This window comes from Crinia signifera, chromosome 19, assembly GCF_055691185.1.
Source record: "Crinia signifera chromosome 19, ASM5569118v1, whole genome shotgun sequence".
Taxonomy (NCBI): domain Eukaryota; kingdom Metazoa; phylum Chordata; class Amphibia; order Anura; family Myobatrachidae; genus Crinia; species Crinia signifera.
The window spans coordinates 62297706-62441884 of record NC_139226.1 but is presented as its reverse complement, the minus strand read 5'-3'; the positions used below and the strand labels follow the sequence as shown (position 1 = coordinate 62441884).

At 44.7% G+C, this 144179-nt stretch overlaps 1 protein-coding gene across 1 annotated transcript; it reads left to right on the top strand.

Moving 5' to 3' along the window:
* Positions 1-38390: 38390 nt before the first annotated feature.
* On the top strand, positions 38391-109315 carry LOC146042603 (suppressor of cytokine signaling 3-like). Its single transcript, XM_083162680.1, has 2 exons — positions 38391-38710; positions 108480-109315. The coding sequence occupies exon 2, from the start codon at positions 108594-108596 to the stop codon at positions 109227-109229; it is 636 nt and encodes a 211-aa protein (XP_083018806.1). The 5' UTR covers positions 38391-38710; positions 108480-108593; the 3' UTR covers positions 109230-109315.
* The last annotated feature ends 34864 nt before the right edge of the window (positions 109316-144179 follow it).

Below are 144179 nucleotides of genomic sequence, written 5' to 3'. Positions count from 1 at the left end.
TGATATCACAGAAATGACTGCAGCCTCCCTCTGCATCAGATCTCATTAGAATGTAGAAGGGATCTGATTGCAATGGTAATGTCATACTTTGCAGTCAGGACCATTCTAGACTATTTGGCTCCTACTGCGAACAGCTAACCCCCCCCCCCCTCCCCCTTCCCCATGCACATACAATTATTGTTTAAAGGGGATGTGGCCTTGTGAAAAAAGGCATGGCCTTTGCAGCAAAGGGTGTGGCCTCGCCCTCTTATCCTGCTTGTATTATGCCCAGCCTCCCCTTATCACACATACACACTACTTGTACCTACAGCAATTAAATTGTAAGTAAATTTAGGTCTAAACTCACTCAAGCTGGGCATACATAAGGACGACTTCTCCCTGACACTTCCTGGGTGGCAGGATTGCATGCGATATATCGCACATGATCACATGATCACAGCCAAGCCTGCCCATTCGCATTTATATATAGAATGAAACCAGCTCGGAAGCAATTCAAGAGATTGTGTTTGCAGGTGGTGCGACTCACAGGCTCCGGTGCGATGTGCACAGACTTGATGTCAATCACCTGCAATTTGGGCTATTTTTTTATGAGATTGATCTCCAATTCAGGAACACTCTGCATGTAATACAAAAAGGAAAAAACCAGTGGCCGCCTTCTGTACACTAAAACAATTTATTACACAAATAACACAAAACTAATATTAAACATAAAACAATAATTTGCATGCATGCAATACCTCAATAAAAGGTTAAAAAGCCATTTCACTGCATTTGCTTTGTGATGTATTGTAACTAATAGTTACCAGTTCCTGGTTGGGTGGGTAGGTCCCTGGGTGTGGACAGATGTTTCAGTCTCGCACAACAGTAATGTGGGCAAAATTTATTTGTAAATCCTTCCAGATGGAATTAGGTTTTCCAGGACAAATATACAGCGGTAGGTATGGTAAAGGTGTAAATTCCTTATTGGTGATCGGCGCTGTCTCCTTCACTCATGCGGACATGCACAAGATTGCCTGGTGTATAGGCTCAGCCAGATCCCTTGTGCTGTTTAAGCACTTATCCAGACTCTATCCTGGCCAGCTGCCCGACTTTGGGCTGGGATAAACAGTGCTCTGATAAGCCAGGAACAGCCCAACACTTGGATGTGTTGCCGTATGCAGCGCAAACCTTTTTTGACAGGCAGCGGCTGCTGGGTTTTGCTCACAGCCGGCTGCACGTGTGTGCAGTGAGGACCGGACTGCCGGGAGTATGATTCAGTCAGGTGGCAGGCAGAGAGTATTGGTCAAGTGCCGTAATATGCCTCACAGGTCCTCGGCTGTCAATCCTCAATGTACTCCTCACAGAAAGACGCTTTTCAACCCCCCCCCCCCTTCCCCATGCACATACTATTATTGTTTAAAGGGGATGTGGCCTTGTGAAAAAGGCATGGCCATTGCAGCAAAGGGTGTGGCCTCGCCCTCTTATCCTGCTATGTATTACGATTCCTAAAATTGACAAAGACGCCTGAGTGTGGCGAAACGCGTCTTTCTGTGAGGAATACATTGAGGATTGACAGCCGAGGACCTGCGGGGCACATTACGGCACTTGATTAATACTCTCTGCCTGCCGCCTGACTGAATCATACTCCCGGCAGTCCGGTCCTCACTACACACACGTGCAGCCGGCTGTGAGCAAAACCCAGCAGCCGCTGCCTGTCAAAAAAGGTTTGCGCTGCATACGGCAACACATCCAAGTGTTGGGCTGTTCCTGGCTTATCAGAGCACTGTTTATCCCAGCCCAAAGTCGGGCAGCTGACCAGGATAGAGTCTGGATAAGTGCTTAAACAGCACAAGGGATCTGGCTGAGCCTATACACCAGGCAATCTTGTGCATGTCCGCATGAGTGAAGGAGACAGCGCCGATCACCAATAAGGAATTTACACCTTTACCAAGCCTACCGCTGTATATTTGTCTTGGAAAAACTTATTCCATCTGGAAGGATTTACAAATAAATTTTGCCCACATTACTATTGAAACATTGAGACTGAAACATCTGTCCACACCCAGGGACCTACCCACCCAACCAGGAACTGGTAACTATTAGTTACATCACAAAGCAAATGCAGTGAAATGGCTTTTTAACCTTTTATTGAGGTATTGCATGCATGCAAATTATTGTTTTATGTTTAATATTTTTTGTGTGTTATTTGTGTAATAAATTGTTTTAGTGTACAGAAGGCGCCCACTGTTTTTTTCCTTTTTGTATCTTTCTATTTGAGGGTGGCATCCCTCTACCAGAAGGCAGCCATCTGTACGCAGTACAGCACACTTGTCCCTAGCGCTTAAACCCCCATATAGGAACCTCTCGCTCTGCATGTAATGTAAGGAAACTGTTTGGGATAACGTGCACCCTTCTATAAATGGGATACTGTACATATTAGCAGAGGCAGAGGCTGGGGAGATGTGACCAGGTCACAGACCTCTGGGTGACTTCTTATACCCACAATAATGTACAGTAGGGAATATATTACACCTTATGTTACACAATGGCCCTCATTCAGATTGACACGCTCGCATGCAAATTCGCATTTATCTACAGAATTAAACCATTGAGCATGCGCAACATACGCAATGCGCATGTGCAAGGTGCCACCAACCTATTCGCAAGCACCCTACCGAGCAGCTTTAGCCTTGCGAACGAATGTATGGAAAGTAGGCTTGATGTGGGCGTTTGTATGGGAGCGTCCAGAATAATGAGCAAAACTGGGCGTATAGAATAGAATCTTTATCATAAAACGTCCACATACGATAAACATTAAACGAAAATAAATTGTAAACAATACAAATATACAAACAGAGACATTAAAAAAAAAGGTAACACTTGACTATAGGATTTGTGCATAGATCACGAATAACCCTAAGCATTTAAAATATTTAAAGTGTTAATTGCCACTGGAAAGAAACTCTCCCTATATCGTTTAGTTTTGCATAAAACTGAACGATATCGCCTATTTGAAGGAAGTAAAGAAATCATTATTCGTATGGGTGGGATCCCTCAAGATACTATTAGTCTTTGAGAGAAGCCGCTTCTTAAAAATGTCTGGTAAGACAACTCCAATCATTTTGCCTGCAGTTGACACTACCCTCTGAAGAGACTTACGTTCGGCTGCCGAACAGGGACCAAACCATGCCACAATACCGTAGGTAAGAACACTCTCAATCACACATGAGTAAAAGTTCACTAAAGATCTCTTACTCATACCAGCCAAGCGCAGTTTCCTAAGAAAAAACATACGCTGGTGGGCCTTTTTGATGATAATATTAATATGAGTGCTCCATGAAAGATCTTTAGATATATTAACACCCGAAAATTTAAAAGTGTCAACAGTCTCCACCTGTCTTGTGCAATTTTCTGAAATCCACAATCATTTCTTTTGTCTTGCTCACGTTCAGGATCAAACAATTTTCACTGCTCCATGACTCCAATTTGGATACTTCCAACCTATACTTTGACTCATCATCATCAGAGATGAGACCCAGTATAGCAATATCATCCGCAAATTTAATAAGTTGAACAGAATCGGAGCTGGAAGAACAATCGTAAGTAAATAATGAATACAATAGGGGGCTCAAAACACACCCCTGGGGGACCCCTGTGTTAACTATCAATTAACCGGATACCTGGTTTTTCACCCTAACGACCTGAGGCCTGTTAGATAAAAAATCCAGAATTCATCTACACATGGGCCCGCTTAAACCGATACTGGAAAGTTTGCCCACTAATGTGGATGGAACTACATTATTAAAGGAATAACTATAATCTACAAACAAGATCCGGGCAGATGATCCCTTTGAGTCAAGATGGGCAGAAATCTTGTGAACTAACATAAGCACTGCATCATCCGTGGATCTATTAGCCTTGTAGGCAAACTGAAAGGAGTCAAAGCCAGGAGGGATGCTTTCCAAGGACCAATCTCTCAAACGCTTTCATAATTAAAGATGTTAAGGCAATCGGTCGATAGTCGTTCAGACTGTCAACTTTCCCTTTTTTTTTAGGAACCGGCACATAACAAGCACTAAGAGACAAGTTAAAAATAAAGGTAAAAATTCCAGAAAGCTTCACCGCACATTTTTGCAAGACCTTCCCTTGAATCCCATGACCACAATATCTCTCCAAGGGAGGCGAAGACATGACTGGTTTATCAAAACGGGCATAAAAAGTATTCAGATCGTCCACTAAAGCAACATCAACAATAGAATTTTTGTTTGCCTTATAGTCGGTAATATTCTGAATGCCTCTCCAAAGGCATTTCGCATCATTATTTTGGGAAACCATGCGTTCTAATTTTACAGAAAAAGCCTTTTTTGCTCGAACAATTTCCTTTTTCGAAATTTAACCGGGCAGCGCTAAAGGTAGACAAGTGGCCAGATCTAAAAGCTTTATCCCTCACCACTAAAAGGGAACGATCTTTCCCATTTATCCAGGGTTTATCATTTGGAAATAGACGTATTTGCTTCTTAACAGTCACACTGTCGATACAACAGTTTAGATAGCCTAACACCATAGATGTCAAAGTATCAATATTAACCAAATTATTTATATCTACAGACTCTTCAATAAACAAATCCCAGTCGGTAAATTCTAACCTGTCCTGTAACTTAACTAAAGTACCATCTGGCCAAACAGTCAGAACGGATTTTGATGGTTTAACACGCTTAACACAGGAAACATAGGTCGGAATTAGAAGCAGTGACACATGATCAGAATGGCCAATATTTGCCTCTCTAAAGGAGCGATAAGCATCCTTGATGTTACAATAAACATGGTCGAGAACATTCTCTCCACGAGTAGGACTCTTAACGTATTGATAAAACCGGGGCAGGACAGACTTCAGCCGTGCTTGATTGAAATCTCCTACAATCAGGAATATCCCGTTTGCAAATTTCAGTTCCAAATTCGTTATAACTGAATGGAGTTTATCTAAAGCAGACTCCACATGGGCCTGCAGGGGGATATATACAGCAACAACAATTACTATGGGAAATTCCCCTCGGTAAATAAAAGGGACGACATTTAACAACCATAAGCTCTATGTCGATTGAGCAAAATAAATTAATTAAGATAGCATCGGTACACCACTTAACATATGCACATAATCCCCGAGTTAGCCGCAGGGCCGTCTTAACATTAGGAAGGGCCCCTGGGCAACCTAGTTCACTGGACCCCCCCCCCCCAAATTAGTTTGCCCAGGAGCCCACAGTCACCTCCCCAACCCTCACCTCTCTGGCTCCGTGCGGCAGCCAGTCAGCTTCCGGCGGCCGGGGATCCGATCATCTTCGCTGGGGGATCCGGGCAGCGGGATCAGGGCAGCGGCGGTAGCTAGGAGCCTGCCCTGAAGTGGCAAAGCGCTATTAACTGGCGGGGCGGGAAGCGCTGTTGCATTTGAAAAGACTGGCCAGACGCTGATTGGCTGAATTCAGCCAATCAGCGTTCGGCCAGTCTTTTCAAATGTAGCAGCGCTTCCCGCCCCACCGGCAAATAGCGCTAATGGGAAAGATGGTGGCCGGGTGGCGGGGATCCGACCATCCTCGCTGGGGAAGGGGATCAGGGCGGCGGTGGCGGTAGCTAGGAGCCCGAAGCGGCGAAGCACTATTTGTCGGCGGGGGCGGGGGCGGGAAGCGCTGTTGAATTTGAAAAGACTGGCCGGATGCTGATTGGCTGAATTCAGCCAATCAGCATTTAGCCAGTCATTTTAAATGCAGCAGCGCTTCTCGCCCCCCCTGCCGGCAAATAGTGCTTCGCCGCTTTGGGCTCCTAGCTACCGCCACCGATGCCCTGATCCCCCTGCCGGATCACCCAGTGAGGGTGATCAGAACCCCGGCACACGGACCCCCGAAATTAAATTCACTGCTAGCTAGGAGGTGAAGCGCTATTTGCCGGCGGGGTGGGAAGCGCTGTTGCCTTTTCAAAGACTGGCCGGATGCTGATTTTCTGAGTTCAGCCAATCAGCGTCCGGCCAGTCTATTCAAATGCAACAGCGCTTGCCGCCCCGCCGGCAAATAGAGCTTCGCCGAATCAGGCTTCTAGCTACCGCCACCGCCCTGATGCCCCTGCCCGGATCCCCCAGCGAGGGTGAGCGGATTCCCGGACCCCGGCCACCATCTTTCCCATTGGGCTGGGCCGGGGGCCCCTAGGTCCTAGGGCCCCCGGGCAACTGCCCATCGTGCCCAATGGGAAAGACGGCACTGGTTAGCCGTCCTGTCAGCTCTAAACAGGGACCTGGGCGTACACATGGGCATTGATTACAAGTGCTGGGGTTTGGCTTTGCATGTGTGCAAGAGCGCTTGTACGCCTCAGCCTTATAAACATTCGCAAGGAAAAAGCAGGTTTTAAGTTTCGCAGCCCATCCTTTTCCCGGCTCAACATTCCCAATTCCAATCAACATGCACTAAATGGCTAAATCAATCTCACCTGCACACCATCTACACCCATAAATCCCTCAATTTGTTAGGCAATTAGCTCACAACAACTCAATGCATACCCACGGCAAACACATTTCTGTAGGGATGTGCGTGCATCCACTCCCTTTTTGTTGTACTTGCGAACGAATGATTTTGCAACCGCTATAGGTGTGATTATGCTTTATCTAAATTAACACAATTGCTGGCGAATTGTTATGAAGGTAACGGTGGCCCGCTCCCTAACTCTATTGCCCTGGCCAAGTGTCCACGGATAAGTGCTAGAGCTAGGCTTCGCCTATACCCGTCCCGGCTGTAAGGGCGAATTAAGTCCGCCTAGACTCCGTTACAGGCAGGAGTTATGTGAGGACAACTTATCCGTGGAGACTGACCAGGAACAAGAGGACAGACTAACTGAGACAGGAAAGTAGCCGGGCACCGATCCCCCAACAGACTGGAGAGCCTGATGTGCCCCTGGGAGGTGAAAGTCCCTTTGGGCAAAGCAGGTGTAACAATACACAGGGGTCTAATAAGCAATACCAATGTAACAATACACAGAGGAGGTTGTGAGCAATACCAGTGTAACAATACACAGAGGATGTTATAAGCAAGAAACAAGGATCTGCCAGTAATGTAATGGTGGGTAAATCCCCAACTTATCTGTAACAGCAGGGAAGTGGGAACACCAAGGTACTGGCAGACAGGATACACCAGAACAGGAACACTGGAATACAGGGATGACACTTCTGGATATGCAGGGAACCAGGCTGGATCAAAAGGCAACAGCAAGACTCCAGGAACCGGGAACACTCTGGACAAGCTGACACAGAACTATACTGTCTGACCGGCCTGCCCAGGAAGTTTAAATAGGACCCGTGACCAATGGTCTGCTGCTGCTAATCAAGACGGCGCAGCTGAGCGCTGCACCTGTTCTTCCGCACGGCCGCCTGGCGTTCCCCATCACCTAGGCAACCGCTGCGGTAGGGGAGGGAGTGGCCGTGCAGAAGATCCCGGGCGCTCAGTGACACCCGCCGGACGTCTGAGTGTGCTGACGCGGCGGCGTCCTGGTTGCCTGGCAACATCCGGGACACGCTGCTTGGAGGCTGCTGCGTGAGCGCTGGAGCTGCTCACACGGCCTCTGACACGTATGCAAGTTAGCAACACTTGTCGAATGCGTGTAGGTGTGCGACTAGCAGTGCGTCAGCCAGGCTTGTGTCACACACACACATCACACATGCATGTTCTGTTATTATACAGGGCTTTATTGTACATACATATGGTTATACATATATAGAACGATAGTGATATTGATAGCTATCTAGATAGATAGATAGATAGATAGATAGATATGTACAATATTTACAAATATACATATATACAGAAATGTTACAAAGCCGTCCTCCTCACACTACCGACCTGCTGTAGTGGATATGTACATGTGCAGCCAGATAACAATATAGGCTACAATGCAGGACAGCTTATAAAAGTTATAGGAGTAAATGGCAGCGGACTCCGACTCCCAGTCTTCATGCCCATTGCCATGCACTACTCCGCCACTCCCTGGGCCAACACAATCGCCTTCTCCTCTGCCGCAACTTCCTCAGCAGAAGACTTAGGATCCTCCTCTTCATCAATTGCAAATGGATAGTCAAGAGATAATTGCGCCCAGAAACTGCCGCACTGTAGACACTAAGGGCTACCAATCCTATAGAAACAATATAGGCAGAAAAGGTGTGCACAATTGCACTGTCTCAGATGTATCAATTTGTTGACCTCCTCTTTGTCAATCTGGAACCCCCAGGGGTTGTAGGGATGCATGAATATGTGAAAAAGATGAGACAAAGGGAAAGGTTGGTCAGCTGATGTTTTCTGGACAATACAATCTCAGAAATCATGCTAGGAATCATCAGAAGGAATCTTGCTAATCCTAACTAACAATTATTTCTGGTTTGATGGCTCCTATTATCTACAGCTCATGGGCACGGCAATGGGCACCAGGCTGGCACCTAGTTACGCCAATCTGTTTTTGGCATGGTGGTAGGACCATTCCGTTTGGGATGGTCACCCATATGGTGCCAGCCTTTTGCTCTGGCGTCGGTACATCGATGACGTCATCTTTGTTTGGCAGGGGGACCATCAAGAACTAGATATGTTTTGTAAACATCTTAATCAGAACGATTATAATATTGCATTGGCATTTAATGTGAGCGAGAGGACGGTTCACTTTCTTGATGTCACGTTTTATGTGGAAGCAGGAGAGTTAAAAACCAAAAATGATATCAAGGCTACTGACTGTAACTTATTTATAAGTGCAGATAGCAACCATCACCTTAATTGGTTAGACAGTGTGCCTAACAGTCAATTTCAGCACATCAGCCATAATTGTACTGATGTACAGGTATATGATGAACAGGCCACCACTCTGGAAAAACAATTTCAGAGTAAAGGGTACAATAAAAATACCATTGATAAAGCTAAAAATAAGGGTCGAGATTTAATCTCCAATAAAAATCAGAATCATTTAATAACTGAAAAGAAATCTAAAGCGGATAACTCTGAAGTTGTGTTCATTACTCAATTTACAAGTCAGCATAAGCAACTGGAAAGTTTAATCAATAAACATTGGCAGATTCTGACTAATGATCCCCTATTGTGTAATCATGTGAAATCTAAGCCCAAATTTGTATACAGGAGGGCAAAAAATCTTAAGGATACCTTTGTAAACAGCGCCATAAACACACCGTCACCATTAAACCACATAAAATCGAAAGTTATTTTCCGATGCGGGACTTGTAGCATGTGTCGGGCGTGCAAAAGTCCTACTTTGTGGGACTTGTAGCATGTGTCGGGCGTGCAAAAGTCCCACTTCTGTTATACATGAATATAGATCTGTGGTATATTGTGTATATTTATTAGAATGTGACTGTGCCAAACAATATGTGGGTAAAACCAAACGGGTACTCAAAACCAGGCTGGCAGAACATGTCAGAAATGCCAAGAAAGGTTTGGAGTCACATAATGTTTCGGATCACTTCGGTAAAATCCACAATTGCAACATTTCACATCTTTTTGCGGAATCAAATTAATCAAACCGCACTGGAGAATTAATGACATTGATTTGAGACTTTCACAAACAGAAATGAAATCCATATATGAAGTAAAAACATTAGAGCCAAAAGGGCTAAAGTGGATTTCGAACTTAAGTGCTTTTTAAAAATTTTAATGAATTCAGCATTTCTTAGTATGAGCCAGTTTTAAATAGAATGTTGACAATATTTTATATATGTTTACTGTGCGCTGATCTAATATTATGTATTTCTTGTTATATCCATATGTCAATGCGAGTGGAATATCAGTGATGCCGATAAACGTCCAAATCTTGATACCATTGGCCATTAAGAACCACCCGGAAGCTTGTACAAATGAGCTCCAGTGTTACTTCCGCCTCTGGATCCTACATAGAGATGCGTTCCAGCAATCCGGATGTAGATGTCACTTCCGCTTCCGGACCCGGAAATACACCAGAATACGTAAGAACATTGCCGCAATACAAACAAAGCCAGCATTAAAACCTGGACCGGATACTTATCAGTTTACACGTGGTTATACCCCACGGTATAAATACACTTGTAAGCAAGATATATGGACGCAAATTGTGTACTATAGAATGTATGGGCATGTATTGGTTTTATATGTTTTTATGACACATGTATATTATGTTGTTTATTTAATCTAATAGAATAATCCAGGCCATGGTTTTAGGTTAACACCCTTAGGAAATGATTAGACAGTATAAATACCCGGCAGATATAGGTTCCTCCATACCTTGAAAAAGGTCCATTTAAAACGGCCTGAAACACGTTGGTGAGGAGGAGGATAGCTACCCAGGAGTCCTGAAGTCCAAGTCATTTTTCCAGCAGTGTGGCACCCATCTTGTCAGTGGCGGAACTCCCGGAGGCAATGGAGTCATCTGCCGCCGGGCGCCAGCCTTAAAAGGGGCACTGGCTCCATTGCCTCCAAATGTTCCGCTCATTAGCCCCGACACTAGTCCTGAGTGTAGTGCTGCTCGGCGGTACCTTCATCCTATGCAGCCGCAGGACACTGACAGCTTTGCTCCAGCAATCTCACCTTAGATCAGTTTCACTGCAGCGTCTTGACGCGCACGCGCCCCCCCCCCTCCTCCTCCCTGTCACCCGATGGGCTGTCGCTGTACTCACTCATTTTGCTTTCAGTGAGAGCCAGCAAATAGTGACGATTGAGGAGGAGTCGGGCGGGACACTTCACAGCCAGTACGTGCGGGTGCCGAGTGAGACGAGCAGCCGCAGCAGTGTGATGAGGTGCCGGGAGCCGGGTAGGAGACACTGCAGCGTGTGGGGCCACAGCAGTCAGCAGGGCTGGAGATGCTGTGCCTGCCAGTGCCTGCATGATTGACCATTGGGATCAGTGTATATATATATATATATATATATATATATATATATATATATATTACACTGTATACAGTGGCCAAAGTTGGGCACCATTTCTGTCTGATGGTAAAAAAAAAATAATGTGTCCCTCATGCTGGGGTCCCCTGGCAGAGGAGGAGGAGGAGACCATCTTTGGCAGACTGTTCTGCAGTCTGTCCCACAGCTCACCTCCTCCCTGCCTGAACCTTAACCAGGGGTGCCGCATCGGAATATGGGGCAAGGGGGCAGCTTGCCCACCCCAAATATGAGATACACTAACCCCCCCCCCCCACTGCGACCGCATTACACATCCTACCTACTCACAGTCTGTCACGCCGTAACTCCCACCACTCACAAGTTGTCACCCCACACCTACTACCCACCAGTTACAGTCCGTCACCCCACATCCATTATGCCCACACCTCCTGTCACCCCACACATCCTGTTACCCCCACATTCCTGCTCAGACTGTCACCCACTACCAGGTGATACCCATTATACATATGCCACACAGTGATGCCCAATAAACATATGTGGCTGTCCCTGTGTCCCTGTTGTCTCTCTCTATGTCCTCACTGTCACTCTACCTGTGTTCCCACTCCCTGTCCATTTGTCCTTGAATTTAGTCTCATACCATGTGGCACAATGTGTAAGGGGCACTAGTACTAGATAGTATAAGGGGTCCTATGTTGTATTTGTTGTATGCAATCTTTTTTTAATACATTATTTATTCATCATTCTCCGAGTGCCGCCATCTGTTTTTTTCAGTGCTACAAATATCTAAACCGAGGGCACCGGAATATATATATATATATATATATATATATATATATATATATATATATATATATATATATAATCGGACATGGGGGGGGGGGGCACCAGCATCTACCTTGCCTCCGGGCGACTGGGATGAACTTACGCCACTGCATCTTGTTCTTTTTCGCGGGAGAGATCAAGTTGGATTTATTGGACCCAGTGACTGTTTGGGCTATTTTTATTGTAACTGTTTAACAATACTTCTTTGTGAGAATTGTGAATTTTATTATTGTGCGTGGAGAATAAAATCCTGTTCTGTGTACCCACTGGATTTCCTGATTACTCCATACCGATTGAAGAAGATCCAGAGCAAAGATACCTTTTTGTGAACATAGGGCACATGCATGAGGTGAGCACTTTATACCTATGAGCGAGTGACCTGATGGGAATCAAAGAAACCTTTATGTGCAAATAGGGCAAAGTGGAAAGGTCAGTTATCAAGTTTGGGCATTTCTGAGATTGTATTGTCCGGAAAACATCAGCTGACCAACCTTTACCTTTGTCTCATCTTTTTCACATATCCGTGCATCCGTACAACCCCTGGGGGTTCCATATTGACCAAGAGGAGGTCAACGACAAGATACATCTGTGACAGCGCAATTGTGCACACCTTTTCTGGCTATATTCCTCCTCTTCATCAATGGGGGACAGAATAGGTGTAAACCCATAAGCCTTGAGCCTTCGGTTTCGTCTGCGGCTAAAAGGACCTCCACAACAAATGCTGCTTGATCTTTGTCAAACAGATTCCGGGCACTTGCAGGGTTAGCGCTCTGCATGTCACGGTGTCTGTATCACCCTATCTCCACCCTTCTCTCCTCTTCTCTCTGCCAAGAATCTGTCCCAATAAAAGCTGTTCTTTGCAGTGCAGGTACTTCCGGTTTTGTGACTCTGGAGTCCTTCTGCTTTTGTCATATGACGTATGCACTGTACGGGACACGGGGAGGGATCAGAAGGCCATAATCTTATATCAGGAAATGCCATCTACAGATCGCATCACTACTGGGTCAAGATTGGTTCATATAGGAAATACCGCATTTTCTGAGGTTTGCCCACAAACTTACTTTTGATAAATCCTACCTTATTTACCTTCCCTGCTAGAAAGGGGGATTGTTACTATGCACAGGCAGTCAAAAATAATTATTTTCAACCAGAAACTTCTAAAGAGAGAGGATATAGCTAAGTCGTATGGAAACCCTAACCATGCTATATTAAATGGATGTCAAGGACTATATTACACATCTGGTGGTGCTCCCATAGAGTTTAGGTTAAATGTAAGAGAACGGAAACAAAGAAACTCTCTTTGCTGGGGCACTACTTATTTTTAATTTATCAAAAAGATTAGTTAAAATATTTTATTATAATTAGATAAAAAGGACATTCAGAACATACAACATACATGGACAAACAGTGTATAACTATTTCACTTTCACTCCATATAGTTGTAAGGGCTGTGGAGTGTAAGTTTAGAGCGAATTGGTTAGAGGAAAACCGTCCTATTACAAAAGTTGAGATTTCCCTGCTGTCTTATCTATGATATTACAAAAATGCAACACATCATTTTGCTACTCAAGAGTGAAAGGAGTTGAATCTACTATAGGGGCAAGGAGGATTTACTTGGCATAGATTATAAATCTAATAGAGAATATAGGGATAGCGCAAGTAAGAAAAGTTTAGAGCATTCGGCACAGAATACCCGCTGTGCAACATCATATAGAATTTACATTGGATGTTGCATGAGTTTCTTCTGTCTGCCAAATGGTCTCTAAAAATATGTAGTGAGGAGAAATGTAGTCAGTAAAGATAGATAGATAAAGAGCTTGTGTAGGACTAGCCACTAACTGGTTCCCCTCATGTGTAATTACAGCGGAGAGGAAGGTTCAGTGTTTAAGCTCCGTGTCTCAGAACCCTGACAGCTCAAAAGAATTTCTACTTTTTAACAAATTGTGTCAGCAACCTGATTTACACCCACTTGTATTAAGTAGTCAAGGTCAGCGCAGAGTAAACCCACAACCCCGCTTTGTATACCATTGTCGTAGGGTATTATGTAGTATACCCTAGGTGAAATCTGCAACTCAGCGCAGTTGCCACCCATTTTTTTCTAGCTACAGCCCAAGAGAGTTACTGCTGTCGGTACCTTGCCCTTTGAATGCAACCGATGAGTGAACTCTGAATAAGTGAGAAAATAAGGAAGATTCTTTATACTTGTATAATTTTTTGCTCTATAAGCCTAGATCTCTAGGCAATTATGTGGACACCACTTTCAGAAGCCCTGTATATATCATTACATTTTGCTAGATAAATAAATCACATGAAAATGTCCTACATCAGACTGGACCGTCTGTCTGCAAGCATATGCAATGTGGTAAAGGTCAAAGCTAAGTTGTTTTTATAGATTGTATTTAGACTTGTATATTCCTATCTATAATACACATATATATACATAGTATAGTAGACATTGTATATGGTATTTGTTAACTACATCGAGCTGGACCGCTTGTCTGTGAGTATGGTATGCATCTACACATAAATAGGAGTACAGTATATACGTCAGCACCACACAGTCAGATTTCATAACATTGTACCAGATAACAACAGCCTCAAATCATGTGGTATTACACATAGTATAGATAAAAATTGTATACTCCCACCCACATCAAACTGGACCGTCTGTCTATAGGAAAGAATGTTGCAACTTGTAATAAGCTATGGTGTATTGAAATATTGTATTCAATCTGTTGATACATCTGTATCTTCTGTTGATACATCTGTATCTTCTGGTAAACCCGGATATCTGGTTCACAGAAACATAAAAATCTTAGAACAACATTTACCAATATGCATAAATTAATCAAACAAACAGATAGAGTTCTGGTATCTTTGCCTTGAATGGTATGTAATGTGGCTGCTGCTGTGTTGTATTGGGCAATCTGTAAGCAGTCTATGGTCCGTGCCCCTTGTAGCATTGGTGATAAATTCTTTGGAAATTTGTTTAAGGGAATTTCATCTCACGGGCTTGCACTGTGCGCACAGTGCATGCACTGGAAGCCAAAGATATCGTTTCGCCTTATGGGCTTGATCACAAACTGGTAGAAGAGACGCTGATGGTTCATGCCTCTCCTCTGATTGATTCTATTGGCCGCTTATCGGCCAATCAGGAGCCGGATTTTGCGGCTCCTGATTGGTCGCTAGGTGGCCAATAGAATCATTCTTAGGAGAGGAGCGGAAGATTAAACTTCTTTGCGTCTCTCCTACCAGTTCGTGACAGGGGACTGCCGGGACACTCGCGTTTTTTATATTGCGATGACCTGGACTACTTCAGGAGAGAAGAGGACAGATCTTCCCCATAGGATGCTTGTAAGTATAATTTCCTTCCACAGGTCCCTATGGATTACTTCGGACCCCAGACCCAGACGCCGACATGGACCCGGACGCCGACATGGACCAGGACACCGGACCAAGATCCAGGGACCTACCTACGGGCCCAAGATAGGTAAGTATCAGTATGTGTAGGCTTTGGATGTAATAAAGCTTTATTTTTCTTGTGTGTCAGTGTGTGTTTATTTTACTATTTTTACTACTGTGGAACTACAAGTGCCAGCGGGCCCTTTAATGCCCCGCATGCTGGGAATTGTGGTTCTCCAAGTCCCAGCTTGCGGGGGGAGGCTTGCAGGGACTCATAGTTCCACAGTATTAAACACAACTTTTTTTACAAAACTACATCAGCCTGGTGGCCACCGCTCCAGGGCCACCGGGGACAGCACCAGGCTGGTCAGGTAAGTCCTGGAGGGGGGACCTCTTTATTGGGGGGGGGGGCACTCCCCCAGGGCCCCTGGCCAGGCTGATTGGTCAGTAGGGTTAATATTTTGACTGCAGGAACTTATATAATAAGTGTCCCCCGGCTGTGACATTACCCTGCTAGCTAGTTTGGCCTGGAGCTGGTTCTTAAAATACGGGGGACCCCCTACTCATTTTGTCCCCCATATTTTGGGAACCGGAGCCTGGGGCTGGTTTTAAAAAATCAGAGAACCCCTATTTGCTGGGTTTCCTGATTTTTTTATTACCAGCCCAGCTCTTTTAGCCTGGTGCTGGTTACGGCTGTGGGGGGGACCCCACACCGTTTATTTATTTATTTATTTATTTATTTTACCATTTTATTTTTTACACACTGCAGCCTGCACGGATCTGACTGATCCGTGCAGACTGCCTGTACGAATTCGTATTACGAATAATTACACCATCGGAGGGTTACAAAGCAGTCGTATTTGACTGCTTTGTAATTTCGCCTGCGGAACATGACTTTGCATACGGCTGAAACAGCCATATGAAGTCGTATTTATTCGTATTAAGAATACGAATAAGAAATTTTGTATTCTTAGTAAATTTCCCCCTATATGTCAGATAGCAGTGATCACAGGAGATAGGTGAGCTCATTGTACCAGCACTGTCTTACTAGCCGGGATGCAGGTACAATCCCGGCGGTCGGGATCCCGGCGTTCAGAATCCCGATGCCGGAATCCCGACCGCCGAAATGCCGACACTTTCTCCCTCCTGGGGTGTCCACGACACCCCTGGAGGGAGAATAAATTAGTGTGCCGAGCGTAGCGAGGCACCGGGCCCGCTGCGCGGCGAGCGCAGCGAGCCCGCAAGGGGGGGCGATCCACGTCTTCCCCTTGTCGGCATTTCGGCTGTCGGGATTCCGGCGTTGGGATTCTGAATGCCGGGATCCCGACCGCCGGGATTCAATACTGAATCGTTACTAGCCTGGTGGATAGGTAGAATGTGCAGGAACAGAGGGAATAAGGAGACTTGAATGCTGAGCCAGTTACTATGGAAATGTCAGATTCAGCTGACCACAGTTGTCCTTCACCATGTGTCATTATCCTTCCTCATCTGGTTCTGGAGAAGGCTGGTACTTGGTGCTTCATGGGCACTCTTGTGAGTATGTGTCAGCATGCCCAGTATTTGTCTTTGCCATAATTTCAAACACACAAAGTGACCTATAATAACTCAGTACTGATCATCATGACCTATAATGTAATTGTAAGGAACCTCAGTCCGACCCCTTTGCAATACACAACTTTGCTCATACACCGAATACAAATTTAATTACCCAATAGGATGTAAAATATTAACAGTTTGACTAGCAGAAAAAGATTAAAACAAGTTCTTCAATTACACTACAATACACTGAATAATTCTATATTATATACTATATATATACTATCTTATAATTATTAATATAATATTTAAGTTCAATGTTATATTAAATGCAGCATTGCAACTTTATTAAACACCCCAAACAATGCCATGTGCACTGCAGGGGTGCAGATGTAAAATGTGCAGAGAGAATTAGATTTGGGTGAGTTATTTTGTTTCTGTGCTGGGCAAATACTGACTGCTTTATTTTTACACTACAATATAGATCTCACTTTGAAGTAAAACCCCACCAACATCTAACTCTCTCTGCACAAGTTACATCTGCCCCACCTGCAGTGCATATGGTTTTGTCCATCTAAGAAGGATTTTGTCAGAAAGAGTTAACTAGAATAAGGCCCAAAAATGACATTTTAGATGGTAATCACCTAAAGTAGTGCTATCTAGATTGGCTGAGAAAATGTTGGATGGAGCAGGTATTGTAACCGGCATACATCCGCACTTTTTAACACCGATTATAATAATCACCAGGTCAAAAATCAGGGCAAGCGATCTTGCTGGTAAACTGCCTGGAGGGATTAGTGTGTATGACACTTTGGCTATATAATTAGCGTTGGTCCCCACATATATTTCAATGTGGTTTCCACTGGCCAATGCTTTGCGTATTAATGTAAATTATAGCCACGGGGTGCCTGAGATGCGGCAGCCCGATCCATATGCAACTGTGCCGCCTGTTGATAGCACACTATACGGCGGCGTGGATACCGTAATCACAGCCTGCTCGCCGGGAGACAAACAGTCGCAGTGTGGATGCTACACACTGCGCGTGTCTGCTGGGCAGACTCGTGTATGCGAGAGCCGCTTACTGTGCCGCTAAGGAGACAAACATATCAAAATACATTCAAAGTGGGGTGGGGGAGCAGGGGGGTGAAGCCACGAAGTGTACAGTCGGCGTACGCTTCGCCTAGGAGCTTCGTCAGGACCAACCTGAATGAGGCCCGGAAGCCCGTGAAATACCTGCCTAGTAATGAATATTCATGACATGCAAAATCGATTGTACCTGTCTCTGGTTTCAGTGGTTGTTATGATGCCGCCCAGGGTGAGCTGACTATTAAGTGAATTTAAACATTATAGGTGACAGTTCGGGTACATGGTTTAATTTGTATCATTTGGAGTGTAGACATATTTAAGAGTAACACCGTGTTGATATATTTGCCTAATGGTATAAGATCAGCAATAGTCAAGTTCTACACGGGGTACAGTTAATCAGTAGGCATGGAGACCTTTTATACATGGAATGAAAGAGACTCTTGCTGAGAGAGAAAAACGCAGAAAAAGAAGAGTTTTTTATTAGATATGAACAGTTCGGTGATAACACCTCATAAACCTGGAAACAGGGAAAACATTCTTATGCAGATAGAACACTCAGGTAATCATAATTGGGGATATTTAAAAGAGAGGATTTTGAGGAGAAAAAATGTTTATGTTAAAGAGAAAAATTTTTGTTGATGGAAGGAGGGTCATAACTTTCTATATGTCGTGCAGTATTGGTCGAGACATTGCATGATTACATGATACTCAGTACTGTTGTAGTTCAGAGATACTATATAGTATTAATTATATTCAAGAACAGACAGTAAATCTTTTGGCATACATATAGTTAACAGTACTTGTGATACTGTGACAGATATAAGTAACCCCTTTTATGGTTTTTGTTAATTAATATTTATTTAGTTTCTGAGTTATTTTATGTTTCTATTTATTGTCCTTTTCATTACAAAAAGGGTCCAATAGGTATATGTATCGTATGTTGAGGAGTATTAATTGACTTAGAGAATATGAGTGAACATAGTGATCATAAAAATATTAATGAAAAGGAATGAAATTAAGCCAATTCATGGTCCGCTCTCCTTCTGCACATACTGGGGTATGTGTGATATATTTAGACACACATCACCCAGACATGCCGAAAGGGGAGAAGACACTTATGTGAACGATAGAAGTGCTAATGTAGTAGGGTATGGTGAGATAGTTCTGATAAAGTGCCTGCAATGTTAGGAGGGACGGTCATCGAGATGATGATACATGTGGAGTGAATAAGAGGGGCCTGTTCCCAGCCCAAAGGAGGTGTAGTATGCATAACCATGTCTATATTAACGTGTTGATATAGGGAATATAGGTAGTGTAAAGTGTGAAATCAAATCGCAAAGAAAAAAATGCAAAACAACCGTGATGGGGGAATCATGCAAATGAGAATAGGATGTGTGTATAGCATGTGATCGTAGGAGAAAGAGCATCGTGAATATACAGTCAAATATTATATTAAGATGTGGGTTTATATCGGACCCCTATGGTAAGTTACTTAAAAGAAAAAAATAAGATCATGCATAAAGGGCATGAGTGATGTTAGATTCCAAGAGGACATAATGGTTCTCTGATTCTATACATATGAAAAAAGAAGAAAGAAGAAAAGGGAATATGTATTAGGATGACATAGATTCATAAAAAGACAGTGTAATTGTTCTCCTCATTAAGGCCAATTGGAGCCATGGATCCCATTAGGAATATTAGCCTTTCATGTCTTAGAAGTTCCCTGTCCCAATCTCCTCTGCGTATATTCATCACGATATTGGTCATGCCATCGACCCTCAGGCCATTTGGACTACCGTGGTGATATCTCAAAAAATGTTTTGCCACAGGTGTTAAAGTTTTAAGTTTCTGTTTATCTCTTGATGCGTTTTTAATGCTGTGTAGATGTTCTAATATTCTCTTTTTCAGTGGCCTACGGGTCTTACCAATATACTGTTTGCCACAGGGGCATTTCAAATTGTAGATTACACCTGAGGTGTTACATGTAATATACTCTTGTATTTTCCATGGTTTGCCGAATTTGTCAGTAAAGGTATCCCATGGTAACATGTAAGCGCACACTCTACATGTGCCACATTTAAAGGATCCTTTCTTTGTGATTTTGGTTGTGGTTGCTTTTTCAAGATGGCTGTGGACAAGGATGTCTCTTAGGTTATTGCTTCTTCGCCAACTTATGTCAACCTTTTCACCTAGGATTTCTTTCAGATCAGTATCAGTTTTCAAGATATCCAGATGTTTATTTAGTGTTTTCTGTATTTACTTCCATTCTTTACAGAAGGTACCCACAAAGCGTATTTTTTCTTCAGCTGCTTGCTCAGGTTTTTCTTTGGGAATGAGGAGCTGTTCTCTTTTGTATTTGCCCACCTCTTTTCTGGCTTTATGGATAGATCTGTTGCTGTATCCTCTGTTTTTTAGTCGTACATCAAGTTCATCTGCTCTTTTGTTGTAAGTGTCTTCTTGAGAACAATTTCGTTTGGTTCGCAGATATTCCCCTTTAGGGAGACCCTTAATTACTGGGGGGAAATGTGCACTCTGGTGATGTAATAGGGAATTGGTAGAGGTTTTCTTACAAAACATATCTGTAGTAATTGAACCGTCTGGTTCAATACTTATGAGTAGGTCCAGGTATTCTACTTTCTCCTGACTGGCATTACAGGTAAGTGTAAGGTTTAGGTCATTGTTGTTAAGTATCCCCATGAATTCCTGGAATAGACTGATGTCACCCTCCCATATGATAAGGAGGTCGTCTATATATCTTAACCACACTGGTATGTGTCTAGTGTATGTTTCGTGCTCCTCTGTAAATACCCTCTCGCGTTCCGACCATCCCAGGTACAGGTTAGCATATGTGGGGGCACAAGTGCTCCCCATTGCAGTCCCCTGCACCTGGAGATAGAACTGGTCTTCGCATACACAGTAATTCTTGGTTAATACAAATTGCAGTAACTTGATGACAAAGTTATTCAGAGGTGTGTTCTTATCCATACTCAGGAAATATTCTGCTGCCTGAATACCATATCTGTGGATGATGCTGGTATACAGGCTCTCTACATCACAAGTGATGAGCCAGGTAAGTTGATCCAGAGTGATGTTTTGTATTTTATTCAGAACATCCATTGTGTCCCATACATATGAGGGCAATGATGTTACAAATCTCCTCAGATGACAATCTACAAACTGGCTGGCTTTTTCTGTAAGCCCCCCCCCCCCCCCATGCCGGACACAATGGGTCTCCCAGGTGGGTTGATCTAATTTTTATGCACCTTGGGGAGCAAATACAGAGTGGGAATTTTTACATGTTTGACCTCAAGGAAATCATACTGTTTCTTTGAGATAATACCATTAAAGTTTTTGGTACTCCGGTTTCCTCCCACAATCCAAAATTATACTGATAGGGTAATTGGCTCCCAACAAAATTAACCCATGCCGGCGTGGGGGGGGGGGGCAGAGATGGGCGGGGGTGCCGGGCTGCCCCATTACCATATGGGAACGCCCAGTGTTCCATGGGCGTTCCCATGAGAACGCTGGGCATTCTCATGGTAATGAGGCAGTGACGCGGGTGTGGGGGGCGGGTAGCTGACATCACCGGATGTCAGCTGGCCGCCTATATCCACGCCAGCGTGCACGCAAATGTAAGTAACTGAAAAGTCACTTATATATGCGTGCACGCTAAACATCATTCGATGGTCGTGACCATCGAAAGATGTGGGCGATTACCCGAGCCATGCGAATGGATGTTTATGCAAAACACCCATTCGCAGCTGTTCGGGCGAAGCCGCACTTTGAGGGGGCGGCGGGGGGGGGGGGGGGGGGCGGTCGTTCGCCGGGCTGGGTTTGGTGGACTCGCAACCTGAATAAACCCCATAGAGTGTAAGCTCCACTGGGGCAGGGACTGATGTGAATGTTGAAATATTCTTTGCACAGCGCTGCAAAATATGTGTGCGCTATATAAATAACTGGTAACAAATGATAACATTTTAAAGAGTATAAATACATCTGTGACAATAGCAGAATGGGATTTTCTACATTGCTACATTGCTAGAAGTGAATTATGTAAATGTTATTTAAACACAAAATTATTCTCTGGCAACTACAAACTAGAAGAAGCGGCCAGCATTGTATTGCTGCAAATTATGAACGGTCTGAATTATAACCTGGAAGAAATAAGGGAATCCATACCGGCATAGCCATTGTATAACAAAATTTTCTGAAATTAATTAATTTCAGAATTTGTTCATAATTACAGTGGCATCATCTGTGACCTTCCATATGTATCTGAATAATTTTAATGCTTTTTTTATTTTTAATAAATTGATTAATTATCATTCCTGAAAGAACAACGTAGGATTCATATTAGGCTTATTAAATAAATAGATAATTAAATAAATAAGTAAATAAATAGAAAATAAAGGCCTATTTTCACAGAGTTCAAATAGTTTGTATGATTGATGCACTATGCTAGTTCATACAGTACCTCCCAACACCCATAACTCTACATGTTGCTGTCTATTAAGTGTTTCACAAACAACGTATTCATGGAACCCTAACAGTGCATGTTTCCAGATCATCTAGCTGGAGCACATACATGTTAAATGGCTAAAGGGCATCATCGGGCTTGGCGGCGGTGTCTGGCGTCCTCAGGTGCAGCTGCGGTGTCATGGGAGTGGCATCCAGCGGGGCTTCAGTCGCTCAGAAAAGCCTTGCTCATCTGCCCGTGGCCACACATGCGGGAGATGAGCAGGAGCTTTCTGAGCGACTGTTCTCAAATGTCCAGCGGGTCCGTTCTGTATCTTGGGCAGATTCAGAACGGCGGGGGCGCGCATGCAAATCGCTGTGTGGGCTATACACACAGTGATTTTCATGCATTTTCAGGCATGTTCTGTGTGATTTGTTAAAATCGCTCAGAAAATGCCTGAATATCGTGCTGTGTATGGGGCCCATAGCACAATAGATCTGTAGAAGGGGCATATTAAGAGTGTAGAGGACATATGCATTCTCCACCTGTGCCCTCCTGTCTAGACGGCAACACAGTAGTCTCTAGGAGACTCTAGCACTGTGACAGAAACAAGTGTTCATGCGCTGAACTCCAGTAAAATGGTGCTGCTTCCATTTTGCAATGATTTTTCAACTGTGCATGTCCGCTGTGACACTTTTCTTATGAATTTTGATGTAATCTCTTGATACGCAAGGTGAGAAGTGAAGATCAATAAACAGGAGACACTCAATTATCTTTGTTTAGTTTAAATTTATTTGTGACGGGTTTATGAGTGCCTAACAATTAATTATAGTGTTTTATTTGTAAATTACTGTAGATGTGTAACTGTTCGGGATGAGTGCTTTCGGATCCTAGAGATCTGAACACCCCAGAACGTACCTGATCCGAGGCGTTCCCTGGCTGTTCGCATCTATCCCACCAATAATCCAAGTAGAAAACGGGCCAAACGTGTCCCTGCTGTCTGCAGAGGAACAAAATAACCTAATGCAATGGGGACAAAATAACACTAATGGTTGACAAATGGATGTGGTATATTTCACCGACAGTCGCGATTCCGACAGTCATTACTCGCTCGCCACCTATTTAATTCTCCCTCTATGGGGGTCGTGGACCCCCACGAGGGAGCAGTCAGGATTCCGACGTCGGAGTAATGACTGTCGGAATCCCGACTGCGGGGAGTCGTCCGGGCCCCTGACAAACTAAAGGGGGAACTAACAGAGGGGTGTCAGAAATTGCGGTGTGCGTTCGCATCTGCGCACACGTCCGTGTTCCTTACCCACTCGCTGGTGTGTCTTGCGGCGCAGTCCCCTGTCCTGTGCCGTCCCCGGGTACTCTCCATGGCAGGAACTGAGTGGCATTACTCTGAAATCTTGCCAGCGTCCCACGCTGGTCCCGGGCCGGGCCTACGCCACATGGGCACCCCCATGACACCTGCAATCACATGACTCTGTTGTCCAATGATTTCCCTGTGACCTTGATACTCTGACCCATGTGACCAAAGGTGTGCACAGGTACTTCCTAGACTTAATTGCTGCTGTGGCTTGCAGCCAATCACAGGCCAGCGGGGGGATATAGCTGAAGCCTCTGGACCATTTTCCCTGCCTTGAACAACTTGTCTGATTCTGTGTATATCCAGTCCTCAGCATCTCCAAGGCTCCAAGATCCTGTTAAGAGTCCCTGCTGCTGTCATCTGCTGCTGATATTAAGCTCCCTGGCTCTCCTCACCTGCCTGGTTACCTTTCTCGCTGTCTACCATCTCCAGCTCCTAAGGGAAAAGTATAGAGCACTACAGCATCTCTCAGCAGAGTTTGCTGCTGCCCTTGTGGTAATCCCGAGAATTTTCCGGGCTGTGCCTCAGTGCCCAGTATGGCAAGCCCGGAAAATCCTCGGGATTGCCACAGTTTTGCCACTGGCTCCACCGGCTCCCTCTCCTCCGCCGCTCCTCCTCCTGCCCCCCCCCCCCCCCGGTGTTCTATTGAAGCCTCCAGCGCCGGCTACTGACACACTACATTGCTGGGTGCAGGGCCATGGTGCCGCGGCACAGGGCTGAGCAGCGGTTGGCATAGTGTTCAGCGGCGCTGCCCGGCCCAGGGGAGATCCCCCAGTGAGGAGCGCTGTCACGGACCCACCGGTCACCTGCTCCGATACGTCAATCTGAGCAGCGCCGGCCGTGACTGGGGTTCACTCAGGACACTCGGGTCCTTTCCTTGAGGTACACTGCCACCAGCCAAAACCTGATTTTAGCGCCTGAAACTGCGCAAGGGGCGGCTTGGCTCGCCCCTGACCACACACTACAATATAACAATGGTAACGCTTGCCAGCCTTTCTCTTCCGAGGCTAATGAGTCTTAGGAACACAGAACCAGAACTGGGAATATGTATTATTTATTCCTAGACATACTACAGAGCTTTAAACAAAATGGTTACAAGACATTACAATGATTTTAAAAGTACACACAACGATTTTTTTTAAATGCAATTTTCAGAAATAAAATAAAAGGAAAAAAAGACAGAACCTATCTTACACTTAAATACAGATCCTGACGTGGGGGGGTCCTCCACAAGAAATCTCTCGTCGCCTACAGCCTGTTTTGCTAGACCCCCAGGTAGTGACACTGACTATAGGGAGAAGGTCTTAGTTATACCTTGCAGACTCCCTCATCCCTCCCACCCTTGGGATTCCACTCTTTCCATGCTGAAGGAGTGTGGAAGGTCCCTGGCAATGTACAGTCTGTTGTTTTCAAAGTGATTGATCCTCTTTCCTTGCATAGCAGACCCACTGATAAGAGATGTTAAGGAAGGGGACAAACTCTAACCTCTTCTTCTGGACCATGGTTTATGAGGGGCTCAGATCTTATCTTACATCCTGACTCCGGAGGAGTCCACAGATGTCACACTGAGGAAATACAGGCCTCAAACTTAGACCAGGGTCACCTACAGTTTACATACAAGACATGTCCTGATTCCAATACTTACAGGAGACATAACTATTACACCAATATCAGACATACATTCACCGGACAGATAATCATAACAGGAGGCATACTTTAATTTGATCGATCACCTGATCTGATCGTTACACCTCCCCCTTTTAAAATGGCGCACAGAGGCGGTGACCCACGTCACCGTCTCATCAGTGCGCTATTAACTACATCACCTGGACAGGTAGCAGTGGTCTCTGTGCTGAGACAGACTGCCACTGATTCTGCGGGATCTGTACTAACACTTCACTATACTTGACGTCTGTCCTGGCACCACCTGACGCCATAGCCGTGGCTAGGGTGGGCAATGGCCATAGTCCCTGTCCCTCTCGCAGGAGATGGCAAACTAAAAGCACACAGGTGTCCTCGAACCCATAGTCTGTGAGCACACTGATATAGTGGGAGCTGTGTCCATCCCGGCTGATATTGACACAGCCCACCACAGCTGTGCGTCGGACTCCTGGGCACGGATTCTCCCCTGCAGCTGGCAGTTTGGCCTTACTCACTGAGATCAGTACCAGACCATTCCGCCACACCCCAAACGGCCATCCCCCTGGGACTCGCAGCTCGGCACGTTTAACTATACCACAGGTGTGGGGCATTCTCCCAGCACTATATACAGACTTAAACATGTCTTCCCAGCACCTCTCCTGAGCTGACTGACCCCCCCTCCCCTTCACTGGGGGGAAGGTCCACTCACTCAACACCTCACACCTCATCCTTTTGTGAGGAGATTCGCCCTCTGTGTCTGTGTGTGTGAATTGTGAAGGGGGGCATGTTTCTGCAAGGGGGAATACCAGCAGGTCATTGTCCCCTGTCTTGGGAACATCCCAGCTCAGCTTTTCTGAGGTTAATGGAGCTGAGTTTACCTGTGCTTCACGGGCCCTCCCACCCTTCTGGTTACACACAGCAGCTTCCCTACTAGCCACTGGCTCTATTCCTGACACAACCCTCTCACTGTACCCAGGGGTATCTTTCCCACTTCCCAGGTATGGGGCAGCCTGTGCAGGGTTGATTCTCAGTTCTGCGTGGAAAGCCAAGCTTTCCATGGCAGTCCAGGACACCTTCCTGAGCCTGACCTTCCCTCCCAGACCCGCAGGTTCTGTGGCTGGGGTGGTGCCACTGAGGTTCTCAGGAGAGGCATCCGTTATCCAGTGATGCTGGAAAAATGCACTCTCTGGAGAGTTCTCAGTGTCTGGAGGGAACCCCTGCTGTGTTCCTGTATCTGTTCTTGTGTGGCTACAGTAAGGAGGGGGGTTTGGGGGGAAAGCTGCAGTAAGGGACACTCTCTCCCTATCTGACAGGTCTACAGTGCACACAGGGCCCACCAGGTCACTTATTATACCTGGTACCACAGTTCCCACAGTAGCGCAAGACATCACATTATCAACAGCAACATCACTATCATAACCTGGGGAGACATCCTGCAATACCTGCAAATTAGCCTGTGCATCTTCCACAACACATGGGGCCCATCCTGCTGGCTTACAATTGCACCATGGCAAAAACGCTATATCTGGGTCCCATTGTCTCTGAGCAGGAATGGGGTTATCTGAGCATGTTGTCACCAGTAACTTATTGGCAGGTACATGCGCTGCCTGCAACCAACTCAGATCGGTCCCATTTGTGCAGTTAGCGTCCCCGGGCACCATGTCACAACCAGACATCACTGGAGGAACAGGGTTAACGTCTAGCACAGCAACCTTAATGACATCACCAGCAGCACTCCTACCACTGGTGAGTGAGGGTGTCTCATTCCCAACTAGATTAGGGCATTCATTTAACCCCACAAACTGGCAAGGATTACCCACTATACCTGTCTCTAACTCACCCTCCACCTCTACCGAAGGTACGGCGCTATCACAGATCATCCCAGGGGCTTCACACAAAATAACAACATTGCAATGTTCAGCATGGTTACATACTACCTGAGATGCATCATATGGTTCAGAAGGGTTAGTGACAGATATGTGTGGAGTTAATAAAAGTCCCACATCAGTAGTCCCACACATACTTGTGTGCATACAGTCAGAAAGTCCCATTCCTATTTCCGACATAGTCTCTCCCCTGCATACTTTCACTATGCAGCCAGCCGCTTCCGGCAACAAATCTGGAGCAACGGGAGGGAACATGCTGCTCACATCTTCCAGCAGTTTAAACTGGGCCTTGTGATGTGAGGTCTCTGGAACAGGTTCCATGACTGCTGTAGTAGGCAGAGGCACCTTGCCCTGGTGGGGCACCCCTGGTGAGAGCAAGCTGCTGACATCCTCAGATTCTGCTTCTCCCAACCGTTTAAACTGGAACTCTGCTTCCAGAGCTGGTAGCAACAGCTGTTCTAGGCGACGCCACTCCACACCTATCCGGCGGCACTGATCCCCCCAAAATGGGGTATCCAGCTTTCTCCAAGCATCGACCTCCTGCTGCGCAAATTTGTAACATTGTCCCAGTTCTCTCAGCAGCACCCAAGGAGACGCGGATGGACCCCAGAAACGAAATGCTGCACGATACTGGCTGAAGGCATTGCACTCATCATAACTGGCCTGGATGAGCTGCATGATCATCTCCCCACGAGTATGGTTGTGGCAGGAGATACCTTGCAGCTGGCATTCTTCCGTTAGTTCCTCTGTGCTCAGTAGGGTAAACACATCATCATCCTCCACTGGGTCAATATACCCACTGGGCTCTTCTGGTGCTGTAGGGGATTGGTACTCTGCAGTCTCCCTGACTGCCACACATCCTACAGTCTCCCTGGTGCTAGCAGAGATGTCAGCTCTCTGAGCATCGGCTGTAGTGTCCAGGGCCAGCTCATTACTCACAACCAAGCTGACACTCACTTGGCTTCCTCTGTCTGCTTCCAAGACAGGGAACTGTGCATGACGCGGTCCGGTGAAATTCGCGTCAGCGGTCATTTGGGACCTCTGTCCCTTGTTAGGCTCCCCATGATTGATAACAGAGTCCACACCATGATCCAACACATTATTTACTTCCGCAGACAGTAAAAGTTCAGTACGAAGCCCATCTCCTGCTAACTCAGTAGCCACGGCAGATAAAGTCTCACGTAAAGGTTCGCCATCATGATGCCCTGTATCATCCTCCACTGGTTCACCAACAGCGATCAGCCCCCTGAGCCTCACCAGTTCCAACTGGTACTCACGCTCGGCATGACGCTCTGCAGCCTCTCGTACGGCTTTGCGCTCCTCAGCCTCTCGTCTGGCTTTGCACTCCGCAGCCTCTCTGTCGACAATGCCTTGGCAGAACTGCACCAGCTGCAAAGCGAATACGGGGTTCACATCCTTCAATTGCCTGCTAGCAGCTAGAAGGTCGCTCTGCAGTGTAGACTTGCTGGGTCCAGCAGAAGTGTTTGACCCTGGCGCGGAATCGTTTGTACTGTCCAGTGCTGACTGAGCCCCTGGGGTAGGATTGTCCATGGACTGGTTTCCACCAGCAGCTAGAGTCCGATCGGCATCCACTAGTGCCTGAATCATACGTTTTCTACTCTGGCCAGACCAAGGGATATTCCTCTGCACACACACGACCGCCAGGTCATCTCTCCTCATCTGCTGGTAATCAGCCATCCGGAGTCTTACACTTGTCAAATAAAATGATAGGAAAGAAAAACAAGAGAAGGGAGGGAACAGAAATTGCATCCCCTGTGTGACTTTTAAAACTATAGTAAAGCTCTGAGTTCTGATTCTGGTGATGTGGGTATTTCTCACAAAATTCTACCCACACTCACTTAAGTTCTTAAAGAGAAAAATGAATTCTCCACCCCACCGCTTGCCACCAAATGTCACGGACCCACCGGTCACCTGCTCCGATACGTCAATCTGAGCAGCGCCGGCCGTGACTGGGGTTCACTCAGGACACTCGGGTCCTTTCCTTGAGGTACACTGCCACCAGCCAAAACCTGATTTTAGCGCCTGAAACTGCGCAAGGGGCGGCTTGGCTCGCCCCTGACCACACACTACAATATAACAATGGTAACGCTTGCCAGCCTTTCTCTTCCGAGGCTAATGAGTCTTAGGAACACAGAACCAGAACTGGGAATATGTATTATTTATTCCTAGACATACTACAGAGCTTTAAACAAAATGGTTACAAGACATTACAATGATTTTAAAAGTACACACAACGATTTTTTTTAAATGCAATTTTCAGAAATAAAATAAAAGGAAAAAAAGACAGAACCTATCTTACACTTAAATACAGATCCTGACGTGGGGGGGTCCTCCACAAGAAATCTCTCGTCGCCTACAGCCTGTTTTGCTAGACCCCCAGGTAGTGACACTGACTATAGGGAGAAGGTCTTAGTTATACCTTGCAGACTCCCTCATCCCTCCCACCCTTGGGATTCCACTCTTTCCATGCTGAAGGAGTGTGGAAGGTCCCTGGCAATGTACAGTCTGTTGTTTTCAAAGTGATTGATCCTCTTTCCTTGCATAGCAGACCCACTGATAAGAGATGTTAAGGAAGGGGACAAACTCTAACCTCTTCTTCTGGACCATGGTTTATGAGGGGCTCAGATCTTATCTTACATCCTGACTCCGGAGGAGTCCACAGATGTCACACTGAGGAAATACAGGCCTCAAACTTAGACCAGGGTCACCTACAGTTTACATACAAGACATGTCCTGATTCCAATACTTACAGGAGACATAACTATTACACCAATATCAGACATACATTCACCGGACAGATAATCATAACAGGAGGCATACTTTAATTTGATCGATCACCTGATCTGATCGTTACAAGCGCTAACTAAAAAAAAACACCACTGAAGGGGTTAAAGGGCCATACCATCTGCGACTTCCAAGTTGGCACAGGTGTCTACTCTGCAATTCCTGTATCTCCTGTATCGACTCCCAGGTCGTCAACAAGCTCCAGTCAACTCCCAGGTCCTCAACTCCTGTGTCGGCTCCCAGGCCATCAACTCCTGTGTCAACCCCAGGTCATCAACAAGCTCCCGTCGACTCCCAGGTCGTCAACACTCTTTCCGGCTCCCAGGCCATGTACAGTGCCGTGTCAACTCCCAGGTCGTCAACACTATTTACAGCTCCCAGGCCATCTACAGTGCTGTAGCGGCTCCCAGGCTGTCAACCCCCGTGTTGACTATTCATCGGCTCCCAAGCCACTGTCATCTCTCTGACCTCCCAGGCCAGTGCAGACCAAAGATCCAAGTTCCAAGCTCACTGCCACTAGTCACTGTCCATCTCCCATGACTGGATAGTTAGCTGTGGGAAACTCAGGTCAGAGAACCGCGACCTCGTCACCTAACGCAGCTGAGTCCAAACCTCGTTGCGGGTCCCTGGTGAAAACCGTCGGTGGTGTTAGACTCCGCACCTCTGACCAGAGTCTCGTCAAATCCCCCTACCTAGCTGTGCCCGCAGTGACAGTGATCCTCCTATGAACTGTTCTTATCTAAAGCCTCCCGTGTTTCAGTTCCCAGCATCCACCAACTGCTGCCACATCCGGGAACACCAGAGACCCGAGCCCTGACAAATTGGATCTTAAGGTACAACTACTAAGGGGGAACTAATGGTGCAGGAACTTTTGTACATCTACTAAGTGGGAACTACTGAGGCAGGAAACTAACTATAATTAGTGGAAAACTACTGAAGGTACATCTACTAAGGGGGCATTACAAAGGCTACTACTAAGGAGGCTGTTATATGGGACTGCTGTGGGGGACAACTAAAGGGCTCTCTGAAAAATTTTTTTTACTACAGGGCATCCCTGAATCAGTCCAGCTGTGCTGCCCATTGTCCCATATAAGTCCAGGGGAGCTGTCCCCCATCACAATGTGTAATGGGCCTTACGGTGTGTTCCATAATGTGTAATGCCTCCTTTTGTGATGCCACGCTTCCTTCCAATGAGGTCATGCCCTTTTTCGCCGCACGGCATCGCCGCACAAGGGTCCTGCCGAGGTGTGTCGTGTCAGTCCAGGGGTGCTGCTAAGTCTGCCATATTAGTCCAGGTGTGCTATTAAGTGTGCCATATCAGTCCAGTGTTTGTGGAGCCCACTTAGTCATCTATGTCGCTTAGCATAGTCATCCAGCTACCTTTTGGCCTAAAAACAATATTGTGAAGTGTTCAGAATAGACTGGAAATAAGTGGAAATTAATGTTATTAAGGTTAATAATAGCGTAGGACAGTGGTTCCCAAACTGTGTGCCGTGGCACCCTGGGGTGCCGCAGAGCACTTGCAGGGGTGCCCTGGGATGGTGGTCCAGGAACATTTAATTTTATTTATGGTCAATGTAATAGGGAAAATCAGTGCTTGTGGCTTCCAATCATACAATATGTGAACAAACCGAAGTGAATCCTGTCCCTCACCACATAACTGGACCTAAGGATCACAAATAAACACAAATTATTTAATTTAATATATATTTGTTCAAAGAATTCAATAAGAAACTTTTGGCCTAGGGGTGCCACGAAAAAAATTCTGATACTCCAGGGTGCCGTGATTCCAAAAAGTTTGGGAACCTCTGGCGTAGGAGCAAAAAATTATGTTGTTTAAAAAAAATACAGATCCAAAACACTAAACATGATGAAACACGAAACACTGAAGGGTGATGTTTTGGAACAGATCCAGATCCAAAACAATGCCGGAGATACAGATCCAAAACACGTTTCACGAGACACTAAAAGGGGCCAGTGCACATCCCTACTCATAACACTGTCTAGCCATGTACTAAAATTGTGTATGTGTACTGTATTTTAAAAATTTACTCCAACTATTGTGAATCCATATCTAGTGGCATAATCCAGATGCATTTACCACTGTGCACTCCAGAACAGAGGCGTAACTAGAACATTCAGAACCCCATAGCAAAATTTTTAAAGCCCCCCCCCCCCCCCCACCATTACAATGCCCCTGGGGGGGTCAGAAAGAGAGAGAGTATTTCATGGAAAAAGAGGGAGAGTAAAAGAGAGAAAGGGTTGTGTGAGAAAGGGATGAGAGAGAGAGGGTATCAAAGAGAGAGGGAGGGATGTGACGAGTGAGAGAGAGTGCACAAGGGAGGGAGAGAGAAATAGGGGAGTAAGAGAGAGTATCAGGCAGAGAGAAGTAGAAATAGAGGATGCCAGGGACAGAGACAGTGCGAAAGAGAGAAAAAATCAAGGTGGGATAGAGAAAGTGTTGAGGAGGGTGAGAGAGATGGGCAGAAAGAGAGCGACAGCGCTGGGGAGAGAGAGAGAGAGAATCAGTCAGGGGGCAGGCATAAACGGTCCAACAGAGCATGATATGGAGACATAGATGGACAGACATTCAAACAGACAGATGGTTGGGAATGGGGTCTCACATTACATACATATAGGGCCTTATTCTGGTTGGTGCGGTGCAACGTACGTACGGTCCGTTTCACCGTACGTTTCCCGTACGCGGACGGTGAGCGTAAGTCCGCCCACAAAACATCCACATACGGACGGTCACAAACACCGACAATGGGGAGTGGGGTACACTTGAGCGTACACCACCGTATACGGACGGGTCTCCTCTTAGACACCGTTAACTGGCGTACAACAGAGCGTAGGCCACCGTATACGGACGGGTCTCGTCCGTTTTCACACCGACATCTTCCGTATATCGGAGCCTACGCCACAGTGCACGGACGGGTCTCGCCTTTTTTCAATGGAAAACTCAGCGTGTGTCACCGATCGTGAGAGTGAGCTACGTCCGTGCAGGGTGGCATACCCTTCACATATATGGCACTGCAAATCTTGCCTTTCAACTATAATTAAGACATTTAATTAATTATTCTAATTGTTATTCAATAATTGTTTTCTAATAACTTAATTGTCTACCTTAATAAACACCCTAATAAAACAACATTTTAACCCTCATTACATGTATATTTATTATGTTCCAATGTTGCATTTTAATCACTATCTATGTGTCCCCACATTGGTTTTACTTTTAAATAAAGTTATGTTGGTGTTACAGTGGAAAAGTTGACACATGTCGACTTCTGTTAATTGAGTGTCCTGCTTTTTAAAGTATACAAAAACACTTACTGAATGGGTGTAGATGGTTATAAAATAACTACCTTGACATATATAAGCAGGTCTTAGAATGAATCTTACCTAAAATGAAACCAACTTTTATATGTAGAGAAGTGTAGAAAGATAAGCTTCCAATGTGTTTGAGGGCTGTGTGTGGCTTGCAGGTAGTGAAATAATGGTTTTCACTTAATAGCCTGCAGCATTGCTTATTACATTCAGGTGTATGTGTTTGAGTAGTAATCAGCGTTAATTAGCAGACCCAGGCTTCCGCTCTCATGCGGTATCTCTAGGGGTGGTCTGGAGCTATCTTTGGCGTCCTCCTGTTTTTGGCCCAAAATGCACGGTGCGTTCGCCGATCGAGTGGTTGTAGCACCGTACATTTTTTGTGCACACCCCCATGTACGCCCATGTTTACGCCCAGTTTTCCTCATTATTCCGGCCGCTCCCATAAAAACGCCCCCATGCCGCCCACAATGACCATGCTCTTGCGGACAGGTTTTTTCGCACAGAGAGAACCATCCCTGAGCGGTGTGAGGTCGCCGCACATGCGCATAGCGAAAGCTACGCATGCGCAGATGAAAAAAAAAACAATCCGCCCGTATACGGTCCCAACGTACCAAGCAGAATAAGGCCCATACTGCCTTCCTCATACATACATACATATACTGCCTCCCTCATAAATACTGTACAAACATACATTCACTGCCTCCCTCATACATACATACATACATACATACATACACTTTCTCCCTTATACATACACTGTCATACATACATACATACACTGTCTCCCTTATACTTACACGGTCATACATACATACAGTAGGAGCAAGTTTTATCTTTGCTCCTTTGGCCATGGCTAGCCATGGCTATTCTATTGTTCTCAGCTGCAATACGTATTGTATTGCAGCTGAGAACAATAGAATAGCCATGGCTAGCCATGGACAAAGGAGCAAAGATGAAACTTGCTCCTACTGTACATACACTGTCTCCCTTATGCATACATGGTCATACATACATACATACATACATACATACATACACTGTCTCCCTTATACATACACTGTCATACATACATACACTGTCTCCCTTATACATACACTGTCTTACATACATACACTGTCTCCCTTATACATACACTGTCTTACATACATACACTGTCTTCCTAACATACATGAGGCCCGCCAAGAGGCTCCACCATGGGCAGTAACCACACTCCCTCTCTCCCCCATTAGGCTCCATGGCTGACAGTACCCCTCCCCGGCCCCGACACCACCTCCCGGCGCACTTACCGATCCCGCTGCTTTTGGTAGGGCTGTGCACTCCTGTTTCGTTATTGCAGGCGGGAGGAGCGGCTAAGCAGCCAGCGCCGGGGATGTGTATAAGTTCCTGCCGTGTGCTGATGCTGCCGACCCCGCCGGCGGGGAGACGGGGATGGGAGGGAGCAGCAGCAGACAGGGCAGTGCCCTGCCTCTCTAGTCTCTAGTACTGCTAAGGCACGGCTCCGCTTGGTGCAGGGGGCTCCTTGCTGTGCCCACGCCCCCCCCCCAAATGACAGGATGGCCGGGCCCCATAGCAAGTGCACCCCCTGCACCCTCTATCGTTACGCCACTGCTCCAGAAGTAATGCAGAAGAATATGCTACTGTACCTAAGCAAAGATTGGACACATCTTGTATATACAGTCAGCTGTGCATATAGAGCAAATGCATCTTTATTTTTTTTTCAGGACACATTTTATGTAACTTACATAGAACTTAGTATAAATATGTAATTGCTGAGAGACTGGGGGAATTTACTAAGATGGTAGTTCTATTTCACATGGGATTTTGCTATGGGCAGCCAATCAGATTCTACTTATTTATTTAGCCCCATCTACAAGGGATTCAGTATGAAATCCCGGCGGTCGGGATCCCGGCGTTCAAAATCCCGACGCTGGAATCCCGACCGCCGAAATCCCGACAAGGGGGGGACGTGGATCGCTCCCCCTTGCGGGCCCGGTGCCTCGCTAAACTCAGCACGCTAATTTATTCTCCCTCCAGGGGTGTCGTGGACACCCACGGAGGGAGAAAGTGTCGGGATTTCGGCGGTCGGAATTCCAGGGTAGGGATTCTGAACGCCGGGATCCCGACTGCCAGGATTTTAACTGCATCCCTCTACAAGATAATATATAGTATCGGATTTGCCCATAGTAGACTTATGCAGCAGTACCAATGGATTTAACAGCAGTGCCACTGGACTGGACTTATGCAGCAGTATTACTGGACTGGACTTAAGCAGCAGTACCAATGGCCTTTTATGGCAGTGCCACTGGACTGTACTTATGCAGCATAATCACTGGACTTAACTGGCAGTATTACTGGATTTATGCAGCAATACCAATGGACAGTAGGCCTACTTGTCCTAGGGGGGGGGGGGGGGGGGCAGCGGCGGTAGTGGGGCCTGGCAGCAACAGCTCTGAAAAGTGTCCGGTGGGTGCAGCGGGCAGTGCCGGTGACACTGTGGCGGGCGGCGGTGATCATCAGCGTAATGTCACTGTGTGGCAGCAGGTGGGCAGCGGCTCTGAAATGAGTGTCCGGTGGGTGCAGTGGGCGGTGCCGGTGACAGTGTGGTGGGGCGGCGGTTATAATCAGCATGTGGCCGTTGATTGGCTGAGAGTGCACAATCTCAGCCAATCAGACGCCGGACAGTCATTTGACATGTTATTTTAAAGTTGTAACAGTCGCCGCTGCCCGCCCGCTGCCACACAGTGACAGCGGGCATGGGGCAAGGATCAAGCACAGGGGGCATGGGGTAGGCATCAGGCACAGGGAGCACATGGTAAGCATCAGGCACAGGGGGCACAGCGTAGGCATCAGGCACAGGGGCACGGGGTAAGCAGCAGGCACAGGGGACACAGGGTAGGCATCAGACACGAGGTAAGGAGCAGGCACAGAGTGCAAAGGGTAGGCATCAGGCACAGGGGCATGGGGTAAGGAGCAGGCACAGGGGCACAGGGTAAGGAGCAGGTACAGGGGGTGCAGAGTAAGGCTCACACATAGGGTAGGCATCAGGCACAGGGGGCATGGAGTAAGGAGCAGGCACAGGGGACATGGAGCTTGGATCATGCACAGTGGGGGAAAGGGGACATGAGGAGGCACAGGGAAAGGAGGGGGTAAGGAGGGGCAGCTCTATGGACAATGAGTGCTGCTGGTCCCCTTCTCTCCCCTCTACTGATTGGCACTGCTGGTCCCGTGTCTCCTCCCACTGTGCCACTGAATCCGCAGCTCCTCTCCTTCCTGCTGCCTCTGCAGCCTCGCCTTATGGCCTGCTGCGGCTGTATCCCTAGAGGCCCCCGACTAAACACGCACCAAACATGCTGTGGTCACCCCCCCTCCAGGGGGCCCCGGAAAGTTGTTGTACCGGGGCCTGGGATTTCTCTTGGCAACCCTGTATACAACCACAATTATGTACACAACTGTCCCACTAATGTACGCAAGAGTAGCTGCATCACTGCTGGGTATCTTGTTATTGATGTGATCATGTGAGTAATGTCCTGTCAGTAATGTTGCAAGTTTAACTAATTCATGGTTTCAAAAAGAGCCTTGAAACAACTTTATAGTGAAGCATGAATCGTTCAACAACTGTACAGCTGTACAAGTACATTCACATTAGCATCATATGGTAAATTGATTTTTTTTTTGTCCTGGGAACACTATTGCAATCTGTCAATTATTAGCGTATTGAGGTTATGTTTGGCTGCAATTAATTTAACAGTGACGTCAGCTAAGTCGGATTATAAAGATAGGATCATTACAGGATATTGTCAAGAGAGATGGATAGATAGATAGATAGATAGATAGATAGATAGATAGATAGATATGAGATAGCTAGATAGATAGATAGATATGAGATAGATAGATAGATAGATAGATAGATAGATAGATAGATAGATAGATAGATAGTAGACTGTATGTATCTTCCAAATAATAACCTAACCAAATTTGCCATAATTGGCATGCATCCACCCGGGCTATGAAAGTTTAATTAAGTTGCCCATACACTGAGTCATGTGATCTTGCATTTTGAACTAGATTGCATGGCATCTAGGGGCCAATTTTGGTTCACTCGCAGTGAACCAAAATTGTCCCCTGCCTCGATGGTTGGGGTTTGCGCATGAGCAAACCCCGACTGCGGACGGCCTCTGTTATTTACATTGTCGCCAGGCCATTTGCAGCAGGGCGGGAGGGGGGCGGAATAGGGGTGGTGGTGGCGGCGCTGGCACGTGGGAACGCCCCGATCCCATGCAACTGAGGGTGGGACACAAAGTGTGCCGGCAGCAGGCAGCTGACGTCAGCCACCCGCCCTGTCTTCGCCCCGGCACCCGCAATTAAAAGTCAGTTTCCACTGACATACAGTATATTTGCAAGCCCAGGAGAAATCATTCGATTTTCGCCGATGTGCGATATGCTAAAGCAGCGTGCGTTTTTACTATATGCAATGCGATCTAGTGCAAAACATACAAGCTGCAAATACTTTTGGTGCTTGGCAATGCGGGGGAGCGTGCGTCGCCTCGCAAGCAGCATCGCTCTGTGTATGGGCACCTAATGGGATAACTTTATTTTGTAACCCTTTCTGTATCAGCCTGTGTCAGCAGCACCTGGGTACAATGGCACTTCTATGAGTGCTGTCCTGTGCTGCCCTATGGAATGCTCGTCATTTATAGACCACCATGCAATTTGCAACAAAGAAAATACAGTTTACTTCAGTCTCACTAGTGCACTGCGATGACTGACTTGCTACATAATAGTTTACGCTTCTCTCAGGGCTATAACAGCCATTTCCAATCATTAAGGCGTTAACAAGATTATTAGGAGAGATATAGTTAAAAAAAAAAATCCTGGTGGGGGTGACTTCCTGTTATCATTTCAGCTTCTGTTTGTAATGACATTTGCAATGCAGGGAAAGAGAATAAAAAAGAGATAGAGCATTGCAAGTCCACCCCTTTACCAACATCACCCTCAGCACTTCCAGGAATACTAAGGAGGGAGGGAGGGGAGGGCGTCAGGGCAGAGCGGGGACCTGGGGAGGAGGCGGGACCCGGGGAGGAGGCGGCAGCCAATCAAACGCTCAGCTCACAGCCCAAACCCCTGCTCCGGCCAATAGCGTGCTCGGGAGGGAGGCAAAAACACACACACACACACCAAGAAAAACACCCCCCTTCCCCCATGCAAAAAGTAATGCTTCTAATGTGGTGGAGTGGGGTCTGACTCCAATGGGAAAAGTGCATGCAGAATGCAGGACCGAGGCGACTTTTTCACCCAGCAGCATTATTTATGGATTAATATTTGCATTTACCTAAAATAAAGCCCCCACGTTTTGGCTGAGAGCTACGTGTGTAAATATGTATTAGCCTTTTATGTACCAAGATGCATCATGTTACATCTGATTTTCCAGGTACAGGACAACTGTGCAACTGGGATGGAAGCAAGACAGGGAGAGCTGTGTATGTGCAAAAGCAGAGGTAAGGAACCCTTTATTTTACAAAGTGGTGTGGTATGTATTATCATAGTAATAGTAATTATAATATGGATGTTTATATTGAACTTCCCATAAGATCACTCCCCTTTCCCTCCCAGCTCTGCCTTCCCCACACTGTGCATAAGGCTGTGTAGTATCAGTGTTTGGGAAAGCAGAATTGCCTCCTCTTCTATCATGGAAAATGGTAAATATTTGCCATCATTCTCCCATTTTGGGTAATCCGGGTTCACAGAATATCAGATGACATCCAAGCTGGCTAATTAGGAAGGCTTGTATGCAAAATGCAGAGTTTATTATTACAAATGCATAGCACTGGGCATGAATTATTTTGTGTGTGTGTGTGTTTTCTTGTTGATTTCAGTTTGGCAGAAGTTTACACTCATGCAACATCTCACGTCATTGTGTGACACAGACCTAATACTTATTTATCCCCAAATCTTGCAAAGAAATAACATGTGACCAAGATTGCAGACTCTGGGGTGCTATGCAAGTTGTAATTTTTTTTTTCATGTGTTTTTAGACATCGCCGTACTCTTTTTGGACAATGTACAGGAGTGATTCCCAAACTGTCCTCCAGATGTATTAAGCCTTAAGAAGTGATAAAGGACCAGCCAATAAGCTCCTAATATTCATTTTTAACCCATCTGGTAACATGACAGATTGACTGGTCCTTTATAACCCTCAACTTTATCACTTTTCAAAGCATAATACACCTGGCCCTATGTGCCTAGGCAACATGGGGTGCCATGAGGCTATTGCAGGGGTTGCCTTGGGTTGGTGGTCCAGGACTAAATCAATTTATTTATTGTCAAAGTGATGGGCAAAACCAGTGCTAATGGCTGCCAATCATAAAACATGTGGACAATCAGAAGCAGAACTGTAAAACACCACATAACTGACTCCAAGAATGAGCTGTACTGTAAGCACAATTGTTTAATTTAAACCTTTTTCCCAAAAAAAAAAACATCCTAGGGTTAAGGGGGAGAAAGTTTGAGAACCACTGGTCTGAGCCACTTGTGCAAATAACCCAATGGTATACAGTTTTCATAGTACCTGTGGTAAGCCATCAGAGCTCACAATCTAGCTGCTCTGTGTCACAATATATAGCATCTGGTTGCTTTGATTATTGAATTGAGATTTCCTCATTAGTCTATATGCACATTAATGCGTTCTGCTACAAAATCTATACTAGCTTCTGACAACTGTATCCTATTTGTTAGTAAGACATGTATAGCTTTCCGGCAGTAACCTGGCGCTGCACATTGGCACCAATTCTGTCTTTTGCTAGGAAAATGAATGGGACATTTGACAATGAGCAAAGAGTAACCTTTTACAAATAATCTGCTCAATGAGTGTTTTAAAATAGACATTTGAACCTTATCTCACACTGTTTATCTACATCCCAAGAGACATCGCACAGTTTCCTTTTGTTGTGAGTTTTGCAATACTCAAATACCACTTTGCCCATCGAACAGGCTGTTTTTGTTTGTAAAAGGGGGATAACCTCACTAATAAAAAAAAAAGTTCTTACCTTTTTTTTTTTCTCTCTCTAATTGTCTAGCACGGTAACCTAGAGTTGGCTGGTCTACCCAAGATCAGCAGTATCGTTTTATATGTTTATATTAGTGTGATCATTATGAGCCAAGGAAAGTAATATCTCAAAGCAGTTATTCCCACACTCTGCAGAAGATGTACTTCGCCTCAGAGAGTGATAAAGTGGAGGGACTGCTCTATGTACTAAACATTGGACAGTGATAAAACGGAGAAAAACAAATCTTATATTAACCGTTTTATATAACATTTTTAAAAATGGCCTGTAAAAAGGCAATTAGGAGGTGATTGGCTGTAAATTTAACGGGTATGAGTCATTGGGTTGACATATTAGATTGACATGCAATGGGTCGACCACAGGCGGTTGACATGGCTTAGGTCGTCAGGGTTGGAAGAGCGACACAAGCATTAGGTCAACAATGCCTAGGTTGATAGTCAACCTGAGTTTAAAAAATAAATAAAATAAAATTGTCCTGAATGTGCCCTGTCAAAGTGTACCGCCTCCTCTTGGTCGGCACACTATTATATTCTCCCTCCACACCCTAGTGCAGCGGTTCCCAAACTTTTTCACATCACGGCACAATAGATTATCAGAATATGTGTCAAGGCACTCCTAAATGCAAAGTTTGCTACCGAGAATTTCAGAAAACAATATTCAATTAAATAAGTTGTGCTTATATGTCATCCTAAGGTCCAGTTATGTGGTGAGGGACAGAATTCACTTGTTTATCCACATGTTTAAAAACTGGAAGCGACAAGTGTGAGGTTATCAGATTTACTGTAAATCTGTAATTACTATATTTTATTAGGTGTAGTAATTAATGTACTATTTTAGTCCGTCGGTACCCTCTTATTCTCCATAGATGTTTCTATCCCCCAAATCTGTGTGTATTTTCAGATCAGATTGCTCTTGCCCTAATATGGTCTGCCAGGAAATACCCAGGAAATAAGTCACCAAAAGGTTATGTCCAATTACCATACTTTTGTTCCTGCTATCACAGGAGGGTGGAAGCTGAGGGACAATCTTCACAGGGGGTGATCAGCCCATAATGTAATCAGCCGATTATTGTTCCTGCTGTTTACATGAGGGGGATAGCTGAAGGACAATCACCACAGGGGGTGATCAAATTCCCCTACTATCAACAGGAAGGTTGTCCACAGGGGGTGACCACCACACAATGTAATCTTGTGTTGTATTGTATCTTGTATTGATGCTCCCTTGCATATCTGTGGTCACTTCCAGACTTACTGGAACCGACCCCAGCAGGGGGCAGAAGCAGATGGGCAGCAGCAGTACCTGGGAGGGGGGATAAACCTGACTTGAATCCCCCAATAGGGATTGAGTGCAAGCCCACTGATGGTATGGAGAAGCGTGGGAAATTGGAAGTTTTTAAAATGACTGGCACACAAGCCAGGGAGAGATTTTGATAGACTGTCCTGGACTAAGAGGTGATGCTCTGTCTAGGTATCGTGTGGACTTATATGCTATCACTGCTGTGTGGATTAAGTGATCGTTTTGTGCTTTGGAACTGCTGCTACAAGGACTGCCATTGGACTGCTACCCGATAACGTTTATATGCTACATTTGCCTCTTTTTTTCCTGTCTTCATCTACTTTCGTGTGCTGTGATAAAAATAAACCATATTTTGGTTTCATCTGCTCGGTGTCTGAGTGATTGAGGAACTCGTACCCTCACATTTGGCGGCAGCGACAGTGGGATCATTCAGACACCAACCATCGAGCACAGAAAGCGCAGAGAACAGAGGATCAGACCATATGTAAGGAAACGGAAAATGCAATAAGGTGATGTTCAGCAAGTGAGCAGGTGTCATTCCTGTGGAAAGGGAAAATGTTTCCAAGGAAAGAAAATCGATGCCTCAAGACCTCTGTAGCAGAGGAGCTCAGGGATGGAGGTTCTTCAGTGTATCGGCAGGCTGGGAAGCCGAATCTGTTATTTATTGTCAGTAAAATGCAGTATATCTGGAAGTACTGGGAAGAAGCTCAGCAGATGGTCAGCGGGTGGAGAGTATCCAGCATTCAGGACAAGTTGTGTTACCTGGGGGATGCATTCCTGCACTGTAAAGGTGAGGCCACTTCTTGGAATCTGCTGGGAGAGCCAGAGTTTGTAGAATTCACAGAGGAAGTGATTGCTACAGTTACCCAGATGCTACAAAGAGGACAATATTCTGAGGCTGAAGGACAAGTCCAGAATAAATTGATGCCCCAGATAGAACCAGAGGAAGGGTCTAGAAGGGGGCTACTGCAATCTGGGCAGACAACCGAGGGGTCTGCCACAGAATTAATTGTTACTGCAAGAGAAGGGTCGTTGTCAGGGGGGCCCCTAACTGCCCTTGAAGAAATGAGTATGGAGGAGCTGATAGCAGAAGGTCAGCTGCGAGGTATACCCATCCGATCCTGCACTCGCGGGGAAATCCTTCAGCAGATCCTTCACGATCAGGGAGATCCTACAAATGCATTTGCTGATTACCGATCATGGATTCTCCATTTCGGTGCACAGTTGAGTGTGTGGGAACAATTGCAGTGTCTGGAGGAGTGCTTCGTGGTGGCAGAGGAAGAGGCGATTGATCGGGGGCTCCTGGATACCCCAGCATGGCAAGATCAGTGTCGCAGGGGGCGTGATGAAAGGCACCGTTTGCAATTGCTTCTCCCCCATCCTAGGGAGGAAGCTGCTTCGTGTTCTATACAGGGGGAGGTTATCCCCATAATGAAGGAGGTTATTCAGGAGGATCTGCACTACAGCTTCCCTTTTGCTGAGATGGAAGATGAAGAGCTATTATCCTGCTGCCAGGGGATCTATGAGGACTGCATCCAAGAAGAGATCGCCGGGGTTAGAGGAGTGTTCGACAACATCCAGGCCACAAGCATACCAGTCGCAGATGATGTCGTGCTTCAGGCTGCCCAGCATATTCAGCTGGGGAAGGTGGTTATCCTGGAGACTGAGGACTGCGCAGAGGAAGCGGCAGGTAAGACCCAGGCTTTTGAGGGGGTAGGACTGGCCTTGGACCAGCCTGCCCTGCAGCCACCAGCGGAATTGTTCCTGATGGAGGGTCCCTCCTCAGCCCTGGACATTGAGACCAAATGCTGGACTGAAATTTGCCATGCCCCTAGTTTGGGTTTGGGGGAGGAAGGACATGACGGGGTGGTGGAAGTGCCAGGGCCAGAGCCCCTATATTGGCCTGCTGTTTGGCCCCTGGTCCTTGGGCAAGAGGGGGAGGTGGAAAGTGGTCCCTGCCCCATTGTGCCCGAGGCAAAAGTATTAGTAGGTTACAATGTTGCAGAGGGGGGGTACCCAGAAACCGAAGAAGAGGAATCGCTACATCCCTTGTTAGTTCCAATGTATGACTTAGACTGTAATCATGCCCTTGCTGGTTCTGCAAACCAGCCGCCTTTTACAAGATGGGTTTGGTATGATGTCACCCTGTGGGACTCAGGTGGTATATCCAAACCCCAGATTCTCGGCTCTGCATCCCGCTATTCCAGGTTGTTATTGGTTCCTGAACAGCTTGGTACCGGGACTACAATAGTAGGGGAAGGAATGTGAGGTTATCAGATTTACTGTAAATCTGTAATTACTATATTTTATTAGGTGTAGTAATTAATGTACTATTTTAGTCCGTCGGTACCCTCTTATTCTCCATAGATGTTTCTATCCCCCAAATCTGTGTGTATTTTCAGATCAGATTGCTCTTGCCCTAATATGGTCTGCCAGGAAATACCCAGGAAATAAGTCACCAAAAGGTTATGTCCAATTACCATACTTTTGTTCCTGCTATCACAGGAGGGTGGAAGCTGAGGGACAATCTTCACAGGGGGTGATCAGCCCATAATGTAATCAGCCGATTATTGTTCCTGCTGTTTACATGAGGGGGATAGCTGAAGGACAATCACCACAGGGGGTGATCAAATTCCCCTACTATCAACAGGAAGGTTGTCCACAGGGGGTGACCACCACACAATGTAATCTTGTGTTGTATTGTATCTTGTATTGATGCTCCCTTGCATATCTGTGGTCACTTCCAGACTTACTGGAACCGACCCCAGCAGGGGGCAGAAGCAGATGGGCAGCAGCAGTACCTGGGAGGGGGGATAAACCTGACTTGAATCCCCCAATAGGGATTGAGTGCAAGCCCACTGATGGTATGGAGAAGCGTGGGAAATTGGAAGTTTTTAAAATGACTGGCACACAAGCCAGGGAGAGATTTTGATAGACTGTCCTGGACTAAGAGGTGATGCTCTGTCTAGGTATCGTGTGGACTTATATGCTATCACTGCTGTGTGGATTAAGTGATCGTTTTGTGCTTTGGAACTGCTGCTACAAGGACTGCCATTGGACTGCTACCCGATAACGTTTATATGCTACATTTGCCTCTTTTTTTCCTGTCTTCATCTACTTTCGTGTGCTGTGATAAAAATAAACCATATTTTGGTTTCATCTGCTCGGTGTCTGAGTGATTGAGGAACTCGTACCCTCACATGCACTGATTTTGCCTATTACATTGACCATAAATAATATGAATCTGTTCTGGATAACCAAACCGAGGCACCCCAGGGAGCCTAGGCGCACAGTTTGGGAACCACTGCCCTAGTGGATAGTAGGGCATGAAATACCGCACGTCGGCTCAAAAATAAATGTGAAAAACTCATGCTGACATTTTGACTGTCGACTTCTAGTCTAACTTCTAACCCTGTGGACCTAAGCCATGTTCACCCAATGCATGTCGACCAAACGACCGTATACCACTTTAACAACCAATCGCCTCCTTTTTTACAGGCTGTTTTTTGGAAAATGATTTATATCGGTTAATAGGTTTTTTTTTTTCTCTGCTTTACCACTCCCCCAGGCTATAGTACATCTGCCCCTCTGGCCATCAAGGCACCAAAGCGGGTTCTTCCTGACCTGGTGCTTTTTAAATGCATTTCACTTGTGTTTTAAAGCATTTGAAATGTTCTAATATTAGAAATCATTGTAACTCCTTGGCATACCTACTTGTTTAACTTTATTGGACATTTACTGGTCCAAATGTAATAGGGTGTGAGAATTAAAAACTGAGAGATTTTGGGAGAGTTTTATTATTATTATTTTTTTTTTAAAGCGGCAACTATTTAAACTGGAAAACCAGGTTGAGTCTGTCATGCTGCTTTCAGACCGCATAACTGGCTTTGACCCTGTATTTGGAAACGTTTCCAAAAACGGGTCTGCCAGATAAAACCCCTTTCACACCGCAGCACTTAAACGGTATATTACCGTTTAAGTGCCGATTTTTTGACACTGGCAGACCCGTTTTTGGAAACTTTCCAAATACAGGGTCAAAGCCAGTGCAGCCTTCAGCCCTCCCCTCCGTGCAGCTCCCCCCCCCCCCCCTCGCGTGTCGACCGAGAGCATGTCGACGCCCCCCGCGCGTGTCGACGCCCCCCGCGCGTGTCGACGCCCCCCCCACCCCACCCCGCGTGTCGTCGCCCCCCCCTCCCCCCCTGGGTCGACTTACCCCGTGCCGGTACCTCCGTTGTGGACTGCAGCTCAGTATGCTCGGAAAGCACTTATGAAAAAAGTGTCTTCCAGAAAATGGCTGCCCCATAGGAAACCCTGTTTAAAAAAACTGTCTTCCGTATGGGGGGCAGCCATTTTCTGAAAGACACTTTTTTCATAAGTGCTTTCCGAGCATACTGAGCTGCAGTGCCGGGAACCACAACGGAGATACCGGCACGGGGTAAGTCGACACGGGGGGGGGGGCGCCGACACGCGCGGGGGGGGGGTCGACACGCGGGGGGCCGTCGACACGCGCGGGGGGCGTCGACACGCGCGCGGGGGGTGTCGACACGCGCGGGGGGGGGCTCCAGTGCTGTGAATACTTAATGAGCGCTCATTAAGTATTCACTGTGCTGAATTTAGGACCCAGCTCATTGGCTGGGTCCTAAATACCGTTTCTGAGCCGATTTTTGCGCTAAAATACCGGTTCAGAAACGGGTAGGACCCTGCATTTTAACCGGTTAGAAAAAACGGCATTTTCTAACCGGTTAAGTGGGACTGGACCTTTCAGACCGCACACATTACCGTTTTAAAACGGTAAAAAAACGGCAATTTACCGTTTTAAAAGTGCGGTCTGAAAGGGGCATCAGTGTAAATGATTGCTGCTTTAAAAAAATGGGAAAATGCTCCCAAAATCTTTTTGATTCTCACACCCAATTACATTTGGCCTTTTTTTTTTCTTGTTTATTGTGTGGGAGCTTACACTTCGTAAAAAGATAGTAACATGCCAAAGAATACAAAAGCAAAAGAACAAAAAGATGTGCTTTTCTGCATAGTAGTACATATTTATGAGTAGTATTAGGGGGTATTCAAAGTGGGTGGCAAGGGGTGTTTGTAAGGCGAGGATGGCTTTCTTTGGCGAGGAAAAGCTATCCTCGCCGTATTCACTGTTTTGCAAAAATACTCGCCTTCCGCTGACGGAGAGGATTCCCTTAAACTGCGAGGTTTTCTGAAAATGCCACAAACCCGCTGCATTTTGTGGCGAGCCCTGATATTTTAATGGGCACACCTGCCATTTCCACCTTGCTGAAAAGAACCAGCGAGGTGGAAACGGTGAGTGAAGGGGAGGCAGTTGAATACTTTGAAGGCGAGATATCGGCACTGCTCATCGTCCTAGCTCATCGTCAGAGCATTGAATACACCCCTTAATATCCGTTTTAGTTGTAAGATGTATATAATATACAAGTATTGCCAATTCATATTTAAGCGATTGCATCAAATAAGCTCAGATTCTATAAAGGACGTTCTATGAAGGGATTTATGCGTATATTAAAGTTACTGCTTTATTTTAAACTGAATGACTACCAATAATTGTAAACTGAAGCATTACCCTAACCTTGGAACATTCAGCTGTCCATCAGTTTATAGGAATACAATAAAGTAATCAAACAAGTCTGCATCACTGCCAGTAGAAAAAGGGTGACTTATTTTTATCTTTTGGTAATTTCTCTAAATTGTAAAATTTCTTTCTAGTCATTATGATAGATGAAAAGTCTGGTTATGTGTTAAAAAGGAAAACCTATACGTCCATAGTACTGCTTAACGTTGAGAATCTTGGATATTGGGAATTAGACCTTATCGATCAACTGCGCAAGCGTACGTCTGATAGTACTCATACGCGAGGCTGTGCTGTGATGAAATCCTGCTACTTTTTCTGTTCGCAAGCTGTTTGCTAGGTGATTGAGAGGAAGTAGGCGTCTGGGGGTGGAAACCGCCCATTTAGTGGGAGTGCTAGGAAAACACTGTCGTGTCCGGGAAACCGCTATGCGTGCCTGGGCGTTTAAGGGGAGGGTATGTGACATCAGATTCAGGCCGCATGTATCTTTGTACCATTGCATCGCCGAGGAAGTCTCTGGCTACTCTGCCCAGTGTAAAAGATCATTGGATCGAGAACCTGTTATGATGACATTTGGACATATTCGCTTACATACCTTGGGCATAAGGAAAGCATGACTGGCATTTGTACACCATGGTTTTTCTGTGAAATCATTAGCTATCCATTTATGACACCCCCATTTCCTACCTAAAAGGAACCTTTCTTTGGCATAGTGGGGGATTACACAAAGTAGGTCCCATAGTGAAAGTTAGGCCTTAATTGTATCAATTCAAGCTGTCAATGTCCCTAAAGCCCACTTTCTATTATTGTAAGAATGATAGCAGGGCCAGTGTAAGGCTCCTCTGCACCCTAGGTAAAACTTCAACCTATTGCACCCCAACCCCACGCTGTCACCAATACGTACTTTCCAGCCCCTCAAGTGAAAAATGTGTAGGTGGTGCCTTTTGAAGTTTTCCAATAAACCCATGAGTGGGTGATATGTTATGGCTATGATCTAGCTATCATGTTGACAAGTATGCAGTGTCGGCTTCAAGCTTATAGACAATCTTAGCAGATTTGGAGACCATGTCCACTTCGATATTCATATCTTATGTTAACAGGTTTACCTAATATCCCTGATGGCCCAGAGGTGACTTACCTGGTCCCAGCTACAGCAGCATATCATGCACAACTTCCAGGTTGCTGCAGTCATGTGACCAGCCGTTCTGGTGTAGATCTGAGGTAGTAGCAGTTTTCATGAGTATTTTAACAGTATCCCTAACCCTCCCAGTCTGAGAATGTTGACATTACAGGTCAACATAGTGAACATGTCTACATTCTCTAGTGCCCCTGTTGGTGTGCCATACAACTACAACTTGGATCTGTTCATCCCTATCGCCCTCCAAAGGATCCCTCCGTTACCTACAGAAGTTCCAACAAGTATCCATAGAATCTGGTAGCAGGATATCCTTCCAGAACTTGGACTCCATCCACGCACAGTTTGGAACTTTGGAGGAACGCTACCTCCTTAAAAGCCCGGTCAAAGAAACACCAAAAGTGGAAGAGGTCCTCTCATTTTGGCCCTTATTCAGATCTGATCGCAGTACAAATTTGTTCTCAAAATAGGCAAAACCATGTGCACTGCAGGTGGGGCAGATGTAACATGTGCAGAGAGAGTTACATTTGGGTGGGGTGTGTTGAAACTGAAATCTAAATTGCAGTGTAAAAATAATGCAGCCAGTATTTACCCTGCACAGAAACAAAATAACTCACACAAATCTAACTCTCGCAATACATGTTACATCTGCCCCACCTGCAGTGCACATGGTTTTGTCCATTTAGAGAACAAATTTGTACTGCGATCAGATCTGAATAAGGGCCTTTGACTACCCACCAATCATTCCGAGGAGGGAGGGATGAATAGCACCATTGTTGGGAAATATACACAAATCTCCCCAGCACTGGTAAATACAGATGGTGACTGTCATTTCCAATACTATTCATTACTAGTGACCAACCACAGCCCAAATATTACCATTTTTATTATATTTATATTGTGTTATATTTGCTTATTACATTAAATGTATTCATTTTTATTGAAATTGCCACGTGCCTGATACTTTCTTAGTGCAGTTTTAATCCTTCCTGTTTATACTATATTCTCTAGTGTTGGCATGGTGACTGCCCACATGTGGAACAATGTTGAGTTTCTAGTGTTGACATTATAAAGGTTGACATGATGGTAGTCAGCAGTGTGAATGGATCCACGCAGGATAAGTGAGTGCATTGGGTTCTGCACCACATGGGATTTTCCCCTTTATTCTGCAAACTCCAGCTGTACATAGAAGTCCTTTTAGACATGTAAGGAGGTGTAAGTAGCATGTGGTACTCTTGACATGTAAGATGCCTATGAGATGGGTCTGAGGGGCATGTAAGGGATTTTTGGGGAGTTCAAGGGGCACGTTCCAACATCTGGTGGGGCCGGGGATGGTTGCATGCACGTGAGCTCCCATCCCCGGACCCACGTCCAAGGGCTGCTTGGACGTGGGGAGGACAGGTGTGAGTGTGATGGAGTTTGGAGAGCGCCGAGTGCCCCATGCGCAGGATGCAGGCAGGAAGAGGCGCCACATTGGGCATGACCACAAGCCGCCCTCCTGGCGGTAAGACGTGGCTCCATTGGCCTATAGTATCCTTACCCCGGGTGTATCCTGCCCTGCAGAGACACCTGGCGGCAGAAGATGTGAGGATCCCCTGCTGAGACAGCAGAGGAGATACCCGGCCTGCAGGCCCTTGGCCGAGACCTCCGGTGGACTGAGAGAGTCTGTCTTCCCGCAACCCCAGCTCCTGTTGAACCCAAGCATCCAGCGGCAGCTCTAGCCATGGCCCCTGACACTCTGGCCCACCTTGCCCCACAGAGGGACAGCCTCAGGATCTGTCCACGCTGGCTGACCCCTGTGGTGTGCTGAAAGGCAGATGGGCTGTTGATCCCTTTTACTGCTGCCCTGTGCTGTGAGTAGCAATGATCAAGATGGCGCCGCTGATGGCTGCCTAGGAACTGTGCTGCTAGCCAAAATGTGTGCCGCGTGTCTCCCCTGTCGTGTTGTATATTTGTACTGTGTGGCTTTTTTTTTCTTTTCTGTCTACCTATCTGGCTGTTGCAGTCACAAAGTGGTGCCGTTGAATGACTGCCTGGGTGCTGGACAGCTCAGTAAATATGTTACCCATGTCAGTGTCCCTCATCCGCATACATCTAGTGCATATCTGTAATTTTTCTATATATCTGTACTGTCACTGTTTTTACTTGTTCCTACCCAGCAATCCAAATCAATGTCCTACTATATGAAAGTATACCTGGCCAATAAAGCTGATTCTGATGTGTTTGTAACTTAGTGGCAGCTGATGAGGTTTATGGTGGTGGTGGTGGGGGGGGGGGGGTTTCGCTTAGCGGTCAGGGTGCACAACAGTAAAAACTGCCCCCCTTTTACCCTTGATTATAAGCTCTCATATGATTGCCAATGCATTATGTTACAGTGAAAAAAAAGAGATGTGACTTCCCAAATAGGTCAGCTTACAGAGCAAGTCTGTGCATACCCTACCCATCCACACGCCACTCAAGATGGTGTGTGTGGTACAGTAGAGGGAAATATTTTGGACTGACAGTACTGCAGCCAATTGACGCTCTTCAACAAGTAGCACCCTAATGGTAAATTCACTACTGGCTCTGAAGGGGTGTACACACGGTGCAATGTACTTTCTATTCAATCCCAATCGAATAGGTAGCGAGCCACCATGCCTGCAGCGTGGCGAGCACAGAGAGCCCGCAAGTGGCTTTGTTGCACTCACCATGCTGTCTGAGTCCAGCCAGTTGGGATCTCGATGTCGGGGCTAGTGACTGTCAGGATACCGACTGTCGGGACCATATACCTGTTAATGACGATTTGATTATGACCAGAGAGACAATGAGTGAAAAGTGCAGGTTACGTAATGTGTCCGTAACCTGCTTACCCTTTATACCTAACTACGTGCGAACAAAACGTAGCGCAGCGTAGCGTACCTTTTATTGTGTATTTTGCACCAAGAACCAATACCTTAATACGAGATCCTTTCGCAGTACTTTGTCTCTAATCTGCGAATATACCTTAAAGGACAGAGTCCGCAATGTACCTTATCGCTACTATGCGAATAAACAGACACGACCACTGAATAGGAATAAGGAGATTAGAACTCCATAAAAAGGTTTGTATTTAAGTCCCTAACGGACAAAAAGGGGGTTACAGAAATAAGAATAAACAGGTATAACAGGTAATACAATATACTAACAATGAATACTAAACAGACTCTACTAAGGGGAAAGAATACAGTTACAAGACACAATCAGCCAACAATACTTATAAGAATAAATACCGTGAAAATGCAACCGTTTACCCGTCTCATCAAGTATGCAAAGCGCAGTCCGGTCAGAGCTCACTATCGTTCAGGAATGAACTATAGTCCGGTAGGAAGGTCCAGGGAAAGTAGATGTGCCGAAGAGACCGAGCCTGCTCCGGGTCGCCTATCTTATAGGGTCAGAAGGGGGAGGTCAAAGGCCATTCTCATTGGTCAGAGATCATATGTCCGGTCCACTGTGATTGGAGGTTAGACGCTGTACCTGGTCTGACCAGGTGCAGGGGAGTGAACTTTAAGAGTCCTTTGTTTGGTGGTTTCGGCGTCAGCAAGGATAAGAACCGGTTTGAGCTAGTTTCCTTTGTTAACTACTTACAACAGAAACTGTCTCTGGAATATGGATTATGTCCATAACTATCGGGCAATGTACATTGCGACATATTCGCAATGACCGGAATACTTCGCATAATGAACTGAGCGGAACGGTACTAAACACGATACAGACAGGTGTGTGCAGGGCTAACTAAGCTATGTGTGGCGTTCTAAACCTTTTAACTATATTTCATTTCGTGTAAGTGTGTTATTATGAATTTATGTGTGATAGTATGTCTACTCTTCTGGTCCACATTGTCACACATACTCGGGTATGGAAACTTTATTTGCGCAACTCTGCGAACCAAAATGGCGGCCATACTATCACAAAATGGCGTGTGTGCACCTAGACTTTCACAGTCCACCCTTTAACAGTAAATATAAAACTGTTACATTACAAAACATTTCACACGACAATACAGAAATTCATAATCCAAACGGAGAAATTGGGATACATGAAATAAACATATAAGGGGAGTAAACCATCTGCTCTCGGCCGATCCGGGATCATGGACAAACGATGGGCCGCATTTATCGAACAATCTACTCAGGGTCACGAAGGATAATGTACAATTTTGGGATAAAAATAAAAACAGGGGTGGTTACAACATATACACGTTCACAAATATGGTTTCTTTAAAGGGAGGTGGTTTCGATTTTAGGGTCATATACCAAACCCTGGTCTTCCTCTGTATCTCTCGTTCTTACACTCATGATTTCGGTACGTTTTGCCTTTCCCCGGGTCACCACCTTTAAACATTTGAACAATAGCACAAAGACTATGATGGCACCACCGATGCAGAGAAGGAGTTTTCCTATGCTAGCTATGATCCCCTGCGCCCATTCTCCTAAACCAGAGAACCAGTGCATTGGATTCAACCAGGAGGTCCATTCGCTAACTTTGTTACCTATTTCTGCCAGGCTGATATTATGTTCCCTTCTAAATTCCCATTTAAGCTGAAGAATCTCATCCATCCGGTGATCGATGATTTCTTCTGGGTCTTCAGTATTGTTGGTGATATATGTACAACATTTCACCCCAAACTGTGTAGAGAGGGTGACACAATATCCTCCTGTCATGGCTGTCAGATAGTTCAACACCATTCGATGTTGGACTAGCTCTCTTTTATACGCTTGCAACTCCTTCCCAGTGTATCTAAAGGTGTCATCATAAATCTCAGTGATGTTATCTACCAAGCTGGCTAATGCTTGTATGTATTTAAAATTGATAACTCCTCGGGCGGTATGGGTGATATCTAATGCAATGAGGAATTGGATACCGAACGACTCGTGTATCATTTCAGAAGCTAGGGGTTCTTTTCTTATTGTTAAATCCCTTTTATGGATTTGGTCATAATGGGTATGAGTGTAAGGAGGAGAAATACCTCTGTGTACGTTCATCATCTCATCGTGTGTGAGGGTCATCACTTCCGGTAACACTCTGCCTAGATAACAAATACCAACGTAGTTCATGGAGAGCCATTTGTACGCCCTTCTACCACAGATATAATAAACATCGTCAGGGAGAAAATAAGGGACAGAGTATTTCATTATCTTGTCACACATTATCCATAAGAACATCCCCGTCCCCTGCTCCCTGACTCGTTCCTCACATGTTTCTGGCTGTAGGGTCATATTACAGTAGCCGGCTGATACTCTGCCGGCCATCATTTTACTTTTCTTCACCGTGTAGACATATTTATAGTGTCTTCCACTGGTTCGGATTTTTAACAATAATTCTTTATCTATGGGCTCTCCATCTGGACGCTGGGAGTAAGTTATTGTCTGGTTTTGCCATGTCACTTCCCAAGTACCAATTGTTCTGGAACTTGAGAAGTTCATACATACCAGGGATTTATCCACTTGGTATGGGTGTAATCTAAGACTAGGGGACCTGGTATACAGGTATCTCTTATCCAATGGCCTCCCCTTATTTAATATGCTTATCTCTGAAATATTAAGCGGGTATGGGACTAGGCCTACACTACTCCTTTTATGTAATACTTGTGAACACACCCAGCATTCTGTTTGGTTTAAAACCTTACCCAGTAATGAGTGGTAATCACTCAAGGGATGTTGGCCGGTAGTTGCCTTACTGGTCGACTGACATCGCTGGATGCATCCTTCTTCCATTTTAGGTTGACAATATCTACAGACACAGTACTCACCAGACAATAACTCATCACATAGCCCTTGAACTACGTTTTCCTCATACCTTTTACCTTCTCCTGTCATGGGCAAAGTGTCAAGCTGGTTTAGGGATTCTACCTCACCCATATCTGGGTCCATTATTACACTGTCAGAACTCCGCTCCGATCGCTCTAGAATGTGGCAGCCACCGAGTATTTTAGGATGAAGAGAAGAACACAGAAAGAAAACAAAGACATATATGCATAACTGTGAACCTTTTGCTTGGAGTCCTTCCATCATCTCTACCAGGGGACTTTTATTTTGCTCTGCTCTTAGACCTTTGTTCGCTCAGGTTGCTCGACCTTGGCTGCTTCGCAGTGTTCCCGAAACAATGCTTCTAGCGACACTTCTTCTCTCTCGCTCTCTGCACACTGGGATTCTGGGTTACTGGCTTTCTTGCAGTGGGACGAATGTATCCAAGTCTCTCTCTCTGCGACTTTAATCGATGTAGTGCTGGTCAACAAAACTTGGTACGGTCCTTCCCAACGGTCTATCAAACAACCTAAGCGTAAGAAATTTCGGATCATAACAAAGTCTCCTGGTTTAAGATTATGACAATTCTCGGTAGGCATATCAGGGTTCAGAAAATTCAGCTGCTTTTGTTGCTCCCTTAGCTGTTTGTTTAGCTTTAGGATATACTGTACAGTTAGCTCATTATTACATTTTAGATCATCCTGTGGGTCTATCATGATGTGTGGCTGCCGACCAAACAGTATCTCGAAGGGGGACAAGTTGAGCGGAGTCCTGGGAGTGGTCCTAATGCTATACAACACAATAGGCAGTGCCTCTGGCCATAACAACCCTGTTTCAGCCATAACTTTACCCAATTTGTTCTTAATAGTACCATTCATTCTCTCAACTTTGGCGCTCGCCTGGGGACGATATGGAGTATGAAGTTTACTATTAATCCCCAGGAGTTTACACATGATTTGGAAGACCTCTCCTGTGAAATGAGTGCCTCTGTCACTCTCAATGACCTTTGGGATACCATATCTACAGACAAACTCCTGACATATTTTCTTTGCTGTAAAGGTAGCAGTGCTGGAGGCAGCGGGGAAAGCCTCCACCCAGCTGGAAAACATGTCAACACAAACCAATACATATTTCAAATTTCTACAGGGTGGTAACTGTATGAAGTCGATTTGTATTACCTGGAAAGGGCCTTCTGTAGGAGGGATGTGGGATGGCTCTGTTGGGATGGCTTTTCCAACGTTCTTCCTCAAACAGGTGAGGCATGACATTGCCACTCTACCTGCTTGAGAAGCGAACCCTGGTGCACACCAGTAGGCCTTTACCAGCTTGCACATACCTTCCTTTCCAAGATGTGTCAGCCCATGGGCCGCCTCGGCTAGACTAGGAAGGTATGCTCTGGGGGCCACTGGTTTCCCGTGTCCATCTCTCCAAAGTCCGGTGGACTCTTGGCCACATCCCTTCGACTTCCATACTGCTCTTTCCTGTGGGGAACACAAATTCTGCATGTCTATCAGTTTGGATGTGGATACCATGTTCAGTGTACAAAGGTTGGTGGGATGGGTAAAAATATTTACAGGGCATGCGGCCCTTTTCGCTGCCTCATCAGCGCGGCTGTTACCAAGTGACACCGGGTCTTTCTCTGATGTGTGAGCTTTGCACTTGATAACAGCCACTCTGTCTGGAAGCTGGATAGCTCCCAGAAGTCTCCTAATGTACGTCGCATGCGCCACTGGTGTGCCAGCCGCCGTCATGAAATTTCGGAGGCGCCATAGGGCTCCAAAATCATGGACTACTCCGAAAGCATATCTGGAGTCGGTATATATGTTAACTGATTTCCCTTTGGCCAGTTCACATGCTCTGGTCAGTGCCACCAGTTCCGCTACTTGTGCTGAGTGAGGTGGTCCTAAGGGTTCAGCTTCCACAATACCTTCTCCATCTACTACTGCGTAACCTGTGCACAGCTCTCCCGTGTCCGTCTGTCTATGACAGCTACCATCTGTGAATAAGGTTATGTCTACCTCACTTAATGGGCTGTCGCTTATGTCAGGACGTGCTGTGAAGGTCTGATTCAGGTAGGTCATGCAATCATGTTTGTCCTCACTCTCACTAAACTCTGCTTTACCATATTCAGCAACATTCCCATCACCCTCCACCCTTTGTGCCTTGGAGGGCACATGAGGAAGGAATGTGGCTGGGTTTAGTGTGTTGCATCTTTTGATGGTAATATTTACTGGGGCCATCAGCGCCAGTTCCCACTTAGTGAACCGTGCTGAGGACACATGACGTGTTTGAGCAGAATTTAGGAGAGCAGAGACAGCATGGGGAGCATGAACAGTTAAATCGTGTCCCAGCACTACGTCCTCACTCTTACTTACTAGTTGTGCTATTGCAGCCACACTTCGTAAGCAAGTTGGGAGTGAGCGTGCTACTGTGTCCAGCTGGCCACTGTAGTACGCTATTGGTCGGTTGGCATCACCATGTTTTTGTACAAGCACTCCTGCCGCACACCCACCTGATTCAGTTCCGTACAGTTCAAAGGGTTTCCCATAATCTGGCATTCCCAGTGCTGGGGCCTTGGTTAGGCTCACCTTTAGTTCCTCGAAAGCCAGCTCAGATTCCTCAGTATGAGAGACCCGATCAGGCTTAGTTGAGGAAACCATCTCTTGCAGTGGTAATGCCAGAATAGAGAATCCTGGGATCCAATTGCGACAGTATCCACACATGCCTAGGAACGTACGGATCTGATGTTGGGTCTGTGGCAGTACCATGTTCTGAATCGCTTGGATTCTGTCGTCGGTGAGGTGTCTCAGCCCTTGGGTAAGACAGTGGCCCAGATATTTAACCCTGTTCTGGCATAATTGCAGCTTATCCTTTGATACTTTATGTCCTGTCTCTGAGAGATGCATCAGTAGCTGTCTAGTGTCATCCACTGATGACTCCAGTGATTCAGAACACAACAATAAGTCATCCACATATTGTATCAGTATCGAACCACTCATGGGTTGAAATGATTGCAAACAATCATGCAAGGCCTGGGAGAAGATGCTGGGGCTGTCTATGAACCCCTGGGGGAGTCGTGTCCAGGTATACTGTACTCCTCTGTAAGTAAAAGCGAACAGATACTGGCTGTCAGGATGCAAAGGGACGGAGAAGAATGCTGAACACAAATCAATGACTGTGAAATGAGTACAGTGAGGTGGGATTTGCATTAGGATGACAGCTGGGTTTGGCACTACGGGGAATTGGCTCTCAACTACCTTGTTTACCCCTCTTAAATCCTGCACTAGTCTGTAGCCCCTCCCCCCGCTCTTTTTCACAGGAAAAATGGGACTATTGGCCGTGCTGGAAGTTCTAACTAGGATTTCCTGTTGGAGCAATCGTTGGATCACTGGAAATATTCCTAGCTCAACTTCAGGTTTTAAAGGGTATTGCGGTATTTTTGGGGCTATCCTGCCTTCTTTTAAGCGGATTTCTACTGGAGCTACATTTGCCATCAGCCCAGCATCCTGTCCATCTTTAGTCCAAAGGGAACTCGGTATTTGTGCTGTAATTTCAGCTACCCTAGATGGATTTGATTCTACAACAGTGGAACACAACATTAGCCTCTGAGGACTATCCAGCATATCTTGCACTTCTTGTGTAAGATTTCTAGGAGTGTCCAAAAATACCCCATCGGGGGTGCAATAGATGACACATCCCATTTTGCATAATAAATCTCTACCCAGGAGGTTAGTCGGGGCCGCTGCAGCCAACAGGAAAGAATGTTTGGTATGCAAAGGCCCGATTGTAACCTCCGCTGGTTTCGTCAGTGGGTAATGTTGTATTTTTCCTGTTACCCCAATTGCTGCTACTGATTGGTTAGTGAAACCCAAGTGAAGAGGAGTGTTGAGAACAGATCTGGCCGCCCCTGTATCAACCAAAAAGGTTTGCCTTACTCCAGCTATATCAACCTTCACCTGAGGTTCCTCTCCAAGGTGTTGTGTTAGTCTAACTGGCTGTAGGATACAGGTATGACCTGTTTCCTATGGTCTGACCTGGGTTGCCCTTAGCACAGTGTCAGCCATCAGATGGGGAGGAGGCATGTTGCGTGACCTGTCTGTCTCCTCCCATTGTCTAGGGGCTGGGTATCTCCGTGTCTCACCTTTGTGAGATTCCCACTCTCGCTTATGTGTTTGGTAACTCCTGGGGTTTCCTGCCCTACAATGAGCTGAGTAATGACCTTCCCTATTGCAGTTGTAACAGATAATTGGCTTTCTACCTGTGTCCCTGGTGTTTCGTTGTTGGTATGCAGCTTTGTTTGGGGCATTAGAAAGGGCTTGGATGCTAACCATCATCAGTTTGTCAGTTTGCAGTTCCCTGTGCTTCTTAACCCCTTCACGACATTTGACGTATATATACGTCATGGCCGGGAAGTACTTCCCGACCGTTGACGTATATATACGTCATGGCTTAAAACTGTCACTGCGTCTAGAGACGCAGTGACAGAGGGACGATGTCTGCTGTCCCTGACAGCAGACATGTCCGTGCATGCCCAGGGGGGGCGGCGATGCCGCCCCCCCGTCGGCGATCGCTGTGATTGGCTGTTCATTGTGAACAGCCATTCACAGCGTTTTCTGTGTCACCGGCGAATAACGTTCGCCGGTGACACGGGATCGGAGGTGATTGGTGCTGTAAAGTACAGCACCAATCACCGCGGGGTGTAAGGGTGACACTGGTGTCACCCCACCTCACCCCTCCCGCCCCCAAAGGCCGTGATTGGTCCGTCGGACCGACGGACCAATCACAGCCATGGAGGGGGGTTTAAACTAACGGTGACTGCACTGCAGACGCCATTCCGGTCTGGAATAGCGTGCAGTGCGGTCACCGTGCCCAGCTGCCGCCTATACTGACCAGAACCCATCCAAAATACTTACCTGATCATTGATATTGCTTATGCTTGTGACATCTTGTGACATCCTGTGACATCTTGTGCTGCTGCGATTTATTAGATAGAGAGAGAGTTAGAGAGAGAGAGATAGAGAGAGATAGAGAGGCCTAGTGCTATATTTTGTGCTGCTGCAGTGTGATAGAGCTATAGATAGAGAGATAGAGAGAGATAGAGAGAGATAGAGAGAGAGAGATAGAGAGAGAGATAGTGACAGATTGTGCTATATATTTTTTATATAACTGAAAGAGATAGAGAGAGATAGAGAGGCCTAGTGCTATATTTTGTGCTGCTGCAGTGTGATAGAGCTATAGATAGATAGAGAGAGATAGAGAGAGATAGAGAGATAGAGAGATAGTGACAGATTGTGCTATATATTTTTTATATAACTGACTGCTGCCCCCCCTTTTGTGCTGATCAGTATAAATTAACTGATCAGCAACTTTTTGGGGGCGCAGGTTTTTTTTTATATATAGATATACCTGTCAGTGCTGCTGCTGCAGTGTCATAGAGTGATAGATAGTGAGAGATAGAGAGATAGAGAGAGATAGTGACAGAGAGTGATAGAGAGTGCTAAATTTTGTGTCTGCTGCCCCCGCCTTTTGTGCTGATCACTATATCTGAGGTGATCAGCAACTTTTTGGGGGTACAGAGGTTTTTTTTTTTATATATACCTGTCAGTACCACCAAAGGTTGTGCACCTGCTGCCCCTCACTGGTAATCAGTGTCGCATCACTGATCACCTTTTTTTATTTTTTGTGAGTGCTGTGGGGTCTTTTTTACATTTTTTTTTTTACACACACTGTGATTTTGTGTGTGTCCTGTGGCCACTGTGCGCTGATCAGTGACGTACATCACTGATCAGCTTTTTCGGCACAGGGTTGATCTATTTTTTTTTTTTTTTGGATCAAATTCCTGTTGCCTTTGAGCGCTGTTCAGTGACGGACGTTACTGACCAACATCTGTGCTCAATTTTTGCCGCAGGACCTTTTTTTTTTTTAACCCCTTCCATTTTTTTTTTTTTAACCCCTTCCATTTTTTTTTTTTAACCCCTTCCATTTTTTTTTTTTAACCCCTTCCATTTTTTTTTTTTTGAACCCTTCAATTTTTTTTTTTTTGTATTTTTTTTTTTTCTGCACTACATACATACACACTACATACCCCCCGGGTTGAAATAAAGTTTGTACCCCCCCCTACACTATACACGTGTTGAAACATTTCACTACCAGTAACACAAAAATATAAATGGCATCCCAAATGTCATCCCAAATGTCGTCCCAGTCATCCAGGAGAATGTATTCGGTGGAGGAGGCATATGCCATGCTTGCCTCTGACTCTGACACAGCCAGTGAGGCAAGCGGGGAATTTGAAGGATTTGTCTTAAGCTCCTCTTCCTCCTCTGATGATGAGGGACCCCCTCAAAGACGCCCCCGTAGAGCAGCTGAGACCCCCCCCCCAATAATTGATCTCGTATGGACCCCACCACCAGACAATTTTGAGCCCCAGGTTCCTGAGTTTTTGGCCATCCCAGGAATCCAATTTGATTCAACAGGTCTCAGAGAAATTGACTTTTTCAAATTATTTTTCTCTGATGATTTTATAAATTTAATGGTGGACCAAACTAATTTATATGCCCAGCAGTTTATTGCTCAAAACCCCACGTCATCATTTGCTAGGTGGACCCCTGTAGATGCAGTAGAGATGATGACGTTTTGGGGTCTGGTGTTACATATGGGCATAGTAAAAAAGCCACAAATTAGGCAATATTGGAGTACAGATGTTCTGTACAGCACCCCATTTCACCGTATGGCCATGCCCCGGGCTCGTTTTGAGGCAATCCATAAATTTATACATTACACCGATAATGCACAGTGCCCACCCAGAGATGATCCCACCTTTGACTGACAGGCTATTCAAAGTCAGGCCGGTCATTGATCATTTCAGTGCCAAATTTGCAGAGCTATACATCCCTGATAAATGTATTAGTATCGACGAGTCCCTTATACATTTTAAAGGAAGGGTTAAATTCCGCCAGTACCTTCCCAGTAAGAGGGCAAGGTATGGCATAAAAATGTATAAGCTGTGTGAAAGCACCACAGGGTACACCCACAAGTTTAGGGTATATGAAGGGAAGGATTCAAGAATTGAACCACCAGAATGCCCCCCCTCCCTCGTAGGTGTTAGTGGAAAAATTGTCTGGGATTTAATGCACCCCTTCCTGGATAAGGGTTATCACCTCTATGTGGATAACTTTTACACCAGCATCCCCCTGTTTAAGGCCCTTGGTTCAAGAGGTACAGCAGCTTGCGGTACTGTGCGCAAGAACCAAAGAGGCCTCCCCAAAACGCACATTGCCCAAGTAATGAGAAGGGGTGAAAGCAGGGGAATATGCACCGAAAATATGTTGTTGGTCAAATATAAGGACAAGAGGGATGTCCTTATACTGACAACAATTCATGGAGACAGTACCACCTCCATCCCTGTACGAGGTACCAGTACCCACACCTCAAAACCAAATTGTATCCTAGATTACAATAAGTACATGGGCGGAGTGGATCTTTCAGATCAGGTACTGAAGCCGTACAGTGCCCTGCGGAAAACAAATATCTGGTACAAGAAGCTGGCCGTGTATATCATCCAGATGGCACTGTATAACGCTTACGTGCTATTCCGTTCTACCGGCCAGAGGGGGACATTTATGCACTTTCAAGAGGAAGTCATAAAGAGCCTAACATTTGGGAATCAGCAGGCAGAGGGCCCCAGTACTTCTAGTACTGGCCCCCGTATTGTACCAGGGCAGCATTTTCCCAACGAAATCCCCTCCACTGCAAGAAAGGGCAGGACACAAAAAAGGTGCAAAGTTTGCTATAAAAAGGGAATAAGAAAGGAAACTATTTTCCACTGTGAAACTTGCCCCGACAAACCCGGCCTATGTATAAAGGAGTGTTTCAAAATATACCACACATCTATGGATTATTAGGTTCATCATTTCACCGTGCTTCGGGGGTCTTGCTAATGCCACATAGCACCCACCATTCATTCCACCAGAATCTGAGCTGCAAAAACCAAAAATCACTCCTTCCCTTCTGAGTCCTGCCATGCACCCAACTGGTATTTTTTGGTCACATGTGAGGCATTGCCGTACTCTGGAGAAATTGGGGCACAGATTTTGGGGTGCTTTGTCTCCTTCATTCCTTGTGAAAATGAAAAATTTTGAGCCAGAAGTACATTTTTGTGTAAAAAAATGTATTTTTTTCATTTTCACTGCCCAGTTGTACCAAAATTGATGAAACCCCTGGGGGTTTGAAATGTACACTATACCCCTAGATGAATTCCCTGAGGGGTGTAGTTTGCAAAATGGGGTCACTTGTGGGGGGGTTCCACTGTATTGGTAATGCAACATAGCACCCACCATTCATTCCACCAAAATCTGTGCTGCAAAATCCAAAAATCACTCCTTCCCTTCTGAGTCCTGCCATGCACCCAACTGGTATTTTTTGGTCACATGTGAGGCATTGCCGTACTCTGGAGAAATGGGGGCACAGATTTTGGGGTGCTTTGTCTCCTTCATTCCTTGTGAAAATGAAAAATTTTGAGCCAGAAGTACATTTTTGTGTAAAAAAATGTATTTTTTTCATTTTCACTGCCCAGTTGTACCAAAATTGATGAAACCCCTGGGGGTTTGAAATGTACACTATACCCCTAGATGAATTCCCTGAGGGGTGTAGTTTGCAAAATGGGGTCACTTGTGGGGGGGTTCCACTGTATTGGTAATGCAACATAGCACCCACCATTCATTCCACCAAAATCTGTGCTGCAAAATCCAAAAATCACTCCTTCCCTTCTGAGTCCTGCCATGCACCCAACTGGTATTTTTTGGTCACATGTGAGGCATTGCCGTACTCTGGAGAAATGGGGGCACAGATTTTGGGGTGCTTTGTCTCCTTCATTCCTTGTGAAAATGAAAAATTTTGAGCCAGAAGTACATTTTTGTGTAAAAAAATGTATTTTTTTCATTTTCACTGCCCAGTTGTACCAAAATTGATGAAACCCCTGGGGGTTTGAAATGTACACTATACCCCTAGATGAATTCCCTGAGGGGTGTAGTTTGCAAAATGGGGTCACTTGTGGGGGGGTTCCACTGTATTGGTGCTTGGGGGGTCTTGCTAATGCGACATAGCACCCACCAAAATTCCACCAGAATCTGAGCTGCAAAATCCAAAAATCACTCCTTCCCTTCTAAGTCCTGCCATGCACCCAACTGGTATTTTTTGGTCACATGTGAGGCATTGCCGTACTCGGGAGAAATTGGGGCACAGATTTTGGGGTGCTTTGTCTCCTTCATTCCTTGTGAAAATGAAAAATTTTGAGCCAGAACTGCATGTTTGTGTAAAAAAATGTAATTTTCCATTTTCACATCCCAGTTGTACCAAAATTGGTGAAACCCCTGGGGGTTTGAAATGTACACTATACCCCTAGATGAATTCCCTGAGGGGTGTACTTTGCAAAATGGGGTGACTTGTGGGGGGGTTCCACTGTATTGGTGCTTTGGGAGTCTTGCTAATGCAACATAGCACCCACCATTCATTCCACCAAAATCTTTGCTGCAAAATCCAAAAATCACTCCTTCCCTTCTGAGTCCTGCCATGCACCCAACTGGTATTTTTTGGTCACATGTGAGGCATTGCCGTACTCGGGAGAAATTGGGGCACAGATTTTGGGGTGCTTTGTCTCCTTCATTCCTTGTGAAAATGAAAAATTTTGAGCCAGAACTGCATGTTTGTGTAAAAAAATGTAATTTTCCATTTTCACATCCCAGTTGTACCAAAATTGGTGAAACCCCTGGGGGTTTGAAATGTACACTATACCCCTAGATGAATTCCCTGAGGGGTGTAGTTTGCAAAATGGGGTGACTTGTGGGGGGGTTCCACTGTATTGGTGCTTTGGGAGTCTTGCTAATGCAACATAGCACCCACCATTCATTCCACCAAAATCTTTGCTGCAAAATCCAAAAATCACTCCTTCCCTTCTGAGTCCTGCCATGCACCCAACTGGTATTTTTTGGTCACATGTGAGGCATTGCCGTACTCGGGAGAAATTGGGGCACAGATTTTGGGGTGCTTTGTCTCCTTCATTCCTTGTGAAAATGAAAAATTTTGAGCCAGAACTGCATGTTTGTGTAAAAAAATGTAATTTTCCATTTTCACATCCCAGTTGTACCAAAATTGGTGAAACCCCTGGGGGTTTGAAATGTACACTATACCCCTAGATGAATTCCCTGAGGGGTGTACTTTGCAAAATGGGGTGACTTGTGGGGGGGTTCCACTGTATTGGTGCTTTGGGAGTCTTGCTAATGCAACATAGCACCCACCATTCATTCCACCAAAATCTTTGCTGCAAAATCCAAAAATCACTCCTTCCCTTCTGAGTCCTGCCATGCACCCAACTGGTATTTTTTGGTCACATGTGAGGCATTGCCGTACTCGGGAGAAATTGGGGCACAGATTTTGGGGTGCTTTGTCTCCTTCATTCCTTGTGAAAATGAAAAATTTTGAGCCAGAACTGCATGTTTGTGTAAAAAAATGTAATTTTCCATTTTCACATCCCAGTTGTACCAAAATTGGTGAAACCCCTGGGGGTTTGAAATGTACACTATACCCCTAGATGAATTCCCTGAGGGGTGTACTTTGCAAAATGGGGTGACTTGTGGGGGGGTTCCACTGTATTGGTGCTTTGGGAGTCTTGCTAATGCAACATAGCACCCACCATTCATTCCACCAAAATCTTTGCTGCAAAATCCAAAAATCACTCCTTCCCTTCTGAGTCCTGCCATGCACCCAACTGGTATTTTTTGGTCACATGTGAGGCATTGCCGTACTCGGGAGAAATTGGGGCACAGATTTTGGGGTGCTTTGTCTCCTTCATTCCTTGTGAAAATGAAAAATTTTGAGCCAGAACTGCATGTTTGTGTAAAAAAAATGTAATTTTCCATTTTCACATCCCAGTTGTACCAAAATTGGTGAAACCCCTGGGGGTTTGAAATGTACACTATACCCCTAGATGAATTCCCTGAGGGGTGTACTTTGCAAAATGGGGTGACTTGTGGGGGGGTTCCACTGTATTGGTGCTTTGGGAGTCTTGCTAATGCAACATAGCACCCACCATTCATTCCACCAAAATCTTTGCTGCAAAATCCAAAAATCACTCCTTCCCTTCTGAGTCCTGCCATGCACCCAACTGGTATTTTTTGGTCACATGTGAGGCATTGCCGTACTCGGGAGAAATTGGGGCACAGATTTTGGGGTGCTTTGTCTCCTTCATTCCTTGTGAAAATGAAAAATTTTGAGCCAGAACTGCATGTTTGTGTAAAAAAATGTAATTTTCCATTTTCACATCCCAGTTGTACCAAAATTGGTGAAACCCCTGGGGGTTTGAAATGTACACTATACCCCTAGATGAATTCCCTGAGGGGTGTAGATTGCAAAATGGGGTGACTTGTGGGGGAGGTTCCTAACTTTTAGCACTTATGGTGCCTAGAAACCTACATGGTGCCTAAAAAAAAATCTCATAAAAAGGAGGCTCCAAAATCAAGTAGGTGCTCCTTCTATTATGAAGCCTGTGGTTTGGTCAACGTGCACACTAGGGCCACATATAGGATATTTTTGAAAACAAAAGAATTGGGGGAATCAATTTTTAGTCACATTTCTCTAGTAAAATCTACTGTATTCGTTAGAAAAATGTATTAAAATTGAAACTCTGCAAAAAAAAAGAAATTTTGAAATTTCACCTACACTTTGTTTTAATTCCTGTGAAACACCTAAAGGGTTAACAAACTTCCAAAATGCTGTTTTGAATACTGTGAGGGGTGCAGTTTTTGAAATGGCATCATTTATGGGGGTGTCTCACATACAAGTCCCTCAAAGTCACATCAGAACTGAACTGGTCCCTAAAAAAATCAGTGTTTGAAATTTTCATGAAAATTTGAAAATTTGCTATTCATATTGTAAGCCTCCTAGTGTCCCAAAAAATTAAAAGGAAGTTGAAATAATGATGGAAACATAAAGTAGACATATGGTCTATGTTAGTTATTAACTATTTTGAGTGGTATGATTATTTGTCTCACAAGCAGAAAATTTAACATTTTGCAAATTGCTAAATTTTCCATTTTTTCACGATATTTTGGTATTTTTCACAAAAAAACACAGACTGTATCGACGAAAATTTACCACTAACTTGAAGTACAATGTGTCACGAGAAAACAATCTCAAAATCACTGGGATAAGTAAAAGCAAAAAAAAGTTATCCCCACTTAAGTGAGACATGTCAGATTTGAAAAAAAGGGCTCTGTCATGAAGGCACAAACTGGCTCTGTCATGAAGGGGTTAATGTTGCGGTCGTGGTCCACAGCAGATTCCCGTAGGGCATCCACTGTCATTCCACGCCAATTTGGGAAAGAAGTTTGGACTCTGGCTCTCAGGTTTTCCCTAAGCCCTTCCACCAGCACAGAGACAATCAGCTCCCTCAGGTGGGGGTCGTCCTTAGGCTCGGAGACACCAGTGTACTTTGATACCGCCATCAAACCCCGATTGAAATATTCGCTAGCTACTTCACCATCTTGTTGTTTGATAGTGAATATCTTGCTATATTCCACTGCTGCAGGAAAATACACTCCTAACTGTAAGTTAATCAGGCGTATATTTTCCTGGTTGATCTCATCATTTATCTCCTTGTCCACTTTCAATCCACTATCCTGAATGAATTTCGGGATGTCAATGTGAGTGGGGAGACAGGCCCTCAACATGATTCTCCAATCCTTGTTGGTGGGCTCATCAGAGTTTCCCAGATCCCTTACAAATTTCCGGCACAGAGCCAGATCTTTCCTAGGATCAGGGAAATCTGTAATGTTGGACCGCAGCTCTAACCGTGTCCATGGGTTTAGCATGGTCATCTTCCTGGTAGGTATCACACCTTCTCTGTCTGCCTTACCATAGGGAACCTCCAGTGTGCGTACAGGGTATGTTTGTACCACATCTGCATTACTGGGACCTGCTTGGGAGTCGTCTGTGTCTGTGCTGTGTAGTGCATCCTTACCTGAGTCCAATTCTATACTGTTGGCACCAGCTGCCTCCTCCTCCTGTGCTGGAGCCCCAGCAGCGGGTTGAGCTTTACCCTCAAGCATATTAATTGCATGGGAGACGGCCAGTGCCAACAGCTGCTCGTTCTCCTCTCGGGTTTCCTTATAAGGGGATAAGACAGGGTACAAGTTAGTAACAGATACATTATTACTCAAGTCTTTCTTATGAGTCATTAACCCCTTCGGCACATATGGGGGTGGGGGAGCTGATTCTACTATGGCAGCGGTTGCATTTGCATTTTTATTGTGGCTGATTGCATCCGGTACTGCCAGATTTCTGGTTCCCCATTGTTCCTGTCCTTCCTTCTGCCACAATTTAAGAATATTTATATGCTTCACTCTCTCCTTACGACTGGAGAGTAGGCATATTTCATCTTTTACTGCCGATAAGATTTCTGGATCGAAGCTACCAACACTGGGAAATTCTAACTTGCTGCCTTGTGTCATTTTTCTCCATTTATTTTGGTAAACAACTGCGAGTTCACCGTGCTTCCTGCACATAATAAAAGCAGCCGATCCTTTTGGCTGGCTTGCTTCCTCCCTATCCTGCACGTTATCACAGCGTGACCCGTTATTACCCATAGTTACAGGAATAAACGTTCACAGCTTAATAGATAATCGGTGGGTTATTTAAGTTGAGAGCTCCCCAACCACTCACTTCTCCACACAGCGACACTTCAACGCAATCAAGCGAAGAGCCCACAATGCGAGGTAACGTACTCAATCACCAAGTCTTTCAACTAGCAGCGAACTTCTAGCCAACTTGCTTGATGCGGCACAATTTTTCCAGGGTATAACAAACTTGCTTTCCTATACCCCCAAAAATCGGATTTCTAAAGTAGCTAATCGGAAACAAGTGCGTTCCGATATATCTTCTTGTACCCTCCTAGCGGAATCAATTCCACTGAAGGGGCAGTTCCTATGGGCACGTCGTCACGTGAACCCGGTCCTAACTGGACTGTCCTACACTGGACTACACTGCGCTGAGTCGTGCCGTCACACACCCGTTCGCCTCAGTTATTTTTCACACTGGGCGCTAGTTACACCTTGGTCTTATGCGTATTTTTGAAATATTTCTGTACAGAAAATTTTCCCAGGCTGGTAGCTTGTCACTAGATACTTATGCAGGTATAAATCCCTTATAATAAACTATAGGAATCTATTAAAATAATGCTTGAGTTGCTTGCTTATGAAAAATGAACAAAAAGAAAAAAACTTATTTTCTTTTATTAATCACCGCCTTATTCGCAGTATATTACTATACTGTTTAAATAAAGCTGATGGTTTAATACTGTTCACCTTTGAGTTCCTATGTGTGCTGCATGTGCAGTACCAATGAACAGCCACGTGTGTACGTGCGTTGTTCACAGGCCGCCGATGAATCGGCCACCCACGTGTTCTATAGTGTATTTGCAAGGTTGCGCTCGGGTTTCGCTATACGCAGTAATTGCGCCTAAATGTGGAATAAATCCCTTAACTCTGTCCGAGAGTTACGTATCAAGATGCGAAATAAATCCCGTACTTAATCCGTAAACCACGTACAAAGATGCGAAACTTTCCCGATGTGGGCACGTGCGCGCGCACCTTGCGTAATATACAATAGACGCTTTACGTTACTGCAAAAGGCCCAGGACTTGTCGCCACGTGGCGTGGTCCCTGTTTTTGCGGTAACTAACAATAAACAATTATAGTTTTGCACAGAGGGGATCCTCTATGTACTATAATAAACACCGATTCCACGTGTGCGAACCTTATCGCACGTGGTACATATACTGTAATAAACAAGCAGCCCAAGACACTATACCCCGTTAAACTACTTGTGGCAGGCAGAAGTACAGTTTACTAAACACTTAGGTATGATATGCTTTAAAACATGTGGCTTTCACTTATTGTACTCCGGGTTCAGCGCTAGCACTTCCCGAACCCCGCACTGCCGTGGACTCGGCCTATCCAGCAATGGAAACAAATAAATACTTCCACCCTTTTGCTGGTATAGGTCGAGTCGCACGCCTGGTACTGAGTTCTGGACTGTGGAGCGGACGGACGAGCCCTCAATTGTTAATGACGATTTGATTATGACCAGAGAGACAATGAGTGAAAAGTGCAGGTTACGTAATGTGTCCGTAACCTGCTTACCCTTTATACCTAACTACGTGCGAACAAAACGTAGCGCAGCGTAGCGTACCTTTTATTGTGTATTTTGCACCAAGAACCAATACCTTAATACGAGATCCTTTCGCAGTACTTTGTCTCTAATCTGCGAATATACCTTAAAGGACAGAGTCCGCAATGTACCTTATCGCTACTATGCGAATAAACAGACACGACCACTGAATAGGAATAAGGAGATTAGAACTCCATAAAAAGGTTTGTATTTAAGTCCCTAACGGACAAAAAGGGGGTTACAGAAATAAGAATAAACAGGTATAACAGGTAATACAATATACTAACAATGAATACTAAACAGACTCTACTAAGGGGAAAGAATACAGTTACAAGACACAATCAGCCAACAATACTTATAAGAATAAATACCGTGAAAATGCAACCGTTTACCCGTCTCATCAAGTATGCAAAGCGCAGTCCGGTCAGAGCTCACTATCGTTCAGGAATGAACTATAGTCCGGTAGGAAGGTCCAGGGAAAGTAGATGTGCCGAAGAGACCGAGCCTGCTCCGGGTCGCCTATCTTATAGGGTCAGAAGGGGGAGGTCAAAGGCCATTCTCATTGGTCAGAGATCATATGTCCGGTCCACTGTGATTGGAGGTTAGACGCTGTACCTGGTCTGACCAGGTGCAGGGGAGTGAACTTTAAGAGTCCTTTGTTTGGTGGTTTCGGCGTCAGCAAGGATAAGAACCGGTTTGAGCTAGTTTCCTTTGTTAACTACTTACAACAGAAACTGTCTCTGGAATATGGATTATGTCCATAACTATCGGGCAATGTACATTGCGACATATTCGCAATGACCGGAATACTTCGCATAATGAACTGAGCGGAACGGTACTAAACACGATACAGACAGGTGTGTGCAGGGCTAACTAAGCTATGTGTGGCGTTCTAAACCTTTTAACTATATTTCATTTCGTGTAAGTGTGTTATTATGAATTTATGTGTGATAGTATGTCTACTCTTCTGGTCCACATTGTCACACATACTCGGGTATGGAAACTTTATTTGCGCAACTCTGCGAACCAAAATGGCGGCCATACTATCACAAAATGGCGTGTGTGCACCTAGACTTTCACATACCACACCCGATTTTGTTGCCATAGGGCCGTGAATCAGGATCAAATCGGAATCTAGTGAGTTCAATTTCCTTTCGATTTTGCTTCTATAAGACAAGAAAAATAGAAAAAATTATAAGGCGGAGGGCAAGAGGGGAAATCTTGCTGTTTATATGGTGCCTGAGGACAAGTGGATCTGTTTTAGACAGAGTTGGAGGTCCGTTCGAGTTGCATGTAGTATAAGCCTGGATCAAGTTTGAGCCTGAGTGAGTGCTGGATACAGATCTCTAGACAGTCTACAGGTAGAAGGTTACGGGTTTCTTGGCAGTGATCAAATGCCATCTCAATTAATAAGTAAAGCCTGAAGAATTACCTGAAGAACTTGTCAATGAGAATCCATTGACAAGTTCTTCAGGTAATTTGCATGTTATTTACCACATTTGTTATTGGTCTTCAGATGGTTTACAGATAGAACGTTTGCTATATATAATAAAATGTTACTCATGACCACAGATTTATCTAAAATATCTCAAATGTCTTCAAATTATAATATAATTTTTATATATATATATATATATATATATATATATATATATATATATATATATATATATAATCTCTCCAGAGGTGTGGACCGGCACTCAGGATTTGGGTTAAGCCCAATGCTTCAGCTTGCCCCGGTGCCAACTATAGGGACCTTGCAGCCCCTTGTACATAATGCAGGGAAGAAACGGGCACTCTCAACGTTTCGGGGTCTCACGCCCCCCCCCCCCCCCCTGTAAGGACAAACGATAGTGGCTACAGGGTGCTGTGACAAAGTGAAATAAATAAGCTCAGCTACTTACCCCCTCCTACAGTTGACACACACTCACATCCCCATATATGTTTGTGAATGTAATGCATGGCACTTTTAATTGAGACAATTTACATTTTTAAGGTTGCAGGTCTTTTTCTTTTTATTGCATGTTGAGTCTGCATGTGAAATGTAACACATAGATTAGTCTATTATTATCATCTGACTGCATTCATTGGATCGTGCTTGTACTCCTCCAGATCTGAAAGAAATAATACATTTTTGCAAAGGAGAGCCTGCATAATTTAAGGCATATCATATCCACGTTTTCTACTCAGTTAATCTATGGAAAACATTGACACTTCTTTTGGTTATTTACCAGTGAATGGTGATGCCAGGAGTTATGCTTTAATCAGGCTTTGAGAATTCCCAGTATCCTGAAACTAAGCCAACACTCCTCAAATGCCTCTTGCCACTAAGCTGCTTTATGATAGTGTGCAACTATATTTAGTTCTCATTAACTGTTTCAACATATAATGTGATGTCATTTGTGGTTGGAAGTTTTTTTTTAAATAAAGTATTTCAAGAAAGTTCTATACAGATGGAGTGCCTCTCATACAGCACTGGGAATCGCTGGATTCTCTACGCTGGCGGGGGGGCGCTCCATCTGATGGGGAGTCGCACTCACGTCCCCTGCACTCGGCGGCAGAATCCCTGCCTGTGTCCACTTCAGGGAAACAGGCAGCGAGCGCCCCCTTCTGTCGGATACCGGTGGCTGGGGATGAGCTGAATGCTACATCTGGTGCTACATCTGTTTATGCAAGTTACTTTTTTTTATGAGCAAATTGCTCAAATTGCTATTAATAATAATCATTAGCCCCATGACACATTTTGATCCTGGCCCCCCAGTGGCAAACGCAGGATTTTCAGAAGGGGGTTTCCAGAGAGGGGCGGAGCAAAGCACGGAGATGGACACTTAGGTGACCCAGTATATGCCGAGTCAGTTAAAGTATTATAGATAGACCAAATGTATATAAATAATATATATATATATAAACAGCAGTGTAGACCCCTGGGCATAGCAATGTATTGGGGCCCCTACCAATCCTCCAGCGGTAGGGGGTGCTATGAGCGGAAGCTTTGATGTCCCGCAGGTGGTAGGGGGTATTATATCAACTGCTCAGCATGTAGGGCCTGGATCAGTAATTTCCACTAATTACCCCTTTACTGCACATATAGTGGGAGATGGGGTAGGAGAAGGGGGCATTGGGCTGAATGAAGGGGCCCTGATGCATAACTTCCAGGGTGGTAGGGGATGTTTAATATGCAGAGGAGGGGTCTATAGTGCAGTGGGCTTATTATTCATAATTTTCTGGTGGGAGGACAGCTTGCTTGACTGCAGATATCTCCAGTTCCTGGAACTAGATTTCTTAGCTTTTAATGGAATTAAAAACTAGAGAATCCCACCTACCAAATGGTATTGGGGACTAGGGGATCAGAGTTCAGGAGGCAGAGCAATCTGCCAACGAGAATATAAAACTACATACCAGGTGTGTGGCGCTGGAGCAGTAACCAGCTGCTGGAAGGCTGATATCTCTGGTTCTGGGAACAGTAGAGACAAGCTACTAGTGTCCATCAAAGGGGAAGAGTCCCAGCTTTTGGAATATACCCTCAAAAAAACTCTAAGTCAGACAAAACCTTAAATATCTGACTGGGAAGAGCAATTAACAGGCTTGGATGGGGACCACTGCTTTGAAGTCAGATATCTCCGGTTCCCCAGGGCCGATTTTTAAAATTCTTGTACCCATGGAAAGAGGGGACCCTCAGCTTTCAGAATAGGGCCCTTAGATTACTAAGGGGGTTTCTGGGTACTCAGAAACCCCCCCTGCGTGCGCTACTGCCCCCCTTCTTTGATGTTTAGTCTGAGAAAGTGATGTCACACATCCAAATTGTACATTGCTACTCATTAATAAAGGAATGATTAATAATAAGGTTAACTTGCCAGCCCTCCTTCTCCATGTAATTATCTAAATCTGTGCACCTCGTATGATTTCCTCTTTGTGCCCCCCCCCCCTCATTTTGCAATACAATAGCTACTCACCTAGAACAAGTCTTAATAAACGCTCATTATTTTTCTTTCTTTATTTCTAAGTTTAAAATGTCAGAACTCCTTGGACACCCCCACTCCTAATGACTAATTAGACAGTTGGAGGTTTCCAATTAGCGCAACAATTACATGTCATTTTTGGGGATTAATCAGATCTCAAATTTTCCCAAATGCTTTATCCACCCCAAATGTTTTTTAAAGTATTTATTCTTTTTTCAATCATATATTTTTATTAAGAGATCAAAATAAAAAGGAAACCTGAATGCTGTCCGGAGGATAGCAGTAGATAAGAGAAAAAAACCCCAACAGAGAACAGCAAAACAAATGATAATTTTGACTTGAAAATACGGTGTTCAACGGAAACAATAGGTAAATAAATGAAATGGATAAAAAGTTGCTAATAGTAGATAAAGAAACATACAAACATTTTATTAGTATCCACTTAAACAAGATGGTGGCTATGAGTCCAAATCAGATAAACATACAGAGAAAAAATAAAGGCGAGAACACGATTTTAGATGTGGATCTCAGGGAAAATAGCTTGGTATAGCAAATAAATGAGGGTATTTACCAAGAGAGTTTGTGGTATCAGGAGTAAAGAGTTGTAGACCAGGGTTCCCAGAGAATGCAGGAGAATAGAGAAGTGGGAAGTACAAAGAGAAAAAGTAGAAAGTGATTAGATGGGAAAGTAGAGAAGAGGGGAATGTTGTTTCCAGGATCTGGCAATCGGGTATATAGCTGCGCAACAATTTATTCTCACATTTGGATAACTGGCAAACTGGGGCACACAACAGCAATGTGGCTGGGGAGAAGAGAGTACATTGTGGGATCACAGAGGATACAAGTGTGTGAATAGTTGACCAAAAAGGAGCTAAATTAGGGCATGTCCACCATATGTGGAAAAAAGATCCTATCTAGCCACACTGCCGCCAACATAGAGCAGTGGTAGTGGGATATATTTGATGTAGTCGTTCTGGAACTAGGTACCAACGGGTATACACTTAATGGAGCATTTGGAGAAGTTGTGATGGATCACCTCCCAAGTGTCCTCCCCCAGAGTAGTACCAAGATCCAATTCCCAGGAAAGTTCATGAGTCGCTGGGGCGGAGTTATCTTGTTTTAGTATAGAGGGATATATGTGGGAGATGGTACCTCTGGTGGATCGAGAAATACAGAGACGTTCCATTGCCACAGTGTTTCGGCAGAAAGTTAGGGGTCGGGAGAAATGAGGCACTAAAGTTCGGAACCTGGAGGTATTGGTAGAAGCAAGATTGCTGGAGGGAGTGTCACTCACGCAGTTCAGCAAAAGATTGTGCAGTAAACTCGCCAAGAATGCGGCGTAAGCTGGTTATGCATGACCTTGACCAGGTAGAGGCCATATGATGAGAATTTCCAGGGGGAAAAGTGGGGTGATGCCATAGTGGAGTGAGTGTGAGGGGTAGTTGGACAGGGAGTATTTGGAAGAGAGCGAGTCCCAGACAGATAAGGTGAGTGCAATTGGAGGGACCGAGATAACTGAAAGAGGACTATGTTTGCGAGGAAGCCATAGGAGATCAGAACTAGAAGTAACCTGTCCTCCCAATGGAGAATAGTTAGCCTTGTACAAACTAGCATATAATTTTGTGAGATGAATCCCGAGATGAAAACGAATTTAGCCTAATTGACTTTTTAACCAGACCGATGTCCATATATATAGTAGATAGTTCCCGAAATAGATTTGGGATGGAGATCAGAGGGTTGGTAAGGGTAAGCGGGACATCATCTGCAAAAAGATGCCAATTAAGATGCCAGAGATGTTTGGGTTTGATTTGATTCTGCATGCGAATGGCTCAAAGTTGTAGTAAAGAACCGTAATGGCTTGGAGAAATTTGGCATCAAAACCAAAGCTGCGTAGAGTATTAGTCATAAAAGGCCACAAGACCCTATCAAAAGCCTATTCGGCATCAAGGGCAAGAAGGAGGGATGGGAGCCTGATGGTGTTAGCATGGTGAATTAGGTCCACAGTGCATCTGGTGTTTAGGGCTTGGGGAGTAGGCACAAAACCGACTTGATAAGTGAGGGGGAGAATAGTGTTTGACCAATATGTCAAAATTGTGGCAAACCTCTTAAGGTCTGTATTTAAAAGGAAGATTAGTTAGGGAGGTAGTTAGTCACTGTTTGAGGATCTTTACCTGGTTTTGGGATAACTGTTATCTTTTCTCTGGTGGGAAAAAAACCTGCCATCTGAAGATGAGGAACAAGAGAACCCGGAAAGGTCTTGTAGTATGAGAAAGGAAGTCCGTGGGGGCCTGGTGCTTAAGATGGTTTCTGGGTTTTAAGCGAATTACTACCCTCTTCAGTTATGGGGAGATTAAGAGCCTTATTCTAGTTCACTCTTTCTGACAAAATCCTTCTTATGCCGCCCATACACGGTGGTGCAATGTGTGCTTTGAGGTGCGCTCTCCCGCGGCACCTCATCGCCCAGTACAAAAAGTATGTGCTGCACATACTTTTTGTACTTGCTTTTCAAAACAAAACCATGTGCACTGCAGGTGGGGCAGATGTTACTTGTGCAGAGAGAATTAGATTTGGGTGGGGTTTTACTTCAAAGTGAGATCTATATTGCAGTGTAAAAATAAAGCAGCCAGTATTTACCCTGCATAGAACCAAAATAACTCACCCAAATCTAATTCTCTCTGCACATTTTACATCTGCCCCCCTGCAGTGCACATGGTTTTGTCCATCTAAGAAGGATTTTGTCAGAAAGAGTGAACTAGAATAAGGCCCTAAGTGTTGTAGAAGTGGCAGTATCAATCTGAGGTAGTGAGCATGAAGAGGGATACTCATGAATGGGAATGGGGGGGGGGGCTGTGACTGGGGGGGGGGCGACATGAGTTTGGAGATTATGGAGGTGAGAAAAATAATCGCCAAAAATAGAGTATCATTTTGGAGGGGCTATATTGAAGAGAGTCGGAGGAGTCCTTAAATGCCAGTATTGCTGAAGAGGCATTTTAAGCCTTCAGAAGTTTGGCTAGAATAATTTGCCTTATTAATCTTCTCATAAAAGCACTGATTTAGCCACCTTACTACATTTTGGGCGGATTTTTGTTGCAGCAAGTTGTTTATATAGTGTTTAATTAGAGCACTTTGTTAAAATAGTTGCCTTTTCATTATTGTAAAAAAAAAAAAAAATTGTCAGTCTCATAGTACGCCAAAAGCAACATTTTTCTATTTCATGTGAAAGTAAAACAAAAAGTTTGATTATTAGTTTAGATTTTTTTTATTTAAAAAAATTGTATAAATCAGCCATTTAACACTGTAAATACCTCCTTGGGGGGGGGGGGGGGTGTTTGCGTTAGGAGCCCATAGGCTTCTATAGGGCATCGCCAGATTTTTGCTTAGAGCATCCCAAAATGCGGTAAAATCCCTGATAACAGGGTTTTTACCACATTTTTAGTTTAGAGAATCTCCCCCCTGGTCATTTACATACCTCCTTTGATATATTTGATCATTTATGCAGCTATAAAATGTTTGCATTTTACTTGCAAAACAAACAAACGGTTTTCCACCTACCCTTGATTTTATAACCGATTTACAGGAAATCATTGACTCCAAATCTTCTTGACACTTTACAGCACATAGATACATACCAACGTTTCCTTTGATAACACCTTTCAACAGGATACTGCCAAAATTCAGGATATCGCCTGTAGTTCACAACATCAAATGGTCATTCATCAGACCTCCTGCTAGAAATGACAATTAGCATCCCATTTCTTATTCACAGAAGATAGTGATTCCTTCCCCAGTACAATCCTATATAGTAATTATGATTTATTTATTTTCCCCCGACTATTTTGAAATACATTTTAACACAAAAGTATATTACTCATGTATAGAGCACTAAATGTTATGCTGCCCATATGTGTTAGATAGTATGTACTGCATATAATATCTGTCGAATTGCAGGATCGAATGCAATCCGCGTGTGGGGGGTGGAGGAGACACATTCGGCAGCAGGGTGTTTGGAGAAGGGGGCCAGAGGGACCACTGGCGGCGTGGAAGAGGGCGAGCAGAGGAGTAGCGTAGCGACAGCAGGTGGTGGGGGTCAACAGTGGCGGCAGATTTTTATTCATTGTTCATCAAAATTACCTGTAAGGTTTACCGCAAATATAATCTTCTCAAGGCACTCCAAAGGTCCAGGTTTTAAGTCAATCTATGCTTGGCCACAGGTGACTTAATTGGAACCTCCAGTTAATTTCATTTAACCATATGAACCATGGATATACATAAAATCTGGGCAGTTGCAATATCTTGAGGACCGCGTTTGAGATCCTCTGACTTCAATTTACAGTAGGAGTGTCCCAACCGATCTGTGAGATCTAACAACAGTTTGTTTTCCAAGCCACTTGGGGATGTGTAGAATGACAAAGTACAATAATATTCTTATGCACCTGTCTGAAAGCATATCGCTTTTGGATGCTTCTGCAAAACTGAATTGTTGAGCTGTATGCAAATGTTTTTGTTCCAGCAGCCACTAGAGGGCGACCAACTGAGCAATTCTAACGTAGCTCCGTTCAGGTGCATCCAGCCGCCAGTGTCGGTGAATAGTCACTCATTTGATCGCTCAAACAGGACTTTTCGCGTTGCCCCATTGGTTTGACCATAATGAGCGTTCTATGCGCAAAAAAAAAAATGTAAATTTAATATCATCCCATGATCTACCATCACTTTAGGGAAGATCAGGCGTGATTAAACAATTGAATAGAACCCATTAAGTTTATATTCATCTTTACATTACTATTGTAAAGTGGATTCTGTGGTCGGTTTGAATTCTTTTAATGGTTTATTGCAATCGGTCCGCAGCACGAAAAGTTATCTTCTAATAAGGGGAATACAATGTATGTTTTTTGCATGTGCCTGTGCCTTTTTTATTTGTTAATAACTTTCCAGACACACATTATCATTACTCATTGCTGCATTATATATTTGGAATGCTTTATCAATGTATCAGATACTGGAAATACCGCATGTCAGCTCAAAAAACGCGAAAAACCCCATGTCGACTTAGACAATGTCGACCTTTTATGCTTGTCGACCTAATGGTGTTGACCTTTTTGCTGTAGACCCGTTGTCCACATCCCCTAATTAGAATGCAAAGGTGAAAAAAGTGAAGTAATCTCTTACACAATCACTTTGATTCCAGTCAGTAATATAGTGCATGTGTTTCAACTAAACACCAACAGAAGAAGTCGTAATGTACTTTTTAATATACTTTTCCAAATAGGCTGCTATTTAGAGGTAATAATATTTAAGACTGTTTTTGATAAAAAAAATCTGTGTTTTTTTAAGTATGAAAATAAATGTAAGGTCTTCAATATAACCTCAAACATACCGTATATGTATCAAATGAGGCATAAAAGATATATTTGCTTTAGTAAGAGCTATATAATATTACATACTTACCTACTTTGATGGTCTCCAATCCAGGAAAAGCCCTTAGCGGTGACTCTCGAGGGGGAGGGGCTTGCAGCTTGCGCTCCATTAAGCCCCGCACCATTCCGGTACATGCCGCGATTCGTGGCTCTCAGGGAATGGAGGTGGTACTAAATGAAATGATTTGTGTCATTTTAGCACTGCCCCCTCCCTAAATAGCCACGAATGCCAGTATTTGACTGGCAGAGGGAGGGGATGCAGGGTCTAATGCAGGGGTGTGTGTGTCCTAATTGTGGGAGGCTTGCCGGGACACCCCCACCCCCCCCCCCCCCGGCCATTCTGGGAAGGTAGGTAAGTATGTAATATTGTATATTACCAGGGGCAGTTTAAGAGAGCATAGAGCGTGTGCCCCTGTAGTTTCATTTGATAGAACTACAGCGCCTAGATAAACAGTCAATAGGTCAAACTAAAAAAATCGAGAGAATGGGGGTGGTATTGCGCTCTACTCAAATTAGTGTCGGGTGGTGCAGCAAATTCTGGGTTCTGTCTCCTGACCCAGTAATTGATTGGCGAATGATGGGGTGAACTGCGCACTCACTGGCATCTTGTGTGACAGATGGGTGTGTAGTAAACCACTGTGTTTACACACTGTGGCTATACGTCCCGTGCACACTATCTAGTGTATGATAACGATAAATAGTGCAATGGTTTCTTTCCAAAGTATTGTCAATGCTAATAACTCTGGAAACTGGGTATGTGTAAATAATAGGATATTTATTATTAGCTGTTACAAAGTGTTTTTATCTAACCTGCTTACTGCACTTTGTAACAGATAATAATACATATTATATTATCACACACTAGATAGTGTGCACGGGACGTATATCCACAGTATGTAAACACAGTGGTTTGCTACACACCCATCTGTCACACAAGACACCAGTGTGTGCACAGTTCACCCCATCATTCGCCAAACTAAAAAAATTGACATGTAATAGGTCAACAAGTCCAAAAGGTCTACATGAAAAAGGTAGACACAGGATAATTTTAACATAAGTGTGCTAAGCGTAGGGAGGCACCGAGCCTTCGTTTGCCATGCGAGGGTACATGTCCCCCTAATTAGGGATCCATGTTGACAGTTGTCCACAATGACCCCAAAAAAGTCAAAACCCTGATGTCGACTTTTTTAATGTCAACCTTTTGATCTCTTCTATTTTGACATTTTGGGGTAAGATCTATTGACTGTCTATTTCAGTGGTTCCCAAACTCGGTCCTCAGGACCCCACACAGTTCATGTTTTCCAGGTCTCCCGACAGGTGCACTTATTACTGACTGACACATTTTACAAAGTCCACAGGTGAATCTAATTAGGTCACTTGATTCTGCGATAAGACCTGCAAAACATGCACTGAGAACCTGTGGGCTATGTAATAATCCACACCCATGCCCTGTTCCCTGGCTTTGTGTAATGGAATTTCTTTAAAACATTTTTGTGAATCCTGCTTATAGCCACTAGCCTCTAGAATTCGATGTGACTTGATAATTAGTCTCCTTTTTTTCTAAAACGTAGACTCTGCTAAAGGGAAAACCTCCCAGGACAGCCTGGTTAAAAGTGTAGAACTGGGTTTTGTGCCCTTTTAAGTGCAAATACAGTAGGGCAATGGCCAGTGTAGCAGTTTTAGGGCGGGATGTACAAAGGGAAAAATGTGATAAAACCCCCTTTTTCTGGGGTTTTACTGCATTCTGAAATGTACTAAGACCCGGCTGCCCTGTCTTCGCCAGGCATGGTATCGCCAATGGGCTTCTATCGCTGCCCCAGATGCAGGGCCGGCGCCACCACTAGGCAGGACTAGGCATTTGCCTAGGGTGCCGGCCACTGGAGGGCGGTACTGAACCGCCGAAGTACCATAGAGAGGTACCAGAAAGCGGGGAGCAGGTGAGTAGGTAATCCTCTCCCCGACCCCCATCCCACCCGTTAATTAACGCTACCTCCCCCAGCGCCGCCCGCTTCCTGCTCCCTGCTGGGGGGCTTTAAGTATCGCCGGCACCCCCCCCCCCCCGTGCCGTATCGCGCCCGCCGAAACCCACCCCCCCTCCCCCCGTGCCGCAGTATCGTCCGCACCATCCCCCCGGCCGGGCGGCGGGGAGTTTTGCCTGGGGCGCGCGGGGGGCTTGCACCGGCCCTGCCCAGATGCCAACTTCACTAGTCCCATCCCGCCCTCCATCAAACTCCTGGAATTCAAATATTTTGTGACTGACTAATGGGCACCAGACTGGCGATATTCAATTGTTGTGTTCCCATTACTTTTACTTGCACCCAAATACACCTGATTTAGACCTCTAAAACGGGTATACTAGACAATTTACGCAAAAACAACCATTTGGGTATCCAAAAGCCAGACTTTTCACGGATAGCTGCTTGCCACCTCATAAGGTAGGGAGCCAAAATAATGGCTACATGGGGACATTTTCACCTGTTGACAAAGCAATTGAATAGCTCCCAGCGACACCCAGGCCATACAGGCAAATATCTAATACCAATTGAATTTAGACATTCAATCACTTTGTTATATAGTAGGACACAGGCCCTCACAGGGCCTGCACATCTTACACCATGGAGAACACCGGTATTCTGGGGCTTAATAAATTTGATGCTCACTTATTTTGTGCTTCTTTAACCAATTCCTTTTTGGAGTCCTATAGAGAAAGTCCTCCTTTAAATATGGATTAAATAGCGCTCTTATACGCCAAATCTCTGAAATAAAGTAAATCCTTGTTGTGAAGCACGGTGTTTGCAGTGTAAATGTTTTGCACAGCACTGAAATAACGAGCTAGCTTGTGGTTTTTAAATCCATCCTGTTACTGCCTCTCTCCCCTTTACACGTTTGCTATGACAGCCGTAGAGCCCCCTGCCTGGGTGTCCAACAACTCTCCTGATCCCTAATCATTTCCCAGAACTGAAGCTCTCCTGTAACCTGCTACTCCTGATTGTGAACTCCAGATAAATAACTCTGTTTAACAAGTAGAGGAAAAAAAAAAGTAAAGCAGCCAAAGGCAAGAATGGTTGGAGATCCTTAACCCTTTAAGCATTTAACATGTTGTATTTTAACCCATTGGCAGTCTTTATACTGCCTTTGCATGCTCAGTAAAAATCTATCTAGTTGATGTAATGTAAGCACTTCCCAAAAGCAATGAAGGAGGGCCAGTGTAAGTAGAGTGCTATTTAACAAGCCTGTTGTAAAAGAAGCATGCAATTACTGTTTTTACTGCTGTCTTGTAGTAGACCGATGTAATGAAAGTCACCTGTCTTCCCGGTAGACATTCTGAAAAGATAATGAAGCATTTGTAAAAATAGACTTTAAACTGGGGTAAAACATATTTGTGTGTGGGTCCTGTACTGCTAAATGGGCGAACCCTAGGTTTAGTGAGGAACTGCATGAACTAGCATGCCTTGCCATTAATGACCGCAGTCCTCTGAAGAACTACAATTGTAAAAGTGTCTGTTCAGTTCCATGCTGCACAATAGCATATTCATATTTACATCCATACAGAGTACACTTCTCATTGGATTAAGATCCTAATGATTTTATTGATAGATTCCTCAGGTTAGAGGGAACATTATCCATGGTATGTACAGGCAATGCATGAATAGACGCCGTGCGCATGTGCATAGTGTCTATTCACGGGCGACAATGAGGTCTCCCAACTGCCCCTCCCATGGCGGGACACTGCCGGCCCCGGGTGGGACGCGGGAATGTCCCCAAAAACCGGGATGTTACCGCGGCAAGCGGAATAGTTGGGAGGTATGGGGTAGTCTGACACTACAATACATATGGCAAAGCTAAAGCTGCCCACACATTAAGATAGATATATATATATATATATATATATATATATATATATATATATATACTGTGTATATATATACTGTGTGTGTGTGTGTGTGTGTGTGTGTATATATATATATATATATATATCTTTTTTTTTTTTTTTTTTAAACGATATGGCCATTTTCAACCGATTTGTAGGACCGATCCTTTTAAGAACTCCCGTGTGTGGGCAGTCCGGAGCTGATTGTCTGGTAATAAAGTACTGGGCACTTTATCACTTCTCCTCCCTTATCACTACTTCATACATCTACCCCTAGGGGTGATTTTAAATGACTCGGTAAGTGGCGAAAGTTAGCTGCTTAGCAAGCAATGTAGCGCCGCCCACACAAATGCCCACCCTGGTCTCAGCTGACTTTATATGAGATATTTGTGGCCGTCGTGATGAAAACAGACATCGGCCTGACCGCATACCCATGGGAACGCTCAGCGTTTTCCTGGGGATGCCCATAAAACGATGGGTGTTCCCATGGCCCAGCGCCACCCCTGTCCCTACCTCCCATCTGCGAGTGAGCCCAGTGAGTGAGTAACTCGCTGCGGCTGTTCTCATTCGGCCCCTGCCCTGCGCATGTGCAATCCCCGGCCATCGGGGCAGGGGCCGAATTTGGATCACTATGTGTGATCCAGAAACGGCCCCATTATTCCATGTGTAGGCATGATGAGCAATTTATTATTTATTATTTATTAGCAGTTTCTTATATAGCGCACACAGATTCCGCAGCGCTTTACAGAGAATATTTGACCATTCACATCAGTCCCTGCCCCAGTGGAGCTTACAATCTATATTCCCTACCACATGTACACACAGACATTCTAGGGTTAATTTTGTTGGGAGCCAAATTAGCCTAGCAGTATATTTTTGGATTGTGGGAGGAAACCGGAGTACCCGGAGGAAACCCACGCAAGTACGGGGAGAATATACAAACTCCGCACAGTTAGGGCCATGGTGGGTATTGAACCCATGACCTCAGTGCTGTGAGGCAGTAATGCTAACCATTACACCATCCGTACTGAGCAATGATGTGTGTTTGATTTGCAGTCATTAAACAACCCATCTAATCCTTTGATCGTTTATTCAATCGTTCTGTGTGTGTGCATGATATAGTTTGGCCAAGAGTGTTCTGGATTTCAATGGGAATTGCTCATAAAATCTATCTGTGGGTGGGCACCTTAAGCAGAGTATACACTGGATGATGGTCCTTATTCTGACCTAATTGCAAATTGCTTCCTTTTTCCTCCCATCAACTCTCCCCCCCCCCCCCCCCCCATTTTTAACAGGTTCAGATGGAAAATGTACCCTTTCTTATTACCTTCCTTAAATGTATCCTGTCTCTGTCTTCTACATAAAGTCACTCACACGTTAGTTTATACAGTATTTTGGAGCATATTTATTGTATACATTTTGTGGGGGGGGGGGGTTTTGTTTTTTTTTACTGCTGGAATAGTAATTTGAGTTTAAACCTCAATAAACCATTAAAAGACATCCTAATTTTTTGTATTATACCATTATCTGCATTCCCTTTTAGTTTTCTCTTATGCGGTGTAGTTTTTTTTGTTTGTTTGTTTTTTACATCGGTGTGGGGATTATTTTTTATTTTGTTTGGTTTCCACATGTTTTCTCAAAATTTACTTGATTTACTATACAGGTTAACATCTGTTGGGAATAGCAACCTGTGGTGGGCCCAAAGCATTGCGAGGGTGACATATGTGATATACAGGATTTCCCTTAAAGAATACAGAAATAAGTGTTGACCTTTTCACGCTACTCAATTAATTCATAATGTTATGGTTGTCAAAGTACACTTTTTTTTTTTGGTATTCGATCCGACAACCCTCTGTGTCCTGACACATTTTTATATGCTTAATTATAACACCTGTGGGCTCTCTAATTGTGAAGAACTCCCCAGTGATCACCTTTTATGTAGGTTTACAGAGGACGTAGGCAATCCACACAACCACTGAATTCTAACAGTCACTTGTGAAAAAATAAAAAAGGCATATGGCCTAGCTACTGACAAAAGGGTCTTATCCAAACTGGGATGTCTGTATGGCAATTATGGACTTGTTATTGTTCCCAGACACAGAAGATTAGGCAATGCTGTACACTGGTTGTTTGTTGGTGGTCAGGCATAGTGGTTGTGCCAGTTGTATATAAATTGAGCTATTTCTGTTGGTAGCCCAAATACATCCTTATCCATATACAAATATATGCAGGGTTTCATAAAACCACTCCTTGTTCTATCACAGTATATGGGGCATATGTAATAGGGTGCGGGATGCCGGCCGATCTGATATTTATTTATTTCTTTTTTTATTTATTTTTTAATAAACCTAGCCTTGTAATTGATTGGTGCTTAAAAAAACCATCCTGCACCTCTGGCAAACTAATGAACAACTGGAAGTTCTCCTATGTAATGTCTGCTGGCTTCTATGCTTTAGTCAGTAAGTAACGCTGGCTTGCATGTACAGTATGTGAGGGAAAAGTGCTAGAATCCCATTCGATAATTTTTTACCAGTCTGCATGAATGCTAAAAGATAGATGCCAAATTAGGTGTATGACCCTGTCCATTTACTGTCTTGCTGTTATACTGTATCTACTACACTTTAACCCCGTTTATACAGTAGGCACCCGTTACCTTTTATACAAAAGAACAAGAAAAGTTTCTGCATTCCACTAGGATGTAGCCGAGTACCAGTAGACTAGTATCACCTCCTACAACCTGTTACTGTCTAACCTTTCTGACCGCTCTAAAAGCCACAAAATATTGACACACAAATGGGAATCATTTTGAAGTTATAATTCTACTTAGAGGTAATCCTGAACCACATTTTTATGGTTGGAACAAAAGCATGAACATGTGAAAGAGCTGTTATTATGGAAAATTAGATGTTTCAATATGGGTTTAGTCTCCATTTCTTAATTATTAAAATGGACCTATGTTCTTGTGTTAAGCCACATAAGTGTCTAAAATATAATTTAATGATTTATCTAGTTACCTTCTGACGAAATTTACTACCAGTGGTGTATTAACAATGGGTGCAGTGTGTGCACACAGGCTCCTGACAAAGGGTGTGGCACTCATCCTGCACCCAGCATTTGTAATGACATGTTCACTTGGGTAAAAGAAATATGCGGAGGACGACGGAGCCTTACTGCATCAGCGCTGCGTTTGTCGCCGACCCCACCGCACACATCCCATCAATTTCTCTACTCTCCAGACTTCGGCTGCCCTGCGTTTGGCCCCGCCCACTGCAGTCTGTCACTCGCTCTAGTCTCTTTCTGGCTGATGTTTGGTTCCAAAACTCCCCACCTGCTATGATTGTCAACTGTCCATTATTGGCCCATCCATTATTTCCTCATATCAAGCCGTTGGATAGGGGAAGGCATAGCAGTGATGTACGTTACGATCCCCATTCTCATCTTGGGCCTCTTCCCATGATCTCCCATGGGATGTCCAGAAATTAGACCGGTTTGCTTGTTGCTCTGGGAGCAGTGGTAAAAACAGGACAGTGTAAAACAACTTTCTGTCCACCAGATGTCTCTTTTTTCAAAAACTGGACTACTCCAAATTCTCTCTCCTCACGTGTCTGCTGCTTCCTCTCCGGGGGCGGGATGTACTAACGGGAAAATGCGGTAAACACCCGTTTTACCGCATTTTCCTATGTATCAATACCCGTCCGCAGCGTTTTCGCTAGGCAGGGTATCGCCACCCTCTGGGTGGCGATACCCTATAGAAGCCTATGGGCTTCTTTCGCCGCCCGCCGTCCGACGTCCGCGCGCCCACCCCCTCCCGTCCTCTTGTGATCATCTCCTCCCCCTGGTGTGACAGCCGGCAGGACATCCGGCTTCAGGGGGGAGGAGGAGACACAGGGGGACGCTGGCAGCCGCCGGGAGGTGACGGAGACCCCCGCAGCCAACATCACAGGTATCGCGGGGGTCTCCGTTACCGCAGCCCGATGCTGGCCGCATATGTTAGTACATATGCGGTAGCATCGCGGCGGCTGCCGTGCGAAGGGCGGAGGTGTATGTTGATACATCCCGCCCCGGGACACATCACATCACGTCCGCTCCTTGTCCCTGGACCTGTCAGTCAGGTATGTTCAGGGGCATTACATTTCGTTCATGCCTGGCTGGGGGAGGCGGTGTGCAGGGGTGGGGGGTGTCGCTGTGGGCAGCGGCCCAGGCCCCTACAGAGGCCGGGGTCCAGGACAGCTGTACCCACAGCACCCCCCTGTCGGTGGCCCTGTTGGGAAATGATGAGCTTGTGTCTTTAAATCACCAAAGTTACAGCTAGTTTGCATCATTGCTACAGTAGGTTCACTAGAAGGTCTGTAGTGGTTTAGCGTCCATTGCAGCTTAGGTGCGTAAAGCAGCATGAAAATCAGGCTTGGGAGGATTTGCCGAGCAGAGTTTATACTACCTGAATGTCTCTCTGGCCTGAATGTATTGGATTTTAGTACTGTAGTTTTGGTTTGTGGGACATGAACCAGCCAGCAGTTCTACTGTCTATGCATGATGTGGATTCTCTTGTGGCATATTTTATGCAACGAAATGCTTTGACTTGCACGCAGCATCACACCATGCTGCATCTAGGAGGCTTGAATGCTGCGCTATAAACTCACACATCTGTACTATGCAGAAACTAAAAGTCCTACTCCATACAAGTTTTTTTTTAAACAAGTCACAATGTATTTACTTTATGTGAAGTTGCTTCAGGACATTTATTACTCAGACTCAAATGAGATGCACAGTCACAAGATACAGTAAGGGTAATCAAATTCCAGGCTTTGGTCAGACCTAGTTCACTCAAGGTCAAGAACAAACAAGATTGACAGTGAGGGCCTTATTCAGGCAAATGTAAACTCGGTTGCTTTTTTTTCTAGTGTGCATCTTTTTGCAAATTTCATACAATAAAAGTGCTGGAACAGTCTTTTAAAACTCGCTTTATGCTGCAATGCTCACCTTCCTAGATAAAGTTACATGTCTTTTATACATTACTAGTCTCAAAGCCCATCCGAGAGACCGGCGAAAGTTTTTATGCTTATGCAATTCTCAAACGTTTTGTAAAGTGAAAATGGTTTTCATTTAATGGACCCAGATAGGCCTTCAACCCCTTTGTTGACCTACCACCCAATTGCTGATCCACCCCTCCCCTGATCTGAGAGGGTCAGGGCCGCTTGGGGTTGATCAGGGCTGCTCGGGGAGGTACGGCCATGCTCATCTGTTCAAGTGTCAATGTTGACCTTGGATATGTCGACCATTTCAAGGTGTCACCCTAGTCCCTTTCGACAATTAGTTTGACCTGGTGACTGTCGCCCTAGACATTTGTCTACCCAGTGACCGCATATGGCTTATGAGCAGGACCCTCCTACCTATATGTTGGTTTGTTTCTACCCAGTTTGTTTATTCACCGTTGTCTCCAATTGTAAAGTGCAACGGAATATTCTGCGCTATATTAGAAACTGTAAATAATAATATCAATATCCGGACAGTTAGAAGATGTGTGTTTATGCAGACTTCATAGAAAAAGCTTATAGTCTAACGCCATTGGGACTACTACCTCTTACATACTGTCACCAGTGGAGTATTTAAAATGGGTGCAATGTGCGCAGTGCACATGAGCACTTAAGCCCATGGGGCCCAAACAGCACATACTGCACCCATTTTTAATAATTCATCCTCCCACAATGAAGGTAGCAGTACAGCCAGAACCACCGGAAAATGGCCACCGCGCTATTTTTCCAAAAGTCTGCGCATGTGCAATGCAGTTTGCACTGGGCATCATGTCGCTGCAACCGGCAGAGAGGAGGGAGCCCGAACGCAGGAGGCTGCACATGGGCCTCCGCCTCTCTTAAAACGCCCCTGGCTGTCACTGTAACATATTATTTTATTAACCTTTATTTTGGCCCCATTCTTGAAGGGTTACTGTGGACTGTCATATATTGGAGGCTCCATACCCTGAAGAGGGCTTAGAACATATTGTCAGACCTGCTATAAACCCAAATAAGCCATCCTAAATGTGTTTTTTTTTCTCTTTTGCTATATATTGCCTTTTGTTTTGTTTTATTAAAGTAATGTTTGTTAAACATAATACACAATGAAAGTATTATTTTCTGTTTTTGCATATACAGCTGACTGTGAATGGATTGTAGAGATGAGACAATTTGTGACTAATTCAGAGATGTGAGCAAACCCAATAGTTTTACGTACATCTTCAGGATTGGTTAGACTGCGTATGCACAGAATCTATACTGTGCATGTGCAGACCTGTTTCTGTTGGAAAGGTCACAGTGCCCCCTAAGCCATGGGATGATTGACATGCTGCTGCTATTTGGAGGCAGAGAAGGGGCAATGATGTGGGGTATTCTAGAAAACAGGTGCTTATCGTGCCAGTGGCTGCATCATTGAGTACTGCTTTACTGGCCCCCCAGCAGCATGAAAACATCGGTAAGGTGAGGGCCAACATTGCATCTTCAAACACAACAGCAGGAAGCAGCATAGGCATCAGGCATCTTTTTGGCATACCGTGTGTCTGAGGACAAAATACACCCACTGTCAGCATCATAGAGCAGACTGCAGTATCTGAACATGCAGCATTGGATCATCATTGTGAGCTTTGGTTGCAGCATTTGCCATCTGAGAGAGCATTAGGCTACTCCGAATGGCCATATTTGCTTTTCACCAGAAAATGCAGACACTATTACAGGTCGAGTATCCCGTATCCGAATATCCGTTATCCGAATTATTCCGAAATACGGACATTCCAGAAAGTGAAAAAAAAATTTTTTTTTTGCTAAAAACTCACTGGGGACATATGTAACAGCATCACTGGGGACATGATATGTAACTGGCACTATATATGTGCAAGACAATGATTGCTTGGCATTCAAATTCAGTGCTGAGATAGTACACACATTTTGTTTCACGTTTTGAAACCTTGTTTTTTGAACAATTAAAATATGTTTGTGTGTATTTTATGTGGTAATAAAATATATTTGTGTGTATATTATGTGTTTATACAGCATAAATGCAAGATACTTCAAAATACATCATTGAAATATTAAAATATTCCGAAATACGGAATAATCCGTTATCCAAAATTCTCCTGGTCCCGAGCATTTTGGATACGGGATACTCAACCTGTATTATTATTATTATTATTATTATTATTTATATAGCACACACATATTCCACAGCGCTTTACAGAGAATATTTGAACATACACATCAGCCCCTGTCCCAGTGGAGCTTACAATCTACACTGCTCAAAAAAAATAAAGGGAACACTTAAACAACACAATGTAACTCCAAGTCAAACACACTTCAGTGAAATCAAACTGTCCACTAGGAAGCAACACTGATTGACAATCAGTTTCACATGCTGTTGTGCAAGTGGAATAGACAACAAGTGGAAATTATAGGCAATTAGGAAGACAGCCCCAATAAAGGAGTTCTGCAGGTGGTGACCACAGACCACTTCTCAGCTCCTATGCTTTCTGGCTGATGTTTTGGTCACTTTTGAAAGCTGGCGGTGCTTTCACTCTCACTCAGGTAGTGCAGCTCATCCAGGATGGCACATCAATTCGAGCTGTGGTAAGAAGGTTTGCTGTCTGTCAGCATAGTGTCCAGAGCATGGAGGCGCTACCAGGAGACCAGTATATCCAGAGACGTGGAGGAGGCCATAGGAGGGCAACAACCCAGCAGCAGGACCGCTACCTCTGACTTTGTGTAAGGAGGAACAGGAAGAGGACTGCCAGAGCCCTGCAAAATGAACTCCAGCAGGCCACCAATATGCATGTGTCTACTCAAACGGTCAGAAACCGACTCCATGAGGGTGGTATGAGGGCCCGACGTCCACAGGTGGGGGTTGTGCTTACAGCCCAACACCATGCAGGACATTTGGCATTTGCCAGAGAACACCAAGATTGGCAAATTCGCCACTGGCGCCCTGTGCTCTTCACAGATGAAAGCAGGTTCACACTGAGCACAAAGACAGATGTGACAGAGTCTGGAGATGCCAAAGAGAACGTTCTGATGCCTGCAACATCCTCCAGCATGACCAGTTTGGCAGTGGGTCAGTAATGGTGTGGGGTGGCATTTCTTTGGGGGGGCCACACAGCCCCTGTGTGCTCACCAGAGGTAGCCTGACTGCCATTAGGTACCGAGATGAGATCCTCAGACCCCATGTGAGACCATATGCTGGTGTGGTTGGCCATGGGTTCCTCCTAATGCAAGACAAAGCTAGACCTCATGTGGCTGGAGTGTATCAGCAGTTCTTGCAAGAGAAAGGCATTGATGCTGTGGACTGGCCCGTCTGTTACGCAGACCTGAATCCAATTGAGCACATCTGGGACACCATGTCTCGCTCCATCCATCAACGCCACATTGCACCACAGACTGTCCAGGAGTTGGCGGATGCTTTAGTCCAGGTCTGGGAGGAGCATGCCCAGGCGTTGTGTGGAGGTCATACAGGCACGTGGAGGCCACACACACACTACTGAGCCTCATTTTGACTTGTTTTAAGGACATTACTTCAAAGTTGGATCAGCCTGTAGTGTGTTTTTCCACTTTAATTTTGAGTGGAACTCCAAATCCAGTCCTCCATGGGTTAATAAATTTGATTTCCATTTATAATTTTTGTGTGATTTTGTTGTAAGCACATTCAACTATGTAAAGAGCAAAGTATTTAATAAGAATATTTAATTCATTCAGATCTAGGCTGTGTTATGTTAGTGTTCCCTTTATTTTTTTGAGCAGTGTATATTCCCTACCACATGTACATGGACACATTCATTTTTAGGGTTTATTTTTTGTTGGGAGCCAATTGACCTATTTTTGGATTGTGGGAGGAAACCGTAGTACCCAGAGTAAACTGATGCAAGCACCGGGAGAATATACAAACTTCACACTGTTAGGGCCATGGTGGGAATCGAACTTATGACCTCGGTACTGTGAGGCAGTAATGCTAATCGTTACACCGTCCATACTGCCCACTGATGTCCTGATTTTATTTACTTTGCTTCTGCTATTTGTATACCATCAGCCACAGTTGTTCACTATTATCACCCCCTTTCAACAATTTGTAACCCAATTAGTTCTGCAATTTGGGATATTGCTGTTTATTACATCTCCCCTTCCCCCTGAGGTGGGGATCTATCATACGGCCGTCACTGTATGATCCAGTGTCCGACTGAGAAATATAGCATACCTCCCAACTGTCACGATTCCGTCGGGACAGTCCCGATTTTCGGGTCCTGTCCCGACGTCCCACCCGCGGCAGGCATTGTCCCGCTGCGGGGGGTGGGAGACCCCCCAATCTAGTAGAATAGACGCTGTGCGCATGCGCACAGCGTCTATTCTCGTATGAAAATGAGGTCGCGGCTAATTAGCATAAGCCGCGCCCTCATTTGCATACGCCCCGCCCCCTTTTCGGGCACTCGCGCGGCTCCGCCGCGCGAGTGTCCCTATTTCCTCCGGACAGAAGTTGGGAGGTATGTATAGCAGTATAGCTTGCATTCACTTTCATGGCATTTTCAGCAAGGTAATTCCAGCTGATGTGCAGCACGATTGAGTGTGCAAGATTAGTGATATGACCAATACATTGTTCCCATTCCATCTGAACTATAATGTTTTCCAAACCCAACAACCTGTTTACTATGATTATATCCGAGGCAAAATGCACAACACAGACAGTCCATGTCTGTCACGATCTGGATAAAACAGACATTATTTTACCTTCTAGTGCCTCTCCACAGTCTCTTCAGTAACTCCTTAATGCTGCAGCTGTGAAGCAAAGCCTGCAGTCTGACCTGATGCATCAGTTCACTACAGCTGCACTCGTTAATGCTCCTGGTCACAAGCATGGCTTGTACAAACACTCTTTCCCGCCATAGCAGACATGGGGGCTGCCATGTTTTTCCCAGTCACATGTTTGCACTGTCCAATCCTGTTGGTTCTGATCTCCCTGTCATACCTGCCCAGCCAATCCTGGCCACCCAGTGGGTATAAGTATGCAGGGAGCTCTCAGAATCATTGCTAGTGCTTCAGTTGTCTCCAGTGTGTGTTCAGCTGTCCTTGTCTCCATACAAGTGTATTCCTGCTGGTGTTGTTATCTCCTATGCTGCAGTGTACTCCAGGCATTCCATCTCCTGTGAAGTTCCAGGTACTCCATCTCCTGCGATCCTGCACTCAAGCCTAGCTCCAGGACTCTGGTCCTTCCGATGTTCCGCCATCGTCTACCATCGATGTTCCATCATCACTAAGTCCGATATTCCGGATTCATCACTTCCAGTTTCCGTCCGTCATTCCGGACCCACAGTCTACTACTCCATATCCGATATTCCGGATCCGATGTTCCACCATCGATACCACATCATCATCCAGCTGTAAAGTATTGCTATCTACATAGACTGTACTATTTCATCTGCATACTTTACTGCTTGTGTATTACAACCATCTGCTAATAAAACTCGGTTGTATTTTACCATTGACTGTTTACTGGCTCTGGGTGCACTGTCTCGCATCACATGCGAAAGGGTCCTCTGCCACCTCCCCGGTTCAGATACCGATCCAGGTCCCCACCAGAGGTCTCAGTCTCCACGACTCAGACCCCTGGTGTGACAGTAAGCACTAGCCAGATGGATCCAGCCTCAGGCCAAGCATCACCACCCAGCGCCATGCAACTGGCTGCCCGCTTGGACCAGCAAGAAGCGGCCCAGGGTCAGGTGATCCACTACCTGCAAGACCTGTCCTCTCGGCTGGATAAATTACAGACCACCATCAGTGGCCCAGAGACTCTCAGTGCCCGCTTGGATCAGCAAGAAGCTGCGCAAGGTCAGATGATTCAACATTTTCAAGGTCTGTCCGCCAGGCTGGATAAAAATCAGACCACTCTCAGTGCCCGCTTGGATCAGCAAGAAGCGGCGCAAGGTCAGGTGATTCAGCATTTTCAAGGTCTGTCCGCCAGGCTGGATAAAATTCAGGCCACTTTAAGTGGTCCAGAGACTATCCATGTTCCCAGTTCCTCCTCCAGTGAACCCTGCTGCTCCTTATCTTCACCTGTCCACCCCTACCAAGTTTGATGGGAACCCAAAAGCTTGCAGAGGTTTCCTGAACCAGTGCGAAATCCAGTTCGAGTTACAGCCCAGCAACTTTCCCACAGAGAGAACCAAAGTCGCTTACATTATCTCTCTCCTGTCTGACTCCGCTCTAGATTGGGCATCACCACTATGGGAAAGGTCTGATGCTCTTCTGTCTTCATACAGAGACTTTGTCCATACATTTCGGCGCATCTTCGATGAACCTGGGCGTGTAACCTCTGCTTCCACGGAGATTCTCCGCCTCCGGCAAGGGCCCCGTTCTGTTGGACAGTACCTAGTTCAGTTCCAGATATTAGCTTCTGAACTTTCCTGGAGTGACGAGGCCCTGTATGCAGCTTTCTGGCATGGTCTGTCCGATCGAATTAAAGATGAACTTGCTACCCGTGATCTACCATCTAAGTTTGACGACCTCATCTCTTTATGTATCAAGGTGGACTTACGTTTCAGAGAGAGGGCAGTTGAACGAGGTAAAAATTATCATGTCAAGACGCCATCTTCTACATTCCTTATACCTCCTTCTCCGATGCCCCAGACAGAGGAAGAACCTATGGAGGTTAATCGCTTTCGCCTGACTCCAGAAGAGCGTCAACTTCGCCGCGAGGCACAGTTATGCTTTTACTGCGGGGCTCCTTCACACATGATATCTGTCTGCCCTAAGCGTAAGGAAACACTCCCAGTTCGTACAACTGCCATGGAAGCAGTAGATTCTCTGTTCCCTCAGTGTAAAGGGTATGCAGATGTCTTACCTCCTGTTTTGAATGAGGGATATCGACCCAAGTTGCACTGCAGGCTCTCCAAAGAGGAACGGGAGCTTCGCAGAAAGCATCATCTCTGTCTCTATTGTGGAAGTCCAGAGCATCTTATTGAAGGTTGCCCTATTCGCAGACCCCGAAAAGGGTCTATTCCACAAAGACATTCCTTGTTCCCTAGGTCTTGCCTTAAGGGAAAGAAGAGCTCGAAGGTTCAGATGCAAGAAGTGATTTTAGAGTCATCTGGTTTGTTAACCTCAAATAGGTTACTGGAATTACAAGCTTCTAAGGGTATCTTTGCCAATAGCCCTACAAGAGGGGTATGGGACTCACAAACCCCTAAAAGGACTTCTAGCAAGTGCCCCTCAAAAGGAGTATCCAGGATAAAATTCCCAAATGGGAGATCCAGTGTCACAAACAAAGATATGAACTCTCGCTTTTCAACGACTCCAAGTGCATTTAGCACAGTCCCAGTTGAATTATCTGAACACCCATCAGTCTATGGATCTGGACTCAATCCGGGTGTCTCCGTTTGTCCATCCCAGTCTGTTAGTTGCCGTTCTGCTTCCGACGCTGGGGAAAATCTGGGTACCAGTGATGCAGAGTGGTCTACTCAGTCTGATGGTCAAAGTTTGGCTTCTGACGACGAAGAATTCAAGGAGAGGAAGCTCCTACCATGAAGTTTTGTGTTATTCCGCATTGCTTTCATACCAAGTTCCACGCAAGCCAAAGAGGTGTCCTGGGGCCACCCCTGAAGGAGGGGGTACTGTCACGATCTGGATAAAACAGACATTATTTTACCTTCTAGTGCCTCTCCACAGTCTCTTCAGTAACTCCTTAATGCTGCAGCTGTGAAGCAAAGCCTGCAGTCTGACCTGATGCATCAGTTCACTACAGCTGCACTCGTTAATGCTCCTGGCCACAAGCATGGCTTGTACAAACACTCTTTCCCGCCATAGCAGACATGGGGGCTGCCATGTTTTTCCCAGTCACATGTTTGCACTGTCCAATCCTGTTGGTTCTGATCTCCCTGTCATACCTGCCCAGCCAATCCTGGCCACCCAGTGGGTATAAGTATGCAGGGAGCTCTCAGAATCATTGCTAGTGCTTCAGTTGTCTCCAGTGTGTGTTCAGCTGTCCTTGTCTCCATACAAGTGTATTCCTGCTGGTGTTGTTATCTCCTATGCTGCAGTGTACTCCAGGCATTCCATCTCCTGTGAAGTTCCAGGTACTCCATCTCCTGCGATCCTGCACTCAAGCCTAGCTCCAGGACTCTGGTCCTTCCGATGTTCCGCCATCGTCTACCATCGATGTTCCATCATCACTAAGTCCGATATTCCGGATTCATCACTTCCAGTTTCCGTCCGTCATTCCGGACCCACAGTCTACTACTCCATATCCGATATTCCGGATCCGATGTTCCACCATCGATACCACATCATCATCCAGCTGTAAAGTATTGCTATCTACATTAGACTGTACTATTTCATCTGCATACTTTACTGCTTGTGTATTACAACCATCTGCTAATAAAACTCGGTTGTATTTTACCATTGACTGTTTACTGGCTCTGGGTGCACTGTCTCGCATCACATGCGAAAGGGTCCTCTGCAACCTCCCCGGTTCAGATACCGATCCAGGTCCCCACCAGAGGTCTCAGTCTCCGCGACTCAGACCCCTGGTGTGACAATGTCATATCCAGACGTAATTGAAATAAACAAGTGAAAGCAATGATTTAAAGTCATGGCTGGAAAATACAAGACAGCCCGATGGAAGTCATCTTGAAGGTGGAAATCCACTTTAACTGTTTTGCTTTACTAGCAGGAGAAACTACCCAGCCACTTCCGTCCAAGCCATCAGTTGTGGGTGAACTGTTCTTAACTTGCAGCTGAGTGGATTTCAGCATTGGCCGGCACTCATTAAAGTGTTCGCAGCTGTTAATCACACGGAATATACAGTCACACTGTGACGTTACAGTCCGTATTAGAACAAATGAATAATGCACAAAGGCAATCCGTCAGAACACAAGTGGACAATAAACATGAATCAATGGAAAGGCTTTTCTCCCATGTCACTAATAGCATTAATAGCTGGTATTTCTTATCTTTCTGCTGTAAAGTCTGCAGGGCCGTTCAGGTATTTAAAAATGTAGATGATTGTTACATGATAATTGAAGAGCATTTCCCAGTAAGATGGTAACAAATCAGAATAAAGATAAGTAATGTTACTTTCTGGGAATAAGCATCTCTAACTGCTTTTATGATAACAATACATCATATAATGCCTGACTTAAGGCTCAAATGAGTTGTCTCTTATTCAATTACAGAATTCTTGCAATATCAGATTGACTTATTCATTCCTTTTGTAAGTGCTTCACATCTATCCATTATTTCTTGGGGACATTCGCAGGCTTATCTAGGTACTTTGTGGTATAGCTGAGGCTGTGCTCATCTGGTAAATTGCCAATCTGGTGGCATTTGTCCTGCATCCCAAACCAGATTGTTCCCTATTATAAATACTTCAATTCTCTCTCTACTGCTCCTTCCCTCCCATGTCAGACATTCACACTTTGTAAGCTTAAAGGAAATAAGCCCTTATACAGCTCATGTTGTTAGGCATTGGTGTATTGCTGGAGTACAGCTGGGCACACGCTAGGGGATGTGTACCCAACTGATTTGGAGGGTGAGACCTTGCACTGGTAAGTGCATACACCTTTGCCAATGCAGGGGGGTGCAACAAAGTGACAGAGGTGGTGATGCCTCATTGTGCAGCACAGTGGCGTATGCGGTGAGGTTAGCTGTTGGTGGAGCCAGTGCGGATGGGCTCTGTGGGAACGCTGGGTACTGGCTGCTTTTGCGCTGACAGGCAGGTGCAGGAGCAGCCACCTGCATAAACAGCAGAGACATCAGAGCAGCTCCTTCCTGTCAACGCAGAAGCAACCCGGACCCATCAGTCCACCAAGCTGCCGCGGGGTCTGCCCATTCTTCCGCCACTGTACCCAATCACATCCTCCTCAGTGGGGATACGGTCATTGGGTTTACACCAACTAGGTCGACAAGCATTGGGTCGACAGGCAGCAAGGTCGCATGGGTCAAGTTCGACATGGATCTAGGTAAACAGGTCATTAGGTCGACACAAGCATTAGGTCCGCAGTCAAAAGGTCGACATGGGGTTTTTCACTGTTTTTTGAGCCAACATGTGCCGACAGGCAGTAATTCATGCCCTACCATCCACTAGGGTGTAGTGGGGGAATAAAATAGTGTGCCCGAAGCATCGCGAGCAGATGCGGTGCACTTCAAACTGTGTCCACGTCGACTGTGTCGACATTCCCAGGGGGGTGGGGGAACAGTGTAAACCCCCATGTCGACCTAATGTCCTGTCGACCTGAACCTATGTCGATTTTGTGGTGTAGTTGGTGTAGACAACCCACCCCCCCTCAGTGGCCGGTACATGCTTTTATATAGGCAGAAAGCAACATCCCTGTCACTGAGGCACTTCTATATGTGCCACTTATGCAGCATTTTTTAATGGGCTTTTACAGCCAGTTGTTGGGCCCTGCCCACTACCCCCTGTTTCTGGTACTTTAAAATTGACTCCCAACTGCCCCCCCCCCAGCGGGGCACTGCCGGCCGCGGGAGGGTCCCCAAAAACCGGGACGTTCCCGCGTTTAGTGGGACAGTTGGGAGGTATGCCGTGATCCCACTCATGGCATCTCTGATCCACCGCTTGCACGCAAAGAAAAAGGGCATTTAACAATGTGGGGCCTATGTAAAGGGAATTATGTGTGTATGTGAATTTAATAATGTGGGGCATATGCGTATGGGGCATTATGTGTCATGTGTATAAGGGCATTAATAATGTGGGGCATATGCGTATGGGGCATTATGTGTCATGTGTATAAGGGCATTAATAATGTGGGGCATATGCATATGGGGCATTATGTGTCATGTGTATAAGGGCATTAATAATGTGGGCATACTGTACGTGTACGGGGTAATTTTGTGTACAGGCCATTTTTAATTGCCTGTACACAAAATTACCCTGTGTATATATATGGGGCACACAGTATGTGTAATGGGCATTATGTGTATAAGGGCATAAATAATGTGGGGCATATGTGAAAGGTGCATTATGTGTGAGAGCATTAATAATGTGTAGCAGTTTGTGTATGGGGTAATTATTTGTACTTGGGGATTAATAAAGTGTGACACAATGTGTCACAATGCATTAATAAGTGTGTCATATGTATAAATGGCTTTATTGTGTGGCAATATGTGGATAAGGACATTACTAATGTGTGTCATTCTGTGCATATGGTGTATTACTGTTGCTTACTGCGAATAAGGGTACGACTGTGGAGGTTGAGCGCAGTGGCATAACTACCACAGGTGGCAGGTGCAGGGGCACCCCTGATGGTGCAGGGGAGTGGTGGGTCCTGCATCAAGTCATGCTGCTGCTAGTGCCTCACCAACCACTGACCTCACCGCACATCACTGGCTGCTGGGTCCTTTTACAAATGATTTCAGTCGCTGGTTCAGATACCCCCATAGAATGGTCGGCATATATCTGAAGCCACCCCCTGTTGCCTACTACAAATGGTTAATACCTGTCACTACACTTTGTGAATAAATCCTCAATACACCCGCCATCACAAACCAATTGGTGTGTGTGTGTGTGTGTGTGTATTGTGACTCTCAAAATGTAATCACTTAACTGTGCAAACATCAGCACTGCACCCACCTCTGGTTCAGGCCCTGTATGTGTACAGCAATTATTATTATTTTATTTATAAGGTGTTTCGCAGCGCCGTACAAATGATGTTGGAAGTAAATGGAGGAAGGGGATAACCAGATACACTATATCCATATTTGAGTCCAGATGGATAAATCAAACTGTCTGAGGTACTAAATAAGGGCCTGATTCAGACCGGTTAGCAAGGCTGCAATTTTTGCAGATGGACAAAACCATGCTGCACTGCAGGTGGGGCAGATGTAACATGTGCAGAGAGAGTTAGATTAGAATCAGGCTCTAAGTCAAGAGTGCACAAGCATGGATATCCAAAACATTCATTTAATTATTAAGTTACTCGTTGATCCACCCGGTGTTGCCCAGGAAAACTTTTGGGGGTTTTACAATTAAATCAAGTGTGGTGGTGTTGTTTGATAGACACCGCTCCTGACTTAATAGCTTGTGTGTGTTGATGAATTCCACATCCACTCCTGAGATTTAGCACCTATGATGCATTTATTTTAAATGTGTTGTACTATATTTTTTTTTGGGGGGGGGGGGGGGGGGGGTTGTACTATGAGTGTTGTCTGTATCTGTCCAATGTCCGAGGTGTGCTACGTATATCTGTGCAATGTTTAAGTGTGTGTTGTACTGTTTTTGGGTATGTGTTGTACTGCACGTGGTGTGTTATGTATTTGTGTTGTGTGTATCTGTCCAAGGTGTAAGTGTGTGAGGTGTGCTACGTATATGTGTGTGTGTGTGTGTGTGTGAGGTGTGGTATATGTAAATCCCCAATTATTTCTAATTGTTTAAAGCCTCCACTATAATATTATGCTGGCCACACATCAAACCAACTTTCCTCCAACCTTCCAACTTGTTGCTTGTTTGAAATAAAAATATGGTACTGGATGGGAACAAATGTAATATTTACTTCAGAAATTTTCTCCCAAAATCTGGCAAAGGATAAAAACTGTCGCTCAGACACGGTACTGTAGTTGAACCTGTTTTATTTAAACAATTTGAAAGTTTTTGTCCATTTTCCTGGCTTTGTGAGCACATTTGTGATTGTCCTTTGCGCCTATCCAGTACCATATTTTTTTTATGCCATCCAAACAGCTAGTTGGATGGTTGGAGGAAAGTTGGTCTGATGTGTGGCTAGCATTAGAATACATTCATACTCAATGACGCAATGAAATCAGGTGTGGTGTTGTTCCTTCGTCACCTGTTTCCCAGATAGTCAATTCTTTTTTTTTCAGATCATCAATCAAGGCAAATTGAACCTTGATGTATTTTACATTTATAAGTGAAATTTCCCCCAAAACGGGTTCAAGGTGCACACCACTGGGTCCAGAGGTACCTTGTCGCCAAAATTGGCGGCTCTGAGTGCCACGGTGTCTCTGCAATGTGACAGACACTCGCACACACACACACTCTAAATTATTATGTAGCTTTTTATAGTGCACATATATTCTGCATCAGTTTACAGAGAATATTTAGTCCCGGCCTCAGTGGAGCTTACAGTAAATACCTTGTATTACCTTACACAAACAATATACTGTTTCGGCGCTGAATAGGGTCAGCCAATACACTAAATCCAGGTATTATCAGCCTGGTATCACAGAAGTATACAATAAAAAAGGTTTTTAGTGTAGCGCCCCTCAAGTGGAATCGATTATTGTATTAGTTCAAATGGAAACCATACCGTCTCCTTGCAGGATGTTCATGTCCATCAAAAGAAGGTACAAAAGCACCGGCTCACAATGTTCATTCAAAATATAGAATCAGGACCATGAAAAGAGAAAAGATTCAAAAAAGTGGTCTCAGTCTTTGAAATGTTACATATATTCTAGCTGGAATTGGGGAATATACGGGATCCTCCTATAAACCCGGGTGTCTTCTTTAATCAATTTAAGGAACACCTCGTGCAGTAAATGAAAGTATGTGCTCACATGTATGCTTACATATGCATATCGGGGGATACACTTATCAAGGTATCTTTAGGGTATCACACTCTTTCTTGCACGTTATTCGTGTCCATCCAAAAGGGGTTAACAAATTGGGCTCCCTATGTTCAATCGAGGACGTGGTTAATCAGGGCCCTCCAATCTGTCTTCACAGCTACCTCTCTCCAAATCCAGCAAATCTGAAAATGACCATCACTTTGTGTTAAGGAGGCCTCTAGTGGTCACTGCCGGCACCTCACGTGTCTATCTGCAGTTACTACACAGCGGCCCACAGCGTCACGACCACTTTCCCTCCGCCATCTGCTCAGATGGCGGAGGGAAAGCTAGAATATATGTAACATTTCAAAGACTGAGACCACTTTTTTGAATCTTTTCTCTTTTCATGGTCCTGATTCTATATTTTGAATGAACATTGTGAGACGGTGCTTTTGTACCTTCTTTTGATGGACATGAACATCCTGCAAGGAGACGGTATGGTTTCCATTTGAACTAATACAATAATCGATCCCACTTGAGGGGCGCTACACTAAAAAACTTTTTTATTGTATACCTTGTATTACCTAACAAATTACCCTTTCTAATCATAACTAAATGAATGACCATAACAAATGAAACCGTTTACCATTTAAATTAACCCTTCTTTAAGTAAAACTATATAGAATTGAAATTAGGACTCAGTGGGGTGGCAGGGAGCGGGAACAGGGTGCTTCCTACCCGTCTTTACTTCAGGGAGACAGGCAGGGGATATGGGCAGCGAGCAGGAGACAGCTGCAGGGTTTCCGGAGTGGTCTGCGGAGTGGGGCTAAAATGTGGCCTACAAATCACCGAGTTTTATGGCATGGGCGCAGGGCCAAGTGATGTCAGCTTTGTCCCCGCTTCTCCTGACTTGTTGCCTCTCTGGGCTTCTCTCAGAGAGGTGAAATTAAAAGTGGGCAAGTGTGGGACAGTTAGGGCCATGGTTAAAATCAAACCCATGACTTCAGTGCTGTGAGTCAGTAATGCTAACCATTACACCGTCCGTGCTGCCCAAAAGCATTGACTACAGGATTCCTACAGCCTCAAACAATGGGTATACAGTGGGCCAGATTCTCTAAGCTTCAAAAGTGATAAAATGGAGTGATAAACAGCCAGCCAATCAGCTCCTGCCTGACATTATTCAAACACAGTCTGTGACATGGCAGGTAGGAGCTGATTGGCTAGCTGTTTATCACTCTCCATTTTATCACTTTTGAAGCTTAGAGAATCTGGCCCACTGTACCATAGAATGCTATACATTCTACATAGCTTCCTGTTAGACAGCCATACCAGTACATGAAGCAGAGACAGGCAGGGAGACGCTGCCCAGCTGCCGTGATACTGGGACGCACGTGCGTGTGAGACGCACGTGCATCCCAGTCTCTATCTGGTGAGCGCCGGCCAAAAATGAGCCCTGCTACATCTGTACAACTTTATCAAAACATAAACTTGGCACTCCCATAATTTGCATGCTGCCAATTATCTGCCGATCAATTATCGGATTAAGCATCATCACACTTCCAGTAATCTGTTTTGATTCTAGAATGATTAACTATTACTTCCACAGTCCCACTTTTTAACCTTTACTTACTTATTTTGTCATCATTAAAGCCACACTACCAGCTCAATGACAGAACATTCAGTTTTCACAGTAAAATGAGGGGTTTGTAGGTGATGTGACTGAATACATGATGTGTGGAGAAAAATATGGGATATGGTCACTAGGTCTACAAGCATAAGGTCAACATGCATGAAGGTCGACATGACTGAAAGTTGATATGGTTTAGGTCAACATGGGGAAGGTCGACAGTGTTTTTCACTTTATTTTGAGCTGACATGTGCCGACAGGCGGTACTTCATGCTGTACCATCCACTAGGGTGCGGTGGGAGAACAAAATAGTGTGCCGAATATAGCGTAGCGAGGCGCCGTGCCCAAAGCATGTCGCCTGTGTCGACATTGGTGTCCAAAAAAAGTGAAAAACCCCATTTCAACCTTTTGACTGTCGACCTTCCCCATGTTGACCTAATGTTTGTGTCAACCTAATGACCTTGTCGACCTAACCCAAGTACACCTTCCCGCATGTCAACTTTCAGTCATGTCGCCCTTCATGCATGTCAACCTAGTGGTGTTGACCTAATGCTTTTCAACCTAGTTTGTGTCTATCCAATGATCCATACCCAAAAATATATGCTTCTTCTGGGGCTAATGCTGAGGTGGAAGCAAAGGTAACAAAACAAAGAAAAAATTTGTAACTGGACAAAGCATATTGCTATGCAAGGGGTGTACTCCTACTTGTATTACCTAACAAATTACCCTTTCTAACCATAACTAAATTAATGACAAATAAACAAATGAAACCGTTTACCATTTAAATGAACCCTTCTTTAAGTAAAACGATATATCATTGAAATTATGACATGGACAAGTAACAGATTGAATAAAAAGCTGTGACCTTTTAAGCCAATTAGAAATAACCTACAAGGATAAAAGGTGGTCAGAAGGCTCTGCAATCTTTGTTCTAGACTTGTTCGTTGCACCAAGCCCTAGGGAAGTATTTTCCAAGCTCAGAGTACTAATAGGAGTGCCCTGGGTTGGCGTTCCAGGACCCTCTCAGCCATGCCGCCAGCTCGCCATGGCGATGTTTCTGGCGGAGCTGGAGGCATGGCGCGAGCGCCTAACTCCGCACGGTGGCAGGGAACGGGGACAGGGTGCTTCCCTGCCCCTCTTTACTTCAGGGAGACAGGCAGGGGATGGGCAGTGAACAGGGTATATGGATAGTGAGCAGGGTTTCTCGGCGAATGGGTAGGGGACGGTGCATGGCGATAGAATCAGGAGGAGCCGCACTAATGAGAGCGTCTCCGTCTGTATTGCCAATGTATTAGGAAAAAATCAGTGCTTGTGACTTTTACTCATAAGCTTTATGGACAAACAGAAGTGAATCCTATACCAAATCACATCACTAACCCTATGGGATCCAGATAAACACAATTTATTTAATGGATAGATAAACGAGTGAACCCTTCAACCAGCGCTTGTATGAGAATAGAATGATTACTTCCCTTCAATGATCATAGGGTGACTCCTTCCTTGTTTGTCAATAATGTGTCACAGCCTCAAAACGATGTACCATGTAAAAACAAGGTTAGAGGATCATCGCATAACACAGTATTTTTAATTGACACATATAAAATCATACATCAACACAAAATCCAAGCATAAAAATTGAGCATAAAGTGACGTAGTGCATAAAGCCAATGAGGTGTAATTACCGGATGGTAATGAACTGTGATGTTACAACAGTTCAAATAGGCCTGGCTTGGTGCCAATATGGATCCCGGGTCACATACAGGAACAGCCAGTCCGTGGGTAATAGCCTCAGTGGATGAACGCCCGTCACTTCCACCGACACGTTTCGGACCCTCAGCTGGGTCCTTTTTCAAGGTGAGTGCTCAAACCATATTCCCCCATCATATTTATAGGTGCAAGTGTCCAATCCCTTACAGTATTTCACCCGCGAAATCGCGGGTGTACTTGAAGTTACTTCCGGGTGTACTCAAACCGGAAGTGCGCTCCTGCGTCACTTCCGGTCACGGGGGCACCGCATCATAGATCCGTATCACCGTGATCTCCACCTCCATACATGTCTCAGTGGATCAGGTGATTGTATTGTCCGGATCATGTGACCGCATCAAGTCACATGAGCGCAAGTCTATGTAATATTTGCGGAAGTCCCTTGAATTATTGGCAAACGTTTTGCCCTTATTTCGTATGCAAGTATATAAGCTAATATAAATATAAAAACAGGAAAAGATAGTTAAAAACATCGTAGCAGCATCATAGAGTTAACGTCATTACAAAATAAATACAGTAAAAATCAATCAATTATAAAAACCATTTCAACTCAAAATTACTTATTACTTCTTTTATGGGCTTAAAGTTTGTGGAGGGAAATTGCAGGAGAAGAGATCTCAGCACTCAGCTAGCCAAAGCTGAGATGCAGCTGATCTATAATTATAACACCTTAAAACCCAATGGGATAAATGCTGATTTTTGAGTTGAAACTGAGAGGTGAAACCAGAATAAGTGGTACTGAGAATTAATAAACATCGAAACAACCAGAGGCCATTGAATCAATGAGTTTAATATGTAAATACATCCCACCTCACGCAGAGATGCGGTAAAAACCCCGTTTTCGGGGTTTCTACCGCATCTCTATATGCTATATTGTGCCTCCGCAGTGTCAGCGCTGCGGAGGGAATCGCCAGCAAAAGCTGGCAAATCCCTGCAGAAGCCTATGGGCTTCTTACCGCAGCGCTGTTTGAGGGATCCGTCACGGATCCCTCCCAGCGTGCCCTGCGGCCGGCGCCGGGGTCTGCGCATGCGCAGATGGACTCCCGGGTCACAGACCCGGAAGTCCAGCACCGGCACCGCATCGCAAGGGACAGCTCTTACCGCAAGAGCTGTCCCTTGCGTTAATAACGGCATATGTTACAGCATATGCCGTTATTAAAAATGCGATGTCCGGCGAAGGGGGGCCGCGGATGTTATAACATCCCGCCCACAGCACCTATTTGGCTCTGGATCCTTCATCTTTGTGTTTAGTGGAAAAGCTCTGGGATGTTATTTAGTTTACAGGGGAGATGGCTCAAACCTATGAGAGAGATAAAGTTTAGAAGTTTCTATACCTAGTCATCTTCTAGTTGATCTTTTATCTAGCATAGTTGTTTATTTATAAAAAAAATTGGAAGACGTTGATTTTTTGCTCTGGGCCACTTCCAAATGTCTCTCTAAAGAATTAATACATCTCCTACATACCTCCCAACATCATAATCATCCCAAAGAGGACTCCTTGGTGCATTGAAGCCTTGCCCCCCTTCCAAAAAAGGTGGCATTGGTTTGCTTCCCATTTGCCATCACTACCTACCCTCCCTGAATGTCTGATAGTCTCCTAAAATCGGGTCTCCCTCCTGGCCCCCCGGAAAGGTGGGCAACCCTCCCAGATACCGGCATTTGCCCACAGCTGTGTTAATTTCACGCAATTTGCAGCTTTTGTGGGGAAGGGCAGGGCTAAAGATGCAAATTGTGTCATTTAGCCTCACTCCCTCTTCGAAGACCTGTGAATTGTGGGATTTGTAGTACTGGGTGCTTGATGATTTCTATGCCAGGCCCCGCCCCCGAGGTGCTGCTGAATGTAGGCAGCTGTGCCCCTGTCTCAAGGGTGTAACTACCATAGGTGCAGGGAGTGCAGCTTCTATGGGGCCCAGAGCTAAAGGGGAGCCTGTCTTTTTCTGTCCTATGTTGTTGTTTTTTTATGAGTTATTTTTTTCATTAGACGGTACATGAGGCCCTTACATATGTTGCTATGGGGCCCCCAAATGACTAGTTACGCTCCTGCCCTGTCCCTCTGTTTCCCATCAGTAGAGGCTGTGCTACATTCTCTAGTTTCATGACTTTACATTTACACTTTTTTGCACAATCTGCCCTTTAAGTGGTTTCCGTTTTCCTACAAATGTAGATGCGAAGCTAGTTTGTGGTGATGTCTCCAAACACTGGAAAGAATGTACATTGAAGTCAGCAAGGCAGGCAGTAAAAGTGCTGTGGTCACTGTAGTTCCATTCTGTCACTAGGTGCATGTGCCAAAAAATGTATTGTGTGTGTGTGTGTGTGTGTGTGTGTGTGTGTGTGTGTACATACAGTATATCTCATTTGATAGAGATATACTATATAATTGTGTGTAGATGTACCTCCCTGTCATATATCTGTTAGTGCATGATTTCTTTATCTTGGAAGAATTTGGGAATATACCAGACATACCCAGGGCAACCGAGAGGGGTGGGTACTAATTACCCAGGCCAGGGCTTGCTGGAGGGGCCCGGCAGGGGCCCTGGTCTGACCCATCCCTTCATGCTGAGCCTGCACATGCTGTAGGTGTGCTGCTGCTGAGTTTAGAGTTTTCTTTCACTCCTCTAAACATTTTGGGGGCATGGCTTAAGCACGGTAGGTGGCCACACCTCCCACACTTAGGCCACACCCCAGAATTTTACCGGGGCCCGGCATTTCTCTTGGCTGCCCTGGACATACCAGGAGACTAGATAAACATACATTTAGTATGTACATTATAGGTGCACTTTAGAATTAGGAACATCTCCAAAGATATAAGCGCATAGAGATGGATTAGAATGCATAGTGGGGGAAAAAAAACATTATCTATGTGTTTTTACATTTGATGGCATGTGTGTGATAATACTTATTAATATTGGAATATACAAGTGGGCAATGCCAGCATGTTGACCATGTGTTCTCTCTTCTAAGAGATACAGCTTTGCTTGCTGTTAGCAGGATACATTGTGGCACTAAGACAAGTCAAACCGAGGATCTGCGCTTTGGCAAGTGAAGAAAGGAGCTCTTATGGGGCCTACACACAGGGTGATTTCAGCCCATTATCTAAACGATTTGACGAAGTCCCTTAAAAAAATAACCAAGGGGCCAATTAGACAGACTGTTAGCCTAGTACGAGGCTTCACCAAGAAGCATGTTATATTATGAAACTTGCCATTCTCGCAAGCAATGCCATCTGCTAAACATTGTGCATACCTCCCTAATTGTCCCGATTTTAGCAGGACTGTCTTCCTATTTGGACACTAAAATACTATTCTGTCCTGTGGGTGGGGGGAAAGTTGATCACTGAATAGATGCCATGTGGAAAGGTGAGCCGAGGGGCTGCTCAGAGCGCTGGGCATGCCCCAAACTGACAATGGTAAGGTTTTTTTTTTTTTTTTTTGGTAAGGTCATGCCCCCTTCACACAAGGCCTTGCCCTCCACATAAGGCATCAACCCCTTTTTGGGCACAGGTGAGCCAGGTCCCTCATTGAAAACTTTAAAAGTTGGGAGATATGCATTGTGTCATCTTGAAGGTGTCCCTTTTTATTGTCTTAGAATTGTTTTAGAACGTTGTTTAGAAGGACAGAGTCTCACATTTTTGATTTGCACTGCAAGTCCGTTCTCTACAGATTTCATTGTATGAGATACCAATACTTAGAGCGAGAGATACAAATTCAGATTGCCCTACTTAGGATACAAGTAAATAACGTAAATCACCCTCTGAGCATAAACCCCAGTTACTGGACTTGGCTGTGATGGGGTGAGAAACACTTGAAGGAGATAGTGCCATGTGTATTATAGGAAAGGTACGTGACCGTATAGCTGTGGCTACAAGCCTTTGTTATTATAAACTCCTGCAGCTTGATTACTGTTAAAAACAACAATTAGGCTGTCTGATGGGAGGTTGAATAACATTTTTAGGCCAACATTTCTACATGCAATACTTGTACTGTACATTAAGCAAACTTAATTTCAAATATCTCTGTCATTTGCTTCACAGATGACTGGAGAAGATGGACACAGGTGAGCACTGAGAGTGGTGCAAAACACTAAGCACAGCAGCCTGGATCCTCCCTCTTAAAGAGTGCAGCTGTCCAAGTTCATTAGCTTGACGATGGTCACACTTCGTTGGAATTGCTTCCATCGCTGCTTCTGCTCATCATCCATCCTTGCAGCCATGAGCTCACAGGCTGCCCAGCTCTCCTACCACTATAAGTCATTCTGTGGAGATTATGAAAGGGTAGAGACTGCACTCGAGAGGCTGGAGGCCAGTGGCTACTACTGGAGCACCCTCTCAGGTGCTGAAGCCAAAAAACTGTTATCAGACCAACCAATTGGGTCCTTTCTCATCCGTGACTCTTCAGACCACCACCACCTGTTTACCCTTAGTCTTCGCACATCTGCTGGGATTACCAACCTACGCATTAAACTTGAGGGAACGTCTTTCTATCTTGAGACAGTGGCTGGGGCAGAAAATCCACCAACCTTTCCATGTGTGGTGAAGCTGGTTGAACATTATATGCGTTTAACGGCAGCTGGAGAGTCTGACTGTAATCTGTGCTACATTGAAGGGAAGGAACAGCCTGTTCCTCTTATGCTTACTCAACCACTAAATTGTAAAGTGGTGTCACTACAGTATTTGTGCAAAAGGACAGTGGTGGCCAACATGCCAGCAGAAGCATCTGGCTCTGATGGGAACTTGGAGGAACTTCCTGTTTCTAAGATGCTTCGGAATGCCTTTCAAAGCTAGATATGTCTAATTTAAGACAAACAAAAAAAATCATTACAGACTGTAAAATACCCTTAGGTAGTCTCTGAAATAAAATGCTTACAGGATCTTTGGTCTATGTTTAGTTAAATTGAAGTATGAAGTCATACAGAAAAGTGAACATGAAATTAACTTATTAGTTCATTTCTTAAAGATAAAATTAGTTCATTTCAAAGATAAAAAAGAAATAAGCCTGCTGGAGATAATAGATTATTTCCTTACATGGAGTTTACCTACAGTAGGAGCAAGTTTCATCTTTGGCCATGGCTAGCCATGGCTATTCTATTGTTCTCAGCTGCGATACGTATTGTATTGCAGCTGAGAACAATAGAATAGCCATGGACAAAGGAGCAAAGCTGAAACTTGCTCCTACTGTACATGAAACCCTTTTTTTGTAATTCGTCTGACATTCAACTTCTATGTATTGTTACATTGTGTTAATTTATCTGCACTTCACAAATGTAGTCCAATAAGGAGCAAAACAGTGAGGGGTATTAGGGACAGTATCTATAAGTAATCTCACTTAGAAGACAATACACCATATTTTATGTTTTGAAATATCCTTTCCACACATTCATATATGAAAAGCTATTTATCATTGTTCTATATTAATTGATGTCAAATGACTTAGAGTATAACGCATAATCCTATTACATTCCTGTATACTTCCCGATATACTCTCAAACAGGCCCAGTCATGCCCCGATATGTGCATGCTAATATAATTTCTCGCAAGTTAGTTCTCCTTCTTGTGATAAGTCACATGTCTTTTGGGATCTTTGACACAAATCTTAAATTAGACACAGCTGCGCTGATGCAGAGGTGAACCCAAGTCCATTTTCAAAGTGTAGCTTCTGTGTCTTTGCACTGTGCACACTGCGGAGCATAAACATATTTACGGGTAGTCCAGAATCGTAAGCAATTCAGTCGCATACCCACTTGTGACCAAATTGGCATAACTGATTTCTAATGGGGTGTTTGCTCATTTATGCAAATGTATATCTGCTGGCTTTCAGCTCGGTCTGATGAGAGTGCACTCTGTTAATGAAAGCTGGGAAAGTTTATGAATGGGGCCAATTCGGTTGCAGAAATGCCTATGATTTTGTATTGAGATGCAGTTTGTAACACTCACAGATATGTAATTCTGCGTTTCCCCGCCATATATAAGTGCGCTTTTCAGGGAGGTTTAATGAATGCTGTTTCCAGCATTTTAAGTATTTCAAAATAAGGGTCATTTATAACTTGCAGAAGTTGATCTTGCTGGTGCCATGGTCCTTTTTTGTGTAACTATGCCCAATTTTACAGGGCAGCATATTTTGCAGGCCAGGATGACAGCGTCTGAAGTGGCACATTGGTGCCATGATGTTTCCAGCTACTTTGAGCTGTTGGAGACCAAGGGGGTCATTTTACTAAAGGTTGATTTTTTTTAACTCATGATGTTGTAGTACATGTTAGATGTAGACCCTGAAAACACAACTTTTAAAATCAACCTTTTTATTTACCCACCATAGGGCATATGTAATGGGTTCCAAGTTTGCCGGAGGTGCTAGATACTAAAGCAGCAATCACTTCCAATGCAAAAGCATACCTTGTAAATGATTGCTGCTTATAAAAGATTGTCCGGCATCCTGCACCTTCCGATTACATAAGCATCTTCAATCTGCATTCAGGATTGTCCATTTGTAGATGTCATTCAAACAATGTAATACACAATTTCAGACCCTCAAAAGGATATATACAGTAGTAAAGACCTCTCATTGTACCCACATAGTCATGTTTTATTTAAAATGGATATTCCTGAAATGCTAGTTTTCAGAACTGTTCCAAACTCCTGCAAATTTCGGCTCTGGCAGTTGCAATGACTATACATATACCATACTGTATTCCCAACTGTCCTCACGCGACTGTCCTGCTGTCCCACCCATTGGCAGAAGTGTCATGTTTTGAAGGGAGTGCAGTTGGGAGGTTCCTCTGGCAGCGAATAGATGCCGTGTGCATGCGCACAGCGTATATTCATGGGACACCGGAACTGGTGGTATAGCCAGCTGCTCACTGAGGGCTGGGCATGCCCCAACATTGGAGAAATAGGGGGTGAGACTCATTTGCGGCATTCCCATGAGGCCACGCCCTTTTGCAGGGTCACACACGTGATCTGCTTAATTTGATTAGACTGTTGGTGGCTATGCATATGCACACTTTCTGCAGCTTGTAAATGACTTTCAGTATCTGTAAACTACTTGGGAATGTAGAAACCGCTCTTAGCTGAACAAGTATCAAGACTTCTTTAATAAATTGCAAACGTAACACTTGGCCCTATTCAAGAGAGTCAGCAAAGGCCTAGTGAATTATAACAAAAGTAATGACTTTCTGTTTGTATGTTATTAGCATTTGCACATTTTAGTAATTAGATTTATTGCTAGGTTACACCATTGATTCCATAATGGTCCCAAGATAGGCCTTTGTTGAAGGGGCATACTGTATAACTTATCTACACTACAGTTGCATTCAACATAATATCATGGCAAATTGCTGCTGTGGCTCCAGCCTACCACAACTGTATCATTATGCACAACAGAAAATATCCTTTAAATAAGCCTTTTTTTTTTATTAATTGAAAAAAAAAAACATTTTCTGAGTGGTTAATAATTAATATATATGCCCAGATGTGCGTATGCACACAGGGGCTGTCTAGCTGCTCGGGGAGCACTGGACACCCCCCAAAATGATGAAAATGGGAAAATATTAGCCAACACCCCTGCCACCTAAGGCCATAACCACCCCTCATGTGGCTCAACCCCCTTTTCAGCCTGGGCACAGCTATGGGGTGGCAAGTCCCATTTCAAAGACCAACAAAGTTAATAGGTATGCAAATTTAGGTACTTGTATCCTAGCACGGCGCTCATCGGGTCCCATCGCATACCTTAACTTAAGGTATGCGATGGGATCCGACCGACCCGATTTCGGTCTTTTTTTGAGGTTTCCCGACAAATGTAAAATCGGGTCCATCGCATGCCATTATAATGGCATGCGATGCGACCGACCCGATTTTACATTGTAAGCATTGTATGTAATGTTAAATTCCTATGTAAAATCGGGTCCATTGTATGCCATTATAATGGCATACACTGGGGCAGATGTATTAAGCCTGGCGAAGAGATAAACTGGAGATAAAGTAGAAGGAGATAACATACCAGCCAATCAGCTGTGTTTGAAATATGACAGTTGGGATTTGATTGGCTGGTGCGTTATCTCCTTCCACTTTATCTCCAGTTTATCTCCTCGCCAGGCTTAATACATCTGCCCCAATGCGACCAATGCGATGGACCCGATTTTACATAGGAACCAATGTTAAATGACCCCCCATACCCAATTTTTGATTGTATACCCACCCTGATGGGTAATTTGTATGTCAAATGCCACCCCATTGTTAACATCACCCCACGATGTATGCCAACCTGAAGCATGGCGGTACGCGTCCTCTGACCTTTTCATACCCCCACTATCCACGTCGGCGTGGAGCTGATTTTATATAGTGTGGCGAGCGCAGCGAGCGGACACGTAACACCTGTGAAGTAATGCGCGGCCCTACGCTGCGCTCGCCACGCTTCAGGCTCGGTGGCTCGCTGCGCTCGCCACACTATATAAAATCGACTCCACGCCGACGTGGATAGTGGGGGTATGAAAAGGTCAGAGGACACGTACTGCTGCCGCTCGCAGCGCTCGCCACGCTTCGGGTTCACATTGATCGTGGCGTTAACAATGGGGAGGCATACAATGAAAAATGGGGTCTGGGGGGCATTTAACATTGGGGCCAATGTAAGATCGGGTCTCAGGGACTATTTAACATTGGTTTCAATGTAAAAAATCGGCTCGGTCGGGTCAATCGGATCGCATGCAATTAAAATCGGTGGCGCCGTGCTAGGAAACAAGTACCCAAATTTATTATCCTCATAATTAAAAATACCCATTAATTTGTTTATGCTGGCAGACATATCTCACCCAAACACCCAATACACACAAGAAGTGCCACTATATAGAAAAAAGGTTTGTTTGGTAAGTGGATGAAAAATCTGCAATTTGTCACCAGTGTTTCCTGGGCTTTTATGCTTGCTCCCCAAACCAAATTTACAAATGGCTGCAAATTCACTCCAATATATTCAACACTTTTCATATATACTAATTTATTCTTTAATCATATTTTGAGGTCACATATCCCGACAAAATTATTATTTTTATGATTAGCCACAGGATGACCTAGGAATCCTCTTTACATAATGAGCAGTATTCACTGCCCTGATGGCGAGTTATCGACGGAAACTCGCCATCGGTGTATTGAACTTACTCCCCTGATACGAGGTTCACTCGCCGTTTTCACCTCCACCTCTTCTCTGAGGCGAGGTGGAAACAGCGAGTATGGTCATTAAAATGGTGAGTCTCACCACAAAATGCGTCAGACTCGCTGCATTTGCGACGAACATTGCAGTTTAAGGGGATCCTTGCCAGCCTCTCATGGTGAGGATTTGGCCCTTACATTGAATACACAAGGGGGTTTGACAGAACGGATGGCAAGGAAAAGCCATCCTTGTTGTACAAACCATTTCGGCCGACAGCATAATACCGCTCAAAGGCAACGCACACAACTACTGTACCAATTAACATGTCTTACCTAAGTGGTACTGACCAGAGCACTGTAACAAAAATCTTCAGTCTTATTAATGTCCACCTGATGCTTCAGAATATTGTTTATTGTTGCTTTTTTTTTTTTAAGGTTTTTTTATTTTTTATTATTATTATTATTATTATTAAATATGTTGCATTAATGATATTCTAATAATCTGTGAATTCTAGGGAATTAACGTACACAACAGCATTAATACAGTATTCATTATTTTTTACTTGCTATCCTATTGGAGAAAAGCGCTATAAAAATAAAATTATTATTGTTATTTTTATTATTCTAAACAATATTTGGAAACTGTTATTTAACATTAAAATTGTGTTCATTCACACACATTTCCAGTATTTTGTCCTAACACATTAATGTCTGTGAAAATGAGACTTAATTCTGAAATATAATAAATTGATATCAGAACATCCATCACCACATGTTAAAAAGCTCCATATTTGGATTTTTGAGATAAAAAAAAAAAAAAAATCTATATATATATACAGATGGAGCAGGTCTCATCTTGGCAGGGGATGGCGCTCGCATCGCCAGCCGCCATCCCCCGCCAGCGCCATGGCGAGAAGGGGACGCGCGCGCGTCCCCTTCCGACGGCGCTTCCATCCGTTCCCCCGGGTCCACGCCGGCTTGCCGGCGGCAACCCGGGGTCCCCGCCGCCTGCCCGCACCCCCCCCTAACCCTGTCCGTCTTCCTGAGGCGGAGACGGACAGGGTTTCCGTCACGCTGGCGACAGAGACTGAGACGCGCGTGAGACGCACGCGCGTCTCAGTATATTCGCTGTCGAGGCTGCTGGCGGGTCGCCAGCGGGGACGTTCTGGCGATCCGCCAGCCAGGATGGGAAGTGCCCCATCTGTATGTATATATATATATATATATATATATATATATATATATATATATATATATATATATCTCAAACATAGCGGCGGCACTCGTCAAATAATAGGAAACCGAAGCAAGAGCTGCAACGTTTCGATGTTTAATGATACATCGTCTTCAGGCAAATGTTACATTACAAAAAGCTCACCTTATATCCCCACATAAAAGCACATGCGTCCGGCATCCTGGATCAGCGGCGGGAGGCAGGCGCACACCTGGTGACGTCATCCGGCTCAACCACACGTTGTCCTGGAAACCAGGTCAACGCTAACACCCGTTTATAAACAATAATGCACCTAAGGCAGATACAAGATAACCATCTATGTGTACATGGATACTGTCAATGTAATGCAATACAATTAGACAATAATACATAAGGGTATATATAGACAATAGTTACTGATACACGGGCAACTGACAGAAAGCATAATATAAAGAAAGATACAAGTACATGATACAAACCATCTACAGAATAGCATCAGAATGCACATATCTATGCATACACGGCAGGCTCAGCATATGGGGCTGACACCCTATAAAAATGAGTGTAAGCCCAAATATTCATTGATCCCCTGTGGTGCTAATGTATCCAGACGGAATATCCATCTGGATTCGGTTTGCAGTAATTTCAATGAGCGATTGCTACCCCTGATATTAAATGGCACATGATCGATGATCATGTACCGTAATGTGGCAAGACTATGCCCAGCAGACCTAAAGTGCCGGGCGACCGGCTGATCACTCTGTCCAGTGGCGATAGCATTCTGTATCGCATGGCGATGGGCTGCCATTCGTACCCGCAGGGTACAATCGGTTTTACCGATATAGCTAAGACCACATGGACAGGTGATCATGTAGACCACATGACTCGTGGCACAGGTCACCCTATGTCTGATCTGGTACCGTTTGCCGCTGTAGCGGTGGTGAAAACTATCACCCACCACCAACGTGCAGCAAGTGGTACATTTGAGGCAGCGAAAGCAACCATTCTTCCTTCCCAGGAAGGAAGCACCGGTACTGTCGTCATTTTGAGAAATGTCGGCATGCATCACCCAGTCCCGGATATTCCGCCCCCTGGTGTAGCAGGGCATGATTCTAGTGGAATTAAGGCCAAGTTCAGGGTCAGATTGTACAATTGGACACAATTTTTTGCATGTTTTATTAACGGCCAAACTGGACACATTAAAATGATTCACCCAGGGTAATTTTTTGGGACCAGTCGACTTGATCTTTTTGACCAGCAATTGTTGTCGAGAAATGGCCATAACTCTAGTTTTAGCAGCTTCAAGAAGGTCAACAGCATAACCCCTGTCCTTAAATTTAGATGTCATTTTATTGATCTGAGTGATGGCTTCAGCATCGCTGCTACAGATTCGCCGTGCCCACAAAAATTGCGAGAACGGCAATCCATCTTTAAGTGGCCTGGGATGAAAGCTGGATGAATGCAAGATAGTGTTACGGTCAGTGCTTTTCTGGAATAAAGTAGTGTGAAATATGCCATCTCTTAAAGAGACAGCAACATCCAAATAATTGACTGTCCGGTCGTCAATACAGTAGGTGAGCTTAATGGGGCTATCAGATTTATTGTGCCTATCGATGAAATGAATAAATCGTTCTTTAACCCCAGACCACAATAAAGACATCATCGATGTATCGAATGAAAAATTTCACACATCCCTCAGCCAAGGGATTGTCAAAGAAAATATCTCGTTCGGCACACATCATATAGGTGTTGGCGAACGATGGGGCCACATTGGACCCCATCGCACACCCAGACACCTGGAGGAAGAACTTTTTATCAAACAGAAAATAATTAGACGTCAAAATCATTAACAATAGGACACAAATCAGAGAAACATCAGGTCCCTTGTAGGCAGGGTGCCCAGTAATAAGGTCACGTACGGCTTGTATACCACCATCATTTGATATTACCGTGTACAAGCTGCTAATATCGATGCTGCATAACATGCAGTCAGGAGGAATATCAACAATAGCAGCAAGCTTATTCAAAAATGAGGTGGTGTCAACCAGATGATGTTCATAGTTAACAATACACGGTTGCAGTAATGTATTGATATATACAGCACAGTTCTGGAACAGAGACCCCCGGGCGGCAATGATAGGGCGACCCGGAGGGTGCTCTAAGCTCTGATGAACCTTGGGTAGGCTATAAATTAGGGTAAAAACAGGGTGTTGGGGTACCAACGCTGATGCAAGTTCCCTATCAATCAGCCCCTCATTGACCGCCAGGGACAACCTCTGCTCCAAGCACTGTTTAAAGGATGCTGTCGGATCACAATCAAGGGCCCGATATACATTGGTATCAGACAACTGACGCTGTAATTCAGCCCTATAATCACCAACATTTTGAACAACAATCGCCCCACCTTTGTCGGCGGGACGGATCACAATATCATCTGAATTACCTGCCATCCCTTTAGGGAGACGCCCGCGGACACAGTGAGGAAACGCCGTAGGAAGTACACTCGACGAGGGGGCCAATGCACGAGGACGCGGCCGGGGCAAGCGAGGGAGACCTCCTCTTCCCAGGAACCGGTAATTAACTTATCCTCCCACTTGCTTTCCCCTGATGAGACTAATGTTTTAGGACGTGGACTTTCCTTTGTGCCCACCTGTCAATTCAAACCCTTTGACTGGGAAATCGAAAAATTTTGTTTGAATCGTCAGCTGGGGCTTCACGAACATTTCCATCGTGCCCCTTCACCCACTCAGGACACTGTGATTCCTCCGCAGTTACGTAGATTATTGAGTAAGTCCACTTTTGAACCTAACTCTTCTAATATGTCTATAAAGACTTTTTCCCGTATGCTGGACTCTGACGTACATAAGCAAATTGCTATTGGGTCATCCAAGAAGGTATATAATAATTTACCCAATAAAGAATTTTTGGCTTTACGTGCATTATCTACTTATAGTGATATTGTGATCCGTCCCGCCGACAAAGGCGGGGCGGTTGTTGTTCAAAATGTTGGTGATTATAGGGCTGAATTACAGCGTCAGTTGTCTGATACCAATGTATATCGGGCCCTCGATTGTGATCCGATGGCATCCTTTAAACAGTGCTTGGAGCAGAGGTTGTCCCTGGCGGTCAATGAGGGGCTGATTGATAGGGAACTTGCATCAGCGTTGGTACCCCAACACCCTGTTGTTCCCCTAATTTATAGCCTACCCAAGGTTCATAAGAGCTTAGAGCACCCTCCGGGTCGCCCTATCATTGCCGCCCGGCGGTCCCTGTTCCAGAACTGTGCTGTATATATCGATACATCACTGCAACCGTGTATTGTTAACTATGAACATCATCTGGTTGACACCACCTCATTTTTGAATAAGCTTGCTGCTATTGTTGATATTCCTCCTGACTGCATGTTATGCAGCATCGATATTAGCAGCTTGTACACGGTAATACCAAATGATGGTGGTATACAAGCCGTACGTGACCTTATTACTGGGCACCCTGCCTACAAGGGACCCGATGTTTCTCTGATTTGTGTCCTATTGTTGATGATTTTGACGTCTAATTATTTTCTGTTTCATAAAAAGTTCTTCCTCCAGGTGTCTGGGTGTGCGGTGGGGTCCAATGTGGCCCCATCGTACGCCAACACCTATATGATGTGTGCCGAACGAGAGATTTTCTTTGACAATCCCTTGGCTGAGGGATGTGTGAAATTTTTCGTTTGATACATCGATGATGTCTTTTTATTGTGGTCTGGGGGTAAAGAACGATTTATTCATTTCATCGATAGTCACAATAAATCTGATAGCCCCATTAAGCTCACCTACTGTATTGACGACCGGACAGTCAATTATTTGGATGTTGCTGTCTCTTTAAGAGATGGCATATTTCACACTACTTTATTCCAGAAAAGCACTGACCATAACACTATCTTGCATTCATCCAGCTTTCATCCCAGGCCACTTAAAGATGGATTGCCGTTCTCGCAATTTTTGCGGGCACGGCGAATCTGTAGCAGCGATGCTGAAGCAATCACTCAGATCAATAAAATGACATCTAAATTTAAGGACAGGGGTTATGCTGTTAGCCTTCTTGAAGCTGCTAAAACTAGAGTTATGGCCATTTCTCGACAACAATTGCTGGTCAAAAAGATCAAGTCGACTGGTCCCAAAAAATTACCCTGGGTGAATCATTTTAATGTGTCCAGTTTGGCCGTTAATAAAACATGCAAAAAATTGTGTCCAATTGTACAATCTGACCCTGAACTTGGCCTTAATTGCACTAGAATCATGCCCTGCTACACCAGGGTGCGGAATATCCGGGACTGGGTGATGCATGCCGACATTTCTCAAAATGTCGACAGTACCGGTGCTTCCTTCCTGGGAAGGAAGAATGGTTGCTTTCGCTGCCTCAAATGTACCACTTGCAGCTCATTGGTGGTGGGTGATAGTTTTCACCACCCCTACAGCAGCAAACGGTACATTACACTACATTACATTAGCACCACGGGGGCTCAATGAATATTTGGGCTTACACTCATTTTTATAGGGTGTCAGCCCCATATGCTGAGCCTGCCGTGTATGCATAGATATGTGCATTCTGATGCTATTCTGTAGATGGTTTGTATCATGTACTTGTATCTTTCTTTATAGTATGCTTTCTGTCAGTTGCCCGTGTATCAGTAACTATTTTCTATCTATTGTCTATCTATACCCTTATGTATTATTGTCTAATTGTATTGCATGACATTGACTGTATCCATGTGTAAACATAGATGGTTATCTTGTATCTGCCTTAGGTGCATTATTGTTTTTAAACGGGTGTTAGCGTCGTGGTTGAGGCGGATGAGGTCACCAGGTGTGCGCCTGCCTCCCGCCGCTGATCCAGGAGGCCGGACGCACGTGCTTTTATGTGGGGATATAAGGTGAGCTTTTTGTAATGTAACATTTGCCTGAAGACGATGTATCACTAAACATCGAAACGTTGCAGCTCTTGCTTCTGTTTCCTATTATTTGACGAGTGCCGCCACTACGTTTGTTGTGTTGGGGATTCCGGTCCCAGGGTCTCCTTCGGAAGGCACCGCCATCTACACCTTCTTGTACTGGAGTGCTGCCCTTCTCCAACGTATATATATATATATAATGTCAATACTTGCGCTAAATGAAAGGGTAAGGGGGAATGGATGTGGCTGCACCTATAATAAATTCCTCCAGTTAGTGAGGGAGAAGGAAACAAAATGGGTATAGAATTATCAGAGGGCGCACTGGATTAATGTGGTACCACCAAGATATTCATGAGGTATATAGGTGTATACCTTTTTACAATGATTTTAAAAAGATAATAAGTATGTAAACATTTTAATAACAATTGTAATATAAACAGTTCAAGGTAGAGTTTGCTGAATGTGTGATCTTTAGCACATTCTCATGATTTCAAACAAAGAAGTTGTTTAAAGATAACCAACGCGTTTCATCTAACAACTCCCTCAAAGTTAAAGGAGTAAAGCAAAAACAGGACATTCTGGTATTAACTCAGGATGTCAGATAATACTGTTTGAGACAGATAATAAAATTCATATAATCATATATCTCAGGTGAAAAATGGACCAGTTTTTAAAATGTCAGAAAGTAGAAATATTCTTTCACTACAACAGCAGGATTAGCAGGTCTGCCTTAAAATGGGCTCTCCTGTCCTTCACATCCACCAATTTGAGAGATGTCCTTTTTTCGCTTTATCCCTGATGGAGTCGTCAGACTAAACGCGTTGGGTATCTCGCTAAAACAACTTCCTTGTATGAAAACATGTGCTAAATATCAGATATACAGCAAACTCAACCTTGAACTGTTTATATTAAAGTTGTTATTAAAATGTTGGGTACTGCACTCTATGTAACATGCAACACCCTTTTACAGTGTATGAGCCATCACTGCAGACAAGGCAGTCTCTGGGAGCAGCACGCATATCCCGGACCCCTGGAGAGGTTGAAATAGGGGGCGAGACGCTTAGCAACGGTCTCTCACATAAAGCCAAGCCCCCCATCCTGCAAAGGCACACTCCTTTATTAGTGTGTGCCACACTGGGTGTGGAAGGACTAAGGGCCTTATTCTGCTTGGTGCGGTCCGTTCCGAATTCTTTTGGAGGGCGCATTTTAGCCACCTGCGCATGCGTAGGCAACGCAATGCGCATGTGCAACATAGTGTCTCCGCACTCGTTCTCACCAATACCGTCCAGAAATGTGCACCGAATTGACTCGGGAAATATGGGCGTAATATGGGCGTCATGCGGCCGTACACAAGGGAGCGGTTTCAAAGTGGGCAAAACTGGGCATAAATTTGGGCGTACACGTTGGAGTGCATTCGGACAGGACACCGACTGCAAGTGAACCAACTCGCATGAAATATGCGGTGTCCATAAGCACGTTTCAGTTTGCGGAGACCACTTGTTCATGCGCTAGGCATTCGGTTCGCCCAAATAGTATGCCCGCACCTGAAGCACTCTCAGCTAACCACAATACAATCCACTCCTCTACTCATTAGTGATTAATTACACTCTTTTCACAGGTTCAATTGGAACCACTAAGACAGGTAAAGGGGCAACAATGAATTAATACCACTTAACATGATGTAAGGGTTAATCTAAAGTGCTAGTAATGTGTTTAAGTATCAATTAGGAATTAATTGATTACATTTAAAAATAATCCATTTTTTATGAGGTTGGCTAATTGCATAAGTGTGTCATGTTGCAGATGCATGAGTTCCGAATAGAGTAGTGAGGTTTGCGGAAATACACCGAATCGGTGCGTACGGCCAGCTTCCCGTCCGTTCGGACGCTGTAAGACTGTGCACAATCTTTGTGTTCCCACCGGACACGCACATTTGGATGTAGTCTGAAGACACTCCCTCTTCTTAGAGAGTCCGTCCGAACGGATGCGGATGACCTGTGGGCGTGTGTTCTTAGAATGTCCGCACAGCGTGGTGTTCGGTCATTTACGAAAGAATTCGGGAAGGGACCGTTGCAAGCAGAAAAAGGCCCTAAGTGAAGCCGCTACACATCTGTAATAAAGTCTCAGTGTTTCAAAGATAATATGTTGCATGGTTATTTTTGGTACTTGTTTCCTAGCACAGCGCCAACGATTTTAATCTTATGCCATCGTTTTGATCGCTTCGCATGTGACCCGATCTCATGCGATGCGATCAGATCCGATTTTTTTAATTGTACAGGCACCCTGATGGGTGATTACTATGTTAAATGCACCCACATTCTTAACGCCACCCCCACTATGAACGCCAACCCGAAGCATGGCGAGCGCAGCGGTACGCGTCCTCCGACCTTTTCATACCCCCACTATCCACGTCGGCGTGGAGTTGATTTTATATAGTGTGCGAGCGCAGCGGATTACTTCACATGGATTCTGCGTGCGCTCGCCACACTATATAAACTCAACTCCACGCCGACGTGGATAGCGGGGGTATGAAAAGGTCGGAGAATGCGTACCACCGCCCCTCACGGGCTCGCTGCGCTCGCCACGCTTCGGGTTGGCGTTGATAGCGGGGGTGGTGTTAAGAATGGGGATGCATTTAACATAGTAATTTCCCATCAGGGTGCGTGTACAATTAAAAATTGCATCGCATACCATTATAATGGCCTGCGATGCGACATTAAAATTGTACAGTTCGGCTCTTAGGACCCGAAAATCGGGTCCCATCGCATACCTTAATTAGTGGTATGCGATTGCATACGATGGGCGCCATGCTAGGAAACAAGTACCTTATGTTTTATGCATTGTTTTTCATACGATGCATACATACAAGTATCTATACCGACATTTTTAAAATCCTAAAACATGGATTGATACAACTAATTTTAGATCCTAAAAAATCCAGTGCTTAATAATTACCATCTCGTGTAAATTTTTGTTGTTGCAGCGACCACTCAACCTGCCTCAGGTCTTTAATAATCAGCCATGTAATCTTCAGTGCCAGGGTAATAATGCTAAAAATAATGACCCTAGAGTATACTGTAGTTTGCCTAAGAGCCCTGCTGGTAAACCTATCTAACCCTACAGAGCAAAAAGATACAGGTGTCTGACATCAATGTTACTGCTCTAGGTAGGAAACATGATAAGGGTGAGAGAGCAGGCATCCCACTGGGCACTTCCAGTCAATTAGGGAGTATATGAGGGTCTGGTGGGCTCTGGAATTGTTAAATATTACAAGCCGTTAAACAATGTGGCACAATGGCTGTCTCATGGTAAATGTAGGGCTAGCGACAGTGTCCAGCGGTGAAAAGGTCTTTCTACCTGGTGCAATGCCCGGTGCTATCTTATACATCTGTATTTGCATTAATTCTGGGGCTGAGCCAGCCCTCAAGGACAGATATGACCGACCATTTTGAAAAGATGATGTGAGTAAAGAGATGGACAGTGGTAAAACAGAGACAAGACAGAGAGGGAGTGAGATAGGGCAGAGACAGGGGACAAAGAGACAAACAAGTGTGGGCAGGCACAAGGGAAAAGAGGGGGTTATTCTTATTCCTTCGGTCCTCCGTGCATTCGCACGGAGGACCGATGTTGTGCATCTGCGCATGCGCAGGTGCGTTCCTGCGCATGCGCAGATGTAGAGTGCGTGCACCCACTGCAAACTTTCGGTATGCGGGGGGGCGAAGGGAAGGGGGTGCCAGGCTGCCCCATTACCATATGGGAACACCCAGCATTCCATGGGCGCTCCCATGAGAATGCTGGGCATTCTCGTGGTAATGAGGCGGTGAACCGGGTGCGGGGGGCAGGCAGCTGACATCACCGTATATCAGCTGCCTGCCCATATGCGACCCAGTGTGCACGCATATGGAAGTGACTTGAAAGTCACTTTTATATGCGTGTACCTTCCACATCTTTCGATGGTTGCCGACCATTCTAAAATGATTAAGAATCAGGATGATAATATAAAAACAAGGAGTTTGAATCTTAATTTTACATTTTTTATTTTTTTGTGCATTTATGCTTATTCTGCATTCAGTTACGTTAATATGTTTTTTTTATTAGCAAAGCTTTCATATAATTTGCTTAATTTTTATACTCATGTCTTTTATTAGGAAGTATCGTTCCACAAATATTTTCTGACAACTGCAGCTATTATTTTATTCAAGATTATTGATCGGATATCTTTTATAAAATAGTTAGTGCCCGATTATTTCAGAAGACCTTAGAAAGTACAAAAAGTAAAAAAAAAAACTTTCTAAAAAAATCTGGGTCATTTTCATTACCTTTGACATCGTATTACCTCCCTCGTTTGTTCAAGTTTGCTGACATCTGGAGTACACTTAAACATCAGTGCAAAATATCTAGCTTTTATTTCATCCAGCATATCGTGTCTTACTTCTACAATTATGTCTAGGAATTCATCTTGAATCATTGAAGAAAAGTAGTTTACTTGTTCTTTTTTGTGCCATTCTATGTGTTCTTGTAAAGAAGCGTGGTAGTGCTGTATAAGCAGTGGCAGTTTTTACCTATGGGCTGCAGGGAGTGAGATAGGGCAGAGACAGGGGACAATCTGCCACTGTCACTGCCTAAAGTGAAGCCAGATGCAGTCTGTGAGACTGCACTGGCTTCACTGTGACTGGCAGTAACTTCCTATTGGAAGTCTGACCTGCCAGTCACTCACGGCATCCCATCGGGAGGTGTTCCCTCTCTCCGGGATGAGCCTCCGGAGGCTGCTGCAAAGGCAGCCCACGGAGGCTTGGCCCAGCGCATGCGCAGTATGTATGAAGGTACGGCGCATGTGCTGGCCCCGTGCAGGGGACAGGAGTGCAAGCCTGCGCGGAGTTCTGGGGATGGCGGCAGTGGCTGGGGATAGCAATGGAGGAGGTGGGCCCGCATTGCTCCACTGTGTATAAGCAATAAAATATATACAAATCAAATTCTATATACAGATGTAGCCACTCTCATCTATTCCTATACTAGGATTAAGTGAGTAATTGGATTTCTATGCTAATCCCCTACAGTATTGTTCTATGTTTTGTATTGCAGCTGAGAACAATAGGATATCCATGGTGAGCCATGCTGGGCCATGAGTGGCTCCATCTGTAGCAACCGATTATATCTTTAGCAAACAATACACATATATAAGCTATAAAATATTACTCGTGTTCTCTGAGTCGCTATTAAACTAACTTTGTGGGGTGGATCAAATGTCACTATTTGGACTTTTTAATGTGCAGTCATTATTAGCCGGCAATGTAATTTATTATGGCCGCATAGTTACATACATGGATTCCGTTCGATAAATCCTTAATGGGTCAAGAAATATGAATAGGGCAGCAGGTCAAAAACAGCATGTTACCTGTCTCCTCTCAGGGAGACTTAACCCCTTTTACACCGCCGAAAAATCCATTTTAGCGGCGGGTCAGACCCGGATCCTCGGCGGTGTAAATGGGGGGTATCCGTATCCATTTACACGGGTCCTCTACCCAGGTCCTGACCTGGGTAGAACCCGGATGGGACCCGTGTAAATGGTCCCGCTGCGGGTCCAGGCACCCGCAGCGGGTCCACAGCGTGTAGCGCTGGGGAAGCTGTCCCCAGGTGCTGCGGGAGGAGGGGGTCCCTGCGGCCACTGAGGGGAGATGGGGTACCTGTCAGCGGCCAGCCTGACACGACGCTGCCACTGCTGTATCTCCCCCCGGCAGCCGGTCCTTGCGGCGGATGGACAGTCAGTGTCAGCGGTCCCTCTGGCGCAGGGGAAATAGTACTATTTCCCCTGCGCCAGAGGGACCGCCGACACTGACTGTCCATCTGCCGCAAGGACCGGCCGCGGGGGTAGGATACAGCAGCGGCAGCGCCGGCAATCATAGTGTCAGGCTGACAGGTACCCCCTCTCCCCTCAGCAGCCGCAGGGACCCCCCTCCTCCTCACAGCACCCGGGGACAACTTCCCCCCTCTACCCCCACAGCACCCGGGGACAGCTTCCCCCCTCTACCCTCACAGCACCTGGGGACAGCTTCCCCCCTCTACCCCCACAGCACCCGGGGACAGCTTCCCCCTTCTACCCCCTCCAAGCTATATAGATAGATCTATATAGATCTATATATATAGATATATAGATATATCTATATATCTATATAGATATATATATATATATATCTATATAGATATATATCTATATAGATATAGATATATCTATATAGATATAGATATATCTATATATAGATATAGACTTGTTTACATATGCAGCAAACGTGTATTCACTGCATATGGAAGGACCAGCACCTCAAGCAAATGAATGCAAAAATGATTTAATGTGTAAGATCATAATACTCATCACATGGGTAGACAGCAGCTATCTATAATCTATAATCTTCAATCCTTGGCCCCTCAGGGACTTAATGAAGAAATAAATATGTCTGTATTTATTTAGTCCTAGAAATGGGTGCACCTGATTGGGCATATATGGTCTATTTTGACCAATGACCTATACTTTATTCTAAGTTATTTTCTGTACTTTCTGTTTTTCTTGTTGTGTTTATGTGTCTTCCTATGACCCATTCATTATAGTTTTATCATGAGAGATGTTTGAACATCGACCACAATGATGGGACTTATTTGATAGTTATATCACTGCACACCTATATGGTGATTATGCGGTTATCTTGTTTGGGGATTGATATTCCCGTCCCTATTGTGATACGTGGTCTCGGTCCTACATACCTCATGATACACTGTATTATTCTTTATATCTGGTACTTTTTGATACTGTGGTGCTGAATGCTGCATAAGCATTTAATTACATATTAGTTTTGGTGTTATGTTGATCTGGTGAATTTTAATGAATGGGAACGCCGCGCTGCCATAGCAACAGGGACGCCTCGCTATTGATATCCTGCTTGTGCGCCCGCTTATGCTGCCCTCCGGGTCCCCGGTCAGCGTTTTCAGTTCCACTTCCGGTTCTTTTGTTCCTGGGAGAGGGACGATGATGCGGCTGAGGGATACGGCGCAGACATGGCGGGAACGCGGCAGTGATCTGGCGTGGAGCGGACCCTAGCTATTGGTAAGTGTGGCACATTCCACTTGTATTTAAGTGATCATGTATACATGCATTTGGTGGCTATCCTTTGAGAAAGGCGTATGTTCGCCGAAACGGTCCGTCAGGACACTGCCCATGGTGTGGACTTTTACTGTGCTGCTGCCACTTACAAGATGTGGATGTCTTAGAGCTGCTGTCTACCCATGTGATGAGTATTATGATCTTACACATTAAATCATTTTTGCATTCATTTGCTTGAGGTGCTGGTCCTTCCATATGCAGTGAATACACGTTTGCTGCATATGTAAACAAGTCTGTATCTAATCACGACCTGGCACTCAGAATTACTCTAGGAGCGGTGTGCGTTCCCTACACGCAACTTATATATAGATATAGATATATCTATATATAGATATAGATATAGATATATATAGATATATATAAATATCTATATATATATCTATATAGATATCTATATCTATAGATATCTATATATATATATATATATATATATCTCAACAAGGAAAGGCAGGGCTGACCCAGGTTCAGTGTAAATGGTGCAGACCCAGGTCCGACCCAGGTCGAAGTGATGTGTAAATGCAGTATAAAGCAGGGTCAGACCCTGGAAACTCCAGCGTTCAAAGACCAGGGTCGGACCAGGGTTTTTGGTGTAAAAGGGGTATTAGAGAATGGCTCAGTCATTCTCTCCGCCTCCCCGATGCACAATGCACAAATAGTTTTAAATTACGTCTCTTGGTGTTTTTGTTACTAAACCAAGATAACAACAAAGAAGGATGAGCGTTGTTCTGCTTGTTCTATTTCCTTGACCTTCTTCCTTTATTATACTCTGGATGGGTGTTTTTTACATATTTTCACTTTTTGCAAATGAAAGAGTAAAAAACATCTATAAGCCAAAACTCAACTAAATAATTACTAAACCTAAACTAATGAATACTTTACCAAATTAAATTAAGTTTCATTAAAAAATTCTAATGTAAATGAACAACACAGGCAGCTAAAGTTATAACAGAGGCTACTGTAAGCTTTTACATTAACTCAGTCATGCGACAGGATGATGACCTGCACCTACCCAGGGCTGGATTAGGTCTTTAGGGAGCCCAGGTCACCTCCATAAGGCTACAGAAGTATCTACAGTGGTGCTTTTGCTGATGCAGAAGACTACAGGTATAAGTATCCCTTATCAGAAATGCTCGGGACCATGAGCATTTTGGATAAGTGTTTTTTCCATCTATTGGAATATTTTTTTAACATACTTACCTGGTCCCCTGGGGGTGCCCTGATGATCCCCTGGCATCCACGGTGTCCCCCAGTGTCAACGGTGGCCTTCAGGATCCTCTTCAGCGGTCCCAGGGGTGCATTGCGTGAGTTTGCAGGCACGCCAGTGACATCAACGGCACACTCCCACAGTGCACCGCTAGGACCGGAGATGTCGCTGAAGAGGACCCTGAAGCCCACCGTAGACGCCAGGGGACATGGTATGAAAAAAGGTATATTCTGAAAAACCATGGTTTTTGTATATACGGATAGGGGATACTCAACTTGTAGTAGAATTGCCACCAGACAACAGCAGGACTGGACCCACAAATCTTTAGTACAGTAATTTTGGGGGGCTACCCATTTCTTCATGTCAGATACTTGCTTGTGTATTTTCTTACCTATATAGTGGTTTCTCTGCAATGGGTAACCCAGTGGCTTAACAATAGGGAGACTTTATATATATCTATATATATATATATCTATATATATAGATATATATATATAGATATATCTATAGATATATATATATATATCTATAGATATATCTATATATATATATATCTATATATATATATATATATAGATATATAGATATATTTATAGATATAAATATATATATCCTTGGCTACAGTAATATATCCAACAAAAATGTATCCTAAAAGCACTGATATCATGATGTAATGAGAAGGTTGAATTTAAGGAAAAAATGGTATAACATTTTAGACTCCTGCTCAAAGGAGCTAATGAAACTAATACCCCTTTCAGACAGAAAAAAAGACCCGGGAATTTCCCTGGTCCAGGAGGGTAGACCCGGGTTTTTTTTCTGTCTGAAAGGATCAACCCAGGTCTAAAATGCCAGGGCTTCAACCCAGGAATTTACCTGGGTTTTTCCCGGGTCTGTATTCCAAAAATCGCCGTCTGTCTGAAAGGAAACGACCTGGGTTTTTGGGATTATTACACATTGTTAGGCACTGATTGGCTCTCCTGGTGGGGTGCTGGCTGATTGTTTGTGAGGATGGGCCTCTCTGATTGGCTGGGAGGGCATGGCAATGGGGCTGGCCTGAGGTCATTAGGGAGCTGAAGAAAGGATAGCATGGCCCACTGGTAGAAGCAAGAGGTGAGAGCTGCTGGCAGTGAGAGGGGAGGAGGATATCGGCAAACAGATGACTGGGACAGTCAAAGATGCCACAGTGTACTCAAACATTGCAAATATACTGACAGCCATGTGAGGTAACATGTACCTTCCAGTATATAAAAACAATAAAACTTGTTTACAACATATCCTTGTGTCATGCCATGGTTAATGCAATGCAGTGAGCAGTCACCACCCACTTTTGATGACCTCATCTCTGTGTGCCTTTAAAACTGTCCTTTTCTTATGACACACAGAGTTTTGCAGGAAAAATCTGGCTTCTGTGTGAAAGGGGTCGACACGAGAAATACCCGGATTTTTGCTCCTGTGGGAAAGGGGGTCAGCACCTTGCTGCCTAGTTCTACCCGGGTTTTTGTATCCGGGAAATACCTGGGTTTTTGGGATTTTTCTGTCTGAACGGGGTATGTACTTGAGAGAAAAAGGTAGTTGACTGAGTTGGATAATAAAATGAATACACTTCTAACCAAGGTAAAACACATTAAAGGTTTGGATGACTATAGAAAAATAAAAAGAGAAATTGATAATAAAGTAAATAAGCTGGAGAAAGACATAATAGAAACAACAGTATAAAAATTTAAGAGGGACTTATTGGATTATAAAAAATATAGAATAAGAAACTGGTCCAATAGTAATGAGAGAAGGGGAGAACAGGAGAATAATTGGACATGCCTATTATATCTGTATTAGATCCTGCCATTTATATGGATATTTTTGATGGTTGTAAAATACAATAATGTTAACCCCTTCCTGACACAGCATGTTTTTGCCTTCCTGACAGAGCCCTTTTTTTCAAATCTGACATGTATCACTTAAGTGGGGATAACTTTTTTTTGCTTTTACTTATCCCAGTGATTTTGAGATTGTTTTCTCGTGACACATTGTACTTCAAATTAGTGGTAAATTTGGGTCGATACAGTCTGTGTTTTTTTGTGAAAAATACCAAAATGTCATAAAAAAATGGAAAATTTAGCAATTTGCAAAATGTTAAATTTTCTGCTTGTGAGACAAATAATCATACCACTCAAAATAGTTAATAACTAACATAGACCATATGTCTACTTTATGTTTCCATCATTATTTCAACTTCCTTTTAATTTTTTTGGACACTAGGAGGCTTACAATATGAATAGCAAATTTTCAAATTTTCAAGAAAATTTCAAACGCTGATTTTTTTAGGGACCAGTTCAGTTCTGATGTGACTTTGAGGGACTTGTATGTGAGACACCCCCATAAATGATGCCATTTCAAAAACTGCACCCCTCACAGTATTCAAAACAGCATTTTGGAAGTTTGTTAACCCTTTAGGTGTTTCACAGGAATTAAAACAAAGTGTAGGTGAAATTTCAAAATTTCATTTTTTTTGCAGATTTGCAATTTTAATACATTTTTCTAAGGAACACAGTAGATTTTACTAGAGAAATGTGACTAAAAATTGATTCCCCCAATTCTTTTGTTTTCATAAATATCCTATATGTGGCCCTAGTGTGCACGTTGACCAAACCACAGGCTTCATAATAGAAGGAGCACCTACTTGATTTTGGAGCCTCCTTTTTATGAGATTATTTTTTAGGCACCATGTAGGTTTCTAGGCACCATAAGATGCTAAAATTTAGGAACCCCCACACAAGTGACCCCATTTTGCAAACTACACCCCTCAGGGAATTCATCTAGGGGTATAGTGTACATTTCAAACCCCCAGGGGTTTCACCAATTGTGGTACAACTGGGCAGTAAAAATGAAAAATTAAATTTTTTACACAAAAATGCAGTTCTGGCTCAAAATTTTTCATTTTCACAAGGAATGAAGGAGACAAAGCACCCCAAAATCTGGGCCCCAATTTCTACCGAGTACGGCAATGCCTCACATGTGACCAAAAAATACCATTTGGGTGCATGGCAGGACTCAGAAGGGAAGGAGTGATTTTTGGATTTTGCAGCTCAGATTCTGGTGGAATGTTGGTGGGTGCTATGTCGCATTAGCAAGACCCCCCAAGCACCAATACAGTGGAACCGCCCCACAAGTGACCCCATTTTGCAAACTACACCCCTCAGGGAATTCATCTAGGGGTATAGTGTACATTTCAAACCCCCAGGGGTTTCACCAATTTTGATACAACTGTGCAGTGAAAATGAAAAATTACATTTTTTTACACAAAAATGAAGTTCTGGCTCAAAATTTTTCATTTTCAGAAGGTATGAAGGAGAAAAAGCACCCCAAAATCTGTGCCCGAATTTCTCCCGAGTACGGCAATGCCTCACATGTGACCAAAAAATACCATTTGGGTGCATGGCAGGACTCAGAAGGGAAGGAGTGATTTTTTTATTTTGCAGCTCAGATTCTGGTGGAATGTTGGTGGGTGCTATGTCGCATTAGCAAGACCCCCCAAGCACCAATACAGTGGAACCCCCCCACAAGTGACCCCATTTTGCAAACTACACCCCTCAGGGAATTCATCTAGGGGTATAGTGTACATTTCAAACCCCCAGGGGTTTCACCAATTTTGATACAACTGGGCTGTGCAAATGAAAAATTACATTTTTTACACAAAAATGCAGTTCTGGCTCAAAATTTTTCATTTTCACAAGGAATGAAGGAGACAAAGCACCCCAAAATCTGTGCCCCAATTTCTCCCGAGTACGGCAATGCCTCACATGTGACCAAAAAATACCATTTGGGTGCATGGCAGGACTCAGAAGGGAAGGAGTGATTTTTGGATTTTGCAGCTCAGATTCTGGTGGAATGTTGGTGGGTGCTATGTCGCATTAGCAAGACCCCCCAAGCACCAATACAGTGGAACCGCCCCACAAGTGACCCCATTTTGCAAACTACACCCCTCAGGGAATTCATCTAGGGGTATAGTGTACATTTCAAACCCCCAGGGGTTTCACCAATTTTGATACAACTGTGCAGTGAAAATGAAAAATTACATTTTTTTACACAAAAATGAAGTTCTGGCTCAAAATTTTTCATTTTCAGAAGGTATGAAGGAGAAAAAGCACCCCAAAATCTGTGCCCGAATTTCTCCCGAGTACGGCAATGCCTCACATGTGACCAAAAAATACCATTTGGGTGCATGGCAGGACTCAGAAGGGAAGGAGTGATTTTTTTATTTTGCAGCTCAGATTCTGGTGGAATGTTGGTGGGTGCTATGTCGCATTAGCAAGACCCCCCAAGCACCAATACAGTGGAACCCCCCCACAAGTGACCCCATTTTGCAAACTACACCCCTCAGGGAATTCATCTAGGGGTATAGTGTACATTTCAAACCCCCAGGGGTTTCACCAATTTTGATACAACTGGGCTGTGCAAATGAAAAATTACATTTTTTACACAAAAATGCAGTTCTGGCTCAAAATTTTTCATTTTCACAAGGAATGAAGGAGACAAAGCACCCCAAAATCTGTGCCCAAATTTCTCCCGAGTACGGCAATGCCTCACATGTGACCAAAAAATACCATTTGGGTGCATGGCAGGACTCAGAAGGGAAGGAGTGATTTTTGGATTTTGCAGCTCAGATTCTGGTGGAATGTTGGTGGGTGCTATGTCGCATTAGCAAGACCCCCCAAGCACCAATACAGTGGAACCCCCCCACAAGTGACCCCATTTTGCAAACTACACCCCTCAGGGAATTCATCTAGGGGTATAGTGTACATTTCAAACCCCCAGGGGTTTCACCAATTGTGGTACAACTGGGCAGTGAAAATGAAAAATTAAATTTTTTTACACAAAAATGCAGTTCTGGCTCAAAATTTTTCATTTTCACAAGGAATTAAGGAGACAAAGCACCCCAAAATCTGTGCCCCAATTTCTCCCGAGTACGGCAATGCCTCACATGTGACCAAAAAATACCATTTGGGTGCATGGCAGGACTCAGAAGGGAAGGAGTGATTTTTGGATTTTGCAGCTCAGATTCTGGTGGAATGTTGGTGGGTGCTATGTCGCATTAGCAAGACCCCCCAAGCACCAATACAGTGGAACCCCCCCACAAGTGACCCCATTTTGCAAACTACACCCCTCAGGAAATTCATCTAGGGGTATAGTGTACATTTCAAACCCCCAGGGGTTTCACCAATTGTGGTACAACTGGGCAGTGAAAATGAAAAATTAAATTTTTTTACACAAAAATGCAGTTCTGGCTCAAAATTTTTCATTTTCACAAGGAATGAAGGAGACAAAGCACCCCAAAATCTGTGCCCCAATTTCTCCCGAGTACGGCAATGCCTCACATGTGACCAAAAAATACCATTTGGGTGCATGGCAGGACTCAGAAGGGAAGGAGTGATTTTTGGATTTTGCAGCTCAGATTCTGGTGGAATGTTGGTGGGTGCTATGTCGCATTAGCAAGACCCCCCAAGCACCAATACAGTGGAACCCCCCCACAAGTGACCCCATTTTGCAAACTACACCCCTCAGGGAATTCATCTAGGGGTATAGTGTACATTTCAAACCCCCAGGGGTTTCACCAATTTTGATACAACTGGGCTGTGCAAATGAAAAATTACATTTTTTACACAAAAATGCAGTTCTGGCTCAAAATTTTTCATTTTCACAAGGAATGAAGGAGACAAAGCACCCCAAAATCTGTGCCCAAATTTCTCCCGAGTACGGCAATGCCTCACATGTGACCAAAAAATACCATTTGGGTGCATGGCAGGACTCAGAAGGGAAGGAGTGATTTTTGGATTTTGCAGCTCAGATTCTGGTGGAATGTTGGTGGGTGCTATGTCGCATTAGCAAGACCCCCCAAGCACCAATACAGTGGAACCCCCACACAAGTGACCCCATTTTGCAAACTACACCCCTCAGGGAATTCATCTAGGGGTATAGTGTACATTTCAAACCCCCAGGGGTTTCACCAATTGTGGTACAACTGGGCAGTGAAAATGAAAAATTGAATTTTTTTACACAAAAATGCAGTTCTGGCTCAAAATTTTTCATTTTCACAAGGAATGAAGGAGACAAAGCACCCCAAAATCTGTGCCCCAATTTCTCCCGAGTACGGCAATGCCTCACATGTGACCAAAAAATACCATTTGGGTGCATGGCAGGACTCAGAAGGGAAGGAGTGATTTTTGGATTTTGCAGCTCAGATTCTGGTGGAATGTTGGTGGGTGCTATGTCGCATTAGCAAGACCCCCCAAGCACCAATACAGTGGAACCCCCCCACAAGTGACCCCATTTTGCAAACTACACCCCTCAGGGAATTCATCTAGGGGTATAGTGTACATTTCAAACCCCCAGGGGTTTCACCAATTGTGGTACAACTGGGCAGTGAAAATGAAAAATTAAATTTTTTTACACAAAAATGCAGTTCTGGCTCAAAATTTTTCATTTTCACAAGGAATGAAGGAGACAAAGCACCCCAAAATCTGTGCCCCAATTTCTCCCGAGTACGGCAATGCCTCACATGTGACCAAAAAATACCATTTGGGTGCATGGCAGGACTCAGAAGGGAAGGAGTGATTTTTGGATTTTGCAGCTCAGATTCTGGTGGAATGTTGGTGGGTGCTATGTCGCATTAGCAAGACCCCCCAAGCACCAATACAGTGGAACCCCCCCACAAGTGACCCCATTTTGCAAACTACACCCCTCAGGGAATTCATCTAGGGGTATAGTGTACATTTCAAACCCCCAGGGGTTTCACCAATTTTGATACAACTGGGCTGTGCAAATGAAAAATTACATTTTTTACACAAAAATGCAGTTCTGGCTCAAAATTTTTCATTTTCACAAGGAATGAAGGAGACAAAGCACCCCAAAATCTGTGCCCAAATTTCTCCCGAGTACGGCAATGCCTCACATGTGACCAAAAAATACCATTTGGGTGCATGGCAGGACTCAGAAGGGAAGGAGTGATTTTTGGATTTTGCAGCTCAGATTCTGGTGGAATGTTGGTGGGTGCTATGTCGCATTAGCAAGACCCCCCAAGCACCAATACAGTGGAACCCCCACACAAGTGACCCCATTTTGCAAACTACACCCCTCAGGGAATTCATCTAGGGGTATAGTGTACATTTCAAACCCCCAGGGGTTTCACCAATTGTGGTACAACTGGGCAGTGAAAATGAAAAATTAAATTTTTTTACACAAAAATGCAGTTCTGGCTCAAAATTTTTCATTTTCACAAGGAATGAAGGAGACAAAGCACCCCAAAATCTGTGCCCCAATTTCTCCCGAGTACGGCAATGCCTCACATGTGACCAAAAAATACCATTTGGGTGCATGGCAGGACTCAGAAGGGAAGGAGTGATTTTTGGATTTTGCAGCTCAGATTCTGGTGGAATGTTGGTGGGTGCTATGTCGCATTAGCAAGACCCCCCAAGCACCAATACAGTGGAACCCCCCCACAAGTGACCCCATTTTGCAAACTACACCCCTCAGGGAATTCATCTAGGGGTATAGTGTACATTTCAAACCCCCAGGGGTTTCACCAATTGTGGTACAACTGGGCAGTGAAAATGAAAAATTAAATTTTTTTACACAAAAATGCAGTTCTGGCTCAAAATTTTTCATTTTCACAAGGAATGAAGGAGACAAAGCACCCCAAAATCTGTGCCCCAATTTCTCCCGAGTACGGCAATGCCTCACATGTGACCAAAAAATACCATTTGGGTGCATGGCAGGACTCAGAAGGGAAGGAGTGATTTTTGGATTTTGCAGCTCAGATTCTGGTGGAATGTTGGTGGGTGCTATGTCGCATTAGCAAGACCCCCCAAGCACCAATACAGTGGAACCCCCCCACAAGTGACCCCATTTTGCAAACTACACCCCTCAGGGAATTCATCTAGGGGTATAGTGTACATTTCAAACCCCCAGGGGTTTCACCAATTGTGGTACAACTGGGCAGTGAAAATGAAAAATTACATTTTTTTACACAAAAATGCAGTTCTGGCTCAAAATTTTTCATTTTCAGAAGGTATGAAGGAGAAAAAGCACCCCAAAATCTGTGCCCCAATTTCTCCCGAGTACGGCAATGCCTCATGTGTGACCAAAAAGTGTCAGGACTCAGAAGGGAAGGAGTGATATTTGGATTTTGCAGCACAGATTCTGGTGGAATGTTGGTGGGTGCTATGTCGCATTAGCAAGACCCCCAAAGCACCAATACAGTGGAACCCCCCCACAAGTGACCCCATTGTGCAAACTACACCCCTCAGGGAATTCATCTAGGGGTATAGTGTACATTTCAAACCCCCAGGGGTTTCACCAATTTTGATACAACTGGGCAGTGAAAATGAAAAATTACATTTTTTTACACAAAAATGCAGTTCTGGCTCAAAATTTTTCATTTTCAGAAGGTATGAAGGAGAAAAAGCACCCCAAAATCTGTGCCCCAATTTCTCCCGAGTACGGCAATGCCTCACATGTGACCAAAAAATACCAGTTGGGTGCATGGCAGGACTCAGAAGGGAAGGAGTGATTTTTGGATTTTGCGGCTCAGATTCTGGTGGAATGAATGGTGGGTGCTATGTGGCATTAGCAAGACCCCCGAAGCATGGTGAAATTATGAACCTAATAATCCATAGATGTGTGGTATATTTTAAAACACTCCTTTATACATAGGCCGGGTTTGTCGGGGCAAGTGTCACACTGGAAAATAGTTTGCTTTCTTATTCCCTTTTTATAGCAAACTTTGCACCTTTTTTGTGTCCTGCCCTTTTTTCCAGTGGAGGGGATTTCATCAGGAAAATGCTGCCCTGGTACAATACGGGGGCCAGTACTAGAAGTACTGGGGCCCTCTGCCTGCTGGTTCCCAAATATTAGGCCCTTTATGACTTCCTCTTGAAAGTGCATAAATGTCCCCCTCTGGCTGGTAGAACGGAATAGCACGTAAGCGTTATACAGTGCCATCTGGATGATATACACGGCCAGCTTCTTGTACCAGATTTTTGTTTTCCGCAGGGCACTGTACGGCTTCAGTACCTGATCTGAAAGATCCACTCCGCCCATGTACCTATTGTAATCCAGGATACAATTAGGTTTTGAGGTGTGGGTACTGGTACCTCGTACAGGGACGGAGGTGGTACTGTCTCCGTGAATTGTTGTCAGTATAAGGACATCCCTCTTGTCCTTATATTTGACCAACAACATATTTTCGGTGCATATTCCCCTGCTTTCACCCCTTCTCATTACTTGGGCAATGTGCGTTTTTGGGAGGCCTCTTTGGTTCTTGCGCACAGTACCGCAAGCTGCTGTACCTCTTGAAACAAGGGCCTTAAACAGGGGGATGCTAGTGTAAAAGTTATCCACATAGAGGTGATAACCTTTATTTAGGAAGGGGTGCACTAAATCCCAGACAATTTTTCCACTAACACCTACGAGGGAGGGGGGGGCATTCTGGCGGTTCAATTCTTGAATCCTTCCCTTCATATACCCTAAACCTGTGAGTGTACCCTGAGGTGCTTTCACACAGCTTATACATTTTTATGCCATACCTTGCCCTCTTACTGGGAAGGTACTGGCGGAATTTAACCCTTCCTTTAAAATGTATAAGGGACTCGTCTATGCAAATGAATTTATCTGGGATGTACATCTCTTCAAATTTGGCACTGAAATGATCAATGACCGGCCTGACTTTGAATAGCCGGTCAAAGGTGGGATCATCTCTGGGTGGGCACTGTGCATTATCGTTGTAATGCAAAAATTTAAGGATTAACTCAAAACGAGTCCGGGTCATGGCCATACGGTAAAGTGGGGTGCTGTACAGAACATCTGTACTCCAATATTGCCTAATTTCTGGCTTTTTTACTATGCCCATATGAAACTCCAGAACCCAAAACGTCATCATCTCTACTGCATCTACAGGGGTCCACCTAGCAAATGATGACGTGGGGTTTTGAGCAATAAACTGCTGGGCATATAAATTAGTTTGGTCCACCATTAAATTTATAAAATCATCAGAGAAAAATAATTTGAAAAAGTCAATTTCTCTGAGACCTGTGGAATCAAATTGGATTCCTGGGATGGCCAAAAACTCAGGAACCTGGGGCTCAAAATTGTCTGGTGGTGGGGTCCATACGAGATCAATTATTGGGGGGGGTCTCAGCTGCTCTACGGGGGCGTCTTTGAGGGGGTCCCTCATCACTAGAGGAGGAAGAGGAGCTTAAGATGAATCCTTCAAATTCCCCGCTTGCCTCACTGGCTGTGTCAGAGTCAGAGGCAAGCATGGCATATGCCTCCTCCGCTGAATACATTCTTCTGGATGACTGGGATGACATTTGGGATGACATTTGGGATGCCATTTTTATTTTTGTGTTTCTGGTAGTGAAATGTTTCAACACGTGTATAGTGTAGGGGGGGTACAAACTTTATTTCAATGTAGTATGTAGTGTGTAGTGTGTATGTAGTGCAGAAAAAGAAAAAAAAAAAAAAAGGTCCTGCGCCAAAAATTGAGCACAGATGTTGGTCAGTAACGTCCGTCACTGAACAGCGCTCAAAGGCAACAGGAATTTGATAAAAAAAAAAAATTAAAAAAAGACCCCACAGCACCCTCAAAAAAAAAAAAAAAAGGTGATCAGTGATGCGACACTGATTACCAGTGAGGGGCAGCAGGTGCACAACCTTTGGTGCAACTGACAGTGCAACTGGCAGCAACTGACAGGTATATATAAAAAAAAACCTCTGCACCCCCAAAAAGTTGCTGATCACCTCAGATATAGTGATCAGCACAAAAGGGGGGGGCAGCAGACACAAAATATAGCACTCTCTATCACTCTCTGTCACTATCTCTCTCTATCTCTCTCTATCTCTCTCTATCTCTCTCTATCTCTCTCTATCTCTCACTATCTATCACTCTCTGGGCCTTATTCTGCTTGGAGCGTCCGGGCCGTACGCGTACGTCCCGGGGTTTTTTACGATCTGCGCATGTGCAGATACGCTAATGCGCCGGCGCGAACACTCTACAACGCTTACGGCCGGTGTCTCAACGTGCGAAAAAACCTGTACGCGAGCGTACGGGTAATGGGGCGGCATAGGGGCGTGTTGATGGGAGCGGCCGAAATAATGAGGGAAAATGGGCGTAAATATGGGCGTACACGGGGGTGTGCACCAAAAATGAGCGGTGCTACTACCGCACGATCGACTAAGGCACCGTTCGTTTCGGACACAAAACAGGCGGCCGCCAACCGCCAGCTAAAACCACCCCTACAGATACCGCTTGCCAGCGTGCGCCTGAGTTGGCTAATTAACGCTGATTACTACTCAAACACATACACCTGAATGTAATAAGCAATGCTGCAGTCTATTAACTCCAAACCATGATTTCACTGCCTGCAAGCCACACATGCAGCACGCAAACACATTGGAAGCTTATGTTTCTATACTTCTCCACATTTAAAGGTTTGTTTAATTTAAGGTAAGAATCTTTTTATACGCTAAGGTAGGTATTTGCTAAACAGACACATTCACTACCTGCTTTCATAGACTTTACGCAGTAGCACACTCAATCTACACAAGTCGACATGTGTCAACGTGTTCACTCTAATACTAACATAGGTTTTGTATTTAGGATACAATAACATAAACCACATCTAACACCTACAAACGATGTTTCAGCAATGTTTGAAGCCCATGACCACTATTTTCCACACAATCTTTGTATAGTACCCAAAATAATGACCTGTACCACTATCTCATCTGCTATGATTTGGATTTCACTACACTCTGGATGTAAGATGCCACCAATCACATTATTGCACTCTCATCTCTCTAACAAAGGATTCCTACATCTGATTATGACACTGTCAAATCATATATATTTTAAAAGTTATGCATGTTTGTTCACAAGCTAATTTATCATGTTTGGCCCATTCACACATCTTTTTTTAGGGAGGACACATATGCATTCCTACAGAAATTTACCTTTTCACCCTTGTTTGTCTGCCTCACCCACTCCATGAGGAAAGCATTGTTCTGGACCTGCTTTTACCTACTACTGTAGGAGCTACCTCACCTGCACACAAACTGCTTTCTCACCTATTAAGTTGCTCTGCACATGTGCTGACACAAACTAATTAGCAGGGAAAAGTTGGATAGGAACATGGGAATGGCCATGGAGAGGGTTACACATGGGAAACTTCCACCACAGTTCAACAAATGTTCAAAAATACCCTGGTCAGTAAGTACACATAAATCTAGTATTTGTTTCACACAAGAAATTACACATACCACAATTTTGTTTTAATTTGTAAAATAAATTTATTTGCTGTTCAGCATCACAGCTTGACACTTTAATGTGAGAAATCAAATAAACAAATAAAATAGACACACAAATAATAAAACAGCCAGAACAAGAGGTTGCATATCTCCAAACATGTGTTACCCTGCAAATGCAATGGTGAAAGAAATGGGGACACCAGAATACGTACTGCAACAACCAGGGTGAATACTAAGCAAGATACACACCACCAAAAAAAAATATCCTGCATTTGTAGAGGTCAAAATACGAACTTTCATGCCCATGGCACGCAAATGGATCGATGGGCAACTCAGGAAGCGGATGTCCAGTGCAATTTAAACCTTTGGCCTCCAACCACAGAGGAAGTGAACCAGGTCTCATTTGGGCCCTTTTTTGCCCCTTTTAGATGGGGCCTTGGGGACAGGGGCCTTTGGGTCAGCTGGCTTTCGGCGTCTTCCCCTAGTCGACACAGGAGGGTCAGCCGAGGTGGAAGGTTGGGGAGCAGCTTGGGGTGGGGCAGCAGATGGGGGATTGTCCCTTAGGGACCTGGCGGTGGACAGCTGCTCCGCAATAAGTTCATTCTGGCGGCTGAGGTGTTGGCCAATGCTTAGCATGCCAGCCGCCAGAGTTTCATTAATGCGGTTCAACGCCTCAACCTGCAGCTGGTTTGTGGCCTTCCACTCCGCCAGAAAATCCGCCACCTGCTGCTGACGGATCACAGCATCCACCCCTTGCTGCTCGATCCTGTCCAGCGTCACCAACAGGCTCTCACTCAATGTCTCCTGTGGCTGGGGCTGGGGGCGACGTCTTGCTGGAGGCTGGACCACCTGCTCCACCTGTGGCTCTGCAGAGGAAGATGCTGCCGGTACATCCTGACTTTCTGCTTCTGCTAGGATAAGAATTGAAAACAATGTCACCATCACATACGCAATAAAAAATATCTTTCTAAATACAATGCATTACTGTGACTTACCATCAAAAGCAGCAGCAAAGACCTCCGCCGGGAGCTCACTGTCCATATTGGAGATCCCCCTGATCTCCCCCACATCGATGACGTCACAGGAGTCCAGCTCCAGGGGGTATACTCCAAATGGTCAGGCATAGGACCGCTCCCGGTGGACATGCTGTGGTTGTACCGGTCAGTCATCTTCCTCTTCAGGGCACTTTTGAAGTCAGTCCACCTACAAGTTTAAAAATACAAATATCACCATGAGATATGTGCACCACTGTGCTACGTGTAGGGTTACCACCTAGTCCCTTTAATTCCGGACACATGTTACTTACACAGGTTCTGTGGCAGTTTAAAATTAGGTGAAGTGGAGTCTTGAAGTCAGCCAGCCACAGAACCTGTGTAATTAATATGTGTCCGGAATTAAAGGGACTAGGTGGTACCCCTAGCTACGTGACATTTCCTAGTGTGGGTGATCTTTTGTGCCATGTGTGGCCAAATATTTCTTTGATGGACAAAACCATGTGCACTGCAGGTGAGGCAGGTGTAAAACCCCACCCAAATCTGATTATCTCTGCACAAGTAACACCTGCCTCACCTGCAGTGCACATGGTTTTGTCCATCTAAGAAATATTTGGCCAGAAAGAGTGAACTAGAATAAGGGCCTCAGTTCCTGCTGGAGACTGCTGAAAAATTGACCTGACAAACACACTAACCTTTTCTTCACCGCGTCCCAAGTTCTGACCACTGGTGACACCTGGTTCACTTCCTCTGTTATCTTGTCCCAAAGGTTTCTCCTTGCACTGGCACCCGGCTTCCTGGTTGCCAATTCAATCCATTCGCGTGCCCTGGGCACTAGAATTCGCATTTCGGCCTCTACAAATGCAGGGTTTCTCCTTCTGGTGGTGGTATCCTGCTCAGTCATCACCCTAGATGTTGCAGCACGTTTTCTGGTGGCCCCAGTTCTCTCACCATGCACCTGCTGGGTCACACCTGTTTGGAGAGATGCAACCTCTTGTTCTGGCTGGTTGCTTGGCCCTTGTGGAGCTGGTGGAGGTTCACCAGGGCCTGTTACTGAGGGGCCCGCTTGATCTTGCAGGCAACTCCTCTCTTGGGCCCTCCTTCTCCGCTCCTGTTCCCTCTTCTGTAATGCTTCAAGCAGGGATTCTGCTTGTGCTCTCTGCAGAGCGTCCTCTGCTGCTGAATCGTCAGAGTCAGACATGTTTGCAGCAATTGTGGGCTGCATCTGACTGAATATTTATATGTTAATCTCCCGCCACGAACAAGGGGGCGTATATATTTCCCCGCAAGGTAGATGCAAATTTACGCCGATATTTCCCGCCGATAATTGCCGCTTAAATTACGCAGGTCTCAATGCACCTGATCAATCACCCGTATATGTATATACACAGGTTGTGGAGCATTGTGGGCTACATCGTGAAATGTGTGCACCTGTCATTCCAATGATGAGTGTTGTCAGCTGGTATCTGTTGGAGTTCGTGTATGCTTTGTGAGTCACATTTCAAAACATCACGTTATCATGCTTGCCTTGCATATGTAATGTGTATGAAATTGTCATACAGCAACATGTTGCATTGTGGCCCTTTAGGCAGCGTAGTTATAAGTAGAGGGTTGCGTGTATTATTTTCCGCCTACTGTATATACAGTACTCCTCTCCATGCATATCGGTGTATCGTGCCCCCTTTAAGCAGCGTAGTTATAAGTAGAGGGTTGCGTGTATTATTTTCCGCACACTGTAAATACAGTACTTCTCTGTTCATTGAATGCATGCTGTTGGTTGTGGTGTGTGTATATCGGAACGGTCCGCGTAAGTTTCTATTCGCATCCAGTTTGTTAATGTAAGAGGGATTAATAAAGTTAATACCAAACAAACAATTTTTTCGACCAATCAGCAAGCACCAAAAGTGATGTATGTACCTGCAATTAATAACTGCGCCATTGCCAATATGACTTGTCCAAGAGCTAGGCCCTTTTCCACGTCAGAGCTTTTGGCCCTGGTGGAAGTGATGGACCGTCACCTGGGGCCCTGGGGCCCTTATGTCAGTAATGCCGACAAGCGGCGGGCGTATACTGCTGCCCGCCGCCTCATCTTCTCTACGACCGGCGTCCGCAGAAGCCTGGGGCAGGTTGAGCGGCGCTGGTCAGACCTGCGCCGGCGGCAGCCGGTTTTACTCAGCAGCCTTCGCCGCCATATTGCCCGATGTAAGTTTTGATTACTAGTATGTCAGCGTTTTTTAGCAATGTTTTGTGTACTTTTTATAAATATGTTCCTGAGTATGGGGGTGTATATGGGGTGTATATGGGTGTATATGGGGTGTATATGGGTGTATATGGGGGGTATATGGGTGTATATGGGTGTATATGGGTGTATATGGGGTGTATATGGGTGTATATGGGGGGTATATGGGTGTATATGGGTGTATATGGGTGTATATGGGGTGTATATGGGTGTATATGGGTGTATATGGGGTGTATATGGGGGGTATATGGGTGTATATGGGTGTATATGGGTGTATATGGGGTGTATATGGGTGTATATGGGGTGTATATGGGTGTATATGGGGGGTATATGGGTGTATATGGGTGTATATGGGGTGTATATGGGTGTATATGGGGGGTATATGGGTGTATATGGGTGTATATGGGTGTATATGGGTGTATATGGGTGTATATGGGGGGTATATGGGTGTATAGGGGGTGTATAGGGGGGGGTTTAAGTAGTTGATCAGTTTTTGGGTGTAGGATATCAAATAGTTTGCGTGATAAATGTCTGAAATTTCACAGCAATGATAATTTTGAAGGTTATGA

Excerpts from the sequence above, each read along its gene's own strand:
- LOC146042603 (XM_083162680.1), top strand. The coding sequence starts at position 108,594 with ATGGTCACACTTCGTTGGAATTGCTTCCATCGCTGCTTCTGCTCATCA.